Below are 142070 nucleotides of genomic sequence, written 5' to 3'. Positions count from 1 at the left end.
GAAAATATGGGTTAAGCAGGACCTGACAGTAGTACGCTCATACATCTACCAAAATCTCCATATATCAAAAAATTACTAATTCATTGTTTAACTGTCAAAATATTTGCGAACCATTCCTATTGTCCCATTTACGTTGAAACGCAACTTTGTGGAGGGTATAGAATAAATCAGAAGTTACAATTTGCCGTATACAAGAGAATTTATAGCCTGGGAGACCGTATCGCAGTCGTAACTGTTTTACGTGCCAATAATATCCTGCGAGAAATTCATACGTGTAACGAGTGTTTTAAAAGCTACTGTGCAAAACATTTCACGTTACTAAGTTTTGTTGAGGCTAATGTACATTCGGCCACACAGAAAAGTGAAGCTATTTCTACGATACAATTTTAGTGGGTATATCTTCTTATGTGGTTCACTGTACTTATTAAAATTTTGTCATCCTCTTGGTGGTAGTCCTTGTTACGTGGTCTATCCTGGAGTTCACCTATGACCACGATCCTAGATTAGGTTAGTCAAGTTACTTTGTTGAATAAAAACCTCCACAACCTTGCATAGGAATCTTGTCCAAATTGAATCAGGGTTGCACATGTAATTAAATTTGCATTATTTATGGCTAAAATTTCTCTTAATGCTTTAGCTACTTGACCAATCTTCATCAATTCCTCACACCTATAGGAGTTACGACGAAGGATGACATGTTTTCCGGAAAAAGAAAAGTGTTTCAACAAAATACAAAACAAAAATGAAATACAGATAAAGTTTACTTACAAATCAGTTTCCAACTCAACTACAAAGCTGGGTACCATTCTAATATCTTGCGTCAGACGTTTCGAGATAAAGTCGCCCAAGTTATGAATGTACTCAGTGAGCAGAATGTGTGATACTGCAAAATAGAAATAACACAGAAATCACGTTGGAAGAAAAGATTTTTTTCTAAAGGTGCCTAAATATATACGGCTAAAAATGGTGTAAATAAAGAATATAAACAAGTAATTTGGAAATATGTCATCATTAATTTATGTTGGAATATAAATCTAAATTCACTTTTGAATCTCAATTCTATCATTGAGCCATACAGCTAAACGTTCACATTTAGTCTATGAGGACCTTTGACTTTGTCTAACCCGAAAGGGATATGGACGTGATTATATGTATGTATGTGGAACATCAAAATGTGCTGGTATGACTGAAACTCGGCCCCAAAGCATATCAACTTAATGATTAGACAATACGCAATGACAGAAAAAGATTTTACATGTACCTTCCTTAATAATTTAGACTGAGTATTTAATAAAGGATACAATAGCGCATTTTTCAAGATTTCCATAATTTACTCATATGATGCTATTTATTATATTTCATGTAGTTACGGTTATGGCTACAACTGCACGTGTAGCTTAAATGCAATGCTGTCATCACATGCAAATTTAGTACTCGCCACACAACATCTAAAATTATTATTCATTCTATTGAAATAAATCAATCTGCTTTGACAGTCTGTCAATTGATTTACCCTTACTGTATGGGAACTCCGAAACACCCAACAGCTGAGAACCACGAATACACTGTGGTGTGACAGAAAGTTACCAAGTAGCATTTGTGTGGTAAAACTCAATAGACATTATGAACTTTTCGGGTATTTTAATTAACGATGTCTTTACAACGTTAAGTTTATTTCCAACATTAACATTCTATCACTGTGTGTTTTATAAAGCTTACCTTTGCAACATTTGTTTATTATAATGTCGTATTAAATCAGACGCTGTTTTCTTACCGATTTGTTCGCACAATAAAATGTAGACATGAACAGGAAAGTGAAGACAATCATCGTTAAAAGGGCCTTTGTTGTTGTTAATGAAACCCGCGATACCAACTTTGTTTGGCTATTGTTAGATCCGCAGACTTCGGCTTGCGGGCGAAGTTAGATTTTGTTCACTCTTTAGGTGTTCGTGCATACTTTCAATGGCTCGCTGTGAGAATTTCAGCAAGTATATTTACGTAGTATTTTTTCTGAATGTTAATTGCATTACAAAGACATTATATATGTATATATCGACCGACTCTTACCATGCTCCCTACTAAATAATTAAGGTATCAGAGTCCATTAATATAGGTTCTCCATAAATAAATATAATCCATACTGAAATCTTGATATAGACTAACTAGCTTTTGCCCGAAGTTCCGTCCGCGTTAAACTAATAAAACATATTTCCATTCTCAAGAATTTCTTTGTAACCTATGTTAGACCTAACATAAATATCTACATATATCCATACAAACATTTATTAAAATCGAACATTTATAATATGTCTTAGTTTGGATAACTCAGTTTTCTGTGTAAGTTAACTCATCAGTAAAAGTAGACTCCTTTTCATTCTAGTACTCACCTAACCGGCAAGCTTCTTAAATTTTGAATTCCGAACACACAGGGAACTCTATTCGACTGTCCTAAATGGTGATTTGCTTCGTCTTGGGATTGGGACAAACGCAATCACGAGTAAAAGGGATCGATCTTGCTTTGTACCAAGCTCTTGAGAACAAACGCTTCTGTAGATTATCAAGAGTAGGTACATTCCGTTCTCGAGGAGTATTGTAGCACGCCTCACTGCTACCGAATTGAAAGAGATAACTAATTCGTTCATGTAAGAAAAGAAAACCCTTATTTACGATTACCTTGCAATTTATTTATTTTTTGTGTATACCTAGATAACGTAAACATCTCATTGTAGTGGACTCGAACAGTAATTATTTTACATTTATGTTGCACTCATAACATTTCTTTAGCTACTTACGTAAGGCTTGCAAGAAGTTCAGTGTCAAGAAGAAGAACGTCTTTGGTCCTAGTTTGGTATCCTTCATTTAAGTATATTTGGGTGTCTCAAAATTTGCTTGCGCCTTACCAAGCGATCTTTGTTGGAACAAGCTGTCTGTGTGTGAAACTAATAATGTCTTAGACATTTCGGCTCTTATATTTAAAAAATAAATTTCAAAATTTTCATTAATAATTAAGGCTAATTGGGTTTGCGTACATGTACACATAAAATCACGTACATTTCCCGTAAGTGAAGGCAGATACAACTTTTTTTGCACTTGCCATGGTCCCTGCATACTTTTACAGCAAGCTGGTTGGTTGCAGGTACTCTTGACCTTACCTTTCGCCAGGATTTTGTGCCGATTTTTGTTTTTAAGTAGAGTGTATTATGTCACACGACATTCAAACTTTACTTTTAAGATATTCAATCACAGGTATGCTCTTATAAGTGAAAAATATATGACGCACAACACAATTATCTTAAATGGCTTAAAGTGCTGCGATTTCCTTTATATTGCCAATCTTATTTATGATTATTTCTTGATAGCGTTTCTTCTCCCTACACTTAATTTAGATTACCCATTCAAACTCGGTTGAAGACGACATTAGAAGTGGTTGGAAGCGGAGATCGCGCGATGATATACACTAAAGTTATACATTGAGCGAATTCACTGGATATGTTAGAATATCTTTCTTGGGTTTGTAGATAGTACAGTTCTTCCACTTTATGTGTCCATTATTTGTCTTGGAGACAAATAGTGGAAAAAGGGACGTAAAATAATTACCCTATGCTGTCATTATCCACGACTTAAAATTATCTGTTTGCGCTTAACACAAACATTTCACGTCTTCAACTTTTGCGAGATAAACACAGTCTTTATAATCACAAGGCTATAATGTTGCCAAATTTTTTACCCATATATTACGACAGCCTTTCACAGCACGGTATTAAACGGATCCCAATTGACATGTAATTGTTGAAATTGAAATTGACATGTAATTGTATTTAAATACTTTTCATTAACCGCAGGCATCACATCTAGCTCTATTAATGTAAAGACTCGTTAAGAATCCTTTAAACTGTTAATTACACAGTGACCCAAAGTTCAAAATTATATATGTAATCCCCTTTTGTTTTAAAAACGTTGTGAAATTGCTTATAGTAATTACCTCGTATTACAACAAGCATACTTTCTTCAACCTTCAATATATTTCTTCAACCTTTATACTCTCTGTATATGATTTAAAATACGGGCGCCCAGTGTGACTAAAGTCGTGACGATGTTTTCAATCATCTCAAGGATATCGTGCGTGCTCCCCGACTAACCTCTCAGATTACTTCAACTCTCAGCGATAAACGGCGCGGGTTTCTTCCCCAACGCTATCTAACCTGAACTCGTATGGCATTACCCTACATAATTATGGTTTTAAGACGAGTGCGGATAATTTTAAGCATATGAACGAGAATGGAATATAGGACAGACAAATGTTATAACAGTGGCATAGAAATTTTCCGTTCCAAAAATACCTTATTATCATTTTTATACGATATATTTTTAATATGTTATTTTTGATTGGTGCGCGCACCGGCGCTTGGTACGGTCACGTATTTGTATTGCTCACAGTTAAAATTCTGAACAGACGTGCTAAGTTCTCTCAAACGGTTAAATTTTATCACAAATTGAAAACTTATAAAGGGACATAAGAAACGTGCTTATTAATACCACAAAAAGTGAAGTGATCATTGTATTAATAACCTAAATAATTGTTGAACATTTTATTTTTTACTCGCTACGACAGCGAAGTGCGTGGCACCTGTGGCAGCGAATGACTCATCGCCCTCTCGTTCAATCCGCGACTGCGCCCGATCGCCCGCGTACTCCGTGACTAGCGACAGAATAGCGATACTTATAGTGAAACGTGTCCTGCGCCCCTGTACTTCGATATCTGTGTACCTCGACACTTTCGCCTTTTGAATACCCTGTCTACTCTGAGCTAAGGTAAAAGATCTATTTTTTAATATACGATATGGCTCCTACTTCAAGTAGCCTATGTGCTGGATGTCGGCAAAAAATAATCGGCCGTCATATTACCTGCTCTTCAGAGGTTTGCAGAAAAGTATATGACGTTACTTGCGCAAAGGCTGACAAAATCACCCGATCTGAACTAGATGCGTGGATCTGCCCTGAGTGTCGGGCCTCTAAGAGGAAGACTGGGGATTCTTCAACGCCTGTACGGGCTGTAACATACGAGGATCCAGATGGTGTCACACATCGAAAGAAAACTACCACAAGACTAGAAACCCCAGAACCAACTGAAACTACATCTGTTCCTGGGGGTTTTTACCAAGCTCTGTATAATGAATTCAAGGCTTTGCGGGAGTGCTTTGAAGAATTTAAGCCTGAAGTTTATTCTCGGTTGGACGCGATCAACTTGGCTCTTCTAGAGAATGCGAAAAGAATGGAAGTAATCGAAAGCAAGCAGGACACTCTGGAGCGCAGACAAACAGATCTAGATGTCAAACAGCAAATACTGGAACAACGAAATCAGGAACTGGAAATGTCGGTGAAGACGTTGGAGGTTCAAATGTCTTCCTTGATGCAGAAAGGTCTTAGGAAGGAGCTGGAAATTATGGGAATCCAAGAGAACACAACTGAACAACCTGCACATTTAGCCTTTGTCATTGCCGCTAAAATAGGTGTGACTCTTGACCCCAGTGATATCGAAGAGGCCTCCAGGGCCGGGCCGCGCCGGAGTACTGCTGACCTTAAAGATAAATATATCTCACGTCCACTTGTGGTGAGGTTTGCGAAGACATCTGTTCGAGATAGCTTCCTGAAGGAAGCAAGAGCAAGACGTAACCTGAAAAGCAATGATATTGTCGAAGGTTGTCCCGAGCAGAGAGTGTACGTCAATGAAAGGCTTACTACTGAAAACCGACATTTATTTCGCGCAGCCAGAGAAAGGGCAAATGCCTGTGACTTCAAGTTTTGCTGGGTCAAAAACGGATCCATCTATATTCGTAAGAAGGAAGGCAGCCCAGCTGTGCGCATTCAGTCGCAGAACGATTTACTCGGATTGGCTGGACAGACTGAGTCCACTTCTTGAGATTTATTTTTACCACATACGGTTTTTACTAATAGTAGCTTGTTTGATCAATGTTATTCCCTCTGATGTTCTTGAATACTTAAAAATACAATATTATATAGTAAATCCATTATACAGCATGGCAACTTTGATTTTTCAGCGAACAAAATATATGTTATGTATAAAGTACTGGCCTCCTTAGATCTATTACATAATATTGATAACTCATTTAATATATCATGCCATGCTGTAGATAAAGTTGAGAATTGTAATAAACTGATCGGTAACCGTACTTTGAAAGTCTTAAATATGAACATAAGAAGTGTCAATCACAATTTTAACGCGTTTATGGTCTTTCCAGCAAGACTCGATATACAATTTGATGCTATAGTCTTGACTGAGTGTTGGATCTCTAATGCCTCTGTGATTCCACATATACCTGGTTATATTTCATCAAATTCAAATAAGTTTATTAATAAGGCAGGAGGAGTTGTTATATACATAAAAAGTAATTGGTCACCTAATTTTTCAGAACCACCTCTTGTTGATGCTAACTGTGTGCTGGCCGAGATTCCTGGCGTCTTCTCCATTCTGGGTGTCTACAGATCCCCCTCCTTTCTCGATAAAACACCTTTTTTGATATCGCTTGAGACAGAAATTTCAAAATTAGCTCATAACAATCGTCTTCTCATTGCTGGTGATATAAATATTGAAATTATTTCCGAAGATGCAAACCATGACTACATGTGCCTCATGTCTCGGCTTGGTTACATCCCGGCTATCACCAAACCTACACGAGACAACGCATGCCTAGATCACATATTTATACCGAACAAAACCACAGCAACTTCCATCGTTTGTCATACAGCACTGACTGATCATCGTCCCACTATGGTAGGACTTTCATTCGATCATTCCGAAAAATCAAACCATCAAAGTCGCTATCGTGCCAGAATAAATTTCGATGGCTTGTTATCTGATATAAGTCAAATTGACTGGTCAGATACTCTTCAATCTCTTTGTCCCTCAAAAGCAGCAGAGTCCCTAGTGTCAAAAATAGGAGCAGCTATCAAAGGTAATTCTCAAATCGTAAAACTAAGTCATTCACAATTTACCATCCAACCTTGGATGACCCCCGGTTTGTTAAGATGTGCGAAACACAAAGACAGGCTACATGCTGAAGTACGTAAATACCCTGATAATCTTTTAAAAAAGCAAATATATACTAGATATCACAATTTTTATAACAATCTAATCAGAAAATTGAAACGTCAACATGATTCCAAACTTCTCCAGGATAATAAAAGAAACCCTAAAAAGTTATGGGAATGTATACGAAAAGTAACTCATACTCAGCGTTCAAAGACTGCATCACTTGAACTTACCCGAATTAAGGACTCATCTTCTGCCTCTCTCGACTACTGTAATGAATACTTCTCTTCGGTCGGTAAATCCTTGGCTACCAAAATACTCAACGACATAAATTCGACAGAAGAATCTCTAGCAGCTAAAATTAAAGTAGATAATGGACCTACCAATTCTTTCTTTTTAACACCAACTGATCCCTGTGAAGTCGAGTCACGCATTAACAACCTAAAAAATGACAGCGCGCCGGGTATAGATAACATCACAGGTCGGATTTTGAAAATAATAGGAAAGTTCATTTCTGTGCCACTTGCGCATATATTTAACCTAAGTTTTCAAACAGGTGAATTTCCAGAAATTTGGAAAACAGCCATAGTTATTCCGATACACAAGAGCGGCCTAAAGAATGATCCTAAAAACTACCGACCAATCTCTCTATTAGTTATATTCTCAAAATTGCTGGAAGGATTGGTTAATGATCGGTTGATGAATTTTTTGGAGAGTCATGAGTTGCTATCGAATCAACAATTTGGTTTTAGAAAAAATAGATCTACTGAAAAGGCAGTGTCCCTTCTCACAGGCACTGTCGTATCTCATTTAGACACTGGTCGGCCCTGTACTGGAGTTTTTCTTGATTTTTCAAGAGCCTTTGACACCGTCTCCATCCCTATACTGGTGCGAAGGTTAGAGCAAATGGGGGTCAGAGGTACAGCACTTAGATGGTTTTCTAGTTGTTTGAATGGAAGACGACAGTGTGTAAGAGTTGATTCGGGCGTTAGTGGCATACAATCTGTTTCATTCGGTGTGCCACAGGGCAGTATTCTGGGACCCACCCTATTTTTGGTTTACATAAATAGTTTAGCATCACTTGATCTTCCACAAGCCTCAATTATATGTTATGCAGATGATACCGCAATCCTTTTTACAGGCTCGAATTGGAAAAATTGCTTTGAGAATGTAAACAATGGCTTGGCGACCATTTCAAACTGGCTAAAAAACAACGTTCTAACCTTAAATGCCCAAAAGTCGAAGCTTCTTTGCTTTCACAAAACAGCCGCTTCAGCTCCTGTCGACATTCCAGAAGTGACAATTCATAGTTGCAACAGTTTACCAGGAAGTGGCAATCTTAATTGTGCCTGTGGGTCAATCGAAAGATCATGTTCTGTGCGATATTTGGGAGTTATTCTCGACGAAAAATTATCATTCGCTTCTCATATCGACATCACATGTAAGAGATTGCGAAAAATCATTCACATCATGAAACTCCTTAGAGAATCCGCTAATAGACGTTTGTTAACCACTGTGTATCTAGCGTTATGCGAATCGATTCTTACATATTGTATCTCCATTTGGGGTGGTGCTTCTTCATGTTACATGATGAATATCGAGAGAACACAGAGAGCCATACTCAAAACTATGTTTCGTAAACCTATCCTCTATCCCACAGTGTCCCTGTATAACGATGCAAATGTTTTGAGTGTGCGTAAGCTATATATTCTAAAAATTGCTTTAGATACTCATCGGCATGTTATACAAGCACCTGACTATCCCCAACTACTAAAAAAACGAGTCTTCAAAATATATGCTCCCCTAGTCAACACGACTTTTGCTCGCCGTTTCACTCAGTTTGCATCCCCTTTTATTTATAATAAAATCTGCAAAATATGTAACATAAAAGAGAATTCTGTTGCTAAAGCCAAATCCCTTATTTTTTCATTAATACTTCCATGGAATTATGATTACACAGAAGAATTCCTGCGCATTTTAAAATGAGTTTAATGAATCTAATGCACTTTTACGGGTACGATTAGTGATCTTGTTGTTATTAATATATGCTTGCTATGCCAGATTATTATTGTTATTCTGTTTTATATTAGCAAAACGTTTATAGATTGATAAGCACTTTTGTATTTCGTTTTATACTAATTTATAAGTTTTTATGTTTCCTCTTTTTATTATTAATTTAAACTTTTATTGCCGGTAGTCTGATTTATTTTTCAATGTTTGTTAAGCAATAACGGCTGCCACAGGACAGGCATTCTTGCCTAGTGTGGGGCCAATAGTAAACCAAAATGCTATTTATTTTTATAAGGTTAATTAACATTACTTACTTACTTACTTACTATGCATTAAATAATCTTGTTTGAAAAAAGGAAAAAATAATCTTGTTTGAATTATAATGCAGTCGGCACTTATAATTAAAGTGTTATCTTTTGTACGTTCGATGGTTTATTAAATGATTTGTTTGTTTGTTTTGTTTGTTTAATCCTAGCATATCGTATGAAAATAACGAGTTTCAATGGTACATATTTCTTGCTTTAAAAGGAATGAAGAGAATAGTGCCATGTGTAATTCTATTTGAAAATGTACATATATTATAACTATTTTTATTGAAATATCAATGAGAACTGTCGTCGTATATTAGTATATTTTGTATAATAATTTCTTTAATAAAATTGTATAAAACGCATTTTTGGTGTGTATCAATCCTTATGAGTATTGGTTTGCTACGGTCGCTAGCGGCTGGAATGCACTGCCCTCTTATTTTTTTTCAAACAAAAAGTTGATTTCTGTCGCCAGTAACAATGGCAAGCTAAGCTCACGGTAGCTGTACCTACAATAAACTGAATTAGTTTAGTCTAATGTTATTGATTTACATCGATTTTTGATGTCGATGCAGGTGAATACGGTTAAATTGTTACCACGACACGCCTCGTGGAGAAATGTGTTCCCATTATTTGTAAGCCGTCCTCAAAGGACATTATACACTTGTATTTAATTATATACAAATTAAATTTTATTATAATAAGCAATGTTAACGATTGACCTGCATCCGTTTTTAACTAGAAGTTAAGGTAATTTGTTTGTCTGCTGTAAATATGTCGCATACGCATAGTACCGTCGTAGATCACTGAAACATGTTAATACAATTTCTGTGTTTTGGCATCAAGTTTATTTTATCTACTTATTTTAACAATAAAAAAAGTTTAATGTACAGAAAGATTACTACTCGTTATTTCGAGTTTTTCAGCTATTGTTTTCTGTAAGTCTGTTGTTATAAAATTGGACATATTTATTGTGTTTACATGGCTAACATTCATATAATTTTTGGTTCAAAGTCTCAGTGAAAAATGCCAATAAAAACAATCATTTTCCATTTCCTTTCCTGACATATACCAACCATTTTTGTATTAATTGTTAATCGTACGCTACTGAAATGATCGAGTTATAGTGTACTGTAATTTTATAAGATATTTTCCTTTGAAAAATGTCTTTAAATCTACGAACATACGCGTTTACGTCTCCACTGAATTACACTAACTTATTTAAACTATGAAAATATTATAGAGCCGCAGATAACTAGAACGTCATCTAAGTAGATAAAATGTTAATAACGAAATAATTGAAATGAATCGTCCGAGGGTGCTCTAAGCCCAGGCCGGCCGCAGCGGGCACGGACGGCAATCTGAAATGCAGATGCAATCGACTACGATTATGATACATGCCCGCTAATTGCGTAGGTAGTGTCATTAGGGACAATATTCTCAGTTTAACTCATTGTCCATGTACGACGAAAATTTTAATGTAAATTCATTTTATAAACTTACAATACAAAATTTAAGTACTTTATGTTGCGCATAGAAATTAAATTTTTATATTCCGTTCTGATGACAAATCCAACCAATCTTGTACGGTATGCAAATCGCCCTTCGATTTTTTGGTTGTTTCTACTTCTAACACATCAAGTAATCATTTTTGATCTGTTCCAGCTGCGTAATACAGGAAAATAAATACATAAACTTAACAATGGATTTAACAGTTTCCCTACCTCTTATACCTTGTATTAGCTTATCTCTACTTAAAAGCTTTAAATACTTAGTTCAAGAATACACTTCCAGGTGTTGGCAACTCGCCACAGGAAGCAGTTTGTAGTCAGAAATGTAAGACTTAAAGGCACTTAAGCTACGATTAAGGTAAACTCTACACTCTAGGTAATTTTACTGTGAAAATGTTTTCTTTTCGAGGCAGCAAATAAATAAAATGAAATGGCTGTACTGAATAAATGTTACTTCCGTTTTTAATTGAATTTAAATATTTAAAATGATTTACCAGCGCTTTAAATGTGAGTTTCCATGAACATTTCGAGATATAAAGTTGAGGCCATTCTGTAGGCAATACTTATTAACAAAAATCAAATATTTTTTTATTAGAATGTTAAAATACTATGGTATTTTCACAGTCTACAAATGAATTATTATTTTAAACTAGATACATGCTTATTATAAGAATTAAATTTATTAGTATTTTCGTAATTTAACAGCCAAGAGCCAACTGATTGGGAATTCACGAACATACATGTATACTTATAATCATGTTTATATCCCTTGCGGGGCCGACAGGCTCTGTCTACCTCGAAAAGACCAATAGCCCACGATCTATACGGCGAGATCACGAACATGTCAAAAATCGATAACAAAAAGCGAGTTGTCGGAAGGCGGACTCCAGGCTCAAAAGGATAGTATCGGAGGGTCCAACTAGGAACAGACATAATAAAGAGAAGGAGCTTAATCTTAGATAGTAAAAAGAATTTATATATAAGTATATAATAGAATCGTATCTAACATCCGCCGTCTACATAAACTCTCCTAAGATAACAACATCCATGAAACTCTCGAATTGTTATTTGTACTGCAACCGAACTCCCTGAAATAATAGCTTTGATTGAAGTTGAGAAACTTCATTAGATAGGTGTATATGGTATTTTAAATATGTTTAGGTATAGCCTGAGAATGCGGATTTTGGTTGTTATTTTACACCCTGATCAGACAGATCAAAGTAGTACTATGAAGTCACCTCTGAGAACCTCTATTTCAATGAACAAAAAGCCAATCGACCATAGATGGTTTTATTACCCACCACATCAGTTCACGTAAAAACCAAAACAAACAAAGATAAGACCTGAGAGCATTAGCATTGTACTTTATTTATTTAAAAGCAATAAAAGAAGAGTATCAAAGGCCTCTAGAAAGTGGTTCGAAAGAAAGTCCTATATCAAAAATAGGCCGAACCAAGGATAATCCACAAATCTTCAACCACCAACTAAGCAGAAGCATAATACTCGCATCTGTTTCAATTATATCCGCCTTTCAAAAGCGATGCAGGTGGAGTATTAGGTATATGCGAATAGAAAAGGAATTAAAAATATAGGGATAAGAAATACGTGTCTCACGGAAGAATACAGTCCTCCCAACTTAGGCACTTTAGTTTGACGCTTTTATTATTTTAATGACTCTAGTTTGTTCGAGATAATAAACGTGGGCAAAGTTTCCCTTTTAATGTACAATTTATTACGGTTACTTTTGTGTAACAGCAAACAAATGTAATTAATGTTTACTGGCGTTTCATACTTATTTATTTTATAACTTTATGAGTATTGAACAAACGAAATTATATCAGGCTTTTTAAAATTGTTTAGACGCTTTATGCAAAATAAAAATAAATTAAATTATATTTTCATAATATAAAATATACCAAAATGTGGGGAAAGACTAGAATATTACTTTCTATATAACTAACGGCGATCATGATGACATGAACAATAACCCAAAAGCTAAAACTGAGTTTAACAACTACCCCCAGCGAAGATAAATGGCTAATTGTATCTATGGACGCTACAAAATAAAACTAAACTGTAATTTAAATCTCGCGGTTTGGTACGCATTCTTTTATTTTTATTTTTTTTTATAAGGGGAACAAACAGTTACCTAGTTGTATATTAATACAACTTATTGTATTTAACCAATAGTTACCTCTATTTACTAATACAGACTATCAATAAGACGAAGAAAATATAATGTAACAAAAGCGTTTCCTTTATATTTTGGTTGACTGGAAGAAATCCCATTGGGGATAATTCCGCCATTGTTCATATTCTTCTAAATCCAATAACTGTTTTGTAATTTGCTATATTTAATTTTATGTGCAATAAAGAGTTTACAAACAAACAAAAGCATTGATAAATAATTATTCTTCTTAATTGTGTCAATAAACATACTTACTTACCTAAATTGACCCGGCCCAGTACATTGGCTCTTGGATCGCATTTGCCGAAGCTATAACAAACTGCATAAACTAATTCAATTTATTGACCTAACAATATCTGCAATACAGAAATGGAATCGTATCCACTGGAAAAGTAACCACATCGAAAAAACCGTATAGGAAAATTTAAGCTTTGAAACATTGGTTGTTTGTGTGATTGTCAGGGCTAGTCTTCGAAAATACTTAACCCATGTACCTTACATCTGCGGGTATCAAAAGGGCTATGTAAGTACCACGGGCGAAGCTATGGCGGACCGCTTGTGTAAAATATAAATACAAAATCTGCTAGCACTCTCGAAATGAGGTTCGCGAAATATTATTACTGAGGCCTACAGTTTTAGCCAACCTTTGGCATCCATTATGGCAAGCCACAGCCATAGTATAACAATTTACTAGTAGTACATTAACCCCTTGGTTTAACTTTTCGTCAAACAAGGTCATGACTAGGTATACACATATTTATTGTATTACACAGACATTGTAGTCTGTCCTCTCCCTATTTTGCATAACATTTGCGTAGAACAAAATATACAAACTCTCTCTTTATGTGACACGTTATTTCTCAAACACACTTTATACATACTCGTATTATTCGCGTAGCAGATCTTCTGCTGGGGCTCAAAAACACCTGAAAATTTCCCACCTTTACAAAAACACGACAACCATATATTGTACTGTAAACGTGAGTTATAGTATACAATGGCTATTTATATACCAAAAGGCGTGGAGAAATGAGGTTTTTTTTTTCACTTACTTAGGTACACGATCTTTTTTCGCTTTTCGCTGACGACAGACAAAAGTTCGACCTAGCTGTTTAGCAATAATCAATAAATAATATACTTAAATGCCATACCCATATAAGCAATACAAAGAGTAACATTCTAATAAAGCAAGTTCGTAAAATTTACTGTGCCATTGTAGTTCGTAGGACACGAACTCGCACCGGACGCACTCAAATCCGTTGCATAATGCAAAATCCGCGGCCAGCCCTCGGAATAACGAATTTAGAGATACCTACTAGGAACCATTGTTCCTACGATCCAGGTGAGTATATTGTACGAGTACATGTATATTACTTGATATGGTTATGATTGCTCGATAAGGCATAAAGTCTGTTTATATTTATAAATATTCTCACTTCTTTATATACTCGTATGTAAGGGTGTTTTATATAATGGAAATTAAAGAAATAGGTATCTGATATCTTATGTGTTTATCTGAAGATTGCCTACTAAAGTTTTAGCGTTAAGTTCACCTATTTTAGTGTTTTTAGAGGCGTGAGTATTTTTTCTTGAATTCGCCTATCTCTAAGAGAATTAAATATATATATATATATTTTGGAAGATATTTTAAAAAATTTAACATGAAATATCAAAAGGTATTTTATTTAAGATATAATTTTATATCTGGCACATCATTCAAAGTTCTCTTTGTAATGAAACACGGTACGAAGTACTTACCTGTCATTAATGAAAATTCCATCCGTTTTAATGAATAATGAAATAACTCAAATATTTTAACGTATAATTGGGTGGCCGTTATAAGTCCGCCAACGCAATGGGTCCAATTAATTGAAAAAATCCGCAAACACGTTAAAAGGAATTCAAACCTGCTCAAATTTCTTTGAAAAAATGGCACAAATTGGATATCTTGCAGTGCTGAAGATTTATTTTATCACATTTACTCAAGAGTATGAGTAGAAGACGCTGTAATTTGTGAGGGGTTTGTATATTTATAATGTCTTAATACATAAAAAGAGGTCTTTCTATACCCCGAGGGAAAAATCTGCATGTCTGTGGCATCATAGCTCACAAACGAATGAAGAGATCACAATTTTGTTAATTTTATCATAGGTAACTTACGAAGAGTCCGTCAGCTGGGACCGCTTTGAACTGGACCCGCGGTTCCAGTCACCGGTTTCTTTTATTTTAAATCTTTTCACGGACTGGGACCGCTCTTAGAAAAAAATTAAACAGTACAGTCAAAGCGAAAAAACATTTTATTTATTTATTTACTAATTTATGTACACAGAAAACATCGAGACTGATAAACACAAGAAACAAAATTACAAAGGTACATTAGTGTTGTACTTTCATTAATAATTTTTAACATAATTTATGTAGGTATATTTCAATTTTATTTAAACATTTTCATTTACAATTATTTATTTATACTGAGATAGAAATAAATTGTCCTTAACCGACTGTTTGCTAGTGACAGGTTGCTAGCCCATCGAATAAAAGGAGAATCCCTAGTTTATTAACCTTTCCCTTGATTGCTATTTTACAATGTGCACGGCAAGAGTAGCAGCTGCAACACAATATATACATATTTTCTCTTCACTACCAGATCGGCAAGCTTGCACTAGATGAATATGTGCCTATTCCCTTAGTTACCTTTTACAACATCCATGTGGAAACGAAGGGAGTTTTGGTATTCTAAATAAGTTTGATATAAAAGAAATATCTACGCGTAATAAAGATAACTGTATAAAAACAGGTCAGGTTTCATGAAATTAAGTTTCAGTTGAAGCGGAATGTTTTCAACCCAAACCCAATTAGCCTTGAATACAGCGTGAAAAGAGTCTTCATTTCTATTTGTCGAACGAGTTGTACATGTTGTTTTAGTAACTTGGGAGTATCAATGATTATGGCCCCAAACCATTGCATGCATGCATGGCATGAGTAAAAACAGAATACAAATCACTAATCCACTAATTATAAAAGAGAAAAAAATTGTATGATTGTAACGAATAAACCAAAAAAAACTCCTGAACCGATTTCAAAAAATCTTTCTCCATTAGAAAGATACATTATCGGAAAGTTTTGCCCTTTACAGATTACATATCAATTAGATTTATAGATTCTGAAATATTATTCAATTAAAATGCGCGCTTCGAATAACATAGATAGATAATAATACAGGAGATACTTATTGATGATCGGCTAGACCGTAGGCGTCGGTGTTCGAATGAAAGGATTGATTGCGAACAGTGTGTGTGGAGACAGTTTCAAATCCTACCTCAGCCATGTACATAAATTATAATAGGTAATATATAAGTTTCAGTGTGAACACGTGCTCCTACGGTGATTTTTAAGGAAGATATTTTTATTTTGATTAGTAAAAATATATCACATATAGGTAAAAATATGTTCCTACATATAGATAAAATTTCTACACGGTTTCTAAAGCGAAAATATCTTACGGGAACAGTAGATACATCAATACTTTATATTCCGAAGTATGCGCCAAATATTGAATTTTTGCAGCATTAAGTAACTGAATCCTAAAAAGTTACGCGTTTGTAAAAATTCGTAGTCGGTAGATACAGACATACATATAACCACGTCTATATCCCTTACGAGGTAGACAGAGCCACCAAATTAAAAAATAAGCCTGATATCCAATCCAGACTCATAATCGCAGGCAAAAGATAGTAATTAATGATACATTTATTTATTTAACATCATAATACAAAATAGTGACTGAAACAAGGTGTATCAACATCTTTTTCCGGTCAGCTACACAGAGGTAGATTTATTTATAGACTGTATCTAATGTATGTATATATAAGTTTATGTAATCAAAAGGTTCTTTGAATCATGAAATAAAAGTCAATAAGATAATATATAAAATAAAATATACTTATCTTAGGCCTATTTTAAAATGTGACTACAGGTAAAGGTAACCATATTTAATAAAATCCTCAATTATACCTACAATTGCTAACTTATAACTATTAACTGCATCAATTTCCTCTTCTTTTGTATTCCAAGGAGTTTTACTTCTCACATGACCTTCTTTCTGGAGACCGTTTGACAGCCACAGAGCAGTATTAGCTACTATAAAGCATGCTGGACCAACAGTTTTCAAATCAGAATAAAACATGTCTTTTGAGTACAAGAAATCGGGATTCAGCCCTGCTTCTTTTAACACAGTAGCGAACATTTCATAATACACTGTTAGTAATTCTCCATAATGTTGGTGCCGTAATTCTGAATTGGTACTGCTGATGATGAGGTAAAGGGCATCGTAAGCTGGACTTATTGTCCGAACCGTTTGGTAGTCTATAAGGCATGCAGATATTGGTCTGTTGTCCTGAAACAATAAATAAGATAATCATGTATTATAATACAAAATGAAAACACTAGATGAATATTGTATCCACCAAAGCTGCTTCTGAAAATGTTTGTAAGCAGACTGTTGCTGGATACTTATGACAATTTAAATATTTACCTCATATTTATAAAGAATATTTTCCTTCCAAATATCTCCATGGCAAATACATATTCTTTGCACATTATTACTTGCAGACTCAATATTATCATTCAGATTTTGTTTTAAAGTTTCTAACATAGGCACATATTTGGTATTTTCAAGTTTGATTAAAGCTTTGTCTAATCTATCTTGTAAGATGTCCATAAACCTTTTGTTATTAGCTGCAGACAAAGGTAAGCAGACTTTAAGAGACTTTTCATAGAGCTCTCTATCTCTTTCCTTCATAATAAATGATAGTGCATGGAATTTCGCCAAGGATTTTAATGACACTGTAACATGATCAAAATCTAGGTACCTTTTATTGGTATATGGCTTATATCCATTAACACTCATATTTTGCATAGCTATAGCCTCATTGCAGTATTCCTTACAAACATAATAGCACTGAGGTATTAAATATTGAAGTTCTATTGGGAAACCCTTTTGCAGAATGTTATATTTCTTTAATATGATGGAATAGGCAAATATTTCACGCGAAAAGAATTGAGTAAGAGCCCCACTCACACGATATTGTTCGTCAGTAGGAGCTAATTTTAAAACAATATGTAGTGACACAGCTTCATTGTTCTTTTTGCCGTTTAAAACTAAAGGAATAAGAACGCCAAAATAATTTTGGGCAATACTCTCGAAATTTAGCTGCGAAAACTGACATTCTTTTAGGTTATTTTCTGATACAATATTATTAACAACGCCATTAATGTATTCATTACTAATACCAGGCATTTCTTCTGCACAAAAGAACTGCTATTGTTAATGTTATATTTATTTTTGTGTAATAAGCTAGAAAACAAATTAGCTTTTGAAAACACTTGAAACATAGGTCACCATGATCCAGTAATTTTTTTCACGTTTAGGTTTGTGTTAAATAAAGTAGTTAATAATAACTTGTGTTTCTATTTAAATAACTAAATTGCACTTAATAAATAGGTATAAATAAATTTAAGAAATGAAAATATCTTAAAATTCGAGTGAATAGCAACCACTCAACTAGCCATCAGCTGATCGATGTCATGAATTGTCATGCTGTCATTATGACAGAAACATTTTTTTTAAACATGGAAGTAATGCCCTTTTTTTTTAAGTATTCATAAGAATAGAGTCGTCATTAGTCATCTGATCTATGTTAATGGTATTCATCCATGACGCCTTATTCTTATATGTTAAATTTAATCTTTGACAACCAAGATTTTATCAAATTCACAAAAAAAATAGGCTAGGTATTTCAGTAAAAACATTCATGTGTGGCGACATCACAAATATCAGACACCAACTGTCAATCCGAGCGAAGAAAATGACGCGTTCAGCCAAACGCAGCGAAGAATTTTAATTTTAAAATTACAAGGATTTCACGGATTGGAGCATAAATACCACCTCCGACTCAACATCGTTGGAGCCGCGGTTCCCCAGGTATAACACCAGCCTCGCGAAAGATTTTCCCTTTGGTGGCGGTCGAGCCGAATCATCGCTCCCGCTACAAATGTTTGAATCTCATGTATTTATTTTTTAGGTAACGCAATCTAAGGGATTGGGTGGTGAGGAGGTCACACTGACACAAACTACAGTCAAGCCACACAGTATGGTCGTTGTTGCAAGTTACTAACCAGAAGAAAATCCACATATGTACGGCACGGGAAATTATATGTGAAACTTTCCATTTCCGTGCCTGAAAGGTAAAACTGTCTGTCCGTCCGTCCTTCTGTTACCAGCCTGTTTCTGTACCGTGATAGCTGGTAAGCTGAAATTTTCAATTATCTCTTTTGCCTACTACCATCATTCAGTGTTTTTTCGTATTTTTTTGCTCAATAACGATAACAGGTAGACGTTTCACAGAATAGGTAACTAAGTAGGTACATATTAATTAATTGACACACAACAGTGTGTAACCTCCCTTTAAAAAAAATAAAATAAAAATAAAATAATTAAATCTCTAATACAACCAACACATGTTTTATAGATAATGGTACAGAACTCTTCTTGCGTGAGTCCGACTCACATTTGGCCGGTTTTTTACATTTGCTGCCAAGGTTTCATCCTTCATCTCAGCTATCAAATACCTTCAGGCGAATCGTGAACATAAGAGACAAAGTTTCTAACTAAACGAAAGCGTTTTTATTTGTCTATTTTTAAGCTGGAGCGTCTGTATCAATTAGTTCGAAAGCGAAAGTTTCCTACTAAAGGATGCAGCAGCTCTATCTATTTGCATAAATCTGAACTACCTACTCTGAGTAGGTAGCGTTGTACACACTACAGACAGATAGGTGTATGATGTCTGATGCCTCCTTTTACCATGTACTGATACGACTTAGGCTGGTAAAAAATTAATAGGTACTTACTTATTTACATAATTCTTATGTGATTAATAAGTTCTTATGGGATATTAGGCACCTACCTTCATTCGATTTAAGACTCTGAACTGATAACGGCGACTAACCCAAACTAATATAAATCTGAGAGGGTAACGTGTTTGTATGTTTGTCCGTCTCTCATATCGAAACCGCTGAACAGATCTCCGTGAAATTTATGTTATTATAATTAGTTTGGTGTACGGAGATATTCACACATATGAGGCAGCGGGCAAAAACTAGTTATTGTATAGGTATGTTTATTAAGTAGATAGGTGCGATCCTAGTGGGAAAGTCTTTTAGTTCTGTGAATAACTGCTAGTGCAAAATAGCGCAAAAGGGTTTCGCACGGGTATAGGTATTTGCGACATTTGGAAAGTTTGTTGTCAAAAGAGGAGGACTGAAGAAGGAGGATCCCTACGAGTTTCTACTTAAAATGTACTCTATTGGTAACAACAATTTATTATAACCTATGTAATTTTCATGTACGATTGTTGGAGAAAATAAAAGATTTTTACTTTTACTTTAAATAAAGATCGCCCTAGTTGAGTCAATTGCTTGAAATACGGATACGGAATTATGGACACCGGTAGGACAATCAACGTCATTAAGTAGCGGATCTAGTTTCCTCGCGATCTTTTACCATGTGCAGCAATTTTTTGCTAGGTCTTATGCATTAGATACCTTTGTTTTGAGGTGATCTTCGATTTAATCGTATTGGGCTTTGACCCCTGGATCTTCCTTCTATTTTCCAGTAATAATAATCATGTATTCCTTGAATATGGTCACAATATGTCTTAATTATCTATATCACTAATGATATTGATTGATATGATAAACATTGTATGTTGTAAGCCTTATAAGCTGCAAATATTTAATACCGACACCAAGAGGCGCATCAGTTATCACGAGCGGAACGGGTGAAAGGCGGGAAACGGTTATTTTCATTTTGCATAAAATGTAAATAGGTCAACCTTTGAAGGTTAATCTACGGGAAGGTTTGCATATAATCTAAATCCGTCCAAAAACATCATCTTAGTAATTTAACAGTAGGGAGGTTGCCCGTGACCTTAAGTTATTTACTTTGATTTACGTATACAATGGGAGGAAGATACCTATTTGTTTTGAATACGTTCTAAGGATATGTGGTCCCTGCATACGACTTCTTTTTAAATCTAGGTATTCGCATGCATGCACTTTAAATGTCATAATCTATGATAAATACTTCTGATTAGAGACTTTTATATTCAGTAAGCCTAGAGTAGCTCACTGCTTACAAAATATTATAATGAATTAGTTCGGTTTATTTATGACTCGAACTAGGACCACCCGCTGCTTTGTAGGCTTATACTACACACAAGACCGAACTCATAACAGCGTTTCACTACATAAAAGTGATTTCTGACTGGCCTTGTTTTACTGAGACACCTGCTGAGAACAATACTTACTTACACTTTTTGCAGAACCATTTTTCATCAGTACAAGAAATTTACTATATGAGACACAAATTTACATTTTTATTTTAAAGTTAACATTGTTAATAAAAAAAATGTTATGAGAGTTCATGAATAAATCCCAATACGGCAAATATATTCCTAGAATTTATTTAATTAGAATTAGATGTATGTATGTATATTCCTAGAATCAGCTTAGCTTTACTCCACAAAAATCGTATATTTTTATTAGAATCACTACCCAGTTGAATAAAATTTTAAGTTGCCGCTTAAAATAACTAGTAGTGCTAGATACTAAATATAATTAAATGTACCTTATTGTCCATTTCTTAAGGTACTTAATAAAGGTCAGTTAGAACGTTAAGATACGTCTCTTTAATTAAAAATTAATTAGTTAGATCGATTTCTGATAAAAGTTTCATACAAAGTAAGGTATGTAACAGGTATTTTACGTTCCCAAAAGTAGGTAGGAGTGCTATCGTTGTAAGAAGTTATTGAAAAATGAGCGAATTACAATTATAGGCATCGTATTACAAAATTAATTACCTAATAGACATATGTAAGATAAAAAATGGAACTACTTTTGCTATTAGGTATGTAACCGTTACTTATTTCAGTATACAACTTTTGTCTCGTATAAATCTAGATAATCATTATGAAGATATGTTATTTATATACACGAGTAGGTACCTACTCCAAGCTAAGAGTAAAATGTTGTCGCTATCACATTATTGTGTCGCGCCATTAGAGGCAATCTCCCGAGTCATAAAACTGTACGCAATGTGTTAGGCTTAGCTTAATCTTTACAAATGTAATTTTTACCAGCTACTTCTGCTCCCAGTTCTTCGGGCTTACAGATATATATCTGGGAATATATTATGAAATATTTTAAGCACATTCCCTAATTCATCCAAGTACATTTATAAGAGGTACTATCTTTGAAAAAGACCTAAAAAACATACTTGAATTATCGCGTTTTGAAGTCTGTACTTTGCAACATTCGTTTAAAGTTTGCACTGTTATTCTGTACAGCCACCAGTTACAATAATGTGTTTCAAAGTGAAAACTTATCAAACTTGGAAAATAAAATTTAGTTTCTAAGTAATTTCAAACACCTCTTACTGGTTGGTGGACTGCACATGTTGCCACTTACTTTGATATTGTTTAAAAGTTGTCAAAATAATTTGTTCATTTAGCTTGCATGAAGAGAGTTATAAATGTGAACGAAACAACTATGCAGGGCAAGTGTAAAGATGTAGTCTCTGCCTACCCCTCCGCAGGAAAAAGGCATTATTTTACGTATGTGGACAGGTATGATTACAATAATGATTCAAATAGGCCTAACAGAAATGTGCATCGACTCGTTTTCAGTGAGAACTTCGTTCGCATCGCATTAGCCTAAGTATCAACTCGCCGTATGCTATATATAATATTTTTACTGTGTTACTGTTCCTTCCATAATTTAAAGAACATAGTTTCTAAAAAAATTAACCTAAGAAAAACTAAATTCTCTGATCAGTTAATAAAACACAGGCCATTCAATACGTATTCAGACTTCCAGTTCATCAAACTCAGATTGAATCGAATGGACTCTTTCATTTCCAGCCCGGAAAGAATCACCATCATCCGTCTGGCGTGCAGCGATGGGAACTCCTTTATTGGGCTCATTTGTAACGGTTCCCGGCTCTTCCGGTAATGAGTGGTGGGCTGCGATTGCGATAGATTTCAGTAAATCGGTAAAGGCAATTTGAGATCTGTTTATCACCTATATAGCTTACCTGTTTTAGGCTTAAGAGGGCTCAATAAAGTATAAATCGATAAACAGAATTTTTCTCGTGAATTTCGACAGTTGTTTCGCTGGACGCGGTCTTACCAACCTTGTACTGCGTGTGTAGCCCAATAGATTGTGTGTTGGTTTTCCGTCCAAATTGTGCATTGATTTGTATAGCTTTGTTGGCCATATGCATTGATTACACCGTGTAATTAGTGTTTACAACAATCTCGTTCTACTGAACGAGATTGTTGTAAACACTAACTACTGTAAATCTGTATAAATTGTATCTGTACTTAAAGATTCGATACACGTTACATATACATAAAATCTAATTGAACCTTTGTCAAAAGTATTTAAGACAAGATAATAAAAAACAATATAAGGTACGAAATATATGAAGAATATTGAGATTTAGCTGAGCAGTTATTGAGGAATTTCGATCATCAAAATGATTGCAAGATTTATATCTCGTGTCAATCTTAATTTAGATACTTAGTGATTACGATTCTCTTATAATCACTTGTTCCTATTTACAATATGGGCAGCTAATGAATTATGACATTTCAATGTTATACAGTACAAGTTGCAATAAGTACTTTTATAAACCCTAAAACGTTTGATTCCGAATTTATCATAAAAATGAAATTACCTGTTTTCGTTTTATTTATTTAATTATACCTCTCTTAGTGGATAGCACACAATGCTCTATCCAGGGAACACACATTCCAATTACAGGTGTATAGTTTCGGCTGTACCTATATTGACTTTATAAAAGGTTCATAGATTTTTTTAGGTACACAAATAACATTTACATATTTCATAACATTTTCACTGTTATGTGGCCGGATCTTACACTTAAACAAAATTGAGATACTCGTGATAGCGATAAGGAAAATATATTCTTTAGTGTTCATTATATTGCAGAACAAATTGTGGGTAACAGGATTTACGAGCGCGCCTCCTGAGAACACTTAACTAGTTCTGAGGGCTTGCGACAATGACGAAACCTAAGATAGGATATTTTACAGAGAGAAAAACGACTAGGTATTTTTTTATAAGGTTTTTTTCGTACCTTTGATGACTAAGTTCTTAAAATAAATATATTATACCAAAATATTATCTGTCACTACCCTAACTATGTTTCGAGCGCATCACTGAGCGTTCCAGTCCAAAACCGAATATTTATTACCCAGGAATCGCTATAGTCAGTAAATTAAAATAAAATGGATTAATAAATAAAAGTTACCTTTGTCGATGCAAAAAACTCGAATAATTTATTGTGATTACCTCAAGCACCGTTAAACAAAATCAGTTTTCATTGTCGATGTAAGAAACACGAATACCTTCTAAAAAGTAATTTCTAGAAGCTCACACCCCTATTCCTAGATAGTACTATACGCGGCTCGAACACGAGACGTAATTACATAAAAATAATCTCATCAACACTACCTCTCGGCCACGACACGACTAGCGCCGTGTCACAAAAGTATTTTGTTCTTTATATACATTCAATATACACCTCTCTTTTTTTCCTTTTAGGGAATGTAGAGCACCTGTCACAATCTGAATGTCAATTGTAAGATGCAATGATGTTACATGGAAGTGAGATTCAGAAAGTGACAGATTGCTTATCCAGCTGAACGTGACTTTTGAGTCTTTAAAGACGTAATAAATCTATATATATGTTCCTTTTTTCATGGTATGTAAAATACTTATTTTTACTACTTTTACTCTACACTAAAAATTGTTTTCTCCTGGAATTTCGTAATATGAAGCCTTTATTTAATGACACTTGGCACTTACATTAAGATTGTATAAAAATATTTCAACGGTTCAACCATGAAAACGTAATGAATACTTACTTCTAAAGAGTGGGTTATTCTGTAGTCAATAGTACTATACAAAATGAATATCCCATAAAAAAACAAACACCAGTAACTCCGAGCATGCGAGAGCCGCTTACCATTTAGGTATAGTAATCATCTTAGGCACGTCTATTTTAAGAATGTTAAAGGATTAGAAAGTATATATATATAATACCTATATAACTACTACTTTTTTGGACAAATCTTCCTAGGTTCAGGCTGTGAGGCTCTGGAATGCTCTTCCTGAAATGATTAGGAGAGCTCCTAGTCGCTCTGCGTTCAAACATGCTGTGACAGATCAATAATGGGTCATCCTAATTTGATATTTTATGTATGTATTTATAATGTATATTATGTATCTTGTATGTATTTATGCTTTCTTTGTTATGTATGTATTTTTTCAGTATGCATGTGCACTTTATCGCAACACCAACTTAAAGTTTTTTCTGTTTGGTCAGCTGGTTGACTGGTAGAGAATGCCAAACGGCATTAAGTCCGCCTTTTGTACATTTTTGTTTTTGTGCAATAAAGTTTTAAATTAATATATAAATAAATAACTCTTTTCTCAAACAAAGAAGGAATATCCGCGCATTTTGCACCAAGATGGAAATATGTTATCAAGTAACAAAGGACAAAGAAAGTTTGCCGGAACGAATTGAACATTGGTGAAGGTTTGAGGGTTTTTAAGTTTGAAAAAATCTGACCCAGATTTAATATACGCTTAATATGTTTATTTATTACCTTTTCAAATACAAATACGATATGATACGATAATTTCGGGAAAATCCCTTATAAAACACTTGTAGCTATAAACAATATTCATAATAAATTAATTTCTAGTCTTAAGACTCAGGGGTTTAACCTGTGTGTTGATATGTCAGCCAATCAGTAAGTCAGTTTCCATTTTATATTTACAGATACTAAACGACGCCCGCGGCTCCGCTCACGTAAAACGAAATATTACTGTTATGGATTCGTTTTGCCCGGTTGACCCGCAGCTCTCCTTGTTCCAGAGATGCCCCTAAATAGCGGCAGGAATAAATAAAATAAAGAGATTGCAAAAATACCGTCTTTACTTTTCCACTGACAAAACGAGAACCAACAAAACACTACTCAAAAATGACATTAAAATAAAGAAATATTCTGAAACCCAACCTTTTTGGTCATCCCTCAGGAAATCCACTTCTAGTTCACCCCTAGACCGTAACAAGAACCTACACGCTAAATTTTAACTCTACAGACCCATTAATTTGGACTGTGCCTTGATATGTCAGTCATCCATTCACTTTCTTATTTTATATACATATATAAAATACATGATAAAACATTTTTTTTAAACTCTTTCCAATAGTCCCAAGTTTTTAACTTTGCTACCTTGTCCTATTATACCTATATATATTCAACGCCGTAAAATTAATACGTCTTTAAATCACGTTTATGCCTAAAAAGATCAGACAGAGATCGTTGTCCACCATTACTTATTATTTTACTGCGATTGGCAGAGAAATCTGAATAATAAGGCCGGTAATCTATAATATTAGTACTCGTAGATTTTAAGGCACGCGGTCTCAGTGAAATCGTGTCATGTGTGTCTGAGACTCGGTGAAGGACGTTCGGGATCGGGCGCCACTGGAATACTAATGATATAAAGGTTCAGCTACATTTTTATTCGTCATTGGCTTACATACTTACATACATAGTATTAAAATGCAAACAACTTTGAAAATGTAAAACATAAAATAAAGGTGAGTTTCTACCAGAAAAATGTCTTGTCCCAGAAAATTATATTTTACCAATTTTACTACTGGACGGATTTTGATGATATTTTACGATGAAAAAAAAAATAGATTACCTATTTATCTTACTGGAAATTCCAACTAGAGTGAAGTCCCGGAAAAAAATCTTGCAATAAATAATACCACTTTACTGTGTCTAACTCTTTACATTTTACACAGAACAGTGAGCGTGCGGTCTTGAATTACATACACTATTATCTAAGATCCTTGGTTTCCGTAATTTTAACCTCGACTTTGACATTGATTTTACAAATGTACTGAATTTGAATTTGAAAAATGCTGTTTAACTGATAAAACGGATGTGTCCCTTTTTGTACTCCTAACTATATATTTGAATGAAGTAGGGTATAATAATAGAAAATGACGAACAAATATTTTTTACATGTCGTTAGTAGACCTGAATTTTTGCAAAAATAGTAATACTATACATTGAACGAACAATATTTCTTATATATAAAATTCTCGTGTCACAATGTTCGTTCCCGTACTCCTCCGAAACGGCTTGACCGATTCACATGAAATTTTGTGAGCATATTGAGTAGGTGTGAGAATCGGCCATTTTTCATACCCCTTAGTGATAAGGGTTGTCCACCCTTATTTATTTTTTTACTAGAAATTACTTAAAAAATATTTATATGGCATAAAAACTTTTACCGCGACATCTAGTGTATGAACATAAATATATATGTTTATATACCTACATATTTGTACTCGCATGCTCGAAAACGGCTCTAACGATTTCTTGAAATTTGTATTATAGGTGCATTCGGACGTTAAAAATCGATTGAGCTGGGTCCCATGTCTGGGAGAATTCGTTTTTCCCATATTTTCAAGCAAAATGATTTTCCCATATAAAATGGTCACTAGGGATCAATATAATTTCGACGTCTTGACCGCCGTGTGTGATCGGGATTCAAGTAGAAGCGACTTGCTAGATTCGACCCCTGGCAACAGATAGGTTTATTTTTGTTTTCACTGGTTTTTTTTTTGTTTGGTTTTTGGGGCGTAGCGTCCACCGATTTTTGTTTTTTCTAATCTTTTATGAAGTTTCTGATTTATTATTAGTCGATTTGTTGATGGTTTTTGATCGATCACCGAGCACCGGTCTATGTCCTCTTTTTTACAAAGAAATTTAAGATTTTACTACTTCTCTTTATAGAGTCGCTATATCAATCAGCCATACAAATGTCACTATATGTTACTGTAAAATGTAGTAGAAGAGAGTGCCTGCTAGCCCCATATCGAATAATACCACGTCGGTTGCAACAATATTTTCATTCTAGATGAGAATTTATACTGCGCTAGATATTGGTTGTATGCCAAATTATTGCGGTTGGTTTTATCGCCGCCGCGCGTATCCTTGCTGACATAAACTAGGATTTGCTGAACGGCACGCGGACATCACACAAATTAATGGTACTCAACAAGAATCTTATAGTACTTTTTTATTAAACGCGTTATCTTGTGTTTATGAATTTCAGTACCATTTTTAAGCTTTGCAGCTAAACTTGTCTGATGAGTTATGTTATTACTAACTAGCTGTTACCCCTCGACATCGTTAGCCGCAAAAGTGTCATGTATACTGTAAAGGAGTTACACAAATAAACTTTTTAATTTTCATATGTGTCTGAAATGATATGTGGATCATCAGAGCACGAAGTAACATTTAATTAAATAAAAATTTAATAAATTTATTTATTCATTGCCATTCCTTTTCTTTCTTTTTTCATGCACCACCTTTTAAAGCATTGTAAGATATATCTCAGAAAAAAAAACTACGTTGACTTTTGATAATTTCATAAAAAGACTTAAGATAAGCCCGAAATTCGTGAATGAAAGTAGGGATTCATTCACGAATTTCGGGCCACCTAATAAAATATCAAAATATATATTTTCTTTTTTAAATAGGGGCAGATATTTATTTTATCCTCGAGCCTCTGGTATAGTATGGTAGCTATAAAATAGATTTTTTTTAGAAACCACTATCTAGCATAGTCTGAAAAAGTATTCTTCAATCTAAATAATAACTACAAAAACTGCTTAATTCTTTACCATAATGTTTAATTCAGTCAGTTTAAACAATAAACTTTAACCTTAAGCAATAGCGAACAAAGAATGGCTGGATTAAACTAAGTTCCTCTCTATCTTTATGAAACATCTGAATGCCAAAGAACAAAGTCAAATAGTCGAGACAAAAGGTTTGAGGAAAAGTGTAAGACGATATCTGATGTCCCTCTGCAAGGCACATTGACCTATGATCGCTTTTGTAAGGGATTATAAAAGATACCATCTCTTATAATCTTTTTGATGATAAAACGATAAAACTTTAATATAAAGTTTCTCATTATAAAAAAAAAATCATGTGGCACTTTGAATTACGACCACTTCTTATCTTCCTATGGATGTCGTAAAAGGCGACTAAGGGAAACGCTAATAAACTTAGAATTCTTCTTGTAGGCGATGGGCTAGCAACCTGTCACTATTTGAATCTTAATTCCATTATCAAGCCATACAGCTGAACGTAGACATTCAGAATTTTCAAGACAGTTAACTCTGTCTAGCCCGCAAGGAATGTAGACGGTAGACGTGACTAAATGTTTGATAAAATAATGCGGCCTATTAAATCTGATTTATTCAAATTAAAACAAGAAAAAATGCACACTAAGAAAGACAAAAGAAATAATAAAATGACGTGATGCTGACTCCTTGTTAATATTTCGCAAGTATTTCGTCTGTTTTCCCACAAAATGTTGTATTTTAAATTATACTATTTTGTAAATTTAGGCGACTTTTCATAAATTTTTAGTCTTAAATGCCCCTAAACATAATCATAAAATAAAATTTACCCGTCATATGATACGCTTGCTTTCCTAAGAGAAAAACTAATGTGAACTACCAAATCAAATGATCTATAGTGCTAAACCAACAAAAGTTGCAGAGTTGCTACGCCTACGATATTCGTAGGAGTGCTACAACGCCTACGATTCTCGTAGTTATTTTGCTACACCCAAAAATCCACATTCAGTAACGGCGTACATACATATCAATATAAAAACACTTCTATATCATTTTCGGGGAGATGGAACCAACAGTCTTGAAAAGACTAATAGGCCACGTTCAGCTGTTCGGCTGGCTTAGGTTGCTAGCCCATAGCCCAAAAGAAAAATCCCAAGTTTATAAACCTAGCCTATATTAGTCGCCTCTTACGACATCCATAGGAAAAAGATGGAGTGATACTATTCTTTTTTCTATTTCTGCTGGGAACCACACGGCAATGGCACATCCAATAAATAACTAAAATTTGCTCCATAATACTTTGATACTGAAAAAAGTAATACTACGTCCCGGTTTAAAAGCAATTCAGTAGGAATTTTAATTCGATTGTCTTTTGTCACGATGTAATTTAGGAGAAATAATAAAAATTGAATTCTTCTTATATTAAATATTTTCTCATACAATGTTTGATTTATCTTTTGATCTAAACGTTAATCTTTTTAATACAATTTTACTTATATTGTATTGCGTATTTTTACTATACTAATTGCTAGTACAGACATAACTCAGTATTATTCCCATTCTTCAGTGGGAAGACGATAGCTCTGAATGTTGATTTAATTTGATAACAAATCGTTACGTCTTACGTTTATTTCTAGACCTACTTACTTCTGGTTCATGGTGCAATTTGGCACAGTATTGTAGATCTAAAGGAGGAAGGTCCATGTCCATAACATGAACTTCCCTCTTGAAAATGCCCCGTGAGCGGAGCTATGATCTAAAAGCAAAGTATACCCAAACTGATACATTAAGTACCTGGACACCTGGTCTTTTATTTTGACTATTTCTAATGACATCAAAAAAACCACCGGTCATTGTAGCCGTTTTCGAAAGCGCGTGTACAAATATTTATAAAAACATTGCTCGTTGAATAGTATAGGATATACTGCCTTGATTGAACTTGATTAATGTATTGCTAGTCAAGACATAATATTATTCCTCAACTAACTCCGATACGGTCAGTGGGAAGACGTTAGCCGTGAATGTAAATTTGACGAGCGGTTCATTGAGACCGGCGTCGAGAGGCTGTCAGGCGCATGAAGCTCTCCGATCCGATTCGATTCCGAGGTACCACGTAGACTGTTTTTATGTTCAATCACAAAATATTCAACAGATTTTAGATTTATAATGAAAATCAAGGGTAAGGGTAATAAAACTTGAAATTCTTCTTTATGACGTTGGGCTAGAAATCTGTTAGTAACCATTTGAATCTCAATTCCATCTAGCTAAATGTAGCCTTTCAGTCTTTTCGAGACTGTTGGCTCTGTCTACTCTCCGTTTCTGTCCGTAAGGTTTTAAAGCCATGATTATATTTTTGTATATATTTTTAAATCTACATGTTATAAGAAATTGTAGAATGACGTACTTACATACATATTAACCTATATTTCTGGACTTCCACTGTAGCCAACAGTAAGTAAGGTTATTTGGAGTAGTGAAGATGTGATGAGCGGGTACTGAGTCTCGGTGAGAACGTCGAGTGGCTGTCAGGCGCACGAGCTCTCTGGAGTCAATTCCGAGGCGCCACTTACCGTTTAATCACAAAATATTCAACAACGATTTGTGATGTAATAAATGATTTAAAATACATTTTTTCCGCTCCACAAACTTAGCACTATCTACTAGCTCTTAAATGCGAGTTTGATTCCATAGTAGTGTGGTAAGAGATAAAGAACTAAATATACTTTCACATTCATAACACCTTGGCGGTACACGTCCCCGCTGTGGAGGTCTCTGGTGAGGAGGGTGATCAAGGAGACTCACACAATAACATGATTGCCTAACTCGTTAGAAATAGTCAAGTAAAATAAAAGTTTACTAACATAGTGTAAGTACCTACTACTAACTTTTCTATGGATTTTGTTGTCTGAGAATAAAAGATTTTTATTTTATTTATTTATAAATTTATCAGGGAAATTGAGATTTAATTTTCATCTGACAAAAAGTCCCTAAACGCTGATATGTAAATCTCTAAAAATCTCAAAGTTAATAAAAAAAATTATTGCTTGTCCGAATTTAAATTATGATGTTTAATAAGGACACCTGTTTTGCGATACTTAAAAACAGGACAGTAGGCACTTGTACCGACAAATTAATGCCAGAAAGCTGGCTTTTCATGGTTCATAAAGCTTTGGGTGAACGATAAATAAAGAAAAAGCTGCTTTGAGTGGACAACGTGACTTTACAATTTTAGGGTTTCAAATATGCTGTAAATATAAGCTTGTCTCGTGTGGTCTATATTTTCATTATTACATTAAAAAAGCCTTTAAACGAAGTAGGAGTAGATTAAGGAAAAATAAGAAAATAAATCTACGCTTCGCTTGTTGTTTGACTCAATCGTCCCACTCTTTACACTCATAATTTACCTTCTCTGTAAGTAGTAGTCGTTAATATTTTTTTAAACATATATGGTTGGAATTATATAGTCTTCCTTTAAATGTTTATAAAGTAAACCCACGTGACAGATCTACTTGTCTACTCATCGCAGTACCGTTTTCTCATCAATGTAAATGTATCTGGTTCAATTTAATTTGTATAACGCGCGCGATGCACATAATTGAATTCTGGGAGGCTGGGGTTGCCTGCGGCGAACTTTTCTTGTTGATTGCCCTTTAATGGACTATCACGACAGGTACTGAACTTTACTTTGATGGGTAGGGTAAAGGATTGAATATAATAACTGTTTCTTTTTTGTTTTCAGAGTCATTGCGAAATCGTAGATAGGTTTTTTATATTTATAAAAGCAATTGATCAGTAGTACTTACATCAACAGAAAACAGAAGCCTCGACGTATGTATGACAGTATCTGTTATTCGTCTTTGTAGTGTTTTATAAGGAGCTGACGTTGATTAGTTGAATAACTGGCAGTGTCCTTGTACTCTACTGTTATGGCGCTCATTAATTTATCTCGGGAGCGACGATTAAAAAGATATCCAAAGTCAATTTTCCCGAGAGCCAATCAGCATTTTTGGTTAATTCCGTTCATTATATTGATAAGGGAAGTCGGCTAATATTCGCCGTGAGGGACATTCGGGCTATCGGGTTTCAGAGGTTTATCGGGATCAGTTGCCTCAGCCCAAGCTAACCAATTGGATCTCCCATCTCATCATTACATCGGATACTGAGTGGTACTAATAAAGGTCGGTATTATATCCGAATATTCGTGAAGATAAATCTTTAAATTAATATAGTAGCGACGAAGAATTTTTACCATACTCTAAGTATCTAGCGATGTAGGTATGTGACACAATATGTTATGCTTTTAATTATGATGATAAAATACATCCAAAGCCCATTAAAGAACTCACAGATAATGATTTTTCGTTGAACTTTACCATGAAATACTAGGTGTATTATGGTCTGAAAATATCAAACCAGTCTTACAATACAGTGTTACAAAAATAAATTTAACGAGTGTGCTAGAGATTGCGTGACTTTTAACATGGAAATAGTGTTCGAGTTAGGGCTGCTGCATTTAAGATTAATCTGGTGTTGTCACTAAACTTTCACAATTAAGTATTCATAACAATTTTAGCATTTTGACTTTTACCTAAACAAGAACGTATGGATTGCCGTCCACTTGCATGTTAAATTGTAGACTATTTAACAGAAATAGAATTTATTTTATTCATTGTAAGCACATAAATATGCGTTTTGAGCTTTAGATATTACTGTAAAGTTCCATCTTATCTGTTATGTAAATTTTGCGTGAAAGTAAAATAAACATTCACATGTAAAACATATTAACTAATACAATCCTTTTATAGGAAATAGTCGTGTCTGTCTGTAATGGGTCTTACATAAAAGCTGAGAACAGCTTGCGTCGACCGGCCATGTCAGGACATGTCTCCGGTCGCCGGAACAGGAACTGGCAATATCCGTCCTCCCCCCTCCTCTCCCTGTTCCCTCACTCCTTCACCCCTACGAGATGATTAATCTTGTCCCATAATTCAAATTTTCACTGTAGCTGTGTTTATAGATAGCGGGGAGTTTATTCATAACGAGCACAGAACAAGGCACACCCGCTCCGTAGAAACCACTTTCTTGCTCTGTAAATAGTAGGGTCTGGACCGAACACATTGCACTTGTTTCATTTTTGGAAGTGTTAGTTATACGTCTATCCATTTATAAGCTTTAAGGTATTTATTTATAAAGTTTATAAGCTTTCAGAACCGCGACTTTTTTCTTTCTGGGGATTTGTCTCTCTTGATTTGTTTTATGAACTTTTATAATTTTGCACTTTAGGAAACTTAGTTTAAATGACGTTCAAAACTGTAATTATTTCACAAAAATATCAACCTCATTTTCATGTGTTGTGCTTCCCAAGCATATTTCGCAATAAAAAACCAGAGTGCCAATACTAGAGTACAGTTGCTTGCAAAGAAATGTGATCCCATGTTTATACCAAACAAAACCATGGGGATATTCTGGGGGTGATTCATGTAACAGTAATCGTAGGCTCCTAAATGTAAATAAAGTACAAATTCAGCCTGAAAGTTTATAAAGTTTTCGAAATTTCAAAAAGCTCGTGTAAGGCCAGGATAAAGCAATAGTTTTTAAATAAACACATTATTTAGAGAGACGCCGGGAGCGACCGTTTCAATGTCGTTATAGCACGACATACACGGATTTTAGAACGAGCATATTGAGTAATAAAAACAAACAGTGTAAGGGGCCGAATCGAGGTTAAACTGTCTATACCTAACTTTTGTATTGCTCAAAATATTATTGAAATTATTTGATTGTTGTGTAGATCGTAACTTGTGGAAACTTCTAAAATGGTGCTAGTCCATCGCCTAAAAATAAATCCCAAGTTTATATTTGAATCTCAATTCTATCATTTAGTCAAATAGCTGAACGGCCACGCCATTCAGTCTTTTCAAGACTGTTGGCTCTGTCTACTCCACAAGGGATATAGACGTGGCCATATGTATGTATGTATGAGGGTATACCGTACGATTGCAAATATTAACGAATCACAAAAGGAAGGGCGGGATTCTTTAAATTAAAAGAGTCGAGTCGCCTATAATAGACAAAATGCCTTTGTCTACTCAAGGCAGCTACTAATATGTACTTATGGGATTTTATTTATCTTCGGTAGGTGTAAAACAAAGATATTTATTTACTACGTTATATATATTTACTGGCATACATATAATGCATGCTATAAATATATTGACATTTGATTGTTCGTTAGCTGTACTGGCGCCCACGCGGGTCGCTCCCTGGCACCGGCCCTGCATTATATTCTATGGCAAATAAACGGTACACACGTGTGGCGAATTCGTTTACTTTTCAATTTCTCGGACGTTCGCCGGCTACAATCTAGACAAAATAAGAAGTCTACACATCTTTACAGTACGCGAGCTATCGTGGTATTGTTAGGGCAGCACCATAGTTCGCATAGGGAAAAGATGTATCAAAGAAAATTATTTCTGCATAAAACCTCAGGTTCTTTACAGAGAGGAGTACGTAGTTAGTTTACAATAATATGTAATAATCTAAGTATTTCATATAATGAAAAAAATTATGAAATACTAAGATTTCATATATTATAATCATATTATTATACATTAAGTACTTAAATCACAGGTTATAAAGATATGATTTAAGGGATGTGGAATAATATGGATGTAACAATATATTGTATAAAAAAAATAATTTCTATACATTCAATATTTTACATACACTAAAAAGTTAGTAGCCTTTGTTTCCGAGACTTATGCCGTTATTTTACTGAAAAAAGCATTTTGACCTCATGACTCCGGGCATCGATCTATATCACTTTCAGTTTAATACTTACGTGGATTTATTTATTGCATGTCACAAGTTTGAAGCTGTTACAAGCATAAACATAAGGACGGCTAGGTTGCAACTCTACCTTACCTATAATACAAATTACTACTTACATGATTAATTCATACAATCAATTAATTGTCATATAAAAAAAAAGCTTCTGTATACAGAAACATTAAATCTTATCTTAGAAAATAAGCACGATAAGATCTTTAAGAAATTAATTTCTAGTGCAAGGAGTTAAAGGTTACGGAGCAAGGTTCACTTGTTCTATCTTTGTTCTACTCCAGCTTAGTTGCTGTCGGTTATTTGCTTAATTTGCGGTGCAATCACAGCTGATGCCAATTCTATGATTATTACATCGTCTCTAATTTTATGAGGCAGTGAGATTCATCGTTTCTTCATTATTTATTACCTACTAGCCGAGTCTTCTTCCTCCTGTCTTTAGTCTCGGTTGCATTCTCAACACTCTGAAGGGAAGCCCAGGGTATGCCTTCAAATATGGATCCCAGATTCTTACTAATTAAGTATCCGATGGGAATTTCCAGGAAAAAAAATTAACCTTTGTTTTGAACTTTAGAGATTCAGTAACATTCATGTAAAATTGCATCGAAATCGACCCATCAGTTTAGCCGTGAAAGTGAAATAGAGTGACTATGGTATTTATTAAATTAGTATGAATACTTATCAACTTGATATCGACTTATCGGGATAATGTTCCCATGAAAATTATTTATTTAATTAAACTTCATGCGTGTAAAATGTACAGCCGGTGGACCATTCTCTGCCAGTCAAACCTTTGGACCAAACTGGGATTGATCCAATTATGTAGTTATAACCTAGCAGTGAAAATTTAATTAAACTTCATAGACAAACACCTTGTGATATACACTTACAAATAAAGATGTAAATACAAAGGACAATATACTTTATACAGCTATAAACCATGTGCACTAAACTACATTAAAATTTTAACTATATTATAATACCTAAGATCAAAAATCTTAAGATACCTAATGTGTTCTTGCCTGAATGTAGCACTTGCTACGAGAGTTGTAGCAAATACAATGAAAGTCGTAGCAAATTGTGGCCCTTCTACGTCAAACCTTTAATATTAACCGTCCAATGATTTCTCCTAAGATTTTACAATTCAATTTAGTTACATTACAATTGTGTCATTTTTGATAAAACTATTGATTATCATGAATAACGTAATATTTGAAGCTCATTTATTTTATTGAAACCAAGATATAATTTTACAACTTGATTTGTATATAATGTAACAACCAAATTCGCTTGCTTTATTTTATCCATCCGAAATAGGTAGTTCTGTAATAGCCTACTTCTACGCATAATCGGTTATATTAAGATACCTAAACGCGAGGAAAACACATTAAAGGGGCGATAAATTTACATAAATATGCAGTTTATCACTTTATTAACCAAGGAACCATCGCCGAAGATATTTGCGAGGTATTATGGCGCAGTACTTATCGATATAATATAGGTAAATATTATTTATCATAGATATTTAATTTCAAGACGTGTTAATTAGACCCCTTAACCTTTACCGAGGTTATCGTAAAAAATGAACGATTCACTTGGTAAGCTTACCAAAATATTAAAAAAAAACATACAATCACGTCTATCACCTGCGATCCAGACAGACCCTACAGTCTTAAAAAGACTGAAAGGCCACGTTCAGCTGTTCGGCTTAAGGTGGAATTGAGATTCAAATAGTGAAATGTTGCAAGTCCATCGCCTACAAGAAGAACCTACCTTATTAGCCTTACAGAAATAAATATACAAAACCAAGCTCTTCTTCCTCGTGGCTTCAGTCCCGGTTGCATCCTCACCACTCCGAAGAGGACACCGGGGTATGTCTTTGACCATGGATCCTGAATTGGATGAGTCAGGTTTTTACAGGAAGCGACTCCCGTTTGACCTCCGCAACCTTTGTAGGGGAAACCTATCGCGTATTGGATCGATCATGGTTACACATCCAGTTGCCTGAATGTGCAGGTTTCTTCACGTTGTTTTTCCTCGCCGTAAGAGCATCGGTAAGTTTTTAAATAAATGTACATAACTTCGACAATAGTCATTGGTACATGGCCGAACCTGTGCCTTTTTGCGCCATTCTAACCGAGAAACTTACCAATTCGACCACCTAGGTTCATACAAAACCAACCTATTAGCAAACAAAGATACACAGAAGGGTCCAGTTCTTGCATATAACCGGAACTTATTTCCTTTATAAATTACTGAGATATCTCCTTATAAATTTATTTATAAAACCAAGAATAATTGAACAAAGTATAAACATAAGTTCGCGACATTGATGACGCAGTCGTGTTTGCATGAGGCGTCATTAAGATCATGACTTGTACTATGTACCGCCTCCCGTCGCCATAACTCAGGGCCTATTCAAGGTGAAGTGCGCCCTAAAACATTAACGCAAGGACGACAAAATGCTTACGTGGATGCAATCAACCTGTCAACTTTTGAAATATTATGAAACCTTCCCAACGCTATTAACTCGTTTCTCTCTACAGTTCAATTCACAGTCCAGTCGCAACCACACACCGAAATCGGAAACACCACCTACAAATATGTCGCTTTACACAAGCAAAAGTCTGTTCCCGACAATGATTCCCATCCCGAACGGCATCGCGTCGCAAATGGAAGAAAAGCCAAAGAATAAAATTATTTTCCTCGACGTAACTCCAGCCAGGACGCCCAACATGAAACCGCATTCAGCAAACGCTATAGTCCCCATGCAAGATAACCTAATCGACCCCCAGATCAGCAGGGACATTATCTACGAGAACATAAAACCCGTGTTTAGTATTTTGAGAATAATGGGGGTGCTCCCTATAACACGGCCTAAACCTGGTGTAAGTCAATTCCTTATTGCTTCACCGGCCATGATATACTCCGCTGTGATATACTTTTCTTTAGTAAGCTATGTACTCTATTTATCTTTGAATAAAGTTCGAATTCAAAGAACTGCTGAAGGAAAATTTGAAGAAGCTGTGATTGAATACTTATTCACGGTGTATTTGTTCCCCATGATCGCTGTTCCGATACTTTGGTATGAAACGAGGAAGATTGCTGATGTTCTGAACTCCTGGGTTGATTTTGAGGTAAGTTGCAATTGGTGTATAATAAAAAACAACAGCGTTATCACCTGCATTTCCCATTCTTAAATCACTGTCTGCCGCAGCTGGACCAAATATTATATAAAACAAAACTTTTATAGAGTAATTTGAGTTAAAGCCGGAATTCGACATTTTTCTATACGTTTATAATAATACAAACCAAAAAACGTCAAAATTTTTGCTATTTGCCAAGAAAGCAAACGTAAAAACTTGCAGCGCCACACAACGGTGTCTCCAGTCTATTTCAGTTAGTGAAACTTTAATATCTAATTAATTAATGAACCTTATTTAAATTTACTCTTAATATAATCATCGTAAGTGGTTTAAAAAGAAAATGTATATTGATATTTATTAAGTTTACCCATTGACGTATATTTATATTACTATAACGTTAACCCTAGATAAAGTTTAAGTCTTGAAATAAGTTTTAATACGAGTATATCACTGCGTTGAAATATTTAAATAAAAATCAACTTCTTAACTTCTTTGTAATTTAGAGGGCTTTAGAACTTATTTGTATGCCAAAATCCGGCACAGCTCATAGTCAGTAGTCAGCTCTAGACATTTCAATGCGAAAACATAGCTAAGATACAAAAAAAAATTCATTACGCATTCAGTTTATTAGTAACTTTCATTATATTTTTCGCCAAAAATACTAATATCTACTTTTTTCCTTTCAGCTCATGTACAGACAAATGTCTGGACGGCCATTACCAATCAAACTGTACAGAAAAGCTCTAGCTATCGCCATAATTATTCCTATCCTCTCTACAGCCTCTGTGATTATCACCCACGTTACTATGGCGCACTTCAAAATCATGCAAATTATTCCATACATATTTCTAGAAATACTGACTTACATACTAGGGGGATATTGGTATCTTCTCTGCGAGACACTTAGTGTTTCAGCTAACATTCTTGCTGAAGATTTTCAACAGGTATTAAATAATATTCATATTAAATTATTATAATAATACTGCCATACAGCTGAACATGGCAACATTGAATCTTTTGGAAGCTGTTAGCCCTATCTTACCCACAAGAGATAATGACGTGATTATATGTATTTTTATAATAATACTGTCTGTCCATCGGTAGACATCAGTGATGATGATTTCAAAAGTAGGTGTCACAAGCAAAAATCCTAACTTTTGAATCTGTTCGAATCCTTAGAACCCTTACTTATATAAGTAAAAAAAAACAATAATAATAAAATCTGATAAATTATGTTGTTTTAGAATAGGTCTAATCAAGAATAAGAATATGTACCTATTTCTTGCGGAGTAGACGGAGCCAACAGTTCTAAAAGACTGATAGACCACGTTTATGCAAATCAAGAAATTGATACTGATTGTAATTTGACTCAGCCTCTTACATAGACTTCATGTATCTTTTAGGCGTTGCGTCACATCGGCCCTGCTGGTAAAGTAGCTGAGTACAGGGCGCTCTGGTTGAGACTAAGTAAAATCGCCCGGGATACAGGCATCGCTAACTGCTATACCTTCACCTTCGTCAATTTGTTCCTGTTTCTCATCATCACACTCTCAATATACGGGCTGCTCAGTCAAATCTCTGAGGGATTCGGCATTAAAGACATTGGATTGGCAGTCACTGCGATGTGCAGCATTTTCTTGCTGTTCTTCATTTGCGATGAGGCTCACTACGCTTCACATAACGTGGGTAACCAATGGTAATGTAGAGGGTATAATGATAATGATATTGTGAAAAAATATCGTCCGTGGCGCAATCTTCAAATTGTAGAACAAAAGAAAATCCGTTATTTTTATCGGTCTGTATTCAAACTTGTATGAAGTTTTTGTTCCGTTATAGGTCCGCACCATATTTCAAAAGAAACTTTTGATGGTCGAACTATCATGGATGAACGCTGATGCCCAAACCGAAGTGAACATGTTTCTGAGAGCTACCGAAATGAATCCCTCAGAAATCAGTCTCGGCGGGTTCTTCGATGTCAATAGAACTCTTTTTAAATCTGTACGTATTTCGGAATTTATTCTTTCATGTAAAAAAAAGTATAGGTACATTTCTAAGACAATATTTCCATTCAAATAATGTACCTACTAAGTACCTAAATCTGGATATCTGTATCAAGTCACGAAAGGTCAGATTATAGGTGTGGCAGAAGCAATTTTTCGAGTTCGTGCACCACCACCAAAGGGTAGATCGTCCGCAAGGCTCGGCGTTACGCCTGGGTTCCTGCGGCTCCGACATGCTGAGTCAGCGGTTGTATTAGGTATACTCCAATCCATGGTAACGTTGCCTGTACGATTTACATGCGACATGTATGTTACTTGCGCATTGTAGGAAAATATCAAGAGAGAATTTATTGAATTTTCCAATAAAAAGGGAAGTTCCTTTAAAAGCTATTTTGGTTATCATGTGTGTATGAGGTAGGTGGATATATTTATTATTCATGATTGACTTAATGAAACTTTTATTGTAACAGTTGATGGCTACAATGGTGACATATTTGGTGGTGTTGCTACAATTCCAAATCAGTATCCCTAGTGATGAAAACGGTGAAGGAGGTGAATATGAGGACCCCATGGCCAACGTCACTTCGGGAGTTACAGAGGCAATGACTACCACAACGACCATTACTACTATATTGACCACGTTAGCCAAGAAGAAGAAAAATAAACATTGAATATGTTATGTTACTAACACAGATATAGAATAAAATTATTATTGAATAAATATTATTTGTGTGTATCCATATTGTTTTTAATAAATAAAACTTTTTAAAAATCTGTTACAACAAAGAGTTACCATCACAGATATTATTGTACAATGCTAAAGAGTTACCGTTTTCATATATTTTACACATTTGACGTACCTTTTACTGTCCATAATAGTCTATTTGACAAAGTTCTAAAAAAGGTTAATCTTAAGGTATTTATTTGTTTATAAGGAGCCCTAAAAAAATACTTTTCTGTCTTTATTTTAGCTATTTTATTAAAAAATCGAAAAAGAAAATGCAATATTCAAATATCCCGCCAAAACACGACTTTTAGCAATATGGCGGCCATGGCATGCAATGACGTAGATTTCGCATAAATATCATACAGAGCTTGTTGGTGTTTCGAATAGCTTTGATTTTCTCTTGTTTTATTTAACTTGTGCCACGTCATATGTGTGAAAATTATTGAAATGAGTTCCTATAAATGTTGTGCAATGCCTCAATGCACTAATACAACAATAAAAACTTCTACGAAACTGTTTTTTTTTTTCTGTGCCGACGGAAACAAATCTTGCACTTCATTGTGCAAAAACCAGATTCGCGGCGCAGTTGTACCTACATAGCCAATGGCATCATCGCCATACGTTACGACCTGAAAAGGTAAACTGATTTTAAATAACTATATAATCTGATTGAACCTAATAATATGAAATAATAATGAATAACCTAAAACTATTCACACAACTGCAAGAATTACATACAAGTTGTGTGTTATTTATATGATTTGCCAATAATAATTAAGGTAGTGATCTAAGATCAATGGTTACCAAGATATAAGTACTTACATTTCACATTCCTCAGTTCGGCAGCATACAAATCTGGATTGTCTTTGAAGAAGACGCCAACCATTATTGCGTCCACTTTTGGTAGGTTTCGACTGTCAGCCTTCTCGAAATTGGTTTCCATTATTAAATACCTATATTATTTAGCAATATGAAATATCCTATAATAATGAATAAAAAATTTTGAATTTGAATTTTATCTAAGCAATCCTGAGCGATAAAACACTTATAAAATATTAAAAAATAATAGCGAACACCTAAGGAACGGTACGATCCGCAGTCTGTTTATGCGTAATCTACGTCATAATAGAAATAGCCAATCACGGTCGTTTTAGTCACGTGACAGCTGCATGAAAAAACCTAATTTTCATACATACATACATACATACATATGGTCACGTCCATATCCCTTGCGGGGTAGACAGAGCCAACAGTCTTGAAAAGACTGAATGGCCACGTTCAGCTATTTGGCCCAACGCCTAAAAAAAAAATCCCAATAATAACCTAATTTTCAGAGACGGATTTTGTTAAAGTAATGCAATATTTATATCTCGCGTTATTACAAATCGCGCTACAAAAATAGTATTAAGATTGATGACGTAAAAGAAATGTATATTTTTATTACAGTCAAATAGCCTACCACCAAAGAAAATATTAATGACTGTTACATGTAACGGAACGTACCTATGACCACAATGCTCCATTCCGTTCACACTTCTCACTCTACTAGATAATGTACCTACCATAAAAGCGCTATGTTTTGACAGAGACACTAAAAGTGAGTGACAGTTCGTACTGAACTGACAGTGACGCCTACAATACAAAATGATTAGCTTTGTGACTGGAGAAGTGATTGAATTGAAACTGAATCAAGAATATTCTGGTCATTTCTGAGGTTCTCTCACAAAATCATTAGTGAATTTCTCTTTTACAATTTCGCTATTTCCCACTGTACTAAATTACGAAAATATTAACTTCATTTATACAATGGTGGACTATAGCAAGTGGAAAGACATCGAGGTATGTAGTCATAATTTATTGATGTTCATGAGAATATCTGTGTCGACAAAACTTATTAATTACAATGTTTATTACAGCTATCTGACGATGAAGATGAGACGCACCCAAATATCGACACGCCATCCTTATTTCGATGGCGACACCAAGCGCGCGTAGAACGCATGGAAGAGCGTCGCCGAGAAAAACAAGAACATGAGCAAAGAAAGGCGGAAAACAAAAGAAGGCTGGCCGAAGTAAAGACGAAGTTATCTGAAAATGGTGATGGCCCCAACTTGGAAAGTTTAAAAAAGGAACTGGCTCAGCTGGAGAAAGAAGAAAAAGAAATACAGAAGAAAGAAGATGATTTGAAAAAGAAAGAGCGGCTGACCCCATGGAACGTCGATACTATCAGTGAGCCAGGATTTACTAAGACTGTAATAAACACCAAACCATTAAGGTCTAAAGATGAAAACTTAACAGAAGAAGAAAAAGAAGCCAAAATGAAGAAGTTCATAAAAGAGAATGAAAAGCTTCTAAAACAATATGGCATGCTGAGAAGATATGAGGATTCGAAAAAGTTCCTGATGGAGCATAACCAACTGGTGTGCGAGGAAACTGCTAATTACCTCGTTATTTGGTGTATTAATTTGGAAATGGAGGAGGTATGTGTAGTAAAAAATTTTAAATCATTTTATAGATACATACAATCACATCTCTATCCCTCAGGGGATAGACAGATAACAGTCTTTGACAGACTGAAAGGCCATGTTCAGCTGCATAGCTTAAAAAGATCATGAGAATATTATCTTTTAGAGTAACAGTCAAAACTTTCTATTTCAGAAACATGACCTGATGGCCCACGTGTCCCACCAAGTCATCTGCATGCAATACATCTTAGAATTGTCCAAGCAACTTGATGTGGATCCCAGAGCATGTGTTGGTTCCTTTTTCTCAAGGTAAATACATAATTGAAACGTAATATAACTTCCTGAAGGATCATTTAGAACTCTTCCTTCTAAAGTCTTTTCTGTATTATAATACATACATATCATAATCATGACTTTGTCCCTTACAAGGAAGACAGAGACTAAAAGGCCACATTCAAGGACTGAGATAAGACTGGAGATAAGGACTGAGAATAGTGACAGGTTGCTAGCCCATCATGAATTTCATATTAAGAAAAACTCTAAACAGTACTCTACCCTGGAAGGGTAGGCAGGGACTACATCTTGCCACCATCCCTGCATACTTTATCTCTTCATGTAAGCTTGTTGTTGCATTGCCTCCTGCATTTTGCTTGAATAGGTTACCAATCTTATGTAAACCTTTCCATAGCCAAGAGCCAGACAGTATCAAAGAGCTGTACATTTGGCAAAAAAGTTTATGCTTTCTGTGAATGTGCATACAACAGTCTATAGTTTTAAAACAATTTTATTTCTAGAATCCAGGAAGCAGAGAAAACTTACAAAGACTCCTTTGATGATGAATTGGAACAGTTCAAAAATAGGATCAGGAAACGGGCTGCAGAGAAGATTCAGGAGGCAATTCAGGAGCAAGAGGAAGAAGAGAGAAAGGCCAGGCTTGGGCCAGGTGGGCTAGACCCACTTGAAGTTATGGAGGAACTTCCACAGGTTAGTTTCAAGATAAAACTATAATTTTATGCATTGTATTTTATATCAATTTATTGTTAGTGCACTTGTACATCTACTTTATTTATGATAGGGAATTATGATGAATTTTTGTTTTATGCGGGGGGAGCCATGGTCATCCTCTAGAATACAATATATCAGTCTTTCTCCCATAGGAATATGAGATGAACACAGCCAAGTTTTGAAAAGACTGAGAGGTTATGTTGAGCTGAATGTCTTATTGATGAAATTGAGATTAACATATTTACACCTAAAAGAACCCTAAGTTTATTTTCCTTTCCCTTGACTGACTTAACTACTACTGCCAAAAACTTAACAAGCTACTTAATTCCATCCATCCATCCATCTACAAAACATATCAATCAACCATCATCATTTTATATAAATTACAGGAATTGAAGGATTGTTTCGAAAAACGCGACATACCACTGCTGCAAGCCACTATAGCGAAAATGCCAGAACAAGAAGCCATCTACTATATGAAGAGATGCATAGACTCCGGTCTGTGGGTGCCAGGCAAGAATGATGAAGACGAGGATACCACAGAAGGAGGAAGCATGCCTAATACCTCAGCTTCAGAAAATACCGCACCTTCTGTTAGCACAGAGGAAGTAGACTGAACTTTTTATGCATTTACCATGTTAATTTTAGTTAAATTTTATAAGGACTAGGAATGCTTTACACCTTCAATGCCAGAATAGTATCGATTAACGTTATTTGGTTGCATTCAGAACTTTTGGAGTCTTGCACTTGTCTGCAGTATTCTATGTTCTTTTAATAACTCTAGATAGAATGTTTTTAAAAATTAACCAATCAAATGTTGAATGAGTGATGATAGTAGTTGTGAGGAGGTTAACTCCATACTAATTACCATACAGGCATAATAGTAGAACAATATTATCTTTCTTTTATACATTTACTAGAAAGAAATCCACATATGAATGTATGATGTCTGTAGTAACTGATTCAATGTTAATACATGTTGGATATAGTAGTATATCTTTAACATTTTCACTTACAGAAACTCAAATTTATTTTCTAGATAATAGCCTGAAGTTGGTTTACCTGTACTATTGAGTTTTATCTTTGAAATGCATTGTAATATATTTATTATATGCATTCCTATTTTTGTATTGTAACAAATCTTGTGTTTGTAAAAAAATAAACACCTACAAAATTATTTTTAATTAATATTTGGAATATAATAAATAATTATTGTGTATTGTATTTTCGATATGAAACACTATCAAGTATTCTTCCCTAATTTCTCAATTGAAATCAACATAATTTTAACTACTAAGTTTACTACAATCTTAAATGAATTTGGACAAGGACTTCAAAGAAGTCCTATCAAATTTTGATTTCTATGCATAAACCAAAAGCTTCCTTTTTTGGATCTCTGTGATGGAGCTAGTACCTACAGCGGGAATATTTCGGAACTTACCTTAAAATTCGAAATAATGTAAGACAATATACCATTTTATTGCAATGACAACTATAGAAATGTGGTAGTCTTTCTACATATGCAGTTGAAAAAAACTAAACTTGCGATTCTTCTTTTAGGCTACCAACCGTAACTTCATCTTAATAACTACGATAATATTTATTTATGTGAATTCTATGAGGTCAATAGATGAACCTGATTATCCTTACTTTCAAATAAGTACCATGAATAATGGAATTTTCCAATGATTGGTAAAAAAATAAAACGAGCAAATTTTTAAACTTGTACTTTTTATATAACAAAACTACAATAGGTGTGTGGGCGCGGGGCCGCTACGTCAGCACGTGCGGCGGCAGCTGCGGCCGCCCCTCCAGCTTGCTGTAGTCCAGGTGGAATTCTTTCGCCACCTAATAATATACATTAATTTATTATTAACTTGCCCTTATTTGCTCGTCATAAAGCCAGACTTTTGTGTTGGGAAACAGTACTTATTTGCTTTATCTACTTATATTTTTGGTGTGCTATATATGTATGCCAAAATTGAAACAATTTCGGCACACAGCTGAATTTTAACCGCATTGGATTTTAGCAGGACCAAATATTATGGCCATTAGAAGCTACAACATAGACATGAAAAAGCTAACCTTGCGCCAATTGTGCGCATCAAAGAAGTAGTAGGTGCCGCGCTCGTAGGTGGACGTTTTCTCCACCATGGGCATGCCGGGCGCTTGCGAGATCCACACCTTCTCCTCCATGTGATACCGCCATTCGCGGTTGTATCTGAAAGTATATTCAAATCTCAAATTTTATGCTCATCAATATAAGGGTGACGCCAGAGATAGTGTTATTGGGTAAATGGTAAAACTACTGCTGCATTCGGTTTCGGAGAAAAGATAGCCTTTTATGCCACATGACGACGTAAAATACTTTGGCATACTAAAGCTCAAACATTTGTGGTGGGAAATCTGACACAAAATTACGCTCGACTGGCTACACCCTAAATGTGAACTTACTGTTCTTATCCTTTGCGTGACTATAGAATTTATCATATAACGTTCGTCTTGTAACAGTAAATCATCGCTAGAAAATTAGAAATTAAGTTATTAGAAAAAGGAATGAAATCTGTTTGTGTCGTCCTCGTTTCGCATTGGTATAATATAACCTCAGAAATATAACAATGTATATTTTTAAAACGTCTTTTGATTCATACATATTATATTACTTTTTTAAACCTATCACTTTGATTCCTTGCTCAACTATTGGTTATCATATTCCTCCAGTTATCGTGAATAACTAGTCGCAGGTGTTATACCATTATTTAGTCCTTATCATCTGGATAAATATTTCCTCATATTTATATTTATGAAACAAAAATTACAACTAAAGCATTATACTGACAGCTCAGCGGCGGCGGCTATCTGCAGCACGTCGCCCACGAAGCAGTAGAACAAATAGAACAATAAATCTTCCTTATATCGACTCAGTCGTAGCGGCGCCAACTTTTCTCTAATAGAACCGTTTATCAGGTATTCGGGAGGCACATGGTAGTCCAAGTCTTGTGGTCTGAAATGTAAATTAAATGATTTTTTATTTCAAAGATAAATGTGAATCAGTATTATTCTGAAGGGAATAAAATATTGCTAACATTCAATCTACTATGTCTTACTGAGTATAGAGGCAAAAAACTAATAAATTACGCCAAGTGGCTGCTGTCTATACTGTTACATATGATGTGCTCGTTGTAACTCAGCTCAGTAAGCATTTAACCCTTCGTAAGCTTTAGGCCGTATCCGGGCATGTACTAGGAATGCTTTGTTCCGGATCCGTCCAAATGCACTCGTCGTAGTTTTTACACAAATATAATATCTAATAACAAGAAATAAGGTGTTTTATTATTTGAAATGTATTTCTAACGAATGAAGCCGTCATAGACAACTGTCAAATATGAATTTCATCCGTTCATTTAGCTAACCAAGTCATTTCAAATTGTGACTTCGTTGTGTTGCAAAGTGACTGAAGAACGTGTGAGAAAACTCGTCTTTTTTGGCTGTAATTACAAACAGGTATGTAAATGTTTTTATTTCGTTATTATATAGTTACTTTCGAAGCAATTACGTGTAAAAGTTTATAGATTTAGTAAAAAAAGAAGGATTTTAGCTTTTTCAAAAGTAGATGGAGTGTGTTACATATTTCTTTCGTGTTAGTTTATGCATTATATCCAATACCTCTGTAATGGATATAATTGGTTTTAGATAGTAAATTTATTATACTATTGAAATACACTAACTTTTTTACAATAAATACATGGATTTTGTAAATATCTTATATTTTTCAAGACTGAGAATCCGTTACACGCACACATACGCACTATGTCCGCCATCTTACTTGTGTCGTACACTGTCTGTGTATTGTATCGCGACGCTAATATACAGCATGCTTTCAAAAGCCTCTGTGATTTATTCATTGATTGAAACTAAATCTACGAAATTTATTTTATTGGTTTTAGTCAAAATGTCGTTTGGTTTTGATGACATGATGTCATGATAGTTGGGAGATGGTATACAGGATCTACGCTCCGGTAACTCGTATCGCGCTGTGTTTTAGCTCGTTAGTTTTGTCTCCGTGAGCACTTTCTGATGAAGTGACATCGAGGGTCTGATGATGCAGTCGGAAGGTGGTATACAGGATCTACGCTCCGGTAACTCGTATCGCGCTGTGTTTTAGCTCGTCAGTTTTGTCTCAGTGAGCACTTTCTGATGAAGTGACATCGAGGGTCTGATGATGCAGTCGGAAGGTGGTATACAGGATCTATGCTCCGGTAACTCGTATCGCGCTGTGTTTTAGCTCGTTAGTTTTGTCTCCGTGAGCACTTTCTGATGAAGTGACATCGAGGGTCTGATGATGCAGTCGGAAGGTGGTATACAGGATCTACGCTCCGGTAACTCGTATCGCGCTGTGTTTTAGCTCGTCAGTTTTGTCTCAGTGAGCACTTTCTGATGAAGTGACATCGAGGGTCTGATGATGCAGTCGGAAGGTGGTATACAGTATACAGGATCTACGCTCCGGTAACTCGTATCGCGCTGTGTTTTAGCTCGTTAGTTTTGTCTCCGTGAGCACTTTCTGATGAAGTGACATCGAGGGTCTGATGATGCAGTCGGAAGGTGGTATACAGTATACAGGATCTATGCTCCGGTAACTCGTATCGCGCTGTGTTTTAGCTCGTTAGTTTTGTCTCCGTGAGCACTTTCTGATGAAGTGACATCGAGGGTCTGATGATGCAGTCGGAAGGTGGTATACAGGATCTACGCTCCGGTAACTCGTATCGCGCTGTGTTTTAGCTCGTTAGTTTTGTCTCCGTGAGCACTTTCTGATGACATCGATGTCTGGTTTGAATACATGCTAATAATTTTATTTTATTGACAGATTAAAATGGAACCCCAAACCCCAAGTACTTCCAGAAGCATGTTTGTCGGCTTGGAGGTGACTAGAACTCCTCAGGGATCCCTTATTCGGGGCAGAGATGTAGTCTTGGAGACATCTGGATCAGGGAGGATTAGAGTATGTTATTTTCCAGTTTTGTTAACTTTCCCTTTTACTTTAAAAACAAAAACTGATTATTTCGTATATTTTATTACAGCCTTGGCGGCCCCAAAATTTATCTGTGGAAGGCGAAGCCATAGAGATCGTGGATGAGTTGGTCCATGGCGGCGAAAAAGTAGCTGCTGTAAGAATGGTTTTCTTTTTTTTGATAACTTTAGTAGATGTTCAACTTTTTTTTAACTACCAAGATAATAATATGTCGAGATGTATACTAACTTATTGCTCACTTATTGATGTCTATTGTAAGGATTATCGAAACAAAATATTACCTATTATCACAACATGCAATGTTATTTACAAAATAATTATTTTTTAGGTACCAGAGGAACGTACGAAAGGTCAGCCGCGTAATCTTTTTGGCCGAGAACCTGTAAGTTTCATTTTCATAACACTCTTTGAAAGTATAAATTACTTGCATTGAGAAAGGGATTTTTATTTATTGCCGCTCTCATCGTGCACCGGACTATCTGATAGAAATCTAGTCCATCCAGTAACTAAGGTAATGTAACTAAGGGTGTTTGGTTTGTGCTTCAATAACACAATTCTGCTAAAATTGGCAATGCGGTATGAATGTATTGTAACTTCATTGATATAAAGGTGTTTGGTGTATGCTCAATAACGTAATTCAGCGAAATTGGCAATATGGCATGAATATATTGAAAGTTAATTGAATAAAAATGAACAGGAATCTCTATTCCTGTTCATCGTTGGGATACACTAATTATTCCTTTTTATAAAAATATTGTGGTTGGCATCTCTAACAATACCCGCTTTTGTTATGTTTGTGTGTATGCTTGCATGTGGTTTAGGGTTTGGTTTTTTTAATAGGATGAAGACATACTGGATCCTGAGCTGGCTGAAGAATTAGCCATCGACTCTGGAAGTGATGAGGATGCCGAGGAAGAATTGACTCTCGATCAGTTACAGCAGATGTTGGAATCAGATGACGATTTTATTGAAGATGAAGTTAGTGAGGAGCCATTGACTTGGTCATCTGATTTTAACGAATTTAGAGGGGTCAGGGAGGACTTCAACGAAGAAGCTGGTCCTAAAATTGAGGGAACAAGTCCTTTAGGCTTGTTTACTCAAATTTGGGACCAGCCTCTGATGGATTCTATTGTCCACGAAACGAATCATTACGCTTGGGAAACAATAACCGGTTTCTTTGAAACCGGAGACTCCATGCCAAGTAAATCTCGCATGAACGACTGGGTGGAAACTTCGGTTTCCGAACTATATAGGCTTATAGGTGTGATGATATTTATGTCAATATGTGTAAGAAGTAGGTTAGAGGAATATTGGATGACGGGTGTGATGGGTATGCCGGAGTTTCGAAAACTGATGTCAAGGGATCATTACGTAATGCTCTTAAAATTTTTGCACTTTACTGATAACAACAACATACATGTACAGGGGCGTGATAAGAAAATAGCTAAAATAAAACCTATTATAGATTATTTAAATAAAAAATTCCAGTCCATTTACGTGCCTCACAGAGAAGTATCGATAGACGAATCGTTGCTGCTTTGGAAGGGTCATTTAAGCTGGAAACAATGCATTCGTTCCAAAGCAGCTCGATTCGGTATCAAAAGTTATGAACTCTGTGAGGCCGTAACTGGATACGTAGTAAATTTAATTTTGTATGCCGGCAAAGGCACGACAACTGCAGAAACGGTTTACGGGTTTACTACATCCACTGCCAAAATAGTCCTTGAGCTTTTCAAGAACTATTTAGGCAAGGGATATACCCTGTTCATGGACAATTTTTATAATTCTGTTCCTCTGACCCAATTTCTAAAAAAACATAAAACTGACGTAGTCGGTACTCTGAACCGTCGCCGAAAAGACACGCCCGTAGAAATCCAAAATTTGCAGGATAAAAGGATGGCTAGGGGTAGTGTGGTAAGTAGACACTGTGGTGATGTATCCGTCATAGCATGGAAAGATGTGAAGCTTGTCACCACTGTATCTACTTACCACAAAACAGATATGGCTCCAGGGCACAGGGCTGGCCAACCCTGCTCCAAACCAGTCGTGGTCCATGAATATAATAAATACATGGGAGGCGTCGATCTCAAAGATCAAAAGCTAAGCATGTATTTATTAGAAAGAAAGAGGGGAATCAAATGGTATATTAAAGTTTTTAGACGTCTTTTAAATATATCTATTTTAAATGCATATATTATATATTGTGCTAACATTGGCCAGCATAAAAAAATGACTCACCGCCAATTTCGTTTCAAGCTTGCTGAAGAGCTCTGCTTAGAATTCGGACAAAACGTCTCCTCACGTTCGCGCCAGGTCCCCATCCCCACCTGTAGCAGGCTGAACAGGGATTTTAATCATTTCCCTGTTCATAATGAGGTGACCGAGGAGCGAACCAAAAAACAAGATAAATTTAAGAGGGGACGTTGTGTTAGATGCAGGCAAAAATGTAACATCGCGTGCAGTCATTGCACGGTGTATATTTGTGTTGGCCAATGTTGGCTTGAGTATCATACTTTAGAAAATCTATAGTTTGTAAATTACTTCTGTAGTTACATATATATAAAATATATAATTAAATATTATCTATTTATTTATATTAGTTATATATTTATATAAAATGTGTGATGTAGTAGTCAACACACCAGACTGCTACTTCCAGGTCTCGGGTTCGATCCCCAGTCAGGTCAAGTTGGTAAATTATCTTTTTCATATTGACTTCTGATCTTGGGTGTTTATCTATTTATGTATACATTATTTTATTTTTAAATATTAATATTAGGATTATTGTTTAAAAATACTTTTTTCTCTTTGATCCCTTCTTTCTTAGGACTGCACTGGTTTGGTCTACGGGTTATAAGATACATAGAATGAATATACAAATAAAATAAAAAAAAAAAAAATTCAAAGCCCTTCAGGCGAGTAGGCGACCAATACTGTTGAAAAGAGTTTCTTTCGGCGTTTCTTCTCTTGCAGTGGTCGGTTACGAAGCGCTAGTAGTCTTTAGCTTTGAAAGAATTAATAATTTTAAATTTGAGTTTTGAATACATATCTATTTAATTTATCTAAATCGATAATTTTTACATGTAATTTGACGTAAAAAAGTGCCTACAAAGGCCTATTTTCTGAATAAACGTTTGAGTTTGGTTACAGTCGGCTTGAGCTCGATCGAACGCATGCGTGTTTTGAGTCCAAACATGCTTTGTTTAAAATTTAAGTTGACGTCATTTAGAGACACTGCTGCAGTGCAGTTTGGTGCCTATTCTTCTGTTATCCTATTCTTCACTTGCGCTTCTGAATTTGTGTAAACTTTTTTGCATATGAATATTCTGCAGACTGTTTAAATAACACCCTTTTAAAACGTTGTTGTTATCAGTAAAGTGAAATGATGGGAATCTAAAATTTCGATTCCTACGCAAAATTTTTTTGTTTAATTTGAATTCATAATTCATTAAAAATAAGTATTTTTTTTTACAAAACAACCGACTTCAACACTATTCCCTATCTCAAAAATTACTGAACCGATTTTGATGAAAGTATTTTTTTTCAATAAGTCTTTATATATTACATAGTTCTTATCATTATAGATTTATTGAAAAAAAAAACTTATCAAAAACAGTTCAGTAATTATTTTTACAAAATTGTAATTTTATTTTTATTTTTTCATTGGTAAAAATAATTCCTAGTATGTACTATGAATCATTGGTAAAAATAATTACTAGTATGTACTATGAATTGAATAGGTTTAGAGTAGTGGAAACCAATAAACATTGTACATTTTTGTATTCCAATAAAAGAAACATTTTAATCAACATTTTATTTTTATTTTTACAAGACACTCTTTTCCAAATTACTAACGTGCACAACTAAAAACAAACATCCTGTAGATATGCCCAGATCCGACCTAAAGCAGTTAGACAAACATTGACAGTGGACGGATACGGCCATCAGCAGTTAGGCGTTAACCACATGCCGCCATTTTGTCCAGATACGGCCATCAGCAGACAAGCAAGGCAAACAAGTCACGCACACAGACATACATTTTTCTAGTTTTTGGCTATGGTTTTTCGCTCATTTTCTCTAGGCAAGCTATATATGTCTGATATAAAAACGAAACTACAATTTTTCGTGTTTGCCACACTGCCCTTACAGTTGAGCAAAGACAAATGTAAGTGAATGAACGAGCCAATTGAAAAAATGATAGTTTTCTAGGTAAGTTTTCAGTTTTTAGTAGAAATATACTATTTTAAGACATTTAGATACATTTTACTTGTTGTTTTGTGAAGCCAAATACATTATTTACGATTACAATGCCTCAAATAAATCTACATTTCAATATTTTCATGGTAATAGAAGTATAAAGTTTGCGTTGTAGAAGTTGCAAAATGGCGAAATCGTGATTCTTACTGGATTATTTGTGAAGACGATTTTAGAGAATTTTACTTGGGACATAATAACTTTTTGGCACCATTAAATTCCTCAATTATTGGACTTTGTGGAATAGTAAACAAAAACAGAATATATGAAAGATGTAAATTGCAAAATCAGTAAAATATTTACAATGGATAATTTTTCGGTAAGTTTTGAATTCAGTGACCTAAATATAATAAACGCAAGTGTTTTTTCGCATCAAAATTTATTGCATATGATTCTTCATTTATATATCTTTAAAAAAAAATAAATTTTTGGGTAGGTCCCAAATAATTATATACAGATATACAACAAAATCTAAGACACTGCGCGCCCGTCCGCCGCGGCGCTTGAACGCCGCAGACGAGGTGCGCAGTTTGCGTATAGCCGCCGCAGCTGAAGGGTTAAACTAAGAAGTGTGCATGATCTCAAGTCACTTTTAAGCGCATTTTCCACTTGAATGTGGCAGTTACTAACGACATGTTAATTTACTTAGAATCGGGATTAATTACGGAATCAATAAGGAAGTCTAAATTTAATATTAAGTGCAACGCACTTCAAAACTATACAAAAGTAAAAATCTTTATATATATAAAATTCTCATGTCACAATGTTTGTCTCCGTACTCCTCCGAAACGGCTTTACCGATTTTAACCAAATTTTGAATGCATATTCAGTAGGTCTGAGAATCGGCTAACATCTATTTTTCATACCCCTAAGTGTTAAGGGTTGTCCACACTAAAATTTTTTTTTAACTACAAATAACTTAAAAATATTTATATGGCAAAACAACGTTTGCCGGGACAGCTACTATATATACAAATATATTCACCTGCAAGGCGTATCCGCCCATGGTCCAGCGAAGGTGAGATAGAGGTTGTCAGGTGAATTAAGGTTCAATCCTAGTGCAGTGAGGTCCTGCCCTAGCGCCAACGACACTAAACTAGGATCCGACTCCGCCGCTCTTATGAACGTCAGTAGTCCCACGATGCCGAATTGATTAGGAATCATGGTGTCTGGTATGTTCGTTACTTTGCCTAAAATAATAAAAAGAAATTAATACCTGTATTGTCATTAAATTATACAGATTAATATGGTAAAGCTATTTAATATTCAACTGCACATAAAATATAAAAAAATATCAGGCCCAAAATTTGCAAATGCTGAATGCTTTATTTTGAAAACAACAGGTTCATTGGATTCTTTACTATACATTAAATTATATTCAATGTAACATAAAATAATGCTGTGCTACTGCAAAATTTATGTACTCAAACTAAAATATGAAACTGCGAAACTTGAGTGCAGTTAAAAAAATAATTAATTGGCAGAAAAACATAATAATGCAAGCCACTTAAACACCATTGCCATCCTATATAGAATATACAAACCGAAATATTCCGTATGTGCTCCTTGAATGACAACTTGGGGGAGAAAAAACACAGGTCAGATTCATGTCATGAAACTACAAGTTTAATCTCAATAGTGTGCATGCATAGCTTAAATACTCTAATTGGACACATATTAGCAACATCTACACCATTTGCTGTATCTCGATCTTTTACTGAATACTGAAGATTACATATAGATTATTTACTGCACTAAACATGGGGATTCACATCAATTTGAAAGGATACTTAAAGTCTACAATGTATGGGTGTGTATGTTTTATGAACACAAAACCCTAATGTCATTCCCCTCATATTTAGACCAATAGGCCATGAACACATACTACTTTTATGACAAGAATATAATATTCTTGTTAAGCTTTTTTTGGCGAAAGTTTAATAGGCTTCCGTGATAGATTATTATATTTTATAAAAGGTTAATTCAAGCCTCTGCCAACCCTTCCGAGAGAGAAGCGATATATATATGTATGTAAATTGTTCTTCTTCCTCCTGGCTTTAGTGCTGGTTGAAACCTCGCCATTATGGAGAGAAGTCCGGTATGCCTTTGACCATGGATCCTGGATTGGGTTGGTTATATGTATGTAGATTCAAGCCAAACTGTACATCATACAATTATTAATTCAGAATTGTGATAGTTAATTAGTTTGATAATGTCTACTATAATCCAATGTCTCACCGTCGGGCGAGGTCTGTATCCCCTTCCGCAGCTTGTCGCTGTGGTTGTTGTAGTCGAGGCTGGGCGCGGGCGCGGGCCCCGGCGCCGCGCCGCCCGCGCTCGACGTGCCGGGCAGCGCGGGGAAGTCCTCCGACGACATCGTGAACTCAGACTGCTCCGACGTTGGCTGCTTCACCATACCCACTGAAAAACCCAATGTGCAATGGTTATTATTCTATCCAGGCAAGTGTTCAAACCACAGGGGCCGAGCTGTCCGTCCCTGAAAAACAGGCGATTCCTACAAAACTCATATCGCAATCATATTTTTATAATAATCCCCTCAAAACTTTACTTAAGTTAACACCTAATTTCTTATTGGTTTACCACAGGGACCATAAAGTCTTGTATATTCCAGGGTCAAAGTTCTATGGCCAAAACATACTAAAACGGCCTTAAGTAATTAAATGCAAATAGTATTATAATAATAATACCTAATCATTAGAATCAGTCATCATTCAGTTTCTCTCTCATCTCTGCGTGTTCTTAGCAGCACCTGCACCCTCCACAGAAGTGTTTCGGGGCCCGGGGTCCACTAGACTCCCTAATTATGTCGAGTTATATAACTGGAAAAGCTCCGATTAATCTGGAAACTGATACTTACGACTATAAATGGGTATTAACCCACAATATTTTGCCGTCATTGTTATCCTATTATGTTAATCATTATCAACATAATACGCGATTAAGTATGCTGATGTCTGATAAACAAGTCTGTATAAACAAAACTTTTAATGGTTATATATTGTTTTCGTAAAGAATGTATTGCGAACTCGTATGTTAGCTTCATGAAACGAATTCCATGTGTTGGATGTTTCAGATTATCTCTAACTTACTTGTTATTTCCAATTTTGCTTCCCCAGTTGCTAGGCATATTGTTTTGTTTTCACTTCCTTAATAATCTTTATTCTTTACTGATTTTCTCCTACCTTTGCTAGCCTATCATTTAGATCATTCAATTATGTTTGGTCGTTGGTCGGTGTTAATATCATACAAAAGCTCAACTAGTAATCGCCGTGTGACCAAAAACAATGAAAATATAATTAACCTGGAAATCCAGCTAAAATAATAAAACATAAAACTTCCTGGAATGACTATTCAGATTATGCCAATTAGACTTTATGCCATTTCATTAGTATTTTTTCCAGGTTAGTTACATTCCCCTGTCACAATGTCTGACCGTAAGGTTTAGAGCCGGGCGGCGGCGGCGCGGCGGCGGGCGCCTGGTCGCCGGCGCCGCGCGCCGTGAGCGACGGGAACTCGCTGAGGTCCAGTAAAGGCGGCGTCGACGTGTCTCCGCCCTCGCCGAATACAGAGTGGTAGTTGCTGCTGGCGTTAAATCGAGATAAGTTGCCCATACTTGACTGTGGAAGGAAACAATTAAATTTAGATAGTTTCATGTTTATTAAAGTTAAATGGAAATTCTGTAAGTAAACAATCTCATTTTGACAAAATCTTATCTTTATTTAATAAAAAAAAATAATTTATATCTATATCTTGTCACAATTTTTTAATTAAGAGCAATCGTGCCATGAATACTGAATACCCATGCCTATATAACTTAGTGCCTACTCAAAGATCACAATACTAACGTATTTTATCAGTGTTTTCTTATGTTAATAGGTGAACAAAATTGACCTAGCAACATTCTTTGACAGTCAATGATGTTTATAATGGTAATTCAATGGAGTCTGGAAGTAGTATGATGATCTCAAAGGAGTTTTATACATACTTACATACATATAATCACATATTACAGGGTAGACAAGTCTTGAAGACTGATAGGCCACATTCAGCTGTATAGATTTATGATGGAATTAAGATTCAAATATTGACAAGTTACGTGCCAAACGCTTACAAAAGGAATCCCAAGTTTATAAGCTTATCCCATAGTCGCTTTTTACAACCTCCATGAAAAAGATATAGAGTGATTCTATTCTAAAGTGATGTATTATGTAAAATTTGCAAATCTCACCATGGAATTAGAGTTGGGTTGTTGTGACAGTGTGGTGGGCATGGGCACCCTCCTGTCGGCGAAGGCGCGCTGTCCGAAAAGGGTCGCGCGCGAGGCCATGGAGGGCGGCGCGCCGCCGGGCATCGCCGTGGAGCCCCGGCCCGGCGACAGCGCGCCGCCGAACGTGGGCGTCACATGTCCCGACACGCCGCCCACCAGCCCCGAGCTCACGCGACCGCCCACCCCGCCGCTCGCTAGGCTTCTTGGTGCTTGCTGGAAATTCAAGTTTGCCATAACCTGCAACAATTGTTACCTGTTATTCAAAATGTGAAATATAGTACAACAGAATTGGTCACTATCTTAGATTGACATGGAATTCTTAGTTACCTACTTATATTAGGTGTAAATGCAAAAGTAACTATAACGAAATTTCATTAGAATATTAACTACTTTCAACAGACTTAAAATAATAAACATGTGCTCAATTCAATAACTTTAACTTGACATAACCAATATTGGCTTGGACTCCCAATAGCGGTAGTTTTAAGCTAGTTCAAAATTATCAATGTTTAAGTAATGTTTATTATCAACAAGTCATCATTAAACTATAAATATAATCAACTTTATTTCCTATCTTGACCATAATATGATATGCCTGTTATTACAATTGCTTATTTAGTACCAAACAACTCTCAAAGCAAATTTAATTCAAATTCATACACTTTTTGAGTATGCAGAAATTACAATGGATATATGGCAAAAATGTGAACAAAGTCTCTACGATAACACTAGAAACAAGAAATAAAGTTCCTTTGCCTACTAGAAGAATCCCACATTTATAAGCCTATCCCTTTGTTGTCTTTTATAACATCCATAGTAATTACATAAAGGCCATTTACTGATTGACAGAGGACAACATTGGGTATTAAGTACTAAAATGTAATATCATGTCCATCTAAAAGGGCTTCGACATTTGAATAAATACAAAAACTTACAAATAAATTATATTATTAATTAGTACTAGTCTTCAAAAAAAAAGATACATTAGCAATACAAACAGTTGATGCAATCTACATTATTATTCATAAATGGCAACAAGCATAGTTTCTACAACATAAATTTACAATTACTAACATTTCATAAGGCCAAATTAATGTTATTTCAATCCTTGTGACTTTCCAATTTGAAAACAAATCTTCAACTTCTTGAAAGTGCATGAGTATGTTGCCCTCCGTCCTGAAGTTCATTTATTCACTATGCAGAGTACAAGACTAGGTTTAAATAACCTTAAATGTGGGAGTATTACCAAATAAAAGACTTAGTTTTCTTAGCAACAGCCACAAAGTTCAAACTCATTCAAATAATGTAGGTACCTATTAACATGAAAAGTACCAGACCTTCATACTGACTGACATCACAGAAAGCAATACAAGGTAAACAATTTTCTGGGGCAAGTAAAAAGCGTTCGCAAATATGAACTGGCGACGATTTGACGCCGCGATGATACGAACTATATGTCGAATCAATTTGATGAGACAATCCACTCATCATAAATAATTATGAATCAGTTTAAATTATATCTTGTTGCTCACTAGCAGAATGCCTTTTGTGGATCGTATCAGAGCCTTAGAAAGTTCACTCATATTTCTGATACAGATCCAGATAACAGAGATCAACAACAACAAACAGGATAATGCCTATATCTAGTCATAACATAATTTTACGATAGATATTCGTACCCTGACAAACAATGGCGACTTGGTAATTTCACTAGGTTTAGGGGAAACATTAAATATTTACCTAATGTGTTGACGACAGTCCTTAATTCACTATTTCAAGACACGTATGGATGGTTCATAATCGAGTATTATCCGCAGAAACAAATCAATTCACTCCCAATGAAATAAACAAAAGTTTGTTGACTGTTCAATTTGGAATACAATTTTAGTGTTTAAATTTTTACACACGAACTAAGAACATACATTAGACCGTCCCTGTCATGAAACACTGCTATAAAACGATGAAGACTTTATACATCTTTACGTCACTATTAAATATTTTAACAATTTCACTCAGTTTTGTCGAACGCCACATTACCCTAAACAACTGGCGGCCATATTGTTAAAAACGGAAATTTAGAAAAAATCATTTGTATTCGTTTAAAATAAAAAAAAATTAAGACGGTTCTCAATAAAAGATTTTATTCTTATAATTGGTATTGAATATTTATGAGATAAATATTATGTGAAATTTTCGTTATCTTTACATTTTTATATTAATCATTAATTTATGGAAACTTCTTTGACTTTTCATGACTTGGAAACTATATTGCCAGAATATAAAAATGTCTCTTTTAAAAAAATGGGTAAAATTATATTGTCTGTGGAAGGCAAAACGATTACATTAAATAATATACCTACCTATTATAATATTTCAAGTCCGATTTTCACGTAAGAACCACTCGGCTTATCTCCGTGATATTGCATACTTGGTAAAGTACGTAGAAAGACATAAATGCGAAAGTGAGTTTGTTTTCCCTACATGCGTTGTCAATTGAACTAATCTTTTTGAAATTTTGCGTATTTTAAAAAGTCTGGAGAAGAACATACATAGGGTACTTTTTATCCAGATAAAAAGTGAAATTGCCTTGGGAATTGCGAAACCCTGTATTCTTTTGTAGGTGGCGTGTAGATGCGCCAAGCTGCGGATTATTACTATTTACTATTAAAATATAAAACTACTTAGTTAGAAAATAAGTGCAAAATATGAAAATAAAAATAATATTTTCAAGTTACATGCATGCATGCATACAGTCACGTCTATATCCCTTGCGGGGTAGACAGTGTCTTGAAAAGATTGACAGACCACGTTCAGCTGCTTGGCTTAATGATAAAATTGAGATTCAAATAGTGACGTGATTGCTAGTCCATCGCCGTAGTTATTGTGAATTATTAGCACTATTAGAATGAAATCACGCCTCTTTCTTTTTAGTGAGTAATTTTCCCACTTGCCACGATTCTAATACATATACAAATATCACTCAAACTATACGTATAACATACAAGAATCAAATCTCTCTATTACAATATATCAATCAATCTATTCTAAGTTACATACATGAATTTCAATGCTTATCAATAAAAAGTTGTAATTAATAGTACTAAAGTGAGGGAGAACTTCCGACATAAACTACATATTATGTTAAGTATCCTCTTCAAGATCATATGGTAGACGCTTTATTATAAAGACTGGATTCACTCCAATCGGATATAGTGGTACCTTAGTGCGTAAACAATAGTGGATTAAATATGTAAGTTACTAACTTGTGGTTTCTGCGGAGAGTTTTTATTTGGAGTCCGTTTTCGCATCTTTAATTAATTTCTTTTAGAGTGGAAATTTCGTCAGTTTATTAATATACAATATACTTGTCAATTTATACACACAATGAAACAAAATAAATTTAATGATTTAATTGATTTAGGCAAATAGATTTTCATTTTTACATGTTGGTACCCACGAATTTATATTTTGCTTGTTATTTTATGAGTACCCACAAGGAGCTTTAATAATTAATACCTTACATACACAGAGTACCAAACTATCTTAATAATGACTACCTGCATCTTTATCCCGCACAAGAAATGCTCGCTGCCGTGACTGTAAGTATTATCTGAAACACTGTGGGATGTAGATTATAAAAAACACAAGGTCCCGCCAAGCATAAATATCAGACATACAATTTTGCGTTCTTGTCACCAGTTTTTCAGTGAATACCTCGTTTAGTGGAAACGAAGTTTTGACACATTGTTTTATCTGCAACTTTCTCTTTTTCTCTATTTTAAGAACAACCGAAATGAAAAATGAGAGAGAAGATAAGACATGTCTATCAACCTTGATTACTGATTTGATCCACTAATGAAAAGTTTAATAAGAGTAGAATAAAAATATTGATTGTGGTTATTTACTCGGGTTTAAGTTTAAGAATAAAAACTTTTTTTTGTATTTTTTTAATTTAGTGAACTTGTCTATGGTTTTCGGGGATAATATCTAGATACAATGGTAACACTGCAATCATATGATTGTTCAATGAAGAAGCACGTCTGATAGGCGTCGTCTTACTTCTTCTAGCCAGATTTTAATTTTCTGGCTCTGTGTCAGTTGTTTTTTGTGTAAGTGGTGTTAAATAATAACCATCAGCCATGGCGCTCAGCGATGCAGATGTTCAAAAACAGGTTCGTACATGAAAATCATACTATTGGTGAATGCTCCAAGCACAAATTTTGTAGAGATAATTGATCCAAGCAGCACTTTGAAACTTTCATTCTATTCCATATCTTGATACTTAATACACTTTCTATTCATTTATTTCACTCAAACTTCTCCATAATGTCATGATTATTTTTCACCAGATCAAACATATGATGGCCTTCATCGAACAAGAGGCCAATGAAAAAGCTGAAGAAATCGATGCAAAGGCTGAGGAGGAGTTCAATATCGAAAAGGGCCGGCTGGTTCAACAGCAACGGCTCAAGATCATGGAATACTATGAGAAAAAAGAGAAACAAGTTGAACTCCAGAAAAAGATGTAGGTATATTCAAGTACCATTTTCAGGTTATTATGTCCGGATAAGGAACAGCGTGATAAGGGAATGTTGTGATGTGAAAGAAGATGTAGTTACAGGAATAGAAAAGGGTATGTTGAGATGGTTCGGTCATGTGGAGAGGATGAATGAAAGCAGGTTGACTAAGCAGATATACAGGGAGAGTGTGGAGGGAAAGGTCGGAGTGAGAAGGTCTAGACGAACATATATTGATCAAGGACATCCTGGCAAAGGATCAGGTCAAGAGTACCAGAAACTGCCGAGCTTGATGAAGAGAGTTATGAATGTGTATGAAGTGAAGGAAGTATGCAGAGATCGTGGCAAGTGGAAAGAGGTAGTCTCTGCCTACCCCTCCGGGAAAGAGGTGTGATTTTATGTATGTATGTCACCTAAGTATGTACCTGTGTAAAAATGTTACTAGTCTGTTTGTTTGTATGAGGTTATTGCTATTATTGCCAATAACATGAAAGCAATTTTATCATTGTGTGTATTTGTTCAAACATACATGTAATCATGTCTCTATCCCTGATGGTGTAGATGGAGACAAGTCTTAAAAAGACTGATTGGTCACCTAGTTCTGCATGGCTTAGTGACAGTATTGAAATGCTAAAGTTCATGACTATTTAAATCTCAATTCCATCATTTAGCCATAACGAACGTGGCTTTACAGTCTTTTCAACGCTGTTGGTTCTGTCTACCCCACAGGGGATAAAGATTAGAGATGCCACGAATATTCGGCAATTATTCATTACATACATACATACATAAAATCACGCCTCTTTCCCGGAGGGGTAGGCAGAGACTACCTCTTTCCACTTGCCACGATCTCTGCATACTTCTTTCGCTTCGTCCACATTCATAACTCTCTTCATACAAGCTCGGCGGTTTCGGGTACTTTTGACCTGACCCTTTACCAGGACGTCCTTAATTTGATCAAGATACGTTCGTCTAGGTCTTCCCACTCCGACCTTTCCCTCCACACTCTCCTTGTATATCTGCTTAGTCAATTATTCATTATTTGGCCACTTTTTTGCTATTCGGTATTCGGCCGAATAAAAGGTAGTATTTGGCAACAATACAAAAACTATGCAACAAATAAAAAACTAAAAATGTTAGTAGTAACAGCACCCCCAATCTTGTGTGAAAAGTTAGTTTACATCATGCTGTATTTGAGTTTCACTAGTGAGTACCAAGAATAGTATTTCTGGTGACATAATAGGTATGTACTAGCAGTTCTTATCATATAAGACAGCGGCAAGATAATGAGTTATCAAATCATTCAGAACATATTTCAGGAAGGCAAACATCATTTTACTTTTGATGTGCAAACATGCCCCAACTATTGACCTGTATGGATGCTATAAATATTACACAGTAACACATTCCAGTAAATCTACAGCTACTATGGTAACCCATCTCAACTCAAGAATGCTTAAGTTTTATTCAAAAAAGTACAGAGCCATAATGTAGGCTCTTAAGAAACATTGAAAGTTATGATGATACAGATATATTTTATATGGCTTATGATATAAAACTTTGGATATATCAAAGAAAAATACACTTGTTAACTATGTGGGAATAAGGGGTTGAACTTTTTAATAAAAGGGTGTATAAGTATGTGATGAATCTTTTTAATGTTGTATCTCTTAAATATTTTCTGAAAGAGATATGGAACTATGATACCAAGACTAACTACAATGAGAGGGGATGAATTTATTGCCTAGCAGTAAACATGAAAAATGGCAACTGTTTTGGCAGTTGGCTTGGCCCATTCATAAGTGACATACATACATAGAATCACATCTTTATTAGAGTTGTCATATTCGGCAACGCGGTCGGTCGAAACGCCGAATATTCGGCCGATGAATATTCGGCACAAAATACCTCCATAAAATCTTTTCACTGCATTTATTCACAACTTTCACTCCCATACATAACTTTTCACTCATATTAATGTCAGGACCAGGTCAGGACCCTAACAAGTGGTGGTTCGCAAACCAAAAACAATTCCCAAACCTTTCGTAGTTTGCTAAAGTTTATCTTTTTTCTCCTGGAAGTAGTGTGTATAGTGAGAAAGGTTATTTTCTGAGGCTGGTATTATTTATGATGAAAAGCGCTATTGTTTACTACCAAAAAGTGCTGCAGAGCTTGTTTTTATTCATCATAACTTACCACTGGTTTATTTTAATTACTGAAGTGTTGTAATTTGGAAGTATATACATACATAATTTTGATAAAAGGTATATGTGTCTTTTAAAAAACATATATTCTTATATAGCAAACAGATATCAGCATTTGGGGATATTTTTATTTAATACTATGATCTGTAAGCTCATCTTCAAAAAGTTAACTCTAAGCCTTGGATTGTTTATTACAATTACAAATTTAATAATATATTGAGTTTTAGTATCATAATCCCATGATAAGGACAGGTTTTCTAACACCAGTGATGTTCTTGTATGTAACCATCTATTATGTCGTATACTACAATTCGTCTACAGTTTCAGATTTTAAGATGAAGTCTGTTATAGATTTTTTGGGTTCCATACCTCAAAGGTAGAAACAGGACCCTATTTTTATGAGGCCCTATTTCTATATTGATGGATAGAAAGCGAAAATGTATCAAAATTATTTATTTTCGTTGCAGTTATAACAAGAAATTAAAATAAAAAAAATAAAATATTAAAAGGGTCTCCATACAGTAAATGTGATTTTTCCCTTTTTTTTATTGCTCAATATAAATAACAGTTACAGGTAGACATTATTGTTACTATCTAATTGTATTATTTAAATTGACAGTCAATCATCGAACATGCTGAACCAAGCTCGTCTGAAGGTGCTCAAAGTGCGTGAAGACCACGTGCGCAACGTGCTGGACGAGGCCCGCAAGCGCCTGGCTGAGGTGCCCAAGGACACCAAGCTGTATTCAGATCTGCTTGTCACACTCATGGTGCAAGCTTTATTCCAGGTAAGGTTTGAATTGAAGTTGGTTCATCCGGTTTATTAGTTGAGAAATGGGAATTTCTAGTAATTAAAGAAGTCATTTCACTGTTAAAGGTTTAAATCTATTGCTGAATAGATTTCATCAGAATTGTTCCAGTTGTTATAAACAAAAATAGTAATTTTACATACATATAATAAAGCCATCAATCTTCGAACATGCTGAACTGGAATAAAGTCTTGAAAAGACTGATAGGCCTCATTCAGCTGTTTGAATGAATTCAGATTCAAATAATGACAGGTTGCTAGCCAATCGCCTAAAAGGAGAAACCCAAGTTTATAAGCCTATAGTCGCCTTTTAATAGTAATCTTCTCTTGTAATATATGTATTAATTAAAAGAAACAGAAGGGAAATAAATAATTAGGTGATGAATGTGAAAAAGTTGGTACATTTTGTTTTAGACAAGACATTCTCAAGTGTTAAGCTGAATTCATTTCTCTTCCTTTAAATAGTTTGCAAGAGGAAAGAGATAAAACAGATAACATATCATCACCTTGGCACAATTAACTAGGTCAATTTTCCAACGCTTATCTTGAAATCTCTGATCATAAAACTATTCTATAAAAGATATAGGAAAGTTTATTTGGCATTTGTTATAGAAAAGATTAATTTACAATTGGATACAAGGTATCACTTATTGACGTCAATGCTTAAGTCTAATTATATTTACTACCGCCTCCAGAGTTTATGTGTAGAATAAGCGGCGGAACAAACTATGTATACTATAGGTGACAATAAAACTGGAATAAGTTTGTTTATAAACTATATTTTTTTACATATTGATTGATTGATTTCCAGCTCATAGAGCCGACAGTGACCATCCGAGTCCGACAAGCGGACAAAGCCCTGGTGGAGTCGCTGTTGTCCCGCGCCCAGCAAGACTACAAGGCCAAGATCAAGAAGGACGTCCAGCTCAAAGTGGACACCAGCTACCTGCCCGCCGACTGCTGTGGCGGCATCGAGCTCATCGCTGCCAAGGGACGCATCAAGGTAACTGAAACTACATTTTTATTACATCGGCTCATTACTACAAGTAGTGTTAAGTCCTAGCTTCCAGGTCTCCGTCTTCAACTTGTTTCCACCTTAGACTCCTGATTTAACTTGACTTAATATATCAAGCATATAACAGGTCTTCGTTGTCTTGATTGGCTTTTCTTAGCTGGCACACGCTATGTTTGTTTTCCCTATCAGACCAGGATGGAAGTTCGGTTATAATATAAAATTAGAATGGTCCCGTTCTTTTAGCATTCAGTAGTGCAAAACGACAGACATGTTATTTTTTTAAGAAAGGATGAGGCATCTTTCTGGCGATAGTACTGAAGTTCTGTTCAAAATGTTTAGCTCTTAATAACATGAACTCTAATATAATATCTAAATAAAGTCTAAATTACATCAGTATAACATGAACTCTGAAAATATGACACAATTTTAGTCAATCGTGTAAAAAGAAAATGGTGTAAAAATTGTTAGGGTTGTGTGGTTTACAGCCAAGGCGTTTTATTTATTTCTCCAATTAGAGTCTGCGTTAGATATACGGAGTTGAGCGTGACTATTGCAGTTGGTCACGCTCGTGTGAGCTCCCGCCATTGTTACCGATTGTATCATTGTTCGCACGACTGATAATAATTCTATCATACATTTTTAACTTCTATTTTGCACTATCACTATGGTCACTGCAATGTTATTTTTTTATTAGATCAATCCATAGTTTAGTTATGACTGAGCGAGTGATCAGATAACAATTTTCAATTTTCAAGTGTAAGTAAGTACTGAAATTTCTTACTAAGTGCCGCTAAAATAACCACGAGGCCAACATACACGTCGAACGACTACTAAGTTATTAAATTCGTTTTGATCGGCAGATTTTTCAGGCATGTAGGTAGGTGTAATAAGAGAATGATATTTACTGACATTTATAAAATCACTTTGTCTCTAAAGTGGGCCCACAGTAAAGTACATGTGTGTATTAAGACGGCCAGCGGTAGTACGCTTGTCTGTGACACTGAAGGTCTCGGTTTCGAATCCCGTCCAGGGCATGATGAGAAAAGAACTTTTTCTGGTTGGCCTGGGTCTTGGATGTTTATCTATATAAGTATTTATTATAAACTATAGTATCGTTGAGTTAGTATCTCGTAAAACAAGTCTCGAACTTACTTCGGGGCTAACTCAATTTGTGTAACTTGTCCCGTATATATTTATTTATTTATGTTCAGATCGACAACACCCTGGAGGCGCGCCTCGAGCTGATCGCGCAGCAGCTGCTGCCGGAGATCCGCACGGCTCTGTTCGGGCGCAACCCCAACCGCAAGTTCACTGACTAAACTGTACACCCTTCCCCTACACACTTGTTGCTACTAACAATATTTAAAATTTCGTAATACTGTAGAGATATGATAATACTATAAGTGTTTTCCTTTGCCTAATTAATTATAATAATGCGTACAATTTATCGCTATTTAGAATGTATAACTGTTCTGAATTCGCCATTAAACATCATGTGAGCATCTGGCGCGAACACATCTATATTTTATAAACTCTAACTGTAAGTTAGTTTCGCCAGCTGAAGTGACCGTAACCCCGAACGTATTTTATTATAACAATTCATTCGTATAACTTAGACGTAGATGTAGTGTTGGAAACAATTAATGTTACCATTTTATTAGGTACAATATGCGATAGTGAACTCTGTTAATAGTGTGTTATTGCCCAGTGTACGGCGACGGTGGTATATATCAAAATGTAATTAATCAAGATCGTTGTTTTCGCTTCATGTTATTCGCTGACTAGGAATATTGGTGGGTAGTAAGGTTTCTTCGTGACGGCAGCATCCCACGCTATGTTCACTCAAATGATCATTTGACTGGGCGCAGTGTGGTGTCACAAAGAACTCCTACAATCGACCACGTTTTCCATCTTTCCTGGCAATGTAACTGGCTTGCTTCTATAAATTATATTAAAGGGCACTATAGCTCTAACTAGGATACATGTATTTCCATTATAGCACTGTTAAATTTCTTATGTAAATATATAGATGTGTTGAAATCAGTGTTTTATTTGGGATTTGGGTCGTTTTAAAAGATCAAAAGCGATTTCAAATGAAAATAGTCTTATTTTATTAATAAATACCAACATGACAACAATAAAATAATATGTATTACCATTTTATATCTAATTCAAATATTTTATGAGCTTCTAATATTCTTATCATATACTTATAGCCTACTTTCATTTATATCTACATGGTGTTACGTACCTATTAATTAGTACCTTGCATTGCTGTCGCAATTTTGCAATGCCTTATTTAGACCAAATTGACACAGACTAATAAAATCCCAATTGGTTATGCAGTATTTTTTACGCTCAAAAAAGCTCTCTTGCGCTGACTTGCTGCCTTTTGAATATAGTAAAAAGAATTAAGGCGCGAGCAAAACTTGTTTCGCCTTTCCATTAGCTTTTGAACGTTCCATGAAAATACGCACAAACAATTATTTTAAAACAACGAATGGTCTAGTAAATTGTAAATCAGATGAATGGACATCGGTTTTACGTGCCAGCCCGCGTGGAACACCGAAGCCCATCTCATACAATGAATCAAATTATTTTGTATGTACAAGCTGCATATCATCAGGTGCTCTTGTCTTGTACTTCTCAGGATCTAATGTAAATTATTCCATAATATATGGGACGGATATATTTTTAATGAAAAACGGACTGAATGACAGAAGGATAGTGGATAAAAATAATATCATCATCAATCCACCCTACTTTATTTTTTGAAGTGAAATTCGTGACATCGAACTAATAGGGGTGCAGCTTTCTGGGATCGTTCTCAATCAAAAGATTGAGTTTTCAACATCAGGGATTAGATATTTTATATTTACTTATAGAAAACATAGGCCTTGAAAGTAAAAATGTCATAAAGGATTACTCGAAAATATATTGTGTGACCACCGAAAGGCAACAGTAGGTACCTAAAGGTTACGGCCGAAGTGCCCACTTATACAACATGTTAGACGACCAAGTGCGACACATCGGGGGTGTAGGCGGGCAGGTAGCGCGGCACCCGCGGCTCGTCGCGCCGCCGCGCGCCGCGCTCCACGGCCAGGCTGATGCTGCCCGCCTCCTTCACGCCGTTGGACTTCACTCTCCGTTGCGTCGGCAAGAGCGACGCCCGCATCGATTTCCGTTTCTGAAATTAGATTGGCGTTAGAATTTGTACGGGGAAGTAGGTAGACATGCAACTGGCTAGGGGCAGGCGGGGAGCCAAGCTAAAGTTCTAGGGAAAGATACTAAGTGTAGTACTTACTTATATGGAAACGCTGGTAAGGATTAATTTTTTACTTATGTGATTGTTACTTCACAAGGTTGTCAAATACGTGTCGCAGATTGTGAAATAAAATCCAGACATACCTACTCCTCATACTCCTCACAAGCGTTTCCTACTTAGTGAATAATAAATCAATAATCTATTATGGGTACATGTAAATATTGTATACTTAGGGTGGAAATTATATTTCTTCATATATTCACTATTATGTTATTCATAATATTGACATATTTAGGGTTTATCGTTCTATCTGGGATTGGCTGCAGTTTCAAGCATAACTGCAGATAGGCACCTACTGTTTGTGAAAAATGAAAACAAAATAAATTAGCCCAAGGCTTCATTCAGAGGTTCATTCAAATTCATTCAGGAAGAGTTAAATGTGGATAAAATCGTCTAATTTCATACGTCTATCATAAATCATGCCTATAAATTTGTATATTAAGGTAAATTTACAAAATGTTCGCTATACATATAGCCATGGCCGTGGATAGCCGTTCGGACTACGGAGGTATAAAACTACTTACGACATCGACTAAATCCAGCTGTGCGCCACAAACAAGCAGCGGGGTCAACTTTGTGATATAAAAGAATCTAAATGAACATGAATTGTGTTTATTTGTCAATAAATATAATCTCATTGGTCGTTCGCCTAGGGATGCCGTTTTATATTTTGCTCTCTATGTGGTGTTTGATGACGTAGTGGTCCGCGAAAGGCTCGTGCTTTGCTCTGTTTACCTCGACGGCTCCGCGCCATCTGTCGGCGGCGTGGCGCGCTATCTCCATTCGCTTCTGCTTCTTGATCTGGTGTCGCTTGTAAACCACCTCGATGACGATCAGCACGATCCCCCCGATGATGCCGGCCAGCACTAGAATGAACACCCCCGCCATATTTTTCAAGCCTAAAGTATTCGGCGTCTTTTCGTTTTCCTCGCAGTTCAAGAGGTTATTCCGCAGTATCCACTCGTTGTCCAAGTTGTCCATTATTCCACCTGGTGGTCAAATTTAAACGATTATTAAGTATACACATAAATCACACTGTTGTCTAATATTAGGATAGACAGAGCTCTATTTTTATATCACTATTAAACACTTCAACAGTCAAGCTTGGCTAGGTTTCTCACCGTTTCTCTGTTAACTTTTATGGATATCAAACAGAAGCAGCAACTTCGTTATCAATTACTTACTTTCCCAATTACTGTTTTTTTATTTTAAACCAACCCCATACTCCTTCCCAGAGAGAACAAACTATGATGATGAGAAATCGTAAAAAGCTAACTTACATATTTCACGGCTCTAAATTACATATTTCCAGTTGCCACGATCATTTCTCTTGCTTCACCTACATTCGTCAATATTTTCATTTTAGCACTTCAACTTAGTGCAAGCAAACTTACTTTCATGAAAGTCTAATATCGCCAATGTGACGAGGTCGGCCCAGGGCGAGCCCTTCTGCAGGCCGACGCCGTACCCCGAGCGGCCGAACAGTTCCCCCGCCGTCACCAACTCGCAGTCCTGCGCCGCCTCGAACTCCAAGCGGGAAGAGTCCCAGATGAACGCCATTAGCTTGCTGAAACAAATCGATTTAGAGGTGTTTATTATTTTCTCTGTCGGTCGTTTGTTATACAAACAGCTTTTGACGACATTACTTCATTATTGGTAATTAAGCTGACTAGACTTTTCTTTGAATCATACGTCGACAGAATATTTCAGACTCTAAGCTTTATAGATTAGCAAGCGAGTTATAATTTATAGGGACCAAAAATATGGTCTTCAAAACTTTGTATGTTAATACCGGAATACGAGTTGAATTGAAAAAAATAAAAAACATAAAACACGCTCCCCACACTTCCTTCTTGATTCATCATCCTCCTGGCGTTATGTTTCCTCCTGGTTGCGTCTTTCCTAGAGAGGTGCGGTGTCCGTTATAGCCACTCATGCAAATATTTACTAACCCGTTCTTAACATCTTCGATGGCTTGCTCAGCGTTATCATAATTGTTGGCCTCCATCGTGCGGTACATATTGGAGAGCTCCACCTGCCTCCGGAAGTACATGTCCACCGCCGAGCCCTTCACCGTGGCGCACGTCAGGTTCTCCATCGTGTTGCGCAACTACAATCAGTTATATTGCCAATTACGTGAAGAGAGGTAATTACGGGAATCATAGCGTAAATTTTAGTAGAGGCAAATAATTTTACTGGTAGCAGTTACACTATTTGTTACCTAAGGTCGTCCTTGGTAGGTACCTAATGCTTTTAATTGCACTTTAAAACTTGAAGGCGATTCCACGGCGCGACTTTTGACCATACATTATGTATATATATATATATATAAACACGTATTGCGGGGTAGACAGATCCAACGGTGTTGAAAAGACTGATAGGCCACGCTCAGCTGTTTTGCTTTAAGATAGAATTGAGATTCAAATAGTGACAGGTTGCTAGCCCATCGCCTAAAAGAAGAATCCCAAGTTTATAAGTGTTTCCTTTAGTCGCCTCATTATTTATGCCTTATCAACGTTTCATGAGCTTTGTTTAATTGTATCGTTGCGATGCTCACTCTTGCGTCGTTGATGCCCGTCAGCTTGGTCTTGGGGCGCTCGAGCACGAGGAAGGCGGCCAGGTTGGCCGTGTAGGAGGCCACGATGATCATCGCGAACCCCGCCCACACCATGCCCAGCACGCGCGCTGAGAAACTGCGGGGCGTTCCTTGTAGCGGAACAAACATGCGAATCTGAATATGCGCACTTCGATGTGCGTACACAGAAAACCTTTACATATAAGTACTAGACGTAATGTAGAGGAGTTACTGCTATGATTATGGCGTAGTGTAGGTACGGGAATGAGGTTTTTTTTTAGAATTTGTATTTTTGTCATAGTTTCTCTCCACTTACTTGATGGTTTTAGAAGTTTGGACAAAAGTTGTGTTAAGACTGTTATATATTGTACTGTTTTACAATTACGACAATGAGAAATGGTAAAGTCGCCATTGTATGAATGCCTCTTCGAGCTCACCTTCACCAATGCCGCTGTTCAAAAGCACGCCCCAAGCGAACCATATGGCGCTTGACAAATTGAGCGCGTCCTCTTCTGTGCCGTCAATATTCGCCAGCTTGAACCTTCCGAACGGCGAGAACCGGTCGAGCAGGTACAGGACGAGAGCCACCACGTGCACCGACACCATCACCAGGATCCAGAGCGTGTTGGAGAACGGTTGCAAGAACGACACCAGCGTTGAGGAGCGAGACGGCTGAAATCAAATTATATAAAGTTTAACCTACTTCTACGACTACTACGTCGTAAACTGTTTTTAGCTGTCGCGAATTTTTAACTGTTCCGGTGCTTCTTTTATAGAAATCCTTGAATAAGCAGCCGAAACTACTAAACGGTTCACTCATGGAGAGAGTTAAGTTGTGATAAGAGCATTCGCTAATGAAAATAGAGATAATATGTATTATAATTTCCGTGGCAGGTTTCAAATATAAATTCTGGTCTAGTTGAAGCCTGGTCTAATACATTACATACTACTTAAGTACTTTTCTAATTTTGTATCATCAACTTTTACTGACCTTTTTTTCTAATATTGTTATCCCTTGATATTTGAATGGTTTGCTAAATTCAATAAATTCTGCTCTTTCTGGATTAATAGTCAGAGGGGCCACTATCATGTCAGCACGTTCATATACTAATTCTCCTGTAATAAAATTAGAATACCTATGTATTTTGTAATTCTAAATGGTTCTCATTATCATCTAAAATCACTGCAAAAATTATTTAAAAGAGTCTACCATTTGCAATGTACATGCATAGTTACTACATAATACAAACGTCTTAAAAGTAACCACTTGCACCAGATGCCAGTGTTTTATTTCTTTGTGCTTGAAAAAATTGTTACCTATGAGTCCTGTCCATTCCTTCTTAGCTCCGAGTGCAGATAAGTTTTTGATAATGTAGTTTCCAAACTGGCCATCGGGAGAAAGAGCAAGCGAGTAAGTGAAATTTATTACTTTGGACAACTGTTTTAAAAGGTCCATACAAAATCCTTTACAGCAGTACAGCTGTCCTGAAAAATATCAATCCATCATGTTGTTAGTGTAGATAAATCTACCAGTTCAGTGTTTTTAGAATCAAGTTTAGACGCGTAGAATGAAAGGTTGTATAAAATTAAGACTAACAATGGAAAGAATTTAGAAATGAAAAATTAAGAATTTTGCTTCGCGGGAAATTTAGGAAGGGTAGTTAGCATACGGTAAATAAATTGTTACGTAATACGGCAGAAACAGCTCCATCTTTGTTTAATTCCTTAAAATAAATATCAAAAACAATGCCATCTATTACCGAGTAATAGAATTGATAGTTAAAATAACGTACACTAGATGGCGGTATTATAAACCATAGACTACGCCATCTTTTAGTTCAGTGGAACTATTTAACTTCAAAGCGCCATCTACAGAGGAATAGCCAATTTATAAGTAGAATGCTTTTGTAGTTACATTAAAATTCACTAGATGGCGACTGAATCACAAACAGCAGCGCCCTCTGTATGCCAAAATTTGGAACTAAAGAGTAACGTTACATCAAATAAATACGTTTCGCCTAAATAGCCCTCTACTTATTGGTCCAATGCGTTGATTGGCCCAATAAACCTTAATAAATTTGTAGGTACCTGTATTATCGCTGGCGTTATAATGAGGACATAATATTTCTTCTTCAGTACAATCATTTTCGTAGTCTATCCGTCGAGCATAAACAAATGGCTTTTCTTCTATTGTCAATACCTAGAAATGGCAAATTGTTGTAAAGGACTGTGAAAATCATGAAAAAGCACTGTTCATACTGAAAATACCCGCGGATGAGATAAAAGAATAGATACCTTCAAATGAGTTGGTATCATAAATCCCTCTGGTTTGGAAGGACTTCGACCCATCCATATTATTTCTTGCTCTTTCAACTCTAACCTCATTTTTTGCGTTTCCTGTAAAATAAAGGAACGTAAGATAAAAAAAAATATGACAATCCCGAATTTGGACATGGTTACAAAATCACTCACATTCGAATAAAAATATTTTCCAACAGCCACATGCTCTCCTTGTGCGCGCACATTCACCATATCGTACTCGGCGTGGACTCTGTCCCCGTGATCATCGAAGGCCACGTGACCCGTAGCCCCGTTTTCTAGCCGTTGTTTCCTGATGTAGTCGAAGAGAACCCGGCCCGTGGTCCAAATGGAGCCCGAGTTGTCGCAGTCTGACGGCGGAGCGTAGATCTCCTCTGACGTGTTCATGTCACGGATAGCTGATGCTAGAACGTAACTGTTGAAAATAAACTTACATCATCAACAAAGCAAGTCTTTATCCCTTACGCGATCTACAAAGATTACATTTACAAGACTCTAAAGTCACGTTTTGCTGATAGGTCTATAAAGCACATAAAATATTTGAGATTATAGGGTGAGGATAACTAACATGGAGTCCTGTATATGCGCGCGCTCGTTGGTCGCGTTGACCAGCCTGAGCCCTAGCAGCCCTTCGGGCGCGTTAGCGGCGTCCAGGGCCTGCTCCGTCACCATCCACACGTACCCCGCCGTCGTCATGTTTAGGTACATCGCGTCGCGGAAGATTATCTCGGCGTCCGTTTTGCTGGAACACGAATTAAAGAAATGACCGCTAGACGTTGAGAAATGTATCGTCGGCATTGCCTTCCATCAATTAGACGCGTATAAAATGAAGGGTCGTTCCCGAGATCTTTCTTGTGACCTCGTGCAAAAAATTAAAATCTCATACCTATACATCACTTCCCAAATTACTCTTAGTCATTCCAAATCGAAATGGGTCAAAAATTATACCAACCTGGCGTACATGAGGAAGACCCTGGCTTGAGCACTTCTGACCTCGATAAGCTTGTCGCTGAAAGAGTCGAGGCCGGGCTCGAACTCGATGACCTGCTCCACCACTACCTTACGATCCACGTCGTCGTCCACACTCTGCGAAGTCGTTTGGAATCTGGAAACAGGTAAGTTATTGCTTTATCGAGTGATGTTTCCAGTAGGTAGGTACCTATTCGATCTTCTTGTAACATGTACTTAGGTAGTAAAAAAAATATTATTTTATTATGGCGGAATTGAACTTGCTGCTAGTTTATTATACATAGTTCAATACTTATGAATTTGTCATTAGAATCGTAATTCGTATCTTTACTCACCGTCCCAATATGGCGCGTCCATCGGTGTCCGAGCTGTGTATAACGATCACCTTCATGTAATTAAAGTGCTTCAAAACATCCACCCAGACATCAGCCTGGTGTGAATATGGAGGGACGGTCCTCAAAAAAGACACGTGGATATTCTTGTCGGAGAAGGCGGAGTCGCGCGAGGAGATGCCGATCACAGGAATGTGGTAGAACCCGCTGGTGTAGGAGACCGCGGCGGGGGAGAGGTCCCCGGTTAGCGGGTGTGACACCACTACTGCGTACACCTAAAATTCAAAGTTATTCTTCATATTTTCTGCTCTGCTTATTTTAGTAAATAATGGGTACTTGGTTATTTTATCATATTGTCCTAGTTCTCGGTCGTGTGGTTATTCGCGGTCTCCTGAGGGTACTAGTGCAAGTTTTACTGGATCAAACGCGTCGATGATGTAAACGCGAATTTGTATGCGATTTATTTAGCGCCACCTAGTGGTAACGCGATGGCACTAAAGCAACTTCATACAAACTCGCGTTAACTTGCTCGACACGTTTGACCGAGAAAAAGTCGCACTAACCCTTCTGATCTGTCATAACAATTCTGCAACTAGAGATACCTTTTCAAAACTCACAAAAAATAAGTTCTTAAGAATGAAAATAGGTAGGTAGATGTATACTACTTCTTCCTAATAAACACGGCAATAGACGTCACACTTACTCTATGGGCAATAAGGTCCTTGCAGACGTTCATAGCGGTCTTTATTGGGTTGGGATCCATGAGGATGGAGTAGTCGTGATAGGTGACTCCTCGAGGCACATACTGATCTTTGAAGTTAAGGTTCTGAAAAAAGGTCCATCTTAATCAGTTATTATCCAAATTTTTATTGTCACTAAGTACATACAATTAGTTTTTTTTTTTAAGTATAAAGTCTATTCAGTTTTCTAAGCTAAGCTACTGCAAGTTTTGTGTCTATAGAAGCAATTACGAAGAAAAAAAATTTAGATAAATTGATGACTCGCATGGAAAAAGATGTTTGTAATACTATGACAAAAAGCTGGGAAACACAGCATCGACAAAAATATACAGTCCTACATGAATACCTAAATAACTTTTTATAAATAGATAAGTAACTTACAGAAATCGTGTCCTTGAAGAAGGCAATAGACTCGTTGCTGGACAGCACGCCGCCCACGTTGTAGTAGGTGGGGTTGGAGAACCTCCTTCTGTCGGCGGCTCTGTCGTCTGCCAGCACCAGGGTCGCGCCCGCAACCAGGGCTAGCAGCCGCCACATTGTCGCCGTAAACTAAACGTTATTCGTGGTGGGTAAGTATGCATATTTATATGTATGTATATATGTATATTTGCGTAAAAATTGAATTAAATAGTAAGGTACGGTAATTTTCTTCGAGCCTATTTGTTTTTGATTTTAATTTTTTATCATACTCAAGATATTCTACTCTGTAGCAATCACATGAATTTTTATTTATTAATTTATTTTTTTATATCTTTACTCGAACCCTGTAATTTTTTGGTCTTTTCTCTGTCAAGCAAGCAAATTTATTTGCTTTAGTTAATTTTTTATATGCTGATCTGATCGCCAAAAAATACTTAACCTAGTGTGTTCCAAGGTAGTTTATAGAAAGCTAATCAAGGGAAAGTCTTTTCATATAAACTTAGGATTCCCGTTGCCTTTGTCTACCCTATAATAAAGACGAGAAATTTTATATAACATGTATGTATATTTTTTTGTTACAGGAATTTCCCAGAAACATTCTCTTTCATGCCAATTCCTTATTGGACACTCATCTTAGGTAGGTATAGTTATTTTGGATAATGGGCAAAATAATTGTTACTTCTTGCAAATTTAAATAGATCCTTGTTTTGTTATTTATGCTTGAGGTAGGCATCATAATGACTTAACCTAATTGAGGATGAATATTGCAGTAACACCACGTCACACCCTTTCATCTCCCGGTGTCACCATAACTAATTTACTCACCAACTCTGCAAATTAACTCTTACCATTTGTTCACACCATTTCACACTTTTTTTCACTAAACATATTTTTCAACATCACTGAATAGAAAATTTTAAAAGAACCAGATGATTTGGGATGCTGGAAGGAGAAAATAGATGGAGCTCAGTCCCCGCCGCGCAGGCGTATTGGGGAAATCAATCGTTTTTACGACGAAGAAAGAAAAAAAATTGAAGTTTATACATTATTTATTTACTTAAGTATACATTTCTTAGAACAAAGTTATTTAAATGTGAATTTATGTACAGTCAAGTGCAAAATTCACCGAAATAAATGATGCGAACTGCGTATTTTTATAAAAGGAGTTCACAAAGTTTTGTAGGAACTTTTGCGTTTGACTGTATGTAAAATGTCATTTTTAAAATTAAGCTGCTTTTCAATTGCTTAATTGCTAAATGTAAACTTATCAAAGTTATCCCTAGAAAAGCAGTAATATATTGATTAATGTGAGTGGTACTAATAAGAAGGAACAGTTTAATAATGTATATTACGGTAATCTTGGCAAGTAAAATAAACCTTTATTGTATGAGTTGCATCAGGTAACCGCCGAAACGTCAGAGTTAAAATACAGGTACCTACGTTACGTGCGCGTTCTGTAAGAATTATTCATAGTTAATAGTCTAAATGCAAAACGAAACTATAAAATCAGTTAATACAATAAAAATCTTGAAAACAATGCATACTTCTATTAAAACTTATTTCAAAAACCAAGTCAATATTAGCATAAGTACTGAAAGTATCTAATTACAATATTTTCTACGCGAATGTACCATACCGTAAAGATTAATCAAACATAAGAAATAGGTTTGTCGAGTGCGTATAGCAAATTACAATCAGGCCCACCCCCAGGGTGCTGCAGGTGGGGTCCAAGGGTTCCACGGCTTGGGCCAGGCGGGCTCGGGGCTCCACCCGGCGGGGCGCAGCGCTGCGGCGGCGGCCGTGGCGGCGTGCTGCGCAGCGCCGGCCGCGCCCGCCGCGCCTGAACTCTGGATCACAGATAGCTTGAGGGATTCTATGTCTGAAAAAGAAACAGTAGGATTTATCAAAATTATTTCGACCCGTACTCTATCGGGGCCGGAACTAAGACATTCCGTCAGGGTGCTTGTCGTCGTCTCGCACGATTTGAGGCTCTAATGCCACGGAGACGTCGGCGCTGATGAGCGCCCTGCACAAGATGTCGTTAAGGGCAGCATGGCGAGATTGACATTGATGGGACATGACGGCACCCGTGACGCAAGAGAGTCCGTGGTGGACGAGGCGATCTAAGGAAACTCGACAAGACAGTAGTGATTTACGCAGACTTTTGCGGGTTCCCAAACCACCGTGCCGTATAGGCAAAGAGGCTTGGGACCATGCCTGCTCATTAAAGCTAATGTTCAAAATGGATTAAATTTCAGTGGAATTTAATCAGTCTTACTTACCAGCGTTTTGCAGCCTTGCGGCCTGGTTATGCGCAGCGCGATGGATTGCCTTCGCTGCAGCGCCCTCTCTGGCGGCGGCTATCTTCTGGGCGACGGCTGCCCGAGCCTTAGCCGCTGCCAGCTGCGCTTGCGCCTGTACTGCTGCTTGAGCTGCTTCTAAAGCGTGCGCTCGAGCGTGACGAGCTGCTTCTTCGCTGTTTGAGGACAAATGTCACATTTACATTCTTTGTGAGGCAGAGGGAAAGTTATAAGTACATAGTTTGCTTATATGCTTATATGTAAAGATTTCGGTATTAACGAGATCAATATAGGTAGTGGGTCGCATACATCTTCTCAGCATATTGAAATTAGGCTACGATCAGAAGTTACGACTCAGATTAAGTTCCGTTGTTAGGTCAGTTAAACATGCGAACCTTTTATGAGCAGCAAGAGCAGCCGCAGCCTCCTTAGCGCTGGCGATGCCCTGCTGCTCCAAGGCGGCGTGTTTCGCTGCGGCCACCTCATGCTGCGCCGCCATTACCGCCGCCGCCGCTGCCTTAGCTGCTGCCACCGCGCCAGCCACGTCCGAGTTGGAGTCTGACGACCACCCTGGAACTTTTAAAGCTTTTTGATAGATTTTCAGAATAGTTAGAAATATCTACTACATATACAAGCGGATGATACAACGTCATTGGCTATATATGAGCACGACTGTCTTAAACCTTTTTCAATTCTTAGTTTGTCACGTTAACAACTATTCATTGTTCTAACAGGTGACAGTTTGGTGATTGTCTACATCATCTTTGTTCAGAACTTATAAAGTTAAAGAAGCAAGTAACTAGCGGTAATCATACTTACCAGGTCCTGATTGCAAAGGCGCCCATGCGATCGGCACAGGTGGCCACACAGCCGGGTCCCAGCCCGCACTCCTCTTGTCAGGCTTGTCAACGGCGAATGCGCATGCCACCAAGACCAGGAAAACCTTGATCAAAGAGAAACTGCTTTTATTTTGATTCTAAGTATAAAATGAGTCAGGAAATAGTACCTAAGTTTATAGAATGCAACATTACTAGTGGTTCTTTGATTTTTGACCAACTTCAATGCTTTCTTCCTTCTGGCGTGAATGTCATACATACATACATACATAAACTCACGCCTCTTTCCCGGAGGGGTAGGCAGAGACTACCTCTTTCCACTTGCCACGATCCCTGCATACTTCCTTTGCTTCATCCACATTCATGTCATCCCTGGGAGCAATAACTTGGTACCAACGATCACGATATGAGAGTGAATGATCTCGTGTTGCCTTCTCCACTTGAGAAGGCAAGACGAGATCAGTCACTTTGCCCACTGTATTATTTTATGTACTTTACTTCGTAGGTAGTAAAAAGACTTGTATTTAGGCATTTTATATGAATTTATTGACCACTCCGAATCTCTCTCTCTCTCATCTTTGTGTGTGTGGCACACACTGCAACACTATATCCAAAGCGAATAAATAGCACATAATACACTTACAAAAGCTTTAGTACACATTTTGGGACTAAAAGTGTCCTTACTGTATGATCTCCAATCAAACTATGATGTGTTATCAGACACCCACTGATCATTTTATATGACTTGAATACGGAAATGGTAGTAAATAGAAAGGGATCAAATTAAGATTTAATGGCTGGATGCTGCAATTTTGTAGGGCTGAACAAAAACGGCCGGAATAGGTATAGGTACTAGATCACTATCACTTTCGACAGGCGTATTGTTTTGATACTACAAGTAATATTCTATCTTCTCTCCGTTTAATTAAATGCGAAAACGGCTCAAGCACACTATCAGACAGCGCTCACTATCATATGACCGAGGGTAGTCCACGCAGGCTAGTGGACCACGGGCGCTGAAGCCACACCATTGTAGATGTAACCTGGAACCCACCAGATGATAATGGCTTTATCAAGTAGGAAGATACGGTAATTAAAAACTTTCTCACGGATGCATGCTCCCATCGTATGTGTTAAATTTGTCTCAACTTTTGGAACTGAAATGGCTGGGCATATAAATGTATTCAGTAGCTTTTAAATTTAAAATACCTAAGTATAACTTTAAAGTTACCTTACGGGGCAGACAGAGTTAACAGATTTCAAAAATTATCTAAGCTTATTTAATGCCTTGAGATTCCCGGCACTTTACACCAGGACCACTTCATGTCTTTCCCATGGAGGTCGTAAAAGGCGACTAAGGGAACGGTTAATAAGCTTAGGTAGTATCCTTCTTGTAGGCGATGGCCTAGCAACAGCTATTATTTAAATCTTAATCCATAATTTAACCATATAGCTGCACTTGAAATATCAATCTCAAGTAGGCTTTGTCTATAAACGTTATGTAAGGTAGGTACATAGTATATGTATGTAAAAGTTGTTACTCTCATACCCAAGGGTACAAGGTCAAAATGACCTAAAAATTCACGCGAGAAGAATACATGGTGCATAGCTTTCGTTAAAAAAGTTTTGTTCTGTCATTGTCATTCTAACCTTTCGGAGATGACATTTGGCTATCGATTTCCGTCGGCAATCGGTATGGCGCTAGGGATGGGATACCTTCCGATGAGAACGATGATAAAATCGGTTTAAATCGAAGTGGATCTATAAGTTTAAAAAAATAATCAAAGGTCTAAAATATCGATTTCTAAACAATAGTTTTATTTTCAAGTTTGCCTTTATAATGTATTTATAAATCCATTTTATGAAAAACAAGAAGATAACATAATAATTGCTCTCTTGCCAGTAAACTCGGTGATATCAATCATTACCTCTTTGACGGCCTCTGTGGCACAGCGGCAGTACGCTTGTCTGTGACATCGGAGGTCCCGGGTTCGAATCCTGGCCAGGGCATGATGAGAAAAGAACTTTTTCTGATTGGCTTGGGTCTTGAATGTTTATCTATATAAGTATTTATTATTATTATAAAATATAGTATCGTTGAGTTAGTATCTCGTGACACAAGTCTCGAACTTACTTCGAGACTAACTCAATCAGTGTAATCTGTCCCGTATATATTTATATTTATATATTACCATAACAGTCAAATAGCTATGACATAGACATGTCTATGATATAGGGTTCAAACGTAATTTTTTTTATTTTTAAATGGTGGCGAAGGAAACTGGGCATACAGCTATCTCGCGAGTTTTTGCGTAATTTACCCTTTTATCGACATCGTCGTATTACGGATACATTCAACTAATTGTTAAATAACTTTAAGGTCTTTACCAAAACAAAAAAAATCGAATGACGACTTTCAAGGGCGAAACATCCCTGCATTGATTCAGTACTGCATATCGATTTGAAAATTAATCCTTTGGGCTTGAAAAATCGATTCTTGGATTAATCGATCTCAGATCGTCATCCCTACATAGCACGGTTCAATTAATTTTTCGTCAAATACTTTAGGAAATCTAGTTGGAAATTAAGTTTTGTCATTTTATATATGATATACCTATCATGGTTTAACTCAAATCTTATTTTATAGAATCCAATAAACTGTTATCTTGTAAAAGTAAGTACCTACCAATTTTATTTTATTTTACAAATAGATTCTTACATACTTAAAGGTATCGATCGCTCTGTGAAAATGAGAACCACACATGATATTCAAGAGAATATGTGTATTATAATATTTTTCTGTAATTTCCAATGGGTATTAAATAGCAGATTCTGTAATTGTATAAGTATTTACTTAAGCTCATCTTTAAATAAAAAAATTATCATAAGTGTTATCGAATAATACTGTTAAGTATATATATATTATTAAGTATATAATAATTCTTCTGTGACTAAGTTACCTTGTACGTAAAATTATTCAAAAAACATTGTTTAAATCCACTCAAATTGTGATGTTTTATGATGCTAATGCTAATAATAGCTAATGTTTAGCTGCCAACAAAAATTGCTAATCCAATAATAACAGTGAAGATCTATTTTACTACAACAACAGATTGTTAGACTAGTAGACAAATGACTTTTAATCAATTAATTAATTTGCTGCAGGAAAATTAAGAAGGTGTGCCAAGAGCACCAACAAAATCAATCTTGATAAAATGACTTGTTTTCAAAACCTCTTTTAGGTCAGAGTTGCATTTGCTGACACCCTTGCTTTACTGTACAAGTCTAATTTAATGCATACATATATTGTGCCCCTAATTTTTCTTAAAAATTTCACTACAGGTATTAAAGCATTCCCATTCAAAATTGCTTAATTATTTAAGAGGAACTGTGAAAGTTAAATTATTCATCCTTGAGGGCTTCAATGATGCCCGAAATAACTATTCCACGCGGACGAAGTCGCAGGCACAGCTAGTTAATAATAATTCCAGTCAAAGTAATTATGTTAACTAAAAGTAATCCTGCCTTCAAGTCTTGTCTGCTTTTTTAATTTTGCATCCAAACCTATTTTTGTAAAAACGGGTTTATCATGAAATTTTTAGTGGGCAAATAAAAGAAAAATATTTATTTGAATCCTTTGTTACACAGGTACTTTTATCAGGTGAATAAACACAATGAGTTCCTCAAAGACTCCCTCTGCACAAGCTCCTCAAAAATTTGCGTAAGTTCACTCAAGTAATATGCACCAAAATATAATTATAATATTATAATGCTTATTGTATTGATGGAGCTTTTGCCATATTTTCTTTAAGCTTTTCTATTACCTACTTCATTTGTTGTTCACATACATACAATATCTGAAACACTTTCATTTAAAAATCAATCATTCTATTTGCTAAAGACATAATTTTAAAATTTTAGAGCAGAGCAGCTACAAGAGAGAGTGGAATAAGAATTTATGATATTTACATATGTGTGTATATCTTCCTGCATAATAATCATAAGTTTGTATTTTATAGCAGGACATGCCCAATAAGTGTTAATGGGTTCAAATACTCATAATTGATGTTATCTAACAAGTAGTTACACTATCCATCTGGCATGTGTCAATAGTAAAGTGGATGTTGCTAAGCCACTGGGATGTGTATTTTGTAAATTATTCTAACTATGTATTTGTAGGCCTTGAAGCTATATGTATTTAAGGAATGAAATCTATTAAAATTAAAATTAATTTTACTTAATTATTACAGGAGATTAACTATACATTATTATTTATTAATTTTCCAATGATAAAATGCATTGTGTAGTGTGAGATGCTGATCTTTAATTTATTATGTTTAAATAATGTGACGTCAATAGGTGATACCTTGCATCCAATTTTGGAAATAAATCTATTCTATTCTTATAACAATAATACAACATATTCAAATATTGTGTGATATTTTGATGTTTAATACTGAAATTTCTTACTTAAATACGTATTGACCGGGCGAGTGAGGTCTTCCAATCAAATCAATCAAGTAGTTTTCGAGATATACACAATTTCGTAAAAAATAAAAATGTGTAACAAGATTTTATAAATTGCTATTCTATTTTTTTTTTATGTAAACTTCAGCGTGACAGAGCCATAAAGAATCAATTTATTTACCAAACCATTACGGCCTTGAGTCAGTCATTGTCTCATTACTTTACATATCGGAACAATAAGTACCTATTTGAAATAAATCTAGATATACATCTTCTTAAAATTTTTTCATAAAAAAAAAATTGTTGTAATTTTGAATATATGATGGAAGAGTAAAACAATGGAAAATCTATTGCTGTGGTTATCGGTTTTGTTCTCAAATAGAAATTAATGATTCTTCTTTTCAATATCTCTTATCTCATAAAATGGCAAAATTTTATAACTAAATTATTATTTCGGCACATGTATTACTCATGACAATATCTAATCTCTTTTAGCCTATTGCCGAAAATCATAAATGGCGGCATCGCCGGCATCGTGGGGGTTTCGGTGGTGTTCCCCCTGGACCTGGTCAAGACGCGGCTGCAGAACCAGACCGTGGGGCCGCAGGGCGAAAAACAGTACAAGAGCATGTAAGTAAGGTTTGAGAACGCGTTCAAAACGGATCTTTTATTTCAAGAAATAACTGGTACTTGTGCTAAGAAGTAAAACTGTATTGGATGTTGGAATGCTGGTTAGTTGCATGGTTACAAGGAGACAAATTTTGGATCAAAGCGCGTAAATTTGCTGCATAGATACATAATGGGCCGCATTTTGTTATTACCTATACGGTAGTTCTTTAGTTTTCCAGAATTAATACCTACTAACAATTTATTTCGTTCGGTAATCGGAGTCTGCAATCCTCGGAACGGAACAGTCAATTACCGAATCAGCCTCTTAGCGATGCAACTAGAAGTGCAAATGTATCTCTTGTTCATCTTTTAAAAAATACCTAATAAAATAGGAAATAAATAAAATATTCTCACTGGAAAAGGCAATATATTTTGAGTGTCGAAGTGATCTCTTTTTGCGTCATTGCTTATAAGTAAACGTGGTGAGTGGATGCGGCACAAAGGTGAGAGTTCATCCCACGTAGCGGAATAGGTCGCACGATGTCATTGTCGGTCTTGTTGACAACATACATTTCTACTATTGTTGTTTGACTTTTTTATAACTGAGCTTGCCTTATCTATATTTCAGATTGCCAGTCAAGGTACAAGGTGCAACTGAGATAGCTTTGTACAAAAAAAAATTAAACTGGTTAAAAATAAGCAGATAATAACTCGACATTTTAAGAACACTGTTGTGCCCGGATTTGCAGGAATATTAAATATCTTTTAACTATGCTTAGAAATATTGTGAAGAATATCGTAAAACTCATGAAAATAGTTGCGTTCCCTGTAGAGTGCTTCAGAATAACGTGTTAAAGATTGAAGGGGCGAATAACCTTTATAAAAAAATATTTTTAATACCTATAGTTAAATAATTATTTATTTTTTTTATTTAGTCATTAAAACAAATAATATGGTAGCTTTATATAATGTTACTAACTGTCCCGGCAAACGTTGTTTTGCCATATAAATAATTTTTAAGTATATTCTAGTTAAAACAAATGTAAAGGGTGGACAACCCTCATCACTAAGGGGTATGAAAAATAAATGTTGGCCGATTCTCAGACCTACTCAATATGCTCACAAAATTTCATGAGAATCGGTCAAGCCGTTTCGGAGGAGTACGGGAACGAATATTGTGACACGAGAATTTTATATAGGTATTAGATAAGATTTAAGATAATAAGATTTTAATTTTAATGAACTAGATTAACATAGTGAAGCTCGATATAAATCAATTGATAGGTACCTACATATTTTGATAAAACACATGTGACAAACTGACAACATTTCATGATGATAATAGGTATGATATCTTGAATGTAATATCTGATGCAATCACTGCCACCCCACATAACAACTGTATCGTTACGTCAACTATCTAATTTGGCCGGGTGTGCTCCGCTCTCGATTGATGCCGCGCCTTCTTTCTCCGGCCTACTTACCTCTCTCCGGCAACTATGCCCATCATTTCCTGCTAATATTATGACGCAAAAATTTAACGATACCTTCGCGCATCATTTGTGAATGCTTCTCGGTTTTTGATATGCGTCTTTAGAAACTATTTAAACCATCCCCGCTGTCGCAAGCAGTGGTACGAATTTCACCGATTAAAAGCTATATCTCTAATGTGACAAAATGGAGCTGATGGAACCACGCCTAAAATGGTGGTACTCACTTTTATATACTAAAAATATTATTCACATTTCTATGATAAAAGATAAGGTACTGACATCAGGCATTGAAAATTTCGTGAATTAACCAACCACCATATTCTAATCTATTTTTGTTTGGATTTTTCCACGTCATTGGCAATTTATGCAGATTAATTTAGTTTATAGCATGTGTATTAAGTAGTATATTTAAATCTGTATGGAAAGTGAACCGTAAACTTGAATAGTGATCAGCGATATCCTAGTCTCTTATCTTGTTTTATGACGATACTTACGATGAAATAATATATATGGCATCATCAAATAAAGAACAGAGATTATTATTTTATTATTAGACTTAACTGATCCATTGACATTTAGCTATGGGTAATACAAATAAACATATTTTCTTTTATTCGGAAATACTTATGGTCTAACCAGTAAGCGGATGAGGGTCTTAAGTACCTATAGATAGATGAAAGAAGCTTAGAGAAGATTAGTATAGGGATACTACACTTAAGCTTTGCTCCCGTGAGAATTTAAAAAAATATATATTTTTTATTCTTCAAGGTCTAAATATATCTAAAACAATTGAATCCAGGTTGGACTGTTTCAAGAAGACATACGCAGCGGAGGGCTACTTCGGCATGTACCGCGGGTCGGCGGTCAACATCCTGCTCATCACACCGGAGAAGGCAATCAAACTAGCCGCCAACGACATGTTCCGACACTATCTCACGTTGTCTGACGGGTGAGCAACTATACTCAACGATCTACGAATACCTACTTACAAAAAGACATGCACAGCGGAGAGTTACTTTGGCATGTAACGCTCAGCGGATCCTGATTAGGAAGTCTAGTTCCTACACGAAGTTACTCCTGTCTGGCCCTCGCAACCTTGCAGGGAAACCTAATTAATCTATATTTAGATATTAGTGCATAGTTAAACATCCAGTTTCTGGTTTTCCCACACCATAAATGCAATCAAACCATCTAGCAATCCAACAAATGTACATAACTATTAGTATAGAGCCGCAGCAGAATTTGAACCTAATCTGTGTCACCTTATGCGTCACGCCTTTTGATTCGGCATCCATTCAACAATCGAGGTTGTTATTTATTCTCTATGTACATAACTATATCTCAACAATAACGAAAGCCCTAAATCGCAGGCAATTCATATCTCCACCATAGTAGGCAACTAATACCACGATTGGGAGTAAGTTAGGTTCCAATAATTGTAATACACGGCCTCTTTGGCGCAGCGGTAGTACGCTTGTCTGTGACACCGGAGGTCCCAGGTTCGAATCCCAGTCAGGGCATGATGAGAAAAGAACTTTTTCTGATTGGCCTGGGTCTTGGATGTTTATCTATATAAGTATTTATTATAAAATATAGTATCGTTGAGTTAGTATCTCGTTACACAAGTCTCGAACTTACTTCGAGGCTAACTCAATCTGTGTAATTTATTTATTTAATATTTACGAATGTGATCAGGTCGCTGCCGATGTACCGTCAGATGCTGGCGGGCGGCAGCGCGGGCGCGTGTCAGATCGTCATCACGACGCCCATGGAGCTGCTCAAGATACAGATGCAGGACGCGGGCAGGGTGGCCGCGCAGGCCAAAGCAGGTATTAAATACATACCTTACGTAATCATATCTTTATCTCTTACGTGGTAGACAGACATCATGTGTGTCAGACATAACATGTGTTGGTTAGTAGATACATATCATCACGTCTATATCCCTTGCGGGGTAGACAGAGCCAACAGTCTTGAAAAGACTGAAAGGCCACGTTCAGCTATATGGCTTAATGATAGAATTGAGATTCAAATAGTGACAGGTTGCTAGCCTGTCGCCTAAAAAAGAATCCTAAGTTTGTAAGCCTATCCCTTAGTCGCCTTTTACGACATCCATGGGAAAGAGATGGAGTGGTCCTATTCTTTTTTGTATTGGTGCCGGGAACCACACAGCACTAGTAGTAATCACGTGTCTTATAAATTACCTTATTGTACAATTACATTCCTGACACTTCCAAGGATATAAAAAAAAATGTTTTTTTTTACAGAGGGTAGAACCGTGCCACGGGTCACCGCTATCGAACTTACCAGAAAGCTGTTGCGAGAGCGCGGAGTATTCGGGTTATACAAAGGCATAACGGCCACCGCCGCTAGAGATGTTTCCTTCAGCGTGATCTACTTCCCGTTGTTTGCCACTCTCAACGACCTCGGGCCCAAGGAGAGCCCGGACGGCCCCACTGCTTTCTGGTGAGAATCCTGTCGTCTTCATGTTATCAGTGGTTATTGCGGCCGCCATGGTTGTGTTTGATTTCTATAAGATGTTTTCATCATCCATTCGAGACACCGTGCGCCTCGTAATCACGCCTTTATCCTGTACTTTCAGCCACTTTCAGCTGTAGGGCTTAATAGTGGAATTGAAATTTAAGTAAAAACAGGTTAGTAGCCTATCGTCGAAAAGAAGCACACACTAGATATATGTGCGCCTATTCCCTTAGTCGTCTTTAACGACATCCATGGAAAAGATATAGAAGAGTCCTATACTTGAGCGCCGGTTACCAAACGGCACAGTTAATTTATAATGGATGCCTATTCCAGGTGGTCGTTCCTGTCGGGCTGCGTGGCGGGCTCGTCCGCGGCGCTGGCGGTGAACCCCATGGACGTGGTGAAGACCAGGATGCAGACGCTCACCAAGGGCACCGGGGAGCGGCAGTACTCTTCTATACTGGACTGTGTCGTGTAAGTACCATATACGAAATTCTTAATAACAAAATTTAGGGTTACTGAACATTCGTTCTATTTTTAATTTAGGAGTGACATGAGTAGGAACGTCCGATATTTACAAAGGAATCTCGTCTAACTTCTGTAATAAGTTGTGCCGAATTCCTCGCGATGTGCGCCCTGACCGTAATATAATTGGTTCTCATTCAAAGATACGAAATTTAAAAGAGAGTCATTTTAACGCCTACAGAACGAATTAACTACTGGTTACCTTAAACAGTTACTATATAGCTTAAATATCTGAAATTAAATCTCCTACGTTCTGTTCCAGACAAACATTGAAGTACGAAGGGCCGACGGCGTTCTTCAAGGGCGGCGCGTGCCGTATGATCGTCATCGCGCCTCTATTCGGCATCGCGCAAACTGTCTACTACCTGGGCATCGCAGAACAACTGCTCGGGCTCAAGAAGTGAACCTCTTCCAAAGTCAATGATCTAAGATGTGGTAAGAATGTTTATGAGATGTTTTCTTCCAATAATGGACCGATGAGAGATCGTGCTTTAGCGTGAGGGTTTTGCAATTTCTGACAACAGATAGCGCCATTTGAATTTGAGAATTCGATTCGATAATTCAGTCGAACGGGAAAAATAATTTTAAACAAAATCCAGAACTCTCACTCTACTGTTAATATATTATACACCATTATAAAGAGAGTACAATGTGTTTTTTAGAAGAGCATATATCACAGGCTTTGAAATAAGGCCATAAGCACTATGGAACTTAGAAATCAAGAAGAGAGATCAACTATTAAGATAACTGTATTTGCACTAACTAAAACTAGTCCTATACGTTTACTACGTTTTCTCATAAGCGTCCATTATAAACAAATTTAATTTGTTTTATAATAACCTATAATATAATAATAATCTAATAACAATATTGAAAATATTGTGTATTCTTGTTTATTATGTCTCAGTTCTATTTAGTGAATTATTTTGTTAAGTAGCCAATTTATGTTTTTTAACCTTTTCCTGCAGTACGCTTTTTTACTTTTTTTAAATCACATTCACATTTTACATGAGTTTTATAAGTTAGATTTTTTTATAATTTTGCATTTTTTAATCCTGCTTTAGTCATTTTTGTAGGAAAAGTGCAATTTGATTGCCCTAATTAATTTAAGACATACATTTCCATATCATACTTTTTTTACTCATATTTAGCTCAAATATTTTGTATAATTTCAGTGATAGGTTAAAGTGATATTATTATGTATTTTGTTGATTAATTTTAAATAATGATGCCATTTTTATTAAGTGAAATTGTTACGTACGGCACACATTTTGTTTATGAATTGTTTTTAATTTATGTGGTTAAGACTACAAAGCCGAGAACGTATTAATTATGTAATCATTATTTCATTAAAAATACCTACATAATGTATCTATTATATTCCATGGATTAACTTCCATGGATCGTGTATTGTGGGCGTATGTATGTTTATTAGTTGGCACATTCTAGTCAAAATATATTGACGATTAAGCTTGAGTATGTACGCAAACGGAAATTAACGCTAACATACCGTTTTTTCTGAGGTTTCGACCGGGTTGCACTGACCGTGGTCACAGGATGATTAATTCCCGTTTAAAAGTATTTGAACAGTGTCGTTAAATTGGCTTTAGGTTGACACTTGCTTTTATTAGGTATATAGTTATTTTGGAGTTTGTAACTAATTAAACTTACTGCTGTTTTTCTAATAATTTGCGCTTGGTGCAAATCACTAGCTTTTAACGATTTACTGTGTGGGTTCGAATTAAAGCTGATATTCGATTATTATAAATGACAATAATTATAAAAACTGTGAGATGTAGGTATGTAGATAGTGTTGTAATGAAATAATAATATTAATAAATGTCAATTTAACTATTATTAAAATGAAATTTATTTCAGTTACGTTTAAACACGCTTTAAATAAAGACAATTACCAGGAATAAAAAAAAATTAAAATAGGTATGTGAATTTTGTTGGAACGACAATCTTAAAGAATATTGCCACACAATTTATAAAGCAAACTTTTCCTAAGTTGCGAATATAAAAAAGGGTATTTTATTATAATAATTAAAAGCAGAGTATTTATTATTTAAGGCTAGCTTATTTGATGATAAGAGTGAAATCTCTTAGTCGCGATTTATTTCGCTTATACTCTATGATCGGAACCCTCCATTAATTACAAAGATTTTGACCTTTTGTCTTAATGTGTAGGTTTATGGTTTATAAAAAAACACGCTCTTGTCAAAGTTAATTTATAAATTAAGGTCCGTACAAATAAAATCAAAAAATTTTAATGTTCGTAAAGGATGCTGAACATCTTTGGCCAATAAAAATCAAACCAAAAATCTACTACTCATATAAATTTGAAGTCAAATATCTGATGTGGATGTCAATATAAAGGTGGAATCTACATAATAAGGCCCTACAATTTTATATAGTATACCTGGTACGCGTATAGCTTAGCATACACGCTATTCTACTCGTTATTCATTTCTTATACGAGTACAACTTATGTTTAAAAATGTTTTTTCACATATTTTTTAAGACAATAAAAGAATACTTACTCTAAAATACTTCCATGTTATCATATATGTGTATTGTTGTCTGTTAAAACTTGGTGGAGTGTCAATTAAATGTTTACACAAAAACATGTAATCCCTGCCTATCTCTTAACAAAGACGAGAGATGTGTTACACTGATTTGTTAAATATCTAGGTATAGATGTTAACAATAAATGTAGATAAAAAAATATTTGTTTTATTTTTTTAATATACTAGGGTGACAGAGAGAATCAGACGCAAAAATACAGAAGATTTTTAGAAGAATTTGCCTTATTCTTCGTCCCTTCCATAGAAAATATAAATGTTAGAAAAATACACAAAAACGGCGGGACGCGGAAGTAGCCTCTTGGCCTTCTGGCTTTTTCAGAACTTAAGATTATTAAGTATCTTATCTTTCTTCACGTAAGCTGTAATCATGATAATGAGACAAATGTTAATATTGATAGAGGCTGAGAATCGTTACCTGCAGTGGAATAGAAGCCCGCGTAGCACACAATAAATTTTATTTTTTTTATTTTTAATAGACTACTCAATATAATAAATATATTTTATTAAGTTATAAAGATATTAGAATATTCACACATCACAGTTTTTTCCAGAAGTCATGAGAGACATGACAGTGTCGTTCTTTTTATTTCTTGCTTGTGCTATACAACCTTAATAAATATACCCTATTCAACATATAAATGTAAAACCGCATGACCCTATTAATTTTATAGTTTTGTATGAAACCACTAATTTAAAACTATACAACCATAGAGAGAAGCGATGGGTGGTTGAGCACCGACTAGGGCATTTTTTGTATTTGAAAGAGTGCTATTTACAAAAAGTTTTTACTACTTCTTGTCAGTACGCTGTCAAGATATTGGACTTTTTGCCATCTTTGTCGTTGTATAAAAATAATGCATTGCCCAAATTACTGTAACAATGAAATGGAAGGTCTTTCAATTAATACAATTATAGCAAAGAGGAAATAACCAGTCGCATTTACTAAATTCAGAAAAGAAATAATAAGTTCCTCTTATGTATCCCTTTTATGTGTGTTCTTTTAGTTCCGATCAGTAAATATACCTTATTTGTTTCCATAAATTGGTAAGTATCCTGATAATGTATTATTCATAATCAGTAAAAAAATACTCAAAGAGTGGCTGTGTGATTTGTCTCCTAAAACTTTAAGAATGGGACTCCCTAAGATATATTACTAGCAACCCGGCGCGGTAGCGGTGTGCATAACGCAAGCAAAAAACTGTTCTTTATCAAAACATGATGTTTCCTTTTTACTTTAATCGTGATTCTACTAGGATGATATTTGAAACTATTAAGCCAGCAAAAAAGTTTCTCGGATTCGAGAGAAAGTTACTATAATGAGTATTTCATGGAAGGTACATGGCGGAATTCAAGATTCCGCTTAAAGTTTAGCTAATTGCTGGATCTCCCAATCGGCATTACGTAGAGATTTTATTTTTAAATAAGCTATTGTTAATTTGTGCAGAAGTTTTGAATATACAGAATTAAAAAAAAAATCGGTATTCAAGAACTAAAAAACAAAACGTGAAATTAGGTATTTTGGCTACTGTTCTTTAAATACCTATAGGACCGAAAATCTTATAACGCAAGTTTATACCATAATATGATTACCTACAATGCCATGGTAAGTATCAACACAACATCATGAATATTATAGGTAAAAGTTATATTTTTTCACAAAGTGTAAAAGGCAATTTTGATCTTCATATTTAATTGAACAAGGATTAATACTAACTGTTTTGTTAAAAATAGATGCGTAAAAATGTGTGTCAAAGCAAAAATAATTATTGTGGGTTATCTTTGGTAGTGGTAGATAGATATATACCATCGTGGACTTTTTTGATATATTAGAGAGGTACAATCCGACCATACATTGTTTTCTTGTAACTCTAAAGGTTTAAGCAGCGTTTTGGGTAAAGTAAGGCATAATTTTTTTTCGACTTGTTAAACTAAAATCGTCATAAATCAGTTTAAACTAAACCTAAACTTATTATACACCAAAACCTTCCTCAGGGATCACTCTACCTGTTGTTGAAACTATATGAAGAAAATCCGTATCCCCAACAGACAGACGCGGACTATGTTTTATAATGTGTAAACTAATTTTATTTTCCCAAGTAGACTTAATAAAAAGTAGAAGCGGAATAATAACAAAAAGGTTTAGAGACTAAGGTATCTACCGGATATATAAATTACGTTTGATTTCAGGTATAAATCACAGCTAATTCAACGATATGGGATCTGATAAGGACAAACCACCAGTACAAAAATTTTCGTTAGTAAATATACTTGTTTTCTTGCCAAATGTGCAACGCACAATAAAAAAATGTTAAAATGCTGAGTCTCTTTAATGCTTGACAATACAAAACCAATAAGTAGCACCAAAATGCGACGTCGTTAGTCTACTCGATCGATCCTTGAAGATAATTCTTGGTTTGGCCTGACACCAACCCCCATTGAGAATTTTTTTCTAGTAAACAAATTCAACTTTTTTCCTCTAAAAGGAAACATCAACAATCTTTATTCACGTAATTATATAACTACAGTGTATTACCAAAAGTAATCAATGGCGGCATTGCTGGGATCGTGGGCGTGTCTATGGTGTTTCCCATTGATTTGGTAAAAACTAGGCTACAGAATCAAACCACTGGACCCGATGGCAAAAGGCAGTATACGAGCATGTAAGACTTTTTTTCATTCTTAGTTGACCGATATATCAAAATGTAAGTAAGTACGAGTAAGAGGTGTAACTTTCAGAATCAGAACATAGTCATCTAATATAATTAGGCAATTTGTACCAAACTTCTTCGTTTCGTCTGAACGTTATCCCGAAAACGTTCTTTAGATACAGAATGTTGTTTGCGTCGTCGTTACGTGTTAATATTTGCTTCAGTGCTGACAAGAGTTCTGTGAAATTATATTTGTAACGTGCTTAACGATATGGATATGGATGTCCTTATTTGCTACCTACTTTATAACTTAATCTTATTCTGTGTTTCTAACTCTTTCGCTTTACCTACCAGAAGATGGGTCGATTCCCATCGCACGCCGCAATATTTGTAAATAGATATTACCTACGTACATTTTTTGTGTTCGTCTCCATCGGACAGACAAGCTTATTGACTTTCTCTTATAATTATTCTTCTAAAAAATAGGTTAGATTGTTTCAAGAAGACATACGCAGCGGAGGGCTACTTTGGCATGTACCGCGGCTCGGCCATCAACATAATTCTGGTGACTCCGGAAAAGGCCATCAAACTCGCCTCCAACGACTTCTTCCGCTACTACTTTACACAACCCGACGGGTAAGCTATTGTAAAATGGTAGTAGGTACTTGCTTAGTTCACTGTTATGTATAGGCCTCTTTTTAGGATATTATTTATTAGGAATGACAAAAATTTAATCACGCGTTTTCAGTCACGTTCAGCGGCATGATCGAAAAAATAAAAAGGTACCTAAGGTAGGAATTTATAAAATTGTACTTTAGGTAGGTAGGTACGTTTCATGCCACGCGATTGTTAAAAATTGACACCGATTTTACCAAAGGATACACATTGACATATATACTAACTAAATAGTAAGAAGGCATGTATGATCATATAACTTCAAGTTCAACAACTCGCCTACCTTTAATTATCTAGTAGCATATTACTTAAGAAAATCTATTGTTTATGAATAAATCTAGCAACGGAAGTGAAATTTATGCTGGCGGAAGTACTCGTTGTAGGTGAAATTAAATACAATAAGGCGACCCATTAAAACTGATTAACCTAACCTTATTAATATTTATAAGCATTTGTAAAAGGTAAATACTTATACTTCGTAGCTTTGCTATTTAATTTATGTATCCATTTGTGTCCGTCGTCCTTACTATTCGTCCATTTACAAAAAAGTCTAAATGCCCGTGGCCTAATATAACACTTTTTGTCACCACTTTTTGATGTTTGAAACTTTGTTCTACAGAAGTTTGCCAGTTTCCCGGCAAATCTTGGCCGGAGGAATGGCCGGCGCGGCTGCCGGCGTCACCTTGACCACTCCCATGGAACTGCTCAAAATACAGTTGCAAGATGCGGGCCGCGTCGCCGCTCAGGCAAAAGCTGGCTAGTAACCTTATTTTCTGTATTGGATTATGGTAGGTACACTGGCATCCCAGTCCGGCTTCGCACTGTGATTTTGAAGAATGTTTTTTTTACCTATAATTCTTCGGAAATTTATTGTTGAAAACTGGAAATCCTAAGACGGAGACGATGGGCAACTTTGTTTTATAGGTAGCTAATATATTAGCCTACTTGTATTTGAACATTTTCATGATGGCTAAATTCTTCTTATTATTGTTTTTAGATATTCATACACCTAGAAAGAAGGTAATTCCCGTGAAAGGTCATTTCAAGAGTATCTACCTATGTATTTACCCTTAAACGACGAGCTCACGTGAAGAGTGTGTTATGTGTGTGTTATGATTGTGGTTCGTCCATGAAAAAGAATGCAGAGTTCTATGTTGTCTCTGCCTTCCGGGAAAGAGGCAGGACTAATTGTATAAGTAGGTAATGTACGTAGGTAACTCACTCGTTGTCGTTTACAGAGGGTAAACAGATTACAAAGATCACGGCGATGAGCGTAGCGAGCAAGCTGATCAAGGAGCGAGGCATCTTCGGCCTGTACAAAGGCGTGGGGGCGACTACCATCCGTGAGCTTTACTTCTGCCTCATCTACTTCCCGCTGTTTGCGATGCTCAACTCGGCAACTAATCCCGAACCGGGGAAAACTCCTCCCTTCTGGTAGGTACATATGTTTTGTGATATTTTTTATCTTATTTTTGTTTTAGACACGGGGTCATCTAAAGAGTTCTTGCAGATTCGTAATGTACTTAGATAAAATTAATAGGTAGGTATACTTATACTTAGTGATTCAAGTTAAATGGGAATTATAAGAAAACACTATATAATTTACGTATACCCAATACAACTAAAAGTAATTTTTATAATAAATACTTATAAGTTCTATTTATTCCTAACGAACCCAAAAATCCCATTGACCAATAGGTAGGTAGGTACTACACACATTTTAAGTTCGGTTCGAAAGCTATCGCGTTACATGTATAGGTACCTACATAAAAAAATGTATCTTCGTTCCAAGCTGACTGGCAGCGTCACTTGCGTCGCTCGCTTACAACATTGATTGTGACTTGGTGATTTTTTATCATCCTATTCTGGCAGGTGCTCATTCGTGGCAGGGCTCGGGGCGGGCTCCTTCGCCGCGTTCGCCGCCACGCCAGTCGACGTCATCAAGACGAGAATGCAGACCCTCACAGTGGGTGCCAAGCAGTATAACTCTATAGCAGAATGTCTCACGTAAGCAATTGGTATTTGATTTCCTTTTCTCTTTCATTTCACAATGAAATCAGGCCTCTTACCTGGAGGGGTAGAGGGAGACTACATCTTTCCACTTGCCACTTGATCCTTGCATGGTTACTTCTTTCGCTTTTCTCTTTTCGTATTAATTGTATCCCCTTTACACTTTACTTCGGCGTTTGCATATTATTTCCTGTCTTAAATGTTATCACCAAAATATTGGATTCCGGGTAAAAAAAAGCATATTTTTCTATTGTCGCATAATCCCCTTTAATGAAATCCGCCTGTAACCATAATTCTGAATCTAGCACCTATATTCATCTATAGTGTGATGTAAGATGAAGGATCAGTAATTATACAGAACCACAGTGAAGAACGAGGGTCTGACAGCGCTGTTCAAAGGCGGAGCTTGTCGTATGATGGTGATCGCCCCACTCTTCGGCATCGCGCAGACTGTCTACTACTTTGGCATAGCCGAAAACCTTTTCGGGATCAAGTGAAATCATACAGAATGTAACATTTTGTTCGTTGATGTCTTTTGTTCGACGAAATTATAAATTTGTATATACTACCGTCGGTTGAAGTAAATACTATCTAATCATGTAATTCATTTTATAAGCCCAAAAAAATAAAGGTATAACTGAAAGACACAAGGATCAACAAAAACAACCATAAAAGACTGATCTTATGGGATATGTACTTATTTATAACTTCACAAGCAGAATAGGATAAGTAATAAAGTTGCTATCATTAGTAACCATCATAAATTAAATGTTTGTCATATAAGTTGTAAAGATTAAAAAGTTTTGAAATAAAGTTTTAATTTTATTTATCCTTTATTACAAAAGAAATTAAGTTGAAATTTTCTATGAAATACTATCTGTACTTTTTTTACACAAATATTAAATTGTTCTCAAAAACCAAAAAATAGGTTTTTACAGGCGGCTATCAATAGACTTCATTTGCACAAGCGTTCGTCGAGTGTGCATTTACTCAAGAGTTACCTATTTGTACGGAATTTATGAGTAAAACAAATATTTTTATAATAAACTTATTTATTTTGCGGTATAAATCCGGCTATATATTTGGTGGCGTCTGCGAATTTAAGTTCGTATTGCGGCAGTCCCTTAGCGCCCGTGCCGTCTATTGCGAAGAGGGACCCTGCTTCTGGTTCCTGTGCCAGCTGCGCCGGAGAGAGGTCTTTACGACTGGTAGTCACGTATAGTGTAGACAGGTCTTTTCCCCCCCACATGACTGACGTCACCTGACTAGCCTCAATCTTATGTTGTTCCATCAGCTTGCCAGCTCGTGAATCTATTTTGATCACCTGATGAAATAAGAATTGTTTAAATGGGTAGGCATGTGAATTGAATAACTCAAGGCATATTTTTCCTTTAACATATTTTTGTAGAAAATGAGAATTTATCGATTCACATGCAACAGCGAGTAAATCAAAATCTAAGGTCCAAAACACTTACTAGTAAGATCAATCCCAACAAATTTTTTTTTCGCCCCATAAATTTCGTCGCTACGAGTACATTAAACAACTGAATGTGACCTTATTTGTAGACTATTATCTCTAGACTCTTTGTTTTAAAATGTGTTTTATACCTTTCCTCCCCCGTAGCAGGCCACCCACAGATTCTCGTCGCTGTCTATGGTCATGCCGTCCGGGTCGCCGCTCACGTTGTTTGCTTTGAAGCTAAACAGCGTCCTGCGGTTACCTGAAATTTATACCAACATAAATATATAAATACAAACAGAATTACACAAAAAATAAAATAACCAAAATACACTTATAGCTAGTTTTTTAATAAAGACGCAACTGAGCTGTTTCATAGACTCCAATAGCGCCTACCAAGTGAGAATTTTGAGGTTTTGGCCGTTCTATTCTGAAGAGTACTTTAGACATTAACGAGAGTTAGCCTACTTGGCGATATTAATAAACATTACATAAATATTGCCAAGTATGCCTTAAACATATCATGAGCCGTATTAGCTATACATAATTTACAAGTCATGGGTATATAGGGGTTTCAACGAACTGCATCGCCGTGTTAATTTCAGCACCTAGTCACTGATATATGCCATAGATTTTAACATTAAATTTGGACTTACGTAAAGTGGCAGAGTCGAGGTCAAAATCAAACACATCTACGTTCCTGGTGGTGGTATCGATGTAGAACATGTATTTGTTGTCCGGCGTCCAGGCGAGGCCGTTGGAGAGCGATACTGGCCGAATCTACAGAAGAGCAAAATAAAACAGTATGAAAACGGGAGCAATTTTCCCATTTTTATAGAATGGATCAACACACAGCAATCAGTTTTTACTCAAGTTTCCCACTTATAGATCAGAACAGGACAAATTGAATTAAAAAATAACATGAAAGATTTTTTTTACATTTCGTAGATATTAAATTTTATAGGTACACAGTTAGTGTATTATCTTATTATCTTATAGCTATAGTTAGGTATGTAGTTATAAAGTATTATAGCTGAAATTTTATTTGATCTGCTAGAGTTCATAATATAATGTAATTATTGATAATTTGGTATAGATAATTTACCTTGATCTCTGGATTAGCGTAGTTATGCTCGTCTAGCATGTATAGAGAGGCTCTGTCTTGGTCCACTGCTCCATTTTCTTCTTTGCCCATAGTTCCTGAAAAATTTTTTTTGGTATTTTACGCATGAGCAGAACCAAAAATAACTATCATTCCAAAATATCTACATTTTTTGTAAATAAAAAGTTGATAAGTAGGTACACTCACCGAACCATAGTCTTCCCTTGGCGTCAACCTTCCCGTCGTTGATCCTATGAAACAATGAAATAGTTAGTAGATATATAAATAAATACTCATTAAAAAAACTATTAAAATGTCATTATTTTGAAGAATATAAGAAGGAATCAAATAATATATATACTTTACCTATTGTCGGGTATCCCATAATCAACAGTGCTCAGTAGGGAGAGAGACTTGTCTCCGTCGGCACTGTCCCAGGGCAGGAAGAACAATGACCGCTTGGATGACACCAGGACTAATTTCGGAAAGTTTGCCACGGGCACCACTAGCGACACAGGCCCATAACCTGTAAATAGATTTTTTTTTGGTTCAATGTGAAATTGTATTTGAATGTCCGTCTTCCACGTCAAAACCACTGAACCGCTCTCTATGAAATTTTGCATACATATGGGATAGTGTAGAGTATGGAGGAGGAAATGTGATACCTAAAATAATACTATGTAATTTAAAGAATTATAAATGCTAAAGCCTACAAACACATTACACCTTCAGGTATAACAAAGACTTGTCTTTATTTATCAAATGTGCCTGCCCTAATAACTTACTGATGTCCCGTGTGGTGACGTTCCCAACAAATCCGTCTAGACGGTGGACCTTCTGCCCCGTGATGTCCACAAAGTAGAGGGCGTTCTCAGTGGTGGACCACGTAGGCCCCTCCAAGTGCCCACCTCCGCGAAATACCTGAAAAAAGTAATATAATACTTAGTATATCAATTAATAATTTATTTATATGTACCTAGAAATAAGTACCTATATACTTAATAGGTATCTACTTAATACTTGCTAAAAATCAAATTCTTATAGTGCACTTTTTCTATAAGAGACATAGCATCTTAAGAACTGTTTTATAACATTTTCAGAAAGTTCTATTACAGTACATTAAAAGAAGAAATATATACAAATACTATATATAAAATCATACATAGGTATATCAGAGACAAAAAACATAGATAAGTATAATAAAAGATGCTATTCGCAAAATTTATGTCAAAAGCTTACGAATACTTAACTAACTTTGACTCCATTAATGGTGAAATAATGACCTAGTTTGTCAAGATTATATTAAGCAATAATATGTTACTAATATCACAAAAGACATGACGATAAAATAACAACTTTACTCACGTTCTTGATAAGGGGTGTATTCGACTGGAACGCCCAAATATTTTCTATTGGCAACCAACACAAAATAATGATTGCAAACTTCATTGTTACTTAGTTAAAATAAGGTTTCACCGGAAGTAGTATTTATCAGTAAGATATTTATAAGACGTGTTTACTGGTGCGTGAACCACTCGGCAATGCCACGATGAAGCCTCAAGCGCCTCTAAGAGACTGTCCGTCTTTGTGCAAGGAACCTTCGCCACAGACTCAAAAAGTTCACATGCATTACGCGATAGATAATTAACTATACGGAGTACATGTATATGTAACCCGGGGGATTATGGTAAGTCCCCGTCTTTGCGTGCGGGTGATTCCACTTTTTTGAAAGAGTTGTTAATAGAATGCCATCTAGGATGCAATAGGAATTATGCCAGTAATATCAGTTGCAGAACTGCAGGAATGAAGATCAATTAAGCACATACTTACACATCTATACATACACATTGAAATCTTGATGTTAATATCCTGTTTTGATGTATTGTAAACTTTCTATTCCTTGTTTTCATAGTTCTCTAGTTTGACGTCATACTTTAGAGCTAGTTGCTCTTGGACACTGTCCAATTTTAAATGTTTATAATAAATAATGACATTTTAAAACACGTCATAATCTTTCCGTCATGCCTTAAATAAGCAGAGCGCAAAATTTATTTTACTAAGTTTTGCTCACAAATAACAATCAAAACCTATGTACTGAACAAATAAATCTAAAAATAAGTAGGTAGGTAGGTACTTATTATTCATAGATTTCCATATTCAAGGCGGTAAGAGGTTGATATTGTAACAAGTTGGTGAACAGGTAGATACATACATATAATAACGTCATATCCCTTGTGAGGCATGGCTAACTTGAAAAGACTGAAAGGCGACGTTCAGCTATATGCTTAAGATTAAATTGATATTCAAATAGTAACAGGTTGCTAAATCGCTAACAAGAAGAATCATTAAGTGGTGAAAACTCCTTTTTTATTTTAATAGTAAAGAACGGGTATCAAAAGAAGTAAAACATTCATTGAATATATATGTAACTTTTATGATTTATGATTCTCAAGGAAAATAAACACAGTCACAAATATACAGTTGTATCAATAAACCACGTCCTTCTTCCATTGTAGATTGGCACAAGCAAGATTGGTCACGGTAAGGTACTTACTTTGCAGGAAGTTCAATCGTCTAGATCGTTCAAGGTCTCGACGGTTTTCGGAAGTATAGAAATACTTCGACAACTCGTGAACTCAACTGAGAAAAAACATTATTTTGGTAATCTCAAGAAAAGCCGGTATCGGCGACTGTATGTACCAGTTAAAGACAATTATTTTAGAGTGTCTGACTGTGCAATAATTGAATCTGCAAAAAACTGTCCCAATTTCTTATCAACGTATGTAAAATACGGAGGAAAAGCGGCTGACATTTTATTTTAATCGTAAACCGGTTAGAATAAAGTAAGATTATAGTAGAGTAAGAAAAATTATAGAGAAGAATTATATACCTATATATTTATACATATACTTAATAAAAAATATTACTATAAGAATATTTAAAGAAGAATATAATATTATGCTTTTGACTATACATCAAACAATCAAAGAGACGCTCACTGGAACTCAACAATGAGACATTAAAATATCCTAAACTGATATCAATCGAGTATTTAGCGCTGCAAAATATATTTATACATATAAGACTCGATTCAGAGTCATGGTCATACAGGCCCATAAAACTATCATGTACTAAATAAGGTGCTGGGTAACTCAATATTATAAGACTACCTAGTACGTAAAAGTGTCATACAATGTCGTTTTCAAATAATACATTTAATTTTAATCCAATTTGGCAAAGTAGAGAAATGAAAGTGAAAGTATGTTGTATGCAGAGTTATGCCTTACTTCATTTGAGCGTATAGAGAACTTATATAAGCCTTTCGTATACGTCATGATTAGGGTCGGCGAATCCGGCTTCATGAAAAACCTTAAAGTATCCACAATTAAATTTAAACAAATAAATTTATTTTTCATTATAAAAATTCACATATATATACAGATAATTAATAAATACATTAAAAATATTCCTAATATATGTTTTATAATAAAGTGATAAATCACAGACTGTACCCATAGTTCCAGATCCACTGCAGTCCTTCCTTGGTGTTTCCCTTGGGTTTGTACTCAAGTCCCACCCAGTCATTATAGCCACTGGCCTTGAGTAACTGTAGGATGTACTGATAATCTATTTCTCCTGCAGTGTCAGGTTCGTTACGGTTGGGTACTTGTGCTATCTAAAAATAAAAAACATACATACATACATATGATCACGTCTATATCCCTAGCGGGGTAGACAGAGCCACCAGTCTTGAAAAGACTGATTGGCCACTCTCAGCTGTTTGGCTTAGTGATAGAATTGAGATTCAAATAGTGACAGATTGCTAGCCCATCGCCTAAAAGAGGAATCTCAAGTTTATAAGCCTATCGCTTAGTCGCCTTTTACGACATCCGTGGGAAAGAGATGGAGTGGTCCTATTCTTATTTGTAATGGTGCCGGGAACCACACGGCACCATCACAAAAATAAAAAAAACTACCTTAAACATAAACAATAAAGAAAAGGTAACAGAATTCTTATTGATATCCTTAACATTTACCTAATTACTTTATACATGTATATACCTACAAATGTGACTGACGCGACACAACGCATTGTAAAGTTTAAATACAGTAAGCAGGACATATTGAGCAGAAAAGTGACTTGTAGTGTAAGACACAACATTTTCTTATGTGGGACAAAAGTGGTTTGATTGCAGATGAGATGGGAAAATTATTTTCAGTGGGTGGCAGGCAAAATGAATGCTTGCTGTCCAAAACAGAATAGAACAGCTCAATGAATCAACATAGCTTATGATGATGACAATACCCAATAAAACATTTAAAGGCCTCTCTGCTTCTCATAACCTATATGATAAAAAATCCTAGCACCGTTTTTAGTTGAATCTCACATTGGTCATCACAGAGGAATTTTACCTGAACATGCCCAACATATGGCATTAAGTTCTTGATATTGTATGAGAGATCTCCACAAATATGTTGCAAGTGGAATATGTCGAGCTGAAGCTTCAAATGAGGACTATTGATCCTCTTTATTATTTCCACAGCTGAAATGAAATTTCATGAAGTATCATTTCGTTATCTTAAATGAAAAGTGTACAAGAATCACATCAAGAAAGTCTCTGCCTACCCCACTGAGGAAGAGGCTAAGTAAATAGTGTATTCAAATAAATTATTTAAATAAATTTTAGGACATTATCAAGCCCTTACATAAAATACCCATTATAAAATAGTTCCAACCTTTTCCAAAATCACTCATAAAGTACTGAGGCACAGAATGTTGATTGATTGGTTCTATGACTCCCAACAGATTGACCCTAGCCAGTTCTCCTGCAGCATATTTCAAATTGTTCTCATATGTCTCCCAGTTGCTAAGATTTACATTGTCAAGCTTCCCAGCCATTATATGCACTTTTTTAGCATCCAGAGCTAAAGCATACTCTATTGTTTCTTTCAACATATCTTTGAATTTGGATTCCATGCCTGGAACTGCTGTAACTCCTAACTCTCCCTTCGAAAGGTCTCCTAAAAACATGGTTCAATATTATCACTCAATTAAAAACTAATTTATCAATGTCATAATAAGGGAAATTTTTTAAGAGTATACAGGAATTAGAAATAAAAATTAAATGTAAGCTAAATACTACATTTATATTTACTACTTAAAAATTCTTTGTTGTTTTCACTTGGAATAGTATGCCCAGAAGGCTGGCAATATTAAATGGCAATGGTTCTTTGAGCCAAATAATTTTCAACCTGATATATTTTATTCAACAATAGACAATAACAATCCCTAAATTGTTTTTTTTTTTTAACTAATTATATTTAAATTTTAGTACATACCTGTTTTGATATTAATCAAGACTTGCTGAAGGCCAGCATTTTCTTTTGCTTGTTTCACTTCGCTTAAAGAATATTCGAATGGGAACCCTGATTCCACAGCCTTGAAACCAGCATCTTTTGCCAAAATATACCGTTCCAATAAGGTTTTACCTTCAGTAAACATAAAACTAAGATTTGCACAGAACTTCATTTTATTTAAAATACAAAATTTCTGTTGTCGGTTTGACCTCTATACTAACTGAAGTCAATTTAGTCAGTGGTGATTAAATAATTCGTTTTAAATACTTTACTACGCTTGGTTGGAGTACAGTTGGAAGTGATAAATATTATCTAATGTTTCTTTCAATGTCAAACAAAGGAAACCTCACCTCATTTCATAACCACTGATAAGAATAACTGATAACAATATATTAAATAACACGTATGTACCTAACTAAATTATATATGTATTTATATCTAAAATTTATGTTTTTATTTGTGATTTATAATCACAGATATAAATAATGAGTTCAATATTGCCGCTATGACAATTACATGCTAGAACTGACAGCACAGCAAAGAATGACAGTGACAAAACGATTATTAAAGTACTCAATAAATTATATACGTTCGTACTTAATGTATTCACGTAATACAAAAAATTATTTGGAGTATGTACCTACCTGTTCGTCTTTTTTATCATCATCAATACTACATTTAATATATATATAACTTCAAAAAGTAAAGTCATCGGAACATGGCCGAAGTAGAAATCGAATCTGTACCTTTTTGCGTATCACGTATCACCCATTTTAACGAGCACCATCTAACTAATTCGACCACCAACGCTAAACAATACAAACTGATTCTGTAAAATACTTTATGTAAAGTAATGCACAAATGCAATGTGGATTCCATTACCCCCTAAATTTGTTTGTCACCGGATGGTGCCGTGCGGGCCAGGGATCAAGTCGCGGAGTCAAATCGCATGCAACAAACAAAAGTGAAAATATTTAACCCTAGCAACACCATTCAAAACGTCATTCATTTACCGACCAAACGAGAGCGACGACGACGCCGCTATTTTGGCATTTTGTGGTTTTTGATGTTTTTCTCTTTCCATTTCTAAAAAATTTAACATTCCAATTTATACTCCATTGTATTCTATAGTTGAAGATTGTGCAAGATGACTGCTATATGTCCTAAAAAGGACGGAGGGCCAAATGTTGATTTTTTTCAATCTCCAGAATCTCTAGCTCAATTTGATCAAATTCGTGTTTGGTTGCAGAAAAATTGCAAAAAGGTTAGAAATTTTATTTGTCATTGTTTATATACTGAATGAAGTCTAAATGAGGATAGTTTATATTCTAGCCTGGACACCAAAACCGAACAGAATTCAGACTTCCGAAAAGTTAATTGTGATTGTGACATTATAGGTTTCTCTTTGTGCCTGTCTATGTTTATTTATATTTAACGGAACCTATAGTCTATCTAAATGTTTATGTGTAGGACCTATATGTATAAAACTAGTAAATAAGTGATTGACTGAACTTATGACTTTTGTAATCTCAGCATGTTCAGACTGACCCGCCAACCAAGGAGGGGCTTGCCCAGCTGGTGGTGCAGCTAATACAGTACCAGGAGAACAAACTTGGGAAGAATGCTTCGGATCCACCATTTATCAGGCTTCCAGTAAGTCTATCTTTTATGTTGATATAAAATTTACCACCTGTCATATCATGCATCATCCTTCTGGCATTTGTCGCACTTGTTTCTTTACTTAGGAGAAGCCTGTGGGATAAGCCAAAGTCAGCCTATGACATTTTTTTTCAGGAGTGAGCAAGTCGGGTATTAACACAAAGCCACCCACATCTAACCACCATGTCTATGTTAATAGGTGAACCTTATTAAATTTGGATCTTGTCAATGTTGCTTTCGATATATATAATAGATTTTCTCAGAAAAAAAATTCTCAACTGGTTCATATCATATTATTATACTACATTTAATTATTAATTATATCCCTATTCTTCCTCCTGGTGTTAGACCTGGTTACATCTTCAACTCTAAAGAAGAGCCCGGGGTGCGCTGTAGACCATAATCTCTCTCATCTGACCTCTGCAACCTTTCCAGGGTAACATAATGTATATTGGATCCTGTTTATACATTCAGTTGGTTGAATGTGCAGATTTTTATTTTCTCTCACTTTAAGACCACCAGTAAGTGCTCAAACAAATGTACATAACTCAGAAAAGAGTCATTGCATAGTTTGGAACCTGTGCCTCCATGAGCTTCACCATAGAAATCAGAATAACAAAGGACTGTTATTCCGATTTCTATGCACATCGAAAAATTTTTAGCAGTTATAGGGGCTCTTCCATCCTATGTTTTATGATTTAAAATTAAAAATACATATGACTTTTTAGATGAAAGTGTTCATGGACATGAAGCCGGGCGGTTCTCTGTGCACTGTGCTCGCCACCATGTTCCGCTTCAAGTCGGAGCAGCGGTGGCGCAAGTTCGACTTCCAGGTCGGTAAGGTATGCACCCACCCCGCACCCTGCTACGCTCACAGCCCACCATACCCAGCCAGACCCTGCACAGCGAGGCTATAACAATGCATTATATGTCTGCCTCTAACATCTGGTTGTTACTGTAAATTTTAATATTTTTTGATATGATAATTAAATATATTTTGGAGGCTTCTAAATAAATTCCTAGTAAGATCTTATTTTGAAATCTAAGTATTAGAAGTAGATGTGTTTCCTCTAGGTCAGAAAAGATTTTTTCTAAACAGTAATTTTTTTTTTTTTCAATAAATAAACCTGTGTATTAGTGTGATAATCAAACAACATAAGTCAACTTTACTATAGTACTTGATAAACAGAAATGGCTCATGTGCAATTATTTTACTAAAGAGTTTGAAATTACAGGAAGTATTTTACAGCTTTCTAAGGCTTTTCTTAATACAAACAGATGTTAAGTGCATATGCATAGTCAAAAGATTTGTACAGATTACAGAAGGGTATGATTTTACTTTAAATATTTAACCTGGCACACTACACCAAATCACAATACATTTTTGTTAAAAAAAAAACTGATTTACTTTCAGTATCAGCATGTACATTTTTACTGCTACTTTTTTCTTTATCTTTATACAAACAATACATAGGTAATATAATTTAATCTCTTTACACACCCACCAGAGTGCAATTAGAATATTTTGAGTTGTTCCTTAGATCAGTTTGATAGACACTACATATTCATTAGTATAATTGTTGTAAGTAACTATTATCACAAACACAATACCTATAACTTTACATACACACAGATTATTGTTAGAATAAAATACGAAAAAATTTTTTTTTGGAACAAGAAATATTTCTCAATTAGGTGCATATGATGCACACACACACACCTTTTATCACTTATTTCTGAAGTATCTACTCTTAAGACCAACATTGTAACCATATTCAAGGAATAAATGATTATGATTATCTTTTTTTTCCTAGTCATTGGAATATTACTGCTGGCCAGTCCCAATGCTTCACAAGGGTTCCCTACCAATCCCCCCATTTGGTTCATTTCATGCAATTCCATTTGTTTGTTTTGGGAACTGAATAGTATTTTCATAGGTCTTTTATCAAAAAATTTGAAGGGTTTTCATTGATTTAATGCATTCTGTTTTGTGTTAAATGTTTTAATATGAAATCCACTATAACTAACTCTTACGGGTTTATATTCCTTTTTGTATTATGCATGCATGTTAATTATTTTGTGATTGTGATGTAACTCTCCTAATAAATAAAAAAATGATTTGGTTAACATTTTTGTGTTTATGCTTGTTGATTTTAAATAACAATTATTCAGATTTCAAAGGTATACCTAAGTCAAATGTGTTTATAAAAAAGGAATCATAACTTAATATGTACTGCAAAGTTTACAGCACGAAATCCTTATAAGTTTTTGAAGTATTTTTGAATAAAGCTAATATAATATTTTGTCTCTTCCCCTCCCCGCCTCCCCTTTTCAGAACCCGTCGCGGAAGGATCTGAATGTTCAGATGATGATGGAGATTGAGTCTTCCCTCAACAGCGCAGAAGTGGTCCGCACTCCCTGTGTCTACATTCGTCCTGATGTAGACAAAGCTACTGTTAACAAGATCAAGGAGATTATAGGGCATCATGGAGACATTTGTGGTAAGTATATTTCAAAATAATATGGTCATAGTAATCTTTACCAACAATTGACTCACTTAGTTAGTGTACATACATATAGTGGATGATGATGAATCAGAAAAGTCAGTATTTGTCAGACATTTTTCTTAACATTACAGAGGACGAAGAAGACGCGACTCACATAATCTACCCGACGGTAGATCCGCTCGAAGAAGAGTACGCGCGGCCGGTCTTTCGTCGCGGGAACCACGTGCTCATGCACTGGTACTACCTGCCTGACAGCCACGATACCTGGGCGCAGGCGGATTTGCCCGTACGTCTTTATACTAATTATATAATAGCTTCATCTTTTTTGTGTGCCAAGTCATATTTGTAGTAGAGTAATGAGCATTGATGAGTACGGGCCAACCTTTCATGTCTGTGCCAAAACAAAACTTGTGTCAAAACCAGCCACGATTTCAAAGTCAAAAGAAAAGTCAGTTGCCTTTGCCGGACCTAAAAAAAAAGAGACAAGCCAGAATCCTGACGACATTGCTTAAGATGTTATGCAAGCCATAGACTTAAAAGAGAGCATGTTTAGTATTGCACTTGTTAATACCAAATATGTATAGGTGGACGTCCCCGAGACAGTGAACTGGGAATGCTCTCGGGCGGAGCCGTGGCGCGTGTCGGCGTCGTGGGTGCTGGACCTGCCGCAGTACAACGAGTGGATGAACGAGGAGGACTACGAGGTGGACGCCAACGGCAAAAAGAAGGTATATATCCTTATATATGCAAAAGTTAGTTTATTGGAAAGAGTCTGAGTTTTCGTCTCGGTAAAAACTAAAGTTCCCGTGGGACATGAATTCTTTTGTATGTGGCGCTTAATTATTCGCTTTTGGTAGGTGACGTTAAATTCATTGGATCATGTATTAATTTCGTGCAAAAACATTTTATATACCAGCGTTTTTTTTTATGGTGCGATAATCTATCGCTGTTTCGCTTTTTATTATTACGTGAAACGGGACAGCGATAGTTTACCGTTTTATTAAAACGTCATCGCGCGTGCAATGCTGGCCCCGCTGGTAGTAATGTGACGTCTTGGCAAGCCAAATTTTACATATGGCACATTCTGTGAAGGAGCTTGCGTAATAGCGATACCTTATATCATGTAATAGTAAGAAGTTGGCCAATTATTTCCCAGTGTGTGCAATCTCAATATTAAAAATATGTCTTCCAAGTATTACATACCAAAATAGCTTTCAACTGAAACTGCTTTAGATTAAATATAAATAATGATGGTATGTTTACCCAGGTGCACAAACTGCGTCTATCCGTGGACGAGCTCCTCCCGGGCGCGGAGCCGTCGGGCAAAGGAAAGAAGGCCGGCAAGAGGAAGCGCTCGCCATCGCCGCCGCCCACCAAGCACAACAAGAGGAAGAGGTTAGTGTTTTTTTTTACTTGAAACTAATAAGTTATCGCTCTTCCTGTACTCTCCTGTATAATCGTTCTACATCTATAGTTGATGTGCGTTGATCATTCAATCAGGATTGTTAAAGTATATTGATTTAAATTGAAATAAACACGTTTTGATAAGTATTTTTTCGAAATAGCCGTATAACGAAACGCCGCGAGAACGAGGTGGAGGACGAGGAAGACAACGCTTCCAGAGACAACACCGACGCGGTGCCCACGCCAGAAAGCGAGAAAGCTGTTGAGAGTGAGTTGCTTTAAATTATTGGCAAATAATAGTGTGAGTTTATAATATATGCCAGGTTGATAATTTTACTCTATATTTCAGAGTCTAGTCCTGTGCTATTAAGTCTAATGCCACCTGATTTTTGCTGGCATTTGGATTAGAGCAAAGTGTTTTTTTATTGTTTTATTTTACCAATTACAATTTGTAAAGTACAATAGGTCGACTTAATGCTTAAAGCATTATCTAACAGTCTACCATTGTAAATCAAGTATTGTATATTAATTTTCACATGTCAAGAACGCTGGTACCACCTAAAGCGGGTAGTTTGGCGAAGAACCTGAAAGCGTGCCGAATTAACCAAAATAGCATATGTCCTCAGTACAAAAACGGCGTCGTGTCATTTGGGTTAGTTCTAGTTTGGGGCCAGGTGGGCAGTTCTGACGTTGAACATAAAGAAGATAATTTTTACTGTTATACTCGTAAACATGATAAATATAATACCCGAAACCGCCGAGCTTGCATGAAGAGAGTTATGAATGTGGATGAAGCGAAGGAAGTATGCAGAGATCGTGGCAAGCGGAAAGAGGTAGTCTCTGCTCCCCTCCGGAAAAGAGGCGTGATTTTATGTATGTATGTATGTATAATACCCGTGCGTGCCGCCAGCGCCGACGGCCGCCGCGGAGCCGCCGCCCGCGGAGCCGCCCGCCACGCCCGCGCCGCCGCTCGACTCGCACGACGACTCGCAGGGGAAGCATTCCGATTCCAACACGCAGGTGAGCTCCGATGGCCGACGTGCCCTCGTACACTGCCTGATTTCATTCCTATTCCACTTTTCTATAACACTTAGTTTTACCTTACGACTTTTGCCTTTACGTATTTTGAAGGTGTCCTATTAATATAATTTATCTGTTAATCCCTCAGGAAATGTTAATAAAAGAAGAACTGGAGGACAACGTAACGGATCAAACTCATCACATCGTGGTACCTTCGTACTCGGCTTGGTTCGACTATAACTCCATACACACCATAGAGAAGCGCGCCCTGCCGGAGTTCTTCAATGGCAAGAACAAGTCCAAGACGCCCGAAATATACTTGGCCTACAGGTGCGAATACGTATTTTTTTCCGTTTATTTATTTTTATCTCTATAATACATAGTTTGTTTCAGTTACAATTTCAGTTGTTTCGTTTTGAGGCCCGGGTCACGCGTTTCGAATTTATTTACATTTTATAATTTCTTAATTAATAAAAAATCAGAGCGATATGATTTTTTGGATATATATGACGCTGATATACGATTTTGCACTGAAATTACACATAAAAATATAAATCTGCTAAAGTTGATTAGGAAAAATTCTCCTAGGTTCGAATTCCGAAACTTCAGACTATATTATGAGTCAAGCGCGCCTTGACGACTACACTTCTTCTCCGGGCTCCTCTCTGGAGAGGAGCCGATTCGACCACCGACGCTCTCAAGACGACTAGACGTCGCGCATTTTTTTCACCCAGAATAATTTAGAGTTTAGGCTAAATTAATTTCACCTCACTAAATATAGACATAATGAATATTTGGTTTTCAGGAACTTCATCCTGGATACATACCGCCTGAACCCCACGGAATACCTGACTTCCACCGCGTGCCGCCGCAACCTGGCGGGCGACGTGTGCGCCATCATGCGGGTGCACGGCTTCCTGGAGCAGTGGGGACTCATCAACTATCAGGTCGGTCTCTCCCACAGGAACCCAGTCCTGAATACAAAATTTTAAACTGAAGAACGAAGTTTTAACAGTAAAGACAACTTACCCATTACATTGTGTGTTTAGTGGCATAAATGAATTTGAACCAAAATATTGAAAATCACGAGATGACAACGATTTTATTGTATGATTTAGAAAAATAATTATATTCGAAATGTTGTAAGAGAAGCTTATTAAAATATTTATTTGCAGTTGGAGGCGGAGTCCCGGCCCACGGCGATGGGGCCGCCGCCCACGTCTCACTTCCACGTGCTCTCCGACACGCCGTCCGGCCTGCAGCCACTCGTGGCAAGGCGACCGGGTAAATGTTAACACTAATTTTTAAATATTGTATTAAAGCCTGTTTTCACTAATGTTTTTCAACGACTGAGTCTATAATGTGACCAAACAACTAAGAATATAATTGTAACAGACATCATTTCTCATTGAAAGAATCTAGTAACATTTCATGTGGTGGTTTACTTGCTAGAGATTTTGTATGATCATTAAAGTAAAGGGAAATAATTGTACTTATTTCCTTTTTTCTTTGAATTGGGTTCGTTTCTCTTCGTTCAGAAACTTTGTGGAGAATTCTTTTAAAATGTATTTCCTTAAATTTGTCATGGATAGATACATGTTCCTTTTATAATTTAATAATAGTCCTAATGACACCAAAATGGACCGAATATAACAGAAGTGTTTGTACCCTCAGCAGAGAACGCGGCGGTGCCGAAGATAGAGGCGGGGCTGCCCAACGGCGCGGAGGCGGCGCCGGGCGCGGCCAAGCCCGAGCTGGCCGCGCTGCCCGCCGAGCCCGGCCTCAAGCTCGACCAGGTGCGTCTCGCCTGTCTCCCAGCAGGGTGGGCAGAGAATATGGATTTTCACTGGCTACGATGTTCAGACCTCTCAATGACGACATGAAAACATTTGAAGGGCTAGACTACTGAAATGTGAAGGCCTAGATTATCATACCTTGATCAAATCGGGCGCCTCCTGAAAAGCGTTAGGGTACCCTAAACCGATGACCTTGAATGTAGATTATGATTCATGTGGAGAAAAGGAAAGAAGTATGCAGGGATGGATAACAGCAATGTTTCTCCAATCAATCCTGTAGTGTGCCAAATGGATTTTATTTTTCCAGATTAATCCAAATCAATTGTATCAGACAACACTTTCACGAAATTGCTACGGTTTGAAATCCCATGTCGATAAGCATGTATGTTCTTGTATTGATGTAATAATTCTGTTCCCAGTATCGCAACGCCGGCGGTCGCGGTCGCGAGTGGACAGAGCAAGAGACGCTCTTGTTGCTAGAGGGGCTGGAACTACATCGCGACGACTGGAACAGAGTGGCGGCTCACGTGGGCACCAGGACACAGGACGAGTGCATCCTACACTTCCTCAGACTGCCCATTGAGGAGCCATACTTGCAAGATAGCAGCTCAGGTATGTTATAGTTGTAAGACAGTTATCTTTCTTTTGGGATTAGATAGTTGATCTTGCAGATGTGTGGCTCAAACCATCAAACCCCCAAATACGAGTGTAGATAATTGTATCGAGACTTCTCTCTCTAGGAGTTCAAAACACATTGCTATGAACCTATACAACAAATTAACTATTCACTAACATCTATTACTATATACTTTTTGTCTGTAGTCAGTCTTGTATCTTTTAATAATTTTGTATCTCCAATAGGTGGAGTCCTGGGTCCACTGGCATACCAGCCGATTCCGTTCAGCAAGACCGGCAACCCCGTGATGAGCACGGTCGCGTTCCTTGCCTCGGTGGTCGATCCAAGGATCGCTTCCAAGGCCACTAGGGCAGCTATGGACGAGTTTTCTGCTATAAAGGTAGGTGTTAATGTGGCTCTTGATTTCTTAGACCTAAAAACTCTTTGTTTATCGTGATCAAGTTTGAGGATATAAATTTGGCAAAATAACATTATAATAATTGTAGTTTTCTCCGGTGAATAATTTAAAAATCGTCTGCTACAAATGTTTGTTTTTGACCATCTCTTGTTTAAAAAAAGAAACGTATTTATATGTGGATTGTCCCCCAGGACGAGGTGCCGGCGGCGATGATGGAGGCGCACGTGAAGGCGGCGGCCGAGCACGGCGCCGCCGCCGCGCTCGCCGCCACCGGCATCGCCGGCACCGCGCCGCCGCAGGAGAAAGGTTGCTACTGCCACTGCTACTGCTACTGCTACTGGCAATTTTTTAAATAAAATATAGATTGGGTTTGCGACATATAGAGTTTTAGATGAATATTTAGTACAAGACATTTTAGCTGGTTGATTTTCCACCATGTTTTCCGTTACCTGACCTGACCTGACCGATACTATTATTTGCAGGGTCAGAGCTAGAGACAAGAAAATGCATGTTAACTTGTTAAGTCTTATTCCTGGTAACGAAATTTCCTAAATGTTCTAATAACATAGATTTTTTTACAAGAGATTTGCCTTGAAAACATTATCGATAATGAATAGAAACATGTATATTTTATAATTAAATAATGACTCCAATTATGCTGACCAGCGGAAAAGAAAGAAGGTGCGGAAGTGAAGACAGAAGCGATGGATGTAGAGGAGAGCGAGCCTGCACAGAAAGTGAAGGAAGAACCCGCCGAGCCCGCCACTGCCGCCAATGAGAAAGAGGAACCGCCCGCCGACCACACTGACGGTAACAATTCATTCATTACTATAAAAACGCTTTTACTATCATTAAACATTTTATTCTATAGATAAGCATTTTAAATTTGTGTCTTATTTTTAACAGAACCACCAGCCACCGTGGACGCCAAACTACAATCAGCAGCAGCGGCTGCCCTCGCAGCTGCGGCGGTGAAGGCCAAACATCTGGCCGGCGTCGAGGAGAGGAAGATCAAGTCTCTGGTGGCCCTGCTGGTGGAGACGCAGATGAAGAAGTTAGAGATCAAGCTGCGCCACTTCGAGGAGCTAGAGGCCACCATGGAGCGGGAGAGAGAAGGTAATACGATGTAGTTAGAGCTGTGTGAGACAAGCTTTGTTGGTGAAGAGGCTACAGTTTATAATAAAAGGTACCTTCTACAAAAATAAGCGACTTCTATGTTATGTGTTACAGTAAATATCTGAATGAACAACCGATTTGCGCTGGATGACAGTGTTGTAAAAAACCTAAGAAATTGGCATTCCTTCACATTTTAAAGCAATTTTTTTGTAGAAACGTGAATATAAAAACTTGTTCTTATATACTATGAAATATTAAAGAAATTATAAAAATTGCGATGAACGTAAATATATATTTTTTTTACTTGTAACAGTTAATTATACTTATTATGTATATAGGTCTAGAATATCAGCGACAACAGCTGATCCAGGAGCGACAACAGTTCCACCTGGAGCAGCTCAAAGCGGCCGAGTTCAGGGCGAGGCATCAAGCGCATCAGAGGTGATTAAAACGTTTATAAGTTATAGTATATCAATAATTGGTATAATTTATTAAAAAAAAACACTTTGATGAATATCTGACGCATACTTTTAACTTTGAAATTGAATAAATATAAATATTGTCGAAAATTTCAACCTGCTCTAAGCAACAAGCAGTTTGCAGATCGATTTAATATTTGTCGACTAAACATTCAAAACATATGTAAATTGTCAGTTTCTTACACTCGTTTTCATCATATTGATTAAATCTAGTCTTAATAATTGGGTTTATATCGAGTGTAATAAAATGCCCGGATGAAAACAAAAAGTTGAGCAAACAATTTGTCCGGCCAGACTGCAGGCGGAGAGCGGCGCGGCGCCGGCGGCCGCGGCGGACGCGCCCGCGCCCGCGCCCGAGCCCGCGCTGCCCGCCGCGCACTCCGCGCACTCCGCGCACGCCGCGCACGCTTAGCCACACATACTCTCCTAGGCCTCTCCACACAGAGACGGGGCCGCTACTTGATTCTTCCGGACATACATTTGTCTGTGGAATCTATCCATGGACAAATGTACGTACTATAAAATTCATAAATAATGGTGTGTGGGGAAAACCTATCTGACTTGTAGATCATTTTCTGCGCTACCTGCGGAAATCGTATATAATAACAGAAATGAATCACATACGCAAACTTCGTAGAAAATTTGTCACTTTATGTATTGTGCATAAATATGTGTTTTTACAAATTATATGTAATACTATAGAGAAAACCATTTTACGAATAAACACCCATCTAGATCCATTCAAACGATCAATCTGAACCAATCCCCTTGATAAATATACTTTTATCGCTAAAATATACACGCAAGTTAAATTGATAGAGTTAATCAATTTAACAATTTCCAATTTCTCGACATAACTTATCATTCTTAAAATTTATTTCTGGTTTGTTAAAATTTGATCGAGGTGCAGATTTGTTTTATGACAAGACTGTTTGTTTAATTGTCCGACCGTGTTAATGCAGCCCAATTTCCATTATTCATCAAAATTATTAGAAAGTTAATAACATTGTTATTAAAATTATGAAATTTCCAAATTGTGTAAAGTTATGCTCTTTAATAACCTAATTAGCATAAATGTTTACTACACTCATTTCTTCATCTAAAATATATATCTAAGGTTCTGTTCGATTTAAAATTTATATTTCGATGATCTAAATTTTGATGAAGAATAATGTGATGAAAATTTAATATGAACGACAAAGTCATGATTACTGTAATTCTCAAAAATTTTAAGACTGCTTTTATATTCTTGGTATCATATGACACCATTACTAAGAGTAGCAATCAAAACGAATTCACAAATATTTTATGTATTTACCGACAAAAGATCTTTATTCTCACGAATGTATGTGGAAAGGATGTTATAGATTTTAAATAGCTATCTTAAGTAATTTTAACTTAATATAAGTTTGTATTGTAGAAAATAATTATTTGTCGTAACGATAAGTTATGTAATAAAATAGTACATAAAACTAATGTATTTCGTGTTTTTATTAAAACCCTTGTAACCCAACACACAGGCAATATATCTATTAAATTTAAGAAACAAAAATTCGCCAACTCTCGCACTGGTAACTTTTTGAAACGCTCCTATACAACTTGTGATAATATTTGCAAAATCTATGCCACATACGAGATTTCATTCGTCTATTTTCCCTTTGTTTCCCTTCCGCGTAATAGCAATTTTTTTAAATTTTATTTTATACCAAAACAATACGACTCCGTCCGGTAAAACGACGCGACAACTTTGTTTTATTTTGACTACAAATGAATCTGATAGCGTTTAGTACTGCTTTTGTTGTCATTCCGGAATCATGATAAATTGTGTTATAATTTTATTGTGTTTGAGTAGTGCAACCCAAGCTAATAGGAAAAAACATAAGAAGAGTGGTAATGAAAATTATAGGATATCAATGGTAAGTTTTTGTGTTTTACTTTATTTTCATTTTGTGGGTATTAAAAGTGAGTTTAATTGAGAAAGACTGTAAGTAATAATATTCTTATAATTTTTTACCTATAATAAATTATAAATTCTATACTCCATACCGTAATAGTAAATACTACTAGGTGTATACTATAGATAAATTTCAAACTCATCTCTCATTTTATTCTGGTTATAGATTCCTTAATTATATTATTCCACTTAAAAAATTTATTTTCTATAAACTACAAATATTTAAAAGTAAATACTACCTACTGCTTATGTAGCTACGTTAACTTTCAAACTCATCCTTCAGAAAATGTGCTTAGGTGTCATTAGAGAATTACCCAAGTGAGCCAGCGCTGTTCACCCATGGTGAGAGTCCCGTCTGGGACCCGAAGAGTAATACGTTGTTGTTTGTGGACGTTCATGAGCAAAACGTGCATCGATTAGACTATGCATCGGGGAAAATTCACACAAAACATATAGGTAAGTTATCCCAGAGCGTGAGTATTAACTACAAGTATCTTTGGTTAATAACATGAAACTTAGCGTGATAGTTTATTATTAAATTGGGATTTAACCCTAAAATAATTGCAAAGGTCTAAGTAAATCACATATTGTAGCATGAAGGTATTTAATTGAACCTAACGGAACCCAACGACTAAGGATGCAATTAAGACCACACAGAAATAATTAACATACCTATACAGAGACTTATTTTACGTGATAATATGAAGTTACCTTCTAAGGTTATGGGCAAGTGAACGTGGTATCGCTGGTAGCAGAGAGCTCTCGTCTGCTGGTGGCCGTGCGATCGTCCCTGTTCTTGCTGGACTGGGACGTGCCCGGGGACGCGGCGCTGCGTCTTCTGGCCACCGTGGACCACGGCCTGCCCGACAACGTCATCAACGACGGGAAGCCAGACCTCGATGGCAGGTTCTGGGCTGGTAAGTACCATGGACATAAACTTGGGTGAATTCCGTGAGTTCACCCATATGTATGAAAGCCAAGTGACGAATACAAGCAGCAGTAGCGTGATAAGAAGTCAACAGGGCGCTTTATTCCTTAATTTATATTACATACATAAAATCACGCCACTTTCCTGGAGGGGTAGGCAGAGACTACATCTTTCTACATCTACAATTTATATTATATTTCATAGTATTATTATTTTTTTATATTTTATGATATATTTTTATATTTTATACTTTATCATATTTAGCTTTTTTGTTCTTGTGTTAATAAGTTTTACTGTTTATTTATCAAATTAAAAAAAAAAAACAATGTCTAACATGGCCAATATTTAACACTATTAGGGACCAAAGGACCTCAATCAGGCGACGTCGTAGCTCCAGACAAGGCTACCTTCTACAGCTTTAACCAAGAGTCGCTGTCCCACCCCCGTGTCCAACTGCGCCCGGTGACTATCTCTAATGGACTGGTCTGGGCGTTGAATGACACCGTATTCTACTATATAGACTCGCCTACTAAGAAAATTGTGGCATTTGATTATGACGCCCGAAAAGAAGAACTGAGTAAGTAAAAAATTCCGATCTTTACCCCTTAGATCAGTTTACATCTTAAGAGCCATAAAAAAATTAAAATCTTTATCGTGTTAGCGATTAAGACCAATTATTTAAGAAACAAAATTATGATTACTTGTTGATTGCATTGAGCATTTGATATCGATCGCGTACCTAATTATTGGACTTTTCCGCTCTTGGACCGTGATCAAATGTGGGCCCAAACGTCAGACGGATGACGATTTAATTGTATGGATGAGAGATATTCAGTCGAAATTGAAGAAGAAAAATAAACTTTAGTTCTTAGTTGCTTGAAATACTATATAAACAAGTAGGTAACAAAAACATACATATATTGCGAATAATATTAAAAAAAATGCAAGTTCAAATATAGAAGAAACAATAATTTTCCTTTTAATTTAGGCAAACAACGTACAATAATAGACATAACAGAGCACGGTTTCGAGGACCCAGCCATTCCGGACGGCATGACCATCGATGACCAGGGAGATCTGTGGGTCGCCGTCATGTTCGCAGGAACGGTTAGTATTTTAAAAAACCGTTTAGTATATATAAAAAGAAAATTGCGATGGCGCGTTGTAATCGATAAGTCTGCAAAAAAGGTTCTAGTCCAAGAGCCCGTGAACGCCAGACATACCTTATTTTGTAAAAGCTGAAAGTTTCTGTAAATATGCCTCTAGTACAGGTAGGAACGATCCCCACCTATGATACTCAGGCAGTGGTTGCTTTGGCAGGTAGCAGGTAATAAAGGTATACTTTTTTCAACCTGAAATTCATTAATTTGTAAAGCTCAATTTTTGATATTTTATCCGTAATAATACACAAACTCGCGTTACTCATTGCCAGACACCTACTATGGTTGCAACCCCTTGCCAGACACCCCTAGACTATAATATTTCGTAACTCTACTTACGTCATTTTGTAAAATCTGAATTTAATACATATTTTTTGGGGAATTATTCAGACAACGTTTCTGTAGTAGCCAGACATTTTTGAAGGTTCTATTATCCTGCCAGACGCATTGGAGTGAGCCAAAGATGCAAAAGTGCGGAGTATATGTAGTAACTGGAGCGAGTGGGACAGAGCGTTCGGTTTCTTACGACGTTTCATTGCGCATCAGCTGTCGTTTATTTTGCGGTCTCTTTTACTAATTTATCAAAAAAAAAATTAAATAAAAGCATTACATACAAAATTTTGAAAACAATGTTCATTAAGAATTATATGTATAACAAAATATTAATACTGTGAAAAAACGAAACAATTAATTCATATTATTTTTAAGTTATATGAAGTTCATTTTATTCAAAAAACAAATTTATTCAAAACATATATTTAGCTGTTAAGAGCTAAACGTGGCTTGTCAGTCTGTCAAGACTGCTGGCTCTGTCTACCCCGCAAGGGATGTAGACGTGATCATATAAATGAATGAATGTTAGTTTAAATAAATAAATAAAGACTTCTACAAGTTATATATTATTCTGCTAAAAATCGTCAACATGGTTACTGACACAGACGGAATATTAACAAAGTGCATAATTTATGTTCGCACCTTACGTATGAACATACTTTATTGTTAATAATAAATAATAATAAAATCATCTTCCAATATGCATAACTATTTATAACAATTTATTATAAGTAACTTATAATAATAAAATGCAAAAATATAGTGTGTGCTTAATTCCTAAACTAGGGTGAAAAATCACTGTTTCACTGGTGCTTAGGATTTAGTAAAACACACTATGTTAAAAAAATAGCAATAACATAATAGAAAACCAGTGCCAAGTCCATACAAATTCCTAAGTATGAGCTTTTCTAGCCAAACTTTAAATTAAAGTAGCCAGTAATTTGCAGGTTCTTCACATAGATCCTGACCGCCAAACTGTGATCTCCAAATACAAACTCCCTGTATCCCGGACGACGTCACTCCAGTGGGGCGGTCCCGAACTGGACGAGTTGTTCATCACGACGGGAAAGAGCCCCGCGGTCGCGCACGAGCCCTTCGCAGGAGCCCTGTTCACTATACACGGCACGGGGAGGCGCGGCGTCCCGCCAAATTATTTTAAATTCAATGATGCTAACGAATATTGAATTACGATCTAAAGGCGACACTTCTAAAGCTATCCAATCGGCTATTTACAGTTCTGATTATTTTATTTATTGTAATTATTTTAAGACGTAAAATATAATCTTAGGAAAATTATTTTAAGTCTGTAATAAAATTACATGGTATTGTTATATATTTATTTATACGTTTGTTTTCCAAGTCTTAGGTAATTAAATTAATCGACGTAAACGTACGAGGAAAATTATTTGTATTTTTTTTTCTTAATTTAGGTATAAATAAATTGATATCTAAATTTTTAACTAACTCTTTTTTATAAATAAATGAAATAATACGTCATAACGATGCACTGTGGCTATTTTTATCAGCGTCATTTCCAAACTTAAGCTCACTCGATAAAACTAGGACATACTGATATACCTACAAATTCAGCTAACCCCAATTTGTTTCACGTATGCATGGTAATAACGAAGACTAATTGAAGCCGAGGTTATAAATACAAGTGGAATGTACTAAATAATACGTAGACAAATTTGCAATTTCTCAAGTATAAAATGTTCGGGAAATATGTTTTTATATTTGTGTTGGTTCTTTCAGTTCATTTATTAGGCGTGACATGTCATATAAGAAGAAAAGTGAGTTTGAATTTGATTATTTGCAAATTAGCTGTGGTCATTAAAGAATCAGAATTTCTGTCAAATTTTTGTAGTTGTTGTAAAGTCCGATAGTAAAAATAACGTACTTATTGCGACTACTCTCACTTACAACAGGAACTTTTTTCAGAAATATCCTTCGATTTTAAGTAGAATTAGAAGTCATAGACGACAGGAGTCAAATAAACCAATAGAAGTTATTCCGTCTGTAAACTATGCTACTTTTTCGTACACAAATGTGACATACAAACACGCAACGAGTCCGGTGTGTGACCCGGACCTTAACTTGCTGTACTGGGTGGATGCACTCAACCAAAACGTGCATGCTCTTGACTGGAACACTGGAAAACAAATTAAACGGCATATCGGTAAGATTTTAAGGCCTATTCTTCAAAGCTCAAGGTTTTTTTAGCGTAGTGTGCAAACATCAACTTTCTTCTATACTAACGTACGTGCAGACAATATTTACAATTTTTTACAAACTCATAGAGCATATATTACAGCTTCATAGTGTAAAAAATCCCTTGTCTTCTTAGACTGAGATCAGCCCTTATCTTTATATCTTTGCCTTCCTCAAAATTTCTTCTTGTTTACAGACTATGGCGAAGTTAATTTTATCGTACCGATCCAGAATAGTAACAGAGTTCTGCTTGGCGTCAAATCAGAGTTATATCTTCTTGACTGGGAAGTCGAAGGTAGCGCTGGGCTGCGACTCGTAACACTGGTGGACCAGGGGCAACCTGACAACACACTCAATGAGGGAAAGGCGGACGCGCTCGGTAGACTGTGGGCTGGTAATTCAGTAATACTTGCATACATAACATACATAAAATCATAAAATAATTGCATATTTGGTAATAATCCCTAGAAGGCTAAGACGAAACCGCCATCCGAGTGCAAAGAGGCCTCATGTAAGTGAGGTAACATGTATGGTGTCGATCTACTGATACATAAGGATGAGGGCCCAACATGGCGTTGATTACCGCCCGAAATTGAGTAATATTGTATTTCTTAAAGCTAACTGATTTTATTAAAAGGTACCAAGGGAGCACAATCTGGGAATATGGTGGTGCCCGACAACGGCGCCCTGTACAAGTTCGAGCAGCCAGACTTCTTCCCGCACGTGGTTCTGAAGCCCGTCTCCATCTCCAACGCCCTGGCGTGGTCACTGAACAACTCCGTACTATACTATATAGACTCGGCAACTAAGAAGATTGAGGCCTTCGACTTTGACTTGGAAAGGGGTCATATAAGTAAGTTTCTAATAATTCATCCTTCCATCCTAGTCTCATAGAAAAGAAAAACGAAGTATGTGTCAGCTGATTATCTTCCCGTGCATAGTAAAAGTCAATCAAGGAAAAGGCTAATAAACTTGGGGTTCTTCTTTTAGGCGATGGGCTAGCAACCTAGGACTACTTTTTTGAATTTCAATTCCATCATTAAAAGGTATACGGTTGAATGTGGCCTTTCAGTATTTGCGAGACTGTTTGCTGTCTACTCCGTAAGGGAGGAAGACGTGATTATACGTATGTTATGTGAATGTAGTATTGTTTTATTTATTACTTTAATTTTTTATTTTTTATTTAATTGTTTGTTTTCAGGCAAGCGTCGCACTATATTTGACATTACAGAATATGGATATGAAAAAGCTACACCCGATGGCATGACTATAGATAAAGATGGAATGCTTTGGGTGGCTTTGATGTTTGGAGGGTCGGTGAGTTGTCTATAAATAACTTACTTTACCACAAAAATATGAAAAATATTTTAAAGAATTTGTGTATCTGATTCATTTTTGGCCTTGAGAAGTATGATCACGTCTCGAAAGTTTCGCAGGCAACTGAACTGGCTGCCCATTCGTCTGCGTAGAAATATGAGAATACTTTGCCTTCTTCATAATATTCTCTATAATCCTGCTTACTCCTCATACCTGCGCAACCTTTGCTTGTCCTGTCGATACTCCATGCAGGTCCCATCGTAGAACCATGCTTAAACTGCCAATACGTCGTACAGCCACTTCCTCTAACTTTTTCTCTGCATGTGCCGTTAGATGGAACTCATTGCCTTCCGAGATATGTGAATTATTAAAAATTATTATTACCTCTCCAAGCCTTGCTAATTTGGAACTTATTGTATATATTTTATGTAAGTTTATTATTTGGTATTTCCATTATGTATTTTATATTTTATTTATGTATGTGTATAAATAGTTGTGTGACAGGCGTGTAGGTACTACACACACACGTGTGTGTAGTACACGCCTGTCACCCTTGCCATCATGTCACCTTTCTGGGGTCTGCTGAAAGAGATTTCTTTTGAAATAAGCAGCACCTATGTAATTTTGTTTATCATTCTCGATGTTTTCTGTGAACATAAATTAGTAAATATAGCATGAGACTTTTGTACAGTCTATCTAGCGTTCCGCGCAGAATCTACCAGTTATAGCCAGGACTTCTTAAAACTATTGTTTACTCACCGTATTTTTTAGGTTATACGAGTCGATCCAAACGCAAAGCGAATAATCGAACTATATGAGTTACCAGTTACTGGCGTGAGTTCCGTAGGTTGGGCAGGTCCCGACTTGGACCAGCTCATTGTGACCACCTCCCGAAGGAACATGGATCAGGAATTCTCATCCCACGAGCCGCTAGCAGGTTCCCTTTTTATACTAACAAATACAGGAACTGCGGGAGTACCCAGCTTTAAAGTGGCTTTCGAAAATGCTGACGAGTATCGGTAGTCTAGGATTATATAAGTATGTATGTTAAAGTGAACATTGGTATTTACTGGGATTTCTTGGGATATGAATAAAAATGTAGCCTCCAAAGTTTGTATCACAGAGTGTGAGGATAGGATTTTTGTTATGAAATTCGTTTAATTGGACTGTTGTAAAATAAATTTTGTATGGAAATAAAAAAGAAAATTTTCTGAAATAATTTATTAGAGGACAAGAATACAACGAGAATAATGTAACAAGAAATTGTATAACATCTTAGACTCCATCACCGATTTAACGTAACATCACGACACAACAGCGAAAGATGACTAGATTTTTGTTTAATAGATTAATTTTAATTACAACAATTGTGACGACACTAATGCTTAAAATATTTTAAATTGCTTAATTCTGTGATATTTAAAAGCCCACTTTAATGAGCAAGTCACAACAAAATATTTTTAAGCTGTATCTTATATATTTTGGTGTTTTTTTTTCTAATAATATAATTTTAAAGAAGCTTTTAAAATTTATTTTTCCCTTAAACCAGTATACTAAAAAATATCACTTAATGGCACTCTAAGTTAATTCCATAAAATATAAATCGAAAACTTTAAGTATATGTCAATAAATTGAAAAAATATGGCGGAAGTAGCCATGATGCTACTTTACAGTACAACCTATGAATATGAGTATATATAACTATACTGTAGGATGCGCAACCGCATACACACTTTAGGCACGTTTTCGACACACAAACCAAATATAAAAAGAGAAACTAAGCATTACACACGTTATAACTTTCATATTTTTTTCAACGCTGTATATATTGCTATTTTCTATAACAATTAATGACTAGTAGTTCTATATTTAAAGCATCTACTTGATTGTAAAAATGAAATTGTTTAACAGTGTAACACTAGTATAAAATATATTTGTTCACTATATTGTGGATTGGCAAGCAGAATCACTGAGGTAGAACAAATAAATTTGTATCAACTACAATTTGCGTTGAATGCCCAGCTTTATCGGTCGTTTTAGCTCGTATTCGAGGTGTTTGCAACGATTATACAAAATATTGCTTATAGCGTAAAATTTACTTGTATGCCGTTAGGTACACATGCACTCGTCAGTGTATTAACCAATTAAAATCAGCATTTTCCTTTCGGTTATGTATCAAATTAATTTGTTTATGAATGAATACCACAAAGGTATTTAAGAGATTCCAACACAATTTAAGTACAATTTTACACATAGCATCCAATGTGCAATTTAATTGACTACAATTATTTGCAATTTTTCAAACCATTGCCGTACTTAATCATTTAGTATCAATCATCAATTGATCATAAAATACAATTCCAGTTGGACGTCTTTCCCAGACATATAATATTGCTTTGGATATACTACTACAATTTCTATATCCACGTCCACACATTTTTTGAAGATGTTTCTGAAGAGTTTCGCTATCGATCATGAATAATAAATAACTAAGGCATTCCATCAAGCTTGCGTTCACTTTAAACTATGAACGGATTCCACCCACACATATATCAGAGTGTACCCTGATTTTACAATAATATATAAAGACACTGGCAGTGTTTTCGCTGACGTACCTATCTGATATAGTCTATGAAATAATTCACTTCTTTTTCTACAGAACGAAGAAGTTAGGCTCCATCTATATATGACTGACTCTCTTCTCTGACCTTATTCATTATTTTAAACCATCGAACATACGCGTACGTACGCGAGAAAGCATTGTAAGAAATGGAGCCTAGCTTTCATTTTTTCCAGTGTGATTTACGCAACACTATTTTTATGCTTATATTTATAATAAAGTGTTTTTTTTCTACACGTTATATGTATTATTTTATATTGGATTATACTAATTTAGATAGTGGCAGTATAGTCTAGGAAAACAAAATAATGTATATTTATTTCTGATCTACTCTATCTAAACAACTATCACAATTAAATTCTCATTCGAGTAGTAATTTAAGATTTCTATTCAGCTCGACAATAATATAGATACACTACTGACAACTATCACTCAATATTAAAGAAAATTTTATTTCCATAATACAAAACTGTGTACTAAGAACCTCAAAAAATTATAACATACATATGTAAATAAATTATATAATAAGCCTTATTCTCATAGTCCTGATACTATCAGCCAAAACTCTTATCTATAATGTCAATTTACAGATCTTAACGTTGAGCCTGACAATTGGAACTTAATTTTTTTAAATTTAGAAACGATTTTGCCCCCTATCTTACTATCGCAATGAGTTCAGCAGTTATATTGATGGTGTTGCCCTCCGGGGCGACTTGCTCTGGTGGGCGTGACCACGAGCAGCCTAACCCCATTTTAAAAATGTTATGTCAAACCAAGCCCCTCTCCCACACCGGTGATTGAACCCTACTCTACCTGCTCTAGATTACACGCGGTGAGAATCGTTTTAGTTTCGAAATTTGCCGTCAGGGCGACCTAAGCTATATAAAATAACATGTCGAAAAAAATCGAGCTCCCAGCCCTATCAGACAGACTACCGTTTACCTGAAACCTACCCCCTCCCTCCAAAAGCTGATGAGACTACCGTGTATGTAGTTACCTGTCTAGAGTTTAGGCGCGATGAGCCCCGTCATGATGTCGAAGGTGTTGCCGTCCGGCGCGACCCGGAGCTCGCCGGCGGGCGTGGCCACGAGCAGCCAGCCCGCCGCGTCCACGCCCGCCACGTGGCCCGACACGGGGGTCGATGACCCCGCTTGCAGGACGCGGATTGGCTCGCCGCTGGAAAGAGTACATTTTGATAAGCGTGTCGTTTGAATCTCCTTAAGAAGGGAGTCAAGTATTTGTCGGGGCCATAGTGGAGTATTTTAGAAAATTTTAATATTCACTCTAGAAAGTATGCTCATCATCATCATTCTCACACAAATCCAATAGATTAAGCTAAAATGTAGCAAAACGATGTAACAATAAGGAAAACATTCGTTAAGAAATTTTGCAAGTAATTATAAGACCTCAACCAAAACTTAGTGGATTACTTCATATTAGGCATGGATTACACTGAGAAAGATTAAAGTTTTCCAATGGCAAATAGAAACAATGGGAAAGAATTAGTGACATTATCAAAGAGGCCACACAGAAAGTACTGAAGTGACTCACGTGTGCATCCAATACTGGTAGTACTGCTCCAGCAATGCCTGAACACCGTTCTCCGAGTCCAGGTAATCTAGAATCCTCTCGAGCTGTGAGCAGTACCGCGCCAGGAAGATCTCGATGGAAATGGGCGCGAGGTTGGTGCCGTGGCGGCGGTTGTGGTCGGAGATTATGTCGTTGATGCAAGTTGTGGGCACGCTGTTCGTGATGTTCATGCCTGTGCCTGAAAGGGAGATATAGTATGAATTTTATTTTACACCTGGTGCGGTAGAGAAAAAAAAAACACGGTGTGTGCTAGCTGCTTCACTTCTCTAAGGGAAAGGCTAGACTAAGGAGTCTTCTTTTAGGCGATAGGATAGCCACTATCACTAAGCTTCCACATGCAGCTGACACGGGGCCAATCAGTCTTCTCAAGACTGTTTGTTCTGTCTATCGCCGTAAAGGATGAAACGTGATGAATTATGTATTATTGATTTGATCATATATATATTCATGAATCATTCGGGGTTCAAGAATTCAACAAACATAGGAACCTTAGCCTCTGTTAATAAAAAACGTTCGTTATGTGGATCGGGTTAGGTTACGCATTAAGTATGGTCGGGAGGCAGTGTCTCGAAAGGATGACAAGAATGCTGTAAAACCCATTTCACAAAGCCATTGCGGTTATTAACCATTAGATTAGTTTTGATATTATTTGTTATGGCTTTTATCCTTTACCTGTAACGATAATAATGTCATCCCCCATACAATTCGCCAGAGTGAGGTTCCCTCCAATCTTCACCTCGCGCCCGTAGTAGATGTCATTAGGCCATTTCAACCTGTAATACAAAATTGTCACAAAATTAACTCCATGTTGTACAGACTAATTAATTAACTAGTGAAAATAAAATAAAGGAATGAGTTGGAGGGAATTATAAATAATTAATCGAATTATCAACTGATTTTAAAATAACTTAAAAAATTTTAATGCTTTAGTTTCGCTACGGACTAGAACGACAAATTTAATTTTACCATTTGGTTGTCATGATTCCATATCCCATCGATCATTTTGTAGTAAAAAATGAATCTACAAAATGATGGATGGGATACGGAGTCAACATATTATTGCCTTATTATTTCAAGGTTAACCCACACCACTTGTGCCTTGATCTCTGCATTCTTCTTTTGTTCATCTGAATGACGAATGAAGATAGAGCAAAAGGTGTATGCAATGCATTAATGGCTTGTGGAAAGTCTCTGCCTATCTCTTTAGAGTTATTTTTATGTATATGTATTATGAATCTAATTACCTAATATCGAGATGTTCATAGGCGGGTTGCGACCGTATGGCTCTCACAGCCGCCAGCGCGGCCGCATGCTGTACCAGCGGAATTATCGGAGACATCTTCATCCACAACTGAAATCATTACGAATAATTGTGAAGAAGTCCATTCAAAAACAATTTTTTGGCCATAGACAATATAGTGGAGTGTGCCATAGCTACGTCCCGGCGGAGTGTAACATGCTACCTGCAGCGAGATGGCGGCGACCCCGGGCGGCGCGAGCCAGGCGTTGCGCGCCCGCCCGCGGCCGGCCCGCATCCGCCGCGCCACGGCCCCGACGCCGTGACACAGCGGACGCTCCACCATACACATCGTGGTGGTGGCTACGTCCGCGTAGATTATTAGGCGGCCGACTTGCCGCGATGTCAAATTCTGGAACGGTATAAAAAGTTAAAATACCTGTGCCGAACGACTGATATACAGGGTGACATTTAAAACAACTGCATCCTTTTAAACATAGACTATACCCATGCTTCTGAGCCGTTTGAGCCTATTTTTATTTAAATTAAACGTCATCATTTTCACATTTAAAAAACCCTCAAAAACTACGTCACACGCTTTATTAAAGACCAATACTACAAAAAGAAATTAAAACTAAAAATGTACATAAATGTCTAAATTATTTTTCTAGTATCAAGATCAAGTACAGAGTTGTCGAGATCGCTCAGCTGAATGAATTGTGTCGTTGACCTCTGAATCTTACGCGTCGCTTTTCCGCCGGCCGGGGTGATACCTATTACGTATTTAGGATCGTGGATTTTGATACTTTTATTTTTTTTCTTACTTTTTGAAATATGAACCAATATTTTTCTTTTAACGTTTTTAAATATCCTTTAGATGAGCACACTTAACCGTTAAATTTATGCAGTTGAATTAAAAGTCACCCTGCAGAAGAGAAATATAATAATTTTCATTCAATGTTTAATGGGACACATTTACCTAATTTATAAGTTTAGTTCGTTTGGCACGAAAAGTCATCAAATAATTCAGTTATTGTTTCTGAATAAATTTACAGTACTACCTTTTACAGTCGTTTTCAAGATTAATAATAATTAAAATGTATGACAGCAGTCTACGAATTTTTGTTTTTTTGAGATGGTGTTGAAAATAATCGCGAGCAAGATTTAAGTTCGCAGGTAACTATTAATGTTAAGATAACAGTAGGATTTATAACTTACATCATAATATTCAACAGTAGAGAAGTGTTCCGGGCACTCGTACACGTGGACCGGCATGAAGGTCTGCGAAGGAGGTTCTATCGCGGCTTCGTCTCTGAGGCACCACTGTATGGTCAACTCCCCAAGATTCTGCACCCGCTTGCCGGCCTCCGATGACGGGCACAACCGCTCTATAAGTGCTAATTTGTCCTGAAAATGCTCTTAGTTTTTAACAGATTGAAATTTGAATTTGGATAAGTTTTTTTTGTTACTGGATGAATTTGACTTAATATTTGAAAATAATTTTAGAGATCCGATTTCTCAGCGAAAATAGGAAGAAAATACGACCAAAACTAGTACAATTCAGAGTAAAATGACCTATTCAGATAAAGATTCATTTTTAAACTACAAACTAAGTAATATCACGTGTAAAAGAGAGATCATTTCGTTAAATAGAAGATGAACTCTAGTAATGGTTTTTAGAATAAAAGTTGATAAATGTATTTATAAATACAAATGCTAGCGTATCTACATACCAATTCCAAACGCATTTTTAAAGTCCTAACATATAATATGTACAGAGTTTACTTTTAGAAAATGAGAGCTAGCATTAAAGTTTCACCGAAATTGACTTTATGGAATTATGTAACAATTAGAGGTCTATAAAAGTTCCAAAGAGATAATACCTATATTAAGAAACATCAAAAATCATAAGAAAAAAAAACATGCATACAGGTATGAATTAATTCTTCATGAATCAAAAGCATCGACAAATTAAACCAAGAAGAAGTGAATACAAATCTCATCCGGTATAGAGTGTTGTGCCCGTATATACTAGCATATATTTTATTAAAAAAGCACAACACAAACACAGCATCAAATAAAATACAAGATAGTGCTTCAAGCAAGTATTATTTGAAGCAAGTGGTAAAATTTTGAAAACAATATATTCAAAACTGAAGCGTATGTATTACAAAAACTAGCCGGGTCGTCTAAGTGTGAGCGGCATTATACACGAGTAGGTACCAACACCTATTAGTCGGGGCTAGAGAACTAAATACTATTTTGAGACTATGCTTTGGTACTTAGGTTCGGGTCTAGGATTCTGACATTTTCTTCTTCGATATTTGCATGTATGTAGGTATTTGAAAAATTGATTGTATCCATGTATGAAGTCCACTGCAAGACTTCGAAATATTTTCATCTAGACTGTTAGGAGCCGGTGTGTACCTACCTATCTATCTAGCATCGACCTACAAGGAAAAAGGGTTCGAACTCATAGTAGGTGGTACCTACGATATACTTGCTGATATTTAACCATGTAGCATATATAGGTCACATGGCAAAATGTCAGCAACTAAAACCTGCATTTCAGCTTTAATCAACGTATTTTATTAATCTTTACAGTACATAGCTCGCTCACACTTGGAACCCCGGCGTTTAAGCCGTGTACAGCGTCCAATGGACCGCGCGCTCACCGGGGATCACACCGTCAGGTGGCCCGCGCCGCCCGACGGCCACGCCGCCTGAACAACACCCTCAATGTCACTTTATTTCATCTAAAATCAACTTAATAATGACACAGCACTATGTTTTCTTCGATTAGCATGTTCTTATTTCAAATTTGTGTAGGTTAGTGTGGTTTAAAAATACTATATTGATAAAACAGAATTACTTGTGAAACATGAACAACGTCACAAGACTAGGTAATGTTTTTGTTGTTTTGATAATTTGCTAGATTTACTCTCATTCAAAAATTAATTTCAATTTAATTTTACGTTTAGATGCTCGTATTTTATTCCTATCGCATCTCCAATGGGTGGACGGTCAATAAACGGGCGAAAAATAAACAATTCAAAAAATTACTGAACAGCACTTTTCACTAGTTAACAACAATACAACTGTCGTTTACAATGAAACTGATCATTACTTAACCCTTGTTTATTATATGTAATGAATGCACAGCGAATAAAAATCTTCTCATAATAGTATTTCTAGTTACCTCAAAAAGCAAAAACAAAATGTGTCGTGTACTGTGCAGTTTTAAGACAAACGTCACAAGAATACATAGTGCTGATGTGACGGTAGTATCGTACGTTACTTGTATCATTAGTGATGATGACCAGATGACGGTGAACTAAAAGCTTTCTACCTAAACTTAATTCCAATCAACAGTGATATGTTGTCTCATATTGAATGTATCTCGAAGTCAGTTAGAAAAGGATGATACAAATTGTCTACTTAACCGATCAGTTTTTATTGGATTAAAATAATTTGATCCTTAAATTGTGTGGTCAGTAATATATGGACCATTCTTTCAAACAATATTTTTTAAAACCAATGAAAAAATATGTATAACAATAAAATGGTATTCTCACAGATTCATTTAATCCTACTAATATTATAAATGCGAAAGTTACCGATTACGATAAAATTGGGTATGTAGGTAGCTGAAGACTCAGAATAACATATAGGTTTTTTTATCCCGGAGTTCCCACGGAATGATTATTACATATCATACTTTTCATTATAATAAAGATACTGTTTCAACGCGGACGAAGTCGCGGGCGGCCTCTAGTAAAAAATATACACGAGACAAATTACTTAGGCTGTGTTAGCCACGAAATAAGTTCGAAACTTATGTTACGAGATAATAACTCAAAGATATACAAAGAATTATCTTTAATCAATCTGTGAGAAAACCCGAGAAAGTAAAGGTATGATTTTTCATACCAAATTGTTATTGTTAACTTATTTTTAAATTTAGTACACCAAATAAAATATGTTTGAACAAGAAAGCAATTAAATAATATATTGCGGACACAGAAAATTATTTTTATTTACACATCAAAACTTTTATAACATAAGGTAAAGTGTACTAAATCTATATTCGTTGAAAAGTGTATAAATTAATGCCTCTGGTCAGACTACATTGTTTGCCTATATATAACTCATACATCTAAATATATGCAGCTATCACAATAACAAGTTACTATTATAGTGTTCTGAATATTTCTTATTATTTACATAGACGTTTATATTAACTATCGTTAATATAAGTATTAATATAATTTTATTAAAAAAGGGATATGATATGGTAACATTTATATACAGATCTTATAGAGATCAAAAATTCTATTGTGCTTAACTCATTGGCGTAGGATGGGATGGGCTGGGTGGGCCATGCCAACCCCAGGATAGTAAGTGTATGGTTCTCTGCTAGGTCTTACTACGTACGTATATAAAATAACAGAATTTATTGCACAGGATTTGGTAGAAAAGGTGGAATAATATAATACCTTATCGCATTCTCAACTAGTTAACCAGTTTTATCAACATAGTATAAACGTCTACGCTCAGCAATCTACTATAATGGCGATGCGAAAATACACCGGAGCTACTGTCACTTACCACGTGGTTCCCGAGAAAGAACCCCCGGGTGAATTCCACCTCCACTATCTGATGGGGGTCCCGCACGTGGAGCCCCAAGATGTCTCCCATGATCTTGTGCAGGATCCCTATCCTGGCCTCGTTGCTTTTCACGGCTTCCTCGCCGAGGTAGTCGCATGGGTCCGCTTCTAAGTGAATCTAGGGGTGATTAAATAATATTTTTTTATTTTATCGAATGAGTTATCGAGAACAGTAAATACTGGTCATATAAGTATGACATGCCAGTATGTCCATCAAGAAACGGTGCTCTTTTTAACAAAGCACGCAACACAAGATAATGTTCGCGGAGTCACAATGCGGGAAAATATTAAGAATTGTCAAGAATTTTCAAATCTGGAACCAAATCTTCTTCCCATTGGACAGTGAAAAACCAATAATTTAGATTAGTTTAAGTAGCCAATGGGAACACACCTGTGAAAAGATAGCTTGCCCACTATTGGTGAGATCGGTGGCCAGCAGCAAGGACGGTGTTCGCCAGGTTTCCTCCGAAGCCAGGACCTGGATGTCTAGCTCGTGGCCCGGGTGACCAGTATATTTGGACGGCCTGGTAATTATCAAACATGGTTCTTATTTCTGTCAAAATGTGAGCCCAATGTACAGGAAACAAAGAAATCGGAATAATGCCATACTTATTGTATTTGACTCACATATGTAAATACCTAGATCTATTTGTGTGATTCGACTATTCTGGTATACGCTATTTGTCAATCTTTTATAATGTTCTAATGTGTCAAATAAAACTCAGAATTGGGACGCTATATGAAAACGTTTAGTGACTGATGGTGGTGATTACAATCTGTTGCGACGTCACATTTACAAGTACTTACTACTTAAGCACTTCTAGTATTATAAGTACAATTTGATTTCTATAATCCTTTATGATAAGGTAAAATTTTTTTTTGTCATGCCAATCGTTTTAAAATATTAACAAGATCGGCTGATTGAAAAATGAGGGCATATAAATTTTACTTTCACAAGTTGTTTGGTAAACTCAATGTTGCTAGCAATATAAACGAAGCATTAATAACTAGGTATACAACTTCGAAGTTCAAAATATTAAAAACAGGCTTGATGAGGGAAGGGATATAATAGCATGCAAATAATTTTAATCGATATATAAATAAATACAGGTATTAAACGCGCACGTAACGTACGTATGACCGGTCGCTCCGTGACCACGGATCATTATAACATCCGAGATAAGATTTAGTTACGTTACGTATGTGTTTAATACCAGTATTATTTATAAAAGCGAGAGTTTAATATTGGTTAATTTTAATCGAGACTTTTATCGTAAGTTTTAATTTATCATAAGCCATGTTTCAAATATAATGGCGTGACATAATTTTAAAAGTCGCATGCTTCAGAAAATAAATAATTGTATTTGATGGTCTTTTTCATATATGTTAAAAAAATTGTTCTCTACAGTATAACTCTATAATAAATATATTGTGAATAAAAACTTAAATTATGCACTATTTTTAAATAAAATATAGCAAATATGTCAGAGTTAAAAATTGCATACCGATAAATATTATTTTCCTGACTTGCTCTGAAAATGCATTGAACATTTCAGTGGATAGGTACAAGAGTAATATTATCAGCATTAGATTATTATATTAGCAAAATATTGATTTCTGGTTCCTCCTGGTGTTAGTCCCGGTTACACTCTTATCTCTTTTAAGAGAAGCTTGGGGTGAACCTTATTTACCAGGTCCGGAATGGGAAAGCAAAGATTTTAAAAAGTACAACTCCCGTTTGACCTCCGCGACCTTTGCAGACCTAACCCATATTGGATCACGGTTACACAGCTAGCATTTACACAGCCAGGGTGCCTGAAGATGTTGGTTTCCTTTCTAAAAGAGCATTGGTTAGTAATCATACTGATGTACAAAATTGTATGAATAAAGATAAATATTGATAACTTACTGTCTATCACTCTCAGTGGAGAATTGTTTTTTAGCGGGCGACGCTTGGTAGCAAAATATGTGATGCTTCATTTTGACTGACTGCCATTTGTCATAGGAAAATTGTACTACTTCATTTTCTCGAACCTTAAAAATAATTATTTTGTTAGATAAAATTATTGACTATTAAATATATCTACATAATCTTTTTTTTTTGGTTATTAATTATTTTATATGTCATCATTTTCATCACTGTCTTCAAATATTTCCGGCATTGAAAGTGATCTGAATGTAGTGTCTTTCTGCTCAAAGCAGTTATTTTTAGACCAGATCAGTTGATGCTGAAAAAACATAGTGCATGCCAGCTGCTTGTACACATTGTTATAAACTTGTTGTTGTATTTAAAATGCCTAATAAGGCCCTGGGCTGTCTGCTAATTCGGTCTAATACAGATTTCCTGATGTATAATTCTCTGAGCAGCTCTGAGTCTTGCATGAGGTCCATAGTAATTTTATTATGTTTCTCTGTGCTTTTTATTTTTTATGAATCTCGGAAATACATACTTCAGCAGTCTTATAATACGGCAGCACGGTATGCAGCAAGTCGGAGCAGAGAGCCAGTAAGCGGCCGCCGTCCAGCAGATGCGCCAGTAGGAGCGGCGCAGCGCGGCCCACGCAGCCCGCCACCGCCACCAGCGCCGCGCGCCCGCGCCACGCGCCCGCCTCCAGGGCGGAACGAGACACGCTGTATAACGTGTACCTGACACATACAATTAATCTAACTAATCTAATATAATAACGATTTAAGAATAAGGTAAGAGGATGACTGAAAGCAAGTGGACTAAGAAATATACAAGGAGATTGTGAATAGGAACATTAGAGAAGGAAAGCCTACAAGAACAAACTTTGATTTTACATCCTGGGAAAAAGCAGATCAACAGTACCCTAAGCCGACGAGAAAAAACAAGTATGGAAATAAGGTAATTTCTCGAGATAAAAGGAAGTAAACTGTCGTTAGGGCCATATCTCGGCCAGTAGCAAACTAGAACCTAAACTACAAATATAAATACAAACCTCTCGCAATCCAAGACTTTTCTTAACGACGCCTCGAGATTATCTCTAGCCACTATACTATCTGAATATATCACCACATTCGGCGACTTAGTATTAACTAATGGACGGGAACATTTCGCCGATTTCGGCGTACTTTGTTGAGACGAAGAGGCATTTTGAGTATCTTCTTTGATCTGTGGAAACGTCTCTACAATTGGTTGGGACTTTTTTGGGTCTGTTCTGCTCACTATTCTTTTGTGAGTTGTGACAGATTTAATTTGACTGGATATATTGAGTAACGAAGTGGACAGTTGACTAGTGCCTTTCTTCAAATCTAACTTTAAACTTGATTTTTTGGGTGTAATATTATGTTGTATTTCCACAGTCACATTCTCAACAACCAAATCATTTTCGTTAGATTCTTTTTTCTTTTCTGGAGTTCTTTCTAATTTTTTCTCAACTCTTTCAATTATCTGCTCTGGCGTGTCTTGAATGTTTATGTCAAATGGTTGTGCCTTTTCTGGAGATTTTTGATCTTCTGCAGATTTATCATCTTCTTCAGCTGAGGCTGTTAGAGACTTGGTTGTATTGACACTAACATCTGCTAAGGTAATTCTCTTACTAGGCACATCTAATGTGAGATCATGACTTCCATTCATTTCTATACCATTCCTTATTTCTGATTTGATATCTACAACTTTGGACAGCTTTCTAAGTAGAGCAGCATGCACTTGCCACTGGAATTCATTGTGTGGGCATTTCAGACTATGTTGTATATCACTTCGCAGACTTCTCATTGAGGGGTCAGTAGCTTTGTTTGGTTCACCAGATAATTGGACAGCTAAAAATATAAATCACTCTTAGATAAACGTAAAACAAGAGAACATCTTTCATATTCTAAATGTAAGGAAAATAAACTTCTGCACTGCATAAGTCCAATTTTAGCTTATAATAAAACTAAGTAACATACTTACTTTGAACTCTAACAACTGGTAATTTGTGGTCTATGACAAATTCTCCGCCAACAAAATTAAAACCAATGGCACTAAGATTTTCTATATTAGTCTTCAAAACAATTGCTAAATGTGAACCCGCCTTCCAAGCCACTGGTTGGCCTACATTCTCAAGCTGAAACATTAACATAATTAACACTTAGCAATGTCACAAATACAAACAGTAATTATAATGCAGATAGGACGTAAAAAAAATAAAATACAAAAATCTATTCAAATCTATTTATTTTATAAAAATATGGTATTCTGTATTGGCTATATTTTTCTAGAGTTACAACATTTTATTGGTTAATTAACATTGAGAAAAAAGATATCTAAAATTGCTTTAATAGCAAGTGTAACTTTTTTGTTCAAAGATCTTTATTTTTCTCAGTAAGGTATACCAGACAATTACTTGAGAACAATACATCTTTTAGTATACAATTTTCGTCCTGCCATAGAACATTAATGAAAGCTTAAGGTACTTGTAGCACTGTACAATAACACTACAATGCACAATTATACATTTTTAAATAAATCTAGATTATGTATGTATGTTTTCCTAGGAATGGGTAAGATATTCAGAGAGCTTTGTGATATAAAAAAGCAATATCTTTATATTCAAATGTATAATGAGTTTCCATTTAGAAAACATCGTGATGATACTTGCACATTCAGGCAACTGAATGTGTAACCATGGATCCAATATGGGTTAGGTTTACTTGCAAAGGTTGAGGAGGTCAGATAGGGAATCGCATGTAAAAACTTGACTCACCCAGTCCAGGATTCATAATCAAAGGTATACCCCAGTCTCATTTTCAGAGGGATGAGGATGTTACCAGGACTGAAGCCAGGAGGAAGAAGAAGTAGGTCAAAGAAATAAGATAAACATAAATTTTATAAACAGGAAATCTTACATAAGTTATATCATGATGTGAGCTGGCTTCATGTGGTTCCATTTCACATTCAAACAGAACTTCAACATCCATATCTGTGATAGGACACTGTTCCCCGGAACCCAATGGCAGGCCTCCATTACATGAAACCCAGTCATTAATCTCTATGCACTGTGTAGGTTTCATACTGCAAATCCTTGTTGTATTTGTATAATCTAGCAAATCACACAGGTAGGCATTTTTTGGATTGGTACACAACTTCGAACTTAATGTTGGTGTTTCTGTAAATATTACCAAAAATAGAAAATTATTTATCTGGTGTTTCACGATTAGTAAAATATTATCTAAGAGTTTGGCGGCAAGAGACAAATACCAACACCCTCAGGATAATATATAAGTAATAAGAAAGTGAAGACGGTGAAACTAAATGATCTTACCTACTGCATTTTCCGGTACTTTGCAAAATGCAACACTGGTATTCCCGCTTAGAAATTCCAACAGGCGGGCCCTGAACGACCTGATACGCCAAGTTTTTATGAAAGTCATAGCTATGTAAATCGGCGTGAACAACATGATTATATCACTCGCAGAACTCCAACCAGAACCACAACACAAAAACAATGTTTCAAGATATCATTTTCAATAATAAATATTGAAATAAGTTATCGATTCTAAAGTCCATCGAAGAAAGATCGACGTAACGTAATATAATAAATTTATACTGAATAAAATATAAGAAGATATGTATGCCTTGCTCTTTATAATACAAGCCTGCGATGCCTAAGAAAATAGGACTTATTAAGATAAATTTTGCTTCAAATATTAATTCAGAAATTCTTTAGACCTCATACATTCCCGTAAAACCAAGATCGTTCCATTCCGTTTTTACCATTCATTTCCAATGTATGTAGATGCATTTTATTCGACATAATTCTCATGGTTGAGTGAATCCAACATGAAAGTAATATGCGTTTACAGAAACGTGCATCCCAAACGTCAGAAAACAATGCGTTCGGTCAAGGGAAAAAAGGATTGTCAATAAAAGACTTGTGAACGCAACGAAGAAAATGTGAATTAAGCTTTGTTTTTACCCGACTGCGATAGGAGGGCAATGTATTTTTTGCTTATTTCTATTATTCCTCACCTATGTGAAAAGAACACTGTCTCCATGAATATATCATGAAGGTCGGTTCAGTGGTTTAACTACTTTTCATGTAAAATATTATACATACATTTATTACATTAGTTTGGTTTAAGGTGATGGAAAATATCGTGAGGAAACGTGCACATTCAGGCAACTAAATGAGTAACCATGGATCTAATAAAGGTCAGGTTTACCTGCAAAGGTTACTGAGGTCAAATGGGAGTCGCTTTGTGTAAAAACTTGACTCACCCAATCAAGGGTCCATGGTCAAAAACATACCCCGGGCTCCTCTCCAGAGAAATGAGGGAACCGAGAGTAAAGCCAGGAGAAAGAAGACATAGATACATTTATTCAATCACGACTTTATCCCTTACGGGGTAGATAGAGACAACAATCTTTAAGACGTGATTCCTAAGTCATCTTTAACGACATCCATAGGAAAGAGATGGAGTAGTAAATACATACATACATATTTTAGCCGGAACATCATGCGGTTCTTCACCAACAGTTCCGGTTTTCAAAATGATTTATAGCATCAACTAGCTTTCCGCCCGCGGCTTCGCCCACGTGTAATTCGGTTATATATAGCGTTTTTTAATGATCTCGACAGGGCTTTTTCTTCCACAGGCTGAAATCTTGTTACAACT

The 142070-nt window shown here is 36.0% G+C and overlaps 16 protein-coding genes across 22 annotated transcripts; 9 read left to right on the top strand and 7 right to left on the bottom strand.

The window, feature by feature from the left end:
* Nucleotides 1–16987: 16987 nt before the first annotated feature.
* LOC106131508 (uncharacterized) lies at nucleotides 16988–18648 on the bottom strand. 2 transcript variants are annotated; one of them, XM_013330622.2, is made up of 3 exons: nucleotides 17940–18106; nucleotides 17603–17805; nucleotides 16988–17464 (listed from the first exon to the last, which is right to left on the bottom strand). In XM_013330622.2, the coding sequence occupies exons 1-3, from the start codon at nucleotides 17965–17967 to the stop codon at nucleotides 17039–17041; spliced, it is 657 nt and encodes a 218-aa protein (XP_013186076.2). In that variant the 5' UTR covers nucleotides 17968–18106; the 3' UTR covers nucleotides 16988–17038. The 2 variants fall into 2 exon arrangements, with proteins under 2 accessions (XP_013186076.2, XP_013186075.2); XM_013330621.2 differs by having other exon boundaries at nucleotides 17603–18648.
* A 19686-nt stretch (nucleotides 18649–38334) lies between these two features.
* Nucleotides 38335–41548, top strand: LOC106131424 (gustatory and odorant receptor 24). The gene is made up of 5 exons (XM_013330537.2): nucleotides 38335–38868; nucleotides 39564–39821; nucleotides 40281–40559; nucleotides 40714–40875; nucleotides 41348–41548. The coding sequence occupies exons 1-5, from the start codon at nucleotides 38335–38337 to the stop codon at nucleotides 41546–41548; spliced, it is 1434 nt and encodes a 477-aa protein (XP_013185991.2).
* A 1690-nt stretch (nucleotides 41549–43238) lies between these two features.
* On the top strand, nucleotides 43239–46293 carry LOC106131650 (hsp90 co-chaperone Cdc37). The gene is made up of 5 exons (XM_013330811.2): nucleotides 43239–43443; nucleotides 43521–44084; nucleotides 44263–44378; nucleotides 44864–45053; nucleotides 45464–46293. The coding sequence occupies exons 1-5, from the start codon at nucleotides 43411–43413 to the stop codon at nucleotides 45689–45691; spliced, it is 1131 nt and encodes a 376-aa protein (XP_013186265.2). The 5' UTR covers nucleotides 43239–43410; the 3' UTR covers nucleotides 45692–46293.
* A 495-nt stretch (nucleotides 46294–46788) lies between these two features.
* Nucleotides 46789–60741, bottom strand: LOC106131649 (CCR4-NOT transcription complex subunit 2). Its single transcript, XM_013330810.2, has 8 exons — nucleotides 60386–60741; nucleotides 58607–58882; nucleotides 57812–57995; nucleotides 56596–56778; nucleotides 55343–55547; nucleotides 47914–48078; nucleotides 47160–47295; nucleotides 46789–46922 (listed from the first exon to the last, which is right to left on the bottom strand). The coding sequence occupies exons 2-8, from the start codon at nucleotides 58877–58879 to the stop codon at nucleotides 46848–46850; spliced, it is 1221 nt and encodes a 406-aa protein (XP_013186264.1). The 5' UTR covers nucleotides 58880–58882; nucleotides 60386–60741; the 3' UTR covers nucleotides 46789–46847.
* Nucleotides 48287–53075, top strand: LOC132902992 (piggyBac transposable element-derived protein 4-like). 2 transcript variants are annotated; one of them, XM_060950121.1, is made up of 4 exons: nucleotides 48287–48578; nucleotides 49939–50073; nucleotides 50153–50239; nucleotides 50432–53075. In XM_060950121.1, exon 4 carries the CDS (start codon nucleotides 51046–51048, stop codon nucleotides 52630–52632), a length of 1587 nt encoding a protein of 528 aa, XP_060806104.1. In that variant the 5' UTR covers nucleotides 48287–48578; nucleotides 49939–50073; nucleotides 50153–50239; nucleotides 50432–51045; the 3' UTR covers nucleotides 52633–53075. The 2 variants fall into 2 exon arrangements, with proteins under 2 accessions (XP_060806104.1, XP_060806105.1); XM_060950122.1 differs by lacking the exon at nucleotides 48287–48578 and having other exon boundaries at nucleotides 49729–50073.
* A 1905-nt stretch (nucleotides 60742–62646) lies between the features above and the next one.
* Nucleotides 62647–69229, top strand: LOC106131667 (V-type proton ATPase subunit E). Its single transcript, XM_013330839.2, has 5 exons — nucleotides 62647–62817; nucleotides 62995–63170; nucleotides 65986–66154; nucleotides 66986–67177; nucleotides 68401–69229. Exons 1-5 carry the CDS (start codon nucleotides 62785–62787, stop codon nucleotides 68506–68508), a joined length of 678 nt encoding a protein of 225 aa, XP_013186293.1. The 5' UTR covers nucleotides 62647–62784; the 3' UTR covers nucleotides 68509–69229.
* A 32-nt stretch (nucleotides 69230–69261) lies between these two features.
* On the bottom strand, nucleotides 69262–77487 carry LOC106131526 (glutamate [NMDA] receptor subunit 1). Its single transcript, XM_060950096.1, has 15 exons — nucleotides 77413–77487; nucleotides 76713–76984; nucleotides 76361–76513; nucleotides 75977–76150; nucleotides 75562–75823; nucleotides 75385–75486; nucleotides 75178–75289; nucleotides 74407–74574; nucleotides 74081–74205; nucleotides 73527–73761; nucleotides 73072–73220; nucleotides 72467–72624; nucleotides 71909–72081; nucleotides 71250–71503; nucleotides 69262–70376 (listed from the first exon to the last, which is right to left on the bottom strand). Exons 1-15 carry the CDS (start codon nucleotides 77470–77472, stop codon nucleotides 70197–70199), a joined length of 2577 nt encoding a protein of 858 aa, XP_060806079.1. The 5' UTR covers nucleotides 77473–77487; the 3' UTR covers nucleotides 69262–70196.
* A 2057-nt stretch (nucleotides 77488–79544) lies between these two features.
* Nucleotides 79545–81666, bottom strand: LOC106131423 (uncharacterized). Its single transcript, XM_013330535.2, has 5 exons — nucleotides 81649–81666; nucleotides 80989–81112; nucleotides 80565–80739; nucleotides 80152–80345; nucleotides 79545–79748 (listed from the first exon to the last, which is right to left on the bottom strand). The coding sequence occupies exons 1-5, from the start codon at nucleotides 81664–81666 to the stop codon at nucleotides 79564–79566; spliced, it is 696 nt and encodes a 231-aa protein (XP_013185989.1). The 3' UTR covers nucleotides 79545–79563.
* Nucleotides 81667–83511: 1845 nt separating this feature from the next.
* LOC106131485 (mitochondrial glutamate carrier 1) lies at nucleotides 83512–92776 on the top strand. 2 transcript variants are annotated; one of them, XM_013330598.2, is made up of 8 exons: nucleotides 83512–83679; nucleotides 84654–84726; nucleotides 85968–86102; nucleotides 88374–88523; nucleotides 89270–89403; nucleotides 89842–90040; nucleotides 90389–90529; nucleotides 90843–92776. In XM_013330598.2, the coding sequence occupies exons 2-8, from the start codon at nucleotides 84680–84682 to the stop codon at nucleotides 90982–90984; spliced, it is 948 nt and encodes a 315-aa protein (XP_013186052.2). In that variant the 5' UTR covers nucleotides 83512–83679; nucleotides 84654–84679; the 3' UTR covers nucleotides 90985–92776. The 2 variants fall into 2 exon arrangements, with proteins under 2 accessions (XP_013186052.2, XP_060806080.1); XM_060950097.1 differs by lacking the exon at nucleotides 84654–84726.
* Nucleotides 92777–95683: 2907 nt separating this feature from the next.
* Nucleotides 95684–99245, top strand: LOC106131510 (mitochondrial glutamate carrier 1-like). Its single transcript, XM_013330624.2, has 6 exons — nucleotides 95684–95828; nucleotides 96303–96452; nucleotides 97111–97247; nucleotides 97730–97925; nucleotides 98364–98498; nucleotides 98860–99245. The coding sequence occupies exons 1-6, from the start codon at nucleotides 95746–95748 to the stop codon at nucleotides 98996–98998; spliced, it is 840 nt and encodes a 279-aa protein (XP_013186078.2). The 5' UTR covers nucleotides 95684–95745; the 3' UTR covers nucleotides 98999–99245.
* A 289-nt stretch (nucleotides 99246–99534) lies between these two features.
* On the bottom strand, nucleotides 99535–103321 carry LOC106131646 (regucalcin-like). The gene is made up of 8 exons (XM_013330808.2): nucleotides 102428–103321; nucleotides 101848–101983; nucleotides 101429–101588; nucleotides 101270–101313; nucleotides 101066–101160; nucleotides 100617–100740; nucleotides 100110–100222; nucleotides 99535–99825 (listed from the first exon to the last, which is right to left on the bottom strand). Exons 1-8 carry the CDS (start codon nucleotides 102509–102511, stop codon nucleotides 99550–99552), a joined length of 1032 nt encoding a protein of 343 aa, XP_013186262.2. The 5' UTR covers nucleotides 102512–103321; the 3' UTR covers nucleotides 99535–99549.
* A 154-nt stretch (nucleotides 103322–103475) lies between these two features.
* LOC106131648 (putative hydroxypyruvate isomerase) lies at nucleotides 103476–106871 on the bottom strand. The gene is made up of 4 exons (XM_013330809.2): nucleotides 106403–106871; nucleotides 105800–106084; nucleotides 105476–105606; nucleotides 103476–104738 (listed from the first exon to the last, which is right to left on the bottom strand). Exons 1-4 carry the CDS (start codon nucleotides 106590–106592, stop codon nucleotides 104562–104564), a joined length of 783 nt encoding a protein of 260 aa, XP_013186263.2. The 5' UTR covers nucleotides 106593–106871; the 3' UTR covers nucleotides 103476–104561.
* A 565-nt stretch (nucleotides 106872–107436) lies between these two features.
* Nucleotides 107437–118911, top strand: LOC106131422 (SWI/SNF complex subunit SMARCC2). 4 transcript variants are annotated; one of them, XM_060949981.1, is made up of 20 exons: nucleotides 107437–107684; nucleotides 107954–108073; nucleotides 108808–108912; nucleotides 110415–110580; nucleotides 110718–110872; nucleotides 111171–111314; nucleotides 111854–111981; nucleotides 112152–112258; nucleotides 112901–113010; nucleotides 113159–113340; nucleotides 113816–113957; nucleotides 114186–114294; nucleotides 114685–114806; nucleotides 115226–115418; nucleotides 115668–115822; nucleotides 116032–116146; nucleotides 116507–116650; nucleotides 116747–116956; nucleotides 117295–117397; nucleotides 117730–118911. In XM_060949981.1, the coding sequence occupies exons 1-20, from the start codon at nucleotides 107568–107570 to the stop codon at nucleotides 117845–117847; spliced, it is 2745 nt and encodes a 914-aa protein (XP_060805964.1). In that variant the 5' UTR covers nucleotides 107437–107567; the 3' UTR covers nucleotides 117848–118911. The 4 variants fall into 4 exon arrangements, with proteins under 4 accessions (XP_060805964.1, XP_060805963.1, XP_060805961.1 ...); XM_060949980.1 differs by having other exon boundaries at nucleotides 108808–108921; nucleotides 114688–114806; XM_060949978.1 differs by having other exon boundaries at nucleotides 108808–108921.
* Nucleotides 118912–119249: 338 nt separating this feature from the next.
* Nucleotides 119250–123141, top strand: LOC106131421 (regucalcin). The gene is made up of 6 exons (XM_013330533.2): nucleotides 119250–119351; nucleotides 119686–119845; nucleotides 120109–120306; nucleotides 120676–120894; nucleotides 121306–121424; nucleotides 122758–123141. Exons 1-6 carry the CDS (start codon nucleotides 119250–119252, stop codon nucleotides 122992–122994), a joined length of 1035 nt encoding a protein of 344 aa, XP_013185987.2. The 3' UTR covers nucleotides 122995–123141.
* Nucleotides 123142–123584: 443 nt separating this feature from the next.
* On the top strand, nucleotides 123585–126576 carry LOC106131419 (regucalcin). Its single transcript, XM_060950132.1, has 6 exons — nucleotides 123585–123603; nucleotides 123678–123989; nucleotides 124218–124415; nucleotides 124659–124874; nucleotides 125223–125338; nucleotides 126110–126576. The coding sequence occupies exons 1-6, from the start codon at nucleotides 123585–123587 to the stop codon at nucleotides 126359–126361; spliced, it is 1113 nt and encodes a 370-aa protein (XP_060806115.1). The 3' UTR covers nucleotides 126362–126576.
* A 2-nt stretch (nucleotides 126577–126578) lies between these two features.
* On the bottom strand, nucleotides 126579–141164 carry LOC106131591 (biotin--protein ligase). The gene is made up of 14 exons (XM_060949956.1): nucleotides 140717–141164; nucleotides 140301–140560; nucleotides 139366–139519; nucleotides 138413–139232; nucleotides 137903–138098; nucleotides 137362–137486; nucleotides 135844–135976; nucleotides 135394–135570; nucleotides 132004–132192; nucleotides 131012–131197; nucleotides 130793–130899; nucleotides 130221–130321; nucleotides 129510–129726; nucleotides 126579–129134 (listed from the first exon to the last, which is right to left on the bottom strand). Exons 1-14 carry the CDS (start codon nucleotides 140850–140852, stop codon nucleotides 128960–128962), a joined length of 2976 nt encoding a protein of 991 aa, XP_060805939.1. The 5' UTR covers nucleotides 140853–141164; the 3' UTR covers nucleotides 126579–128959.
* Nucleotides 141165–142070: the final 906 nt, after the last annotated feature.

Source organism: Amyelois transitella, chromosome 20 (genome assembly GCF_032362555.1).
Source record: "Amyelois transitella isolate CPQ chromosome 20, ilAmyTran1.1, whole genome shotgun sequence".
In the NCBI taxonomy this organism is placed as follows: Eukaryota; Metazoa; Arthropoda; class Insecta; order Lepidoptera; family Pyralidae; genus Amyelois; species Amyelois transitella.
Note: the sequence above shows the minus strand (reverse complement) of the source record. Positions and strands in the feature narration are given on the sequence as shown.

Bases quoted from the DNA above. Each gene is read 5' to 3' on its own strand.
- LOC106131648 (XM_013330809.2), bottom strand. From the start codon at position 106,592: ATGAAGTTCTGTGCAAATCTTAGTTTTATGTTTACTGAAGGTAAAACC. The intron at 106,085-106,402 runs GTATGTACTAAA...CCATGTTTTTAG, and splicing joins CTTGATTAATATCAAAACAG to GAGACCTTTCGAAGGGAGAG. The intron at 104,739-105,475 runs GTAAAATTCCTC...TTTTATTTTTAG, and splicing joins CATATGTTGGGCATGTTCAG to ATAGCACAAGTACCCAACCG.
- LOC106131649 (XM_013330810.2), bottom strand. From the start codon at position 58,879: ATGGCAAACTTGAATTTCCAGCAAGCACCAAGAAGCCTAGCGAGCGGC. The intron at 56,779-57,811 runs GTCAGACATTGT...TGGGTTTTTCAG, and splicing joins GCCCGGCTCTAAACCTTACG to TGGGTATGGTGAAGCAGCCA. The intron at 48,079-55,342 runs GTGAATATATTT...TTTACATTTCAG, and splicing joins TGGGCGGATACGCCTTGCAG to ACCACAAGACTTGGACTACC.
- LOC106131650 (XM_013330811.2), top strand. From the start codon at position 43,411: ATGGTGGACTATAGCAAGTGGAAAGACATCGAG. The intron at 44,085-44,262 runs GTATGTGTAGTA...TTTCTATTTCAG, and splicing joins TTAATTTGGAAATGGAGGAG to AAACATGACCTGATGGCCCA. The intron at 45,054-45,463 runs GTTAGTTTCAAG...TATAAATTACAG, and splicing joins TTATGGAGGAACTTCCACAG to GAATTGAAGGATTGTTTCGA.
- LOC106131591 (XM_060949956.1), bottom strand. From the start codon at position 140,852: ATGTTGTTCACGCCGATTTACATAGCTATGACTTTCATAAAAACTTGG. The intron at 131,198-132,003 runs GTAAGTTATAAA...ATACCGTTCCAG, and splicing joins CTACTGTTGAATATTATGAT to AATTTGACATCGCGGCAAGT. The intron at 130,322-130,792 runs GTAATTAGATTC...TTTGTATTACAG, and splicing joins TATGAACATCTCGATATTAG to GTTGAAATGGCCTAATGACA.
- LOC106131422 (XM_060949978.1), top strand. From the start codon at position 107,568: ATGACTGCTATATGTCCTAAAAAGGACGGAGGGCCAAATGTTGATTTT. The intron at 107,685-107,953 runs GTTAGAAATTTT...TTGTAATCTCAG, and splicing joins TGCAGAAAAATTGCAAAAAG to CATGTTCAGACTGACCCGCC. The intron at 116,957-117,294 runs GTAATACGATGT...TTATGTATATAG, and splicing joins CATGGAGCGGGAGAGAGAAG to GTCTAGAATATCAGCGACAA.
- LOC106131667 (XM_013330839.2), top strand. From the start codon at position 62,785: ATGGCGCTCAGCGATGCAGATGTTCAAAAACAG. The intron at 62,818-62,994 runs GTTCGTACATGA...ATTTTTCACCAG, and splicing joins ATGCAGATGTTCAAAAACAG to ATCAAACATATGATGGCCTT. The intron at 67,178-68,400 runs GTAACTGAAACT...ATTTATGTTCAG, and splicing joins CTGCCAAGGGACGCATCAAG to ATCGACAACACCCTGGAGGC.
- LOC106131419 (XM_060950132.1), top strand. The intron at 124,875-125,222 runs GTAAGTTTCTAA...GTTTGTTTTCAG, and splicing joins CTTGGAAAGGGGTCATATAA to GCAAGCGTCGCACTATATTT. The intron at 125,339-126,109 runs GTGAGTTGTCTA...CGTATTTTTTAG, and splicing joins CTTTGATGTTTGGAGGGTCG to GTTATACGAGTCGATCCAAA.
- LOC106131485 (XM_013330598.2), top strand. From the start codon at position 84,680: ATGAGTTCCTCAAAGACTCCCTCTGCACAAGCTCCTCAAAAATTTGC. The intron at 84,727-85,967 runs GTAAGTTCACTC...AATCTCTTTTAG, and splicing joins CAAGCTCCTCAAAAATTTGC to CCTATTGCCGAAAATCATAA. The intron at 89,404-89,841 runs GTATTAAATACA...TTTTTTTTACAG, and splicing joins GGCCGCGCAGGCCAAAGCAG to AGGGTAGAACCGTGCCACGG.
- LOC106131423 (XM_013330535.2), bottom strand. The intron at 80,740-80,988 runs GTAAGTATGATT...TAAAAGTTCCAG, and splicing joins GCCTTTGCAATCAGGACCTG to GGTGGTCGTCAGACTCCAAC. The intron at 79,749-80,151 runs GTAAGTAAGACT...TTTCTTTTTCAG, and splicing joins CGCAAGGCTGCAAAACGCTG to ACATAGAATCCCTCAAGCTA.
- LOC106131526 (XM_060950096.1), bottom strand. From the start codon at position 77,472: ATGGATCCCAACCCAATAAAGACCGCTATGAACGTCTGCAAGGACCTT. The intron at 76,514-76,712 runs GTGAGTAAAGAT...ACCTGTTTCCAG, and splicing joins GGACGCGCCATATTGGGACG to ATTCCAAACGACTTCGCAGA. The intron at 72,625-73,071 runs GTGAGCATCGCA...AACTGATTGTAG, and splicing joins CGGGCATCAACGACGCAAGA to TTGCGCAACACGATGGAGAA.
- LOC106131510 (XM_013330624.2), top strand. From the start codon at position 95,746: ATGGTGTTTCCCATTGATTTGGTAAAAACTAGGCTACAGAATCAAACC. The intron at 95,829-96,302 runs GTAAGACTTTTT...TCTAAAAAATAG, and splicing joins AAAAGGCAGTATACGAGCAT to GTTAGATTGTTTCAAGAAGA. The intron at 98,499-98,859 runs GTAAGCAATTGG...GTAATTATACAG, and splicing joins TCTATAGCAGAATGTCTCAC to AACCACAGTGAAGAACGAGG.
- LOC106131421 (XM_013330533.2), top strand. From the start codon at position 119,250: ATGATAAATTGTGTTATAATTTTATTGTGTTTGAGTAGTGCAACCCAA. The intron at 119,846-120,108 runs GTAAGTTATCCC...TTACCTTCTAAG, and splicing joins AATTCACACAAAACATATAG to GTTATGGGCAAGTGAACGTG. The intron at 121,425-122,757 runs GTTAGTATTTTA...AGTAATTTGCAG, and splicing joins CCGTCATGTTCGCAGGAACG to GTTCTTCACATAGATCCTGA.
- LOC132902992 (XM_060950121.1), top strand. From the start codon at position 51,046: ATGTTGGAATCAGATGACGATTTTATTGAAGATGAAGTTAGTGAGGAG.
- LOC106131424 (XM_013330537.2), top strand. From the start codon at position 38,335: ATGTCGCTTTACACAAGCAAAAGTCTGTTCCCGACAATGATTCCCATC. The intron at 38,869-39,563 runs GTAAGTTGCAAT...TTTTCCTTTCAG, and splicing joins ACTCCTGGGTTGATTTTGAG to CTCATGTACAGACAAATGTC. The intron at 40,560-40,713 runs GTGGGTAACCAA...GTTCCGTTATAG, and splicing joins CTCACTACGCTTCACATAAC to GTCCGCACCATATTTCAAAA.
- LOC106131646 (XM_013330808.2), bottom strand. From the start codon at position 102,511: ATGAAGTTTGCAATCATTATTTTGTGTTGGTTGCCAATAGAAAATATT. The intron at 101,161-101,269 runs GTGAGTGTACCT...AAAATTTTTCAG, and splicing joins CAAGGGAAGACTATGGTTCG to GAACTATGGGCAAAGAAGAA. The intron at 99,826-100,109 runs GTATAAAACACA...TTATTTCATCAG, and splicing joins CCTGCTACGGGGGAGGAAAG to GTGATCAAAATAGATTCACG.
- LOC106131508 (XM_013330621.2), bottom strand. From the start codon at position 18,367: ATGCCTGGTATTAGTAATGAATACATTAATGGCGTTGTTAATAATATT. The intron at 17,465-17,602 runs GTAAATATTTAA...TTATTGTTTCAG, and splicing joins ATATTCTTTATAAATATGAG to GACAACAGACCAATATCTGC.